The following is a 144179-nucleotide window of genomic DNA, read 5'->3' on the forward strand; positions in this document are numbered from 1 at the left end:
TATTTCACTCTTAGCAGGATTAAAATCAAGCCCAGAGCATTTCTTGAAGTGATTTAGGCACTTTATGATTCCGGAAGCACCTAAGGGGGAGGGGTTTGCAAAGATCATGACATCATCAGCGAAGAAAGTGTGGGAAATGGATAGATCTCTGCGACAAAAGGGGGTAGAAATTTGGCCTGTGGAAAGGGAAGTATGGAGGAGACAAGATAGCATTTCCATTACAAAACAGAAAAGAAGGGGAGAGAGAGGATCACCTTGACGAAGCCCATTTGACGACTTGAAAAAACCATGGGGCACTCGATTGATGAGGATAGAAAAGGAGGGGGTAGTGATGCATTGGGAAATCCAATTACACCAAGGGGCTGGAAGCCCAATTTTTCTGAGAAATATGATCAGGGTGGAGTGCTTTACACTATCAAACGCTTTCATTAGGTCCATTTTGATACACATAGCCTTGAGGGAGTTATGTTTATGAAAGTTGTGACAAAGATCATGGGTCAAAAGAATATTGTCTTGAATTGTTCTTCCTCTGATGAAATCCGATTGGAATGGGCTGATCAAAGAGTCCATGAGGGGTTTAAGCCTATTTGCCATTAGCTTTGTGATTGTTTTGTAGATATAATTGCAAAGGAAAATGGGCCTGTATTTTTCAGGGGAGGAGGCATCAGGGCATTTGGGAATCAAAGCAATAAAAGTAGGGTTCATTTCAGGGAGGAGCCTATCTTTTGAGAAGAATGAGAGGATTGCTTTGGTTAAGTCATCTTTCACCAGGTACCAAAAGACCTTGAAAAAATCTCCATTGAATCCATCAGGGCCAGGGGCTTTGTTCCCATCAGAAGAGAAAATAGTTTTCTTGATTTCCTCTTCAGTGTTAGGCATTTGGAGGGTATCAATCTGGTCAGGAGAGAGGGAGAGCATCGGGTCGGGAACAGAACAGGGATCATCTGAGGGATTCTGACTTTCAGAGTTGAGAAGCTTTGTGAAAAAAGGAGACCATGGTGTTGGAAATGATTTCAGGGTAAGAGGAGAATGAACCTTCAGGGGTAGAGGTACCTTGAATGCTGTTTTGGTTCCTTCAGGCCATCATTGCTGCGTGAAAAAAGGCAGAATTTGAGTCACCAAGATTTAGCCAATGGGTCCTGGACTTCTGTTTGAAGAAGATCTCTTCCTTTCTTGCCATTTTGATATAAGAATCCTTTATAGACTCTTCAGAATTTCTCAAGATCCTATCTGAAGGGTTAAGGGCAATTTGACTCTGAATTGTGACTAGCTGCTGGCGGATGAGAGGAGCTTGAATGTCAATTCTGCCATACACATTTGTATTCCAGACCTTTAAAGCCTTTTTTACTTCTTTGAGTTTTTGGGTAATTTGATAGAGGTTGGATCCTTTAACCTCTGTGAGCCAAGCTCTTTCAACAATTTCGTAAACTGATGTTTCTACTAGCCACATTGATTGGAAGTGAAAGGGTTTCCTGCTATTCTGAGTGGGGTTATCAAATTGAATTATCAAAGGAGAGTGATCAAAGAAGCCATGGTGGTGATAAGTATTGAACGATCTGGGGAAGTTTAGAAGCCATTCCATGTTTACAAGGGCTCTGTCTAACCTCCGGAGCTTCCAATCTCCAGTTCTTGAACTATTGTTCCATGAGAGGGTTTGACCATGGGATCTGAGATCAGAAAGAGAGCAAGAGTCAACCCAGTTGTTGAATTCTTCCATATCAGTAGCAATGAGATTTGCACCACCCATCCTTTCATCGGCAAATCTAGTGATGTTGAAGTCACCAATGACGATCCAAGGAAGGATTATGCCTGGGGAGATGATAGAAAGTTGGTTCCAAAGGGTGCGCCTATCAATGCCTCTGTTTCTGGCATAGACACTAGTGAGGTTGAAAGATATTTGGGTTTGGAGAAATCTGACTTCACAATGAATGAATTGGTCAGAGGAAAGATGAGGCTAAACCTGAAGTAGTTGGGGGTTCCAGATCAGCCAGATTCTGCCTTGATCAGAGAAGCTGTAGTTAGAAATGTAATCCCAAGGGCCACAGATTTCATGGATGTATTTGAGCATTTTCTGCTGGGGAGCATGGGTTTCAAGGATACTAAAAAGGGGAAGGTTATGTTTACTGATGAGATCTCGGACTTCCTTTCTTTTTGTGCTGGTACCAAGACCTCTTATATTCCAGACACCAAAGTTTAACATGATGGTGAGGGGAGGGGGCTTGGGAGCGCAGGGCCAGTGGAATCTGACTGAATTTGGAGTTGGGAGGGGGGAGACTTTGGAGGCATCTTGGAGAACAGGAGAGAGATTTTTCTGGTTTATCTCCACCCTTGGAGACCAGTCTGTTTTTAAATTGGCAAAAGGCCTCCTTACATTCAGGCCAAGACAACATTCATCTACTTCTTGACTATCATCGAAGTTGCTCTCAGGAATTATTTCCAACTGGGGGGATGACATGAAGGGGGCTGGGTTGAAGGAAGAGCTCCAGGGACCCTAAGGATTGGATCAACAATCAGGGAAGATTCTTCTTCTTCCAAATCTTGGAGAACGCCGTAGGGGTTGTGGGAAAGGATGGGGGAATCTGGTTTAAGCTTTTCTCCTACAGCAGTGAGATTTTTCTGGGTAACTGGTTCTTTCTGGGAAGGGATTTCTATGATGGTTTTCTGAGAGGTGGAGGGCAAGGAAGGTTGAACAGGGAGAATTGGGGGGGGTGGGGGATTTGTTTACTGCCCTCCATTTCTTTTGATTGGTAGTGCTTTTTGGCTGGATTTCAGGATTTTTCGAGCACATCTGCATTGTGTGGTTGAAAGTCAGGCATTCCTTACAGGATTGGGGTTTCCAATCATATTCAATCTCCTGGATGGAAGAACCTTTGGATGTGTTAATCGTAATGGAGTTTGTGAGGGCAACTCCTGCTTCAACTTCAACGCACACCCTTGCATAGCTTAGCCTCGATGAATGTGGACCCCGGTCCGAGAGAGAAGGCGAGGAAACGAGTCCCTAACACCCTCAGGATCATCCACGTGAATGGAGAGCTCTACCAAGGAACTCTCGAAACTGTTGCCACCCTCACAGCATAGCATGAGTGGCGATATAAAAAGAAAGAGATACACGCTGATCCGGAGCCAGGGCTCGAAACCAAGATATATCTAGAAATAACTCAGAGTCGCCATCCATGGATGCGCCATGGAACCAAAACAAATGCTCTGTTTGCAATGGATAACCAGAGATACAAAAGGTCCGTGCCTGATGACGAATGGAGAAGGTTCGAAGAGCGCCCCCAATTCGCCCGAGTGCAAACCCTTGGTCTCTTATGCCATTTATTTATTAACTTCGAAGAATTTTTGGGCAAAATCATGTGAAATGGGAACAAAATATCCCCGGAAAGATGTCTACCTAATCATGCATGACCAGGGGATAAAATAATAAGCACACATAAAATAAAATGAAAGATGTGTCACCTAAGCATAGCTAGGTTATTAGTGACATGCCTAATGGGTGTCTAAGTTCTGATGTGCAAACACATGCAAGCTATAGCTAAAAGGTATAGGATCAGTACTAGAAAGTAAGAAAACACATCAAAACATATAATAATTAAACACATCCTAAAACTCTAAATGATTAGCCCGAGTCCTCGGATGGTCTGGTATTCATCCAAAGAAGCCTACGTATCCCCGCCTCCACGAGAATCAAGGCAACGTAGTTCTTTGCGCCTATTCTAAGCTAGGATGCCTAAGACACCTAGACCTCTATCCTAGACTCGATCTAAAAGACCGGATTAGTTATTAAAGTTTCTTGTACGATTATTTAAATTCCAGTGAATGATGGATTTTAGGACACCCTATATGCCTTAACTAAATGTAGATTAGCCCTAAGCTAATGCAGGTGGTTCTTACAACCTATGTGTAACTAGGCTGTGTTTCCTAAGGAAAACAAAGGGTGGACTAGCGTATCCTATTCTAGTCATCACTCGGCGATGTGGATCGCCGACTGACCGGACGGAGGCGCTCCTATAACTCTAGGACAGACCCCTAACTCTAAAACAAGCACACAACAAGCAAACAATCAAACAACTTATCAAAAGACACAACCTAACTCTAAAACTCTCTATCTAGGAGAAACTCCTAACTCTAGAGGAAGATCTTTTGAAAATGAAGTTTTAAAGGTTTGCTTATTCAAAAAAAATTGAAAATGCTATTTACAAAAGTTTGGCTGGACTTGGGATATAAATCCCAAGCTGCACTACGTACCTCGTGAAAGAGGATCAAGCCAACGTAGTTCGAAACGAACTCTCCGAATTATTGTTTCTAAAACACTCAACACTTTTGGCTTTTTAAAGGTTTTCAAATATTTTTGATGTTTTGAATTTCTAATGTTTTTGAGTTTTATATGTTTTAACATGTTTTTTTTGAATTTTAAGGTATTCAATATTTTTTTGGATTTTAAAACTTCTTCAATGTTTTTGGAAATACAGAGAGTTTTCACCATTTTGGTCAAAGACCTAAGGGAATATACAAAGCAAAACCCTAGGGCAAATAGGGAAAACCCCTAAACAAGGCAAACTAAAGAAAAAAAGAGGGAATGATCTAAGATCACAAATAAGAAAAAACTCTAATGAGACTGTGCTAGTCTCTAACAAAGAAGAACGACGACAACACTAAAGAGAAAAACCTAACTAAAAACACTACCAAGAGCAAAGGTAAATGAGTCAAAGACTCCCGAATAACACTCCTAAACACAAATGAGTCGAGGACTCTCTAATAGCACCATTAAAAAGGATAAATGAGCCAAAGACTCTCGAATAACACTCCTAAAAGAACAAATGAGTCAAAGACTCTCTAATAATACCAACTAAAAGATGAGTGAGTCAAAGACTCTCTAATAAAAAAACACTAAAGAAGACAAATAAGCCAAAAGCTCTCTAATACTACAACTTAAAGGAGGAATGAGTCAAAGACTCTCTAAAAAGAGCTACTCTAATATAAGGCTGGGTAAGCCTTCTAAAAAATGGAAACCCTCTAAATGAGACAAGCTTTGTCTCCAAATAGGAGCTCTGTAAATGAGGCAAGGCATGCCTCCTATGGGTACACTATCTGTCAAAATCAAGACAACCTCCCTAAGGGTAGGCTCAAAATGAGGCTCGTCTCCAAGTGAACAAGGCCTAACGAGACAAAACGCGTCTCCTAGAATCATTTTACGCCACATACCGACAGAAGGATTTCATTTGCAACCTTCACTTGATTTGCATTTGCATATTATCAGCTTAAAAGGAATCATTCGACAAAAGAAAGGCAATTAGCCCTGTTGTAAATCCTTTTTTATGATCTGATGGAATTAAAATCAATCACCCAAACACCCATTACCTGTAAATTTTATTACTATATCGAATTAACAACCAATTACACATGTATTTTTTCTATTTCTTCGATGAACGAAATCACCATGATGAGACAATCTGACAAACCAACATATTCAAAGTAAAAAGATGCAAGTCCTCCTATTTGGATGTAATTCACACCCCAAGGATGATCCTATTTAAAACATGCATATCTTATGTCTTTGTCAACACAAATAATATGGCTATCGATAAATGCTATGCAACAGATCTTGTACCATCCTTAAACAAATTTTACATCATCAGCCACAACCAAACATCATTGTTAATCAAAATAAAACCAAACCTTGTTTTCCTCTACAAAACAAGTAGATTTAATGCCACAATCAACAAGATGGAATTTTTGATCAACAACCAGACAAGTAGACTTGATGCTTTTATCAAAAATAGAATCTCATTTTCAAATCTAAAAGTTTGCTGTAAAACACTAGAACCTATTGACCATTATCCTCCAAAAGCAATTTAAAGACTTTGTGAGCTCATTAACAGCTAATTGCTAATATCCCAAATACAGAATTAATGCCTCCCCTATAACATTTCATTGGCATCACAACTGTACCAATGTGCAGACATCAGAATGAGATGGCACAAGTATTAACAAATATCGACTAATGTATGTTCTACATCATTTTCCAATTAAAAGATGAAGATGAGAATCCTCAATATACAGGCCTCAATTTAAGCCACTCAACAAGGAATGTGATCAAAGCTATGAAGTGACCCTTATAGGCATTCAATCAAACAAATTGCAAGCATGAGTACCACATCTCCATCATTTGCAATCCTAACCAAATATCATGAAACGAAAGGAATAAAAAAAATAAATCAAGAGAATGCAAGTAACCGGATGAGTAAAGAGTGTTGAGAATAAATTGAAGGAAAAAAAGCAAGAAAATTACCTGAGATTCAAACCTTGTAAACCCTACCTCTTGTCTTTCTCGGCACTTTATCTCCTCTAGCTTTGAACCTGCGCAGCCCTCAACACTTGGATTTCAAGGTGATAAAATGATCGGAGCATGGCCGGAGGATGATCGGAGGAAAAATTAATGCCGCAAACACCTCAGATGAAGAGCACGCTTGTAATCGGAGTTTCCAATTCTCAGATCAAGGAGAAAATAGAGAAAAAGTTATGGGATCTGTGACCGGAAATGGCGACAGATCTCGCCGGAGAATAACGATTTGCCGGAGAAGAAACCTTGAAACGGCATTTGGAGAAAGAAGAGGTCAGATCCCAACCGTGGCAACGGAGGTAGCTAGATCTGAAGAAAGCAAAGGAATGGCCGGGACTCAGGCGAGATTGATCGGAGGATAAGAAAAAAATGAGAATTAGAGTTTCAGACGAGGGTTTCTAGTCCAGATCTACTCTCTCTCTTCTCAGATCTGTGACAAAAAAAACAATAGAAAAAGCTCTGAATCTAGGGTTTCATTGAAAGCTTTTAAGTAGAATTTGAAGGCGGGAGAGATAGATCGGATCTAAGCCGTGGTAGTGGAGATGGGAATATGACCGGAGCCTTGGGGGAGATGATCGAAAATCTACCGGAATATAGCGGGAGAAGAAGACTAAAGTTAGGGTTTCGGTGGGGAAAAGAAAAGGGGTTTTTCTCTCTCGTTTTTACTCTCTCCCTTTCTCTGCAATCTGCAAGAATAATGAGCCTCCTCTCTTTCTCTTTTCTCAGATCTGAGATCTGAGATCTCAGATCTGAGACTTCTCTGCTGGCCGGAGCTCCGTTGGGGTTGCCGGAGAAGAAGATATTTGATTAGAAGGACTTTAGACAGAGCACCCGGCGATTGGAGCTCTGATTCAGGCCGGTAGATCCGCCGGAGAAGATGAAACCAGATGAGATCTACTCTCTCTCCTCTCTCTCTCTCTCTCTCTCTCTCTCTCTCTCTTTCTCTCTCTTTTCTGTTTGAAAACGAAAAAAAAAATCCTCTGGTTCTTCTCCTTCGCGGATTTTTATATCAAAACGAGGCTTACCCATATTCGCACTACCGTAATCAATGGGCGCACGAAATATACTAGGCGCGCGAAATTGGCTTGGATTCGGACGGACTAATTCACACCCCTTGTTATGTAAAAATGATATATTTGGCTCTTGTTTCCCATGGACAATCCCCTTTTCTGGTTTATTACACTAACTCTTGTATGCTAAAGGCACTCCCTGATTTGATTAATTCATCCCCCTTCTGCCCTATTTTAAAAATAAAATCATTTAATTAGGCAAACTTCACCGGTTTTCAACGAAATCTGAAAGGGACCTAATTAGAATCCTAGACTACCTCAGGGTGTAATTTGAAGTCCTAATTCACGGATTTGACGAGGTGTTCCTCGAGCAACGCGAAATTGGGTCAGGTCAAAATGGGGTGTCTACAATGAATCAGCAGTCTGACTGTCAAGATGAAGAGGAATACCTATTCCGCTGGCAATTCTACTAAGAGCTTCAAGGGTCCAAAATTTTAAATCCAAACCAGGAAACCGAACCCACACAGGGATGGAGGAAAGATCAAGTTTTTCAAAGGGTCTATCAGCATTCCACTCTCTGAGAATCAAATGTCTGCCTCCATAATGGTGCTCTGGAGATTCAAGGACTTGCGTACAATCCTCTGCATTTGAAAATTGAAACAGGAAGAACCCATTTTTGAGCGCGAACAGACGGAACTCACCCTTGAGCCGCCATTTTCTAGCAAGATTATTTTTTAGAAGTAAGGTCTTTTTCTCAAGAAATAACCTACTAGACAATTTTTCCACTTGGATTCAGCAATTTCAACAACATTATCAGGAACTTCAATAGAGATTTAACCATCAGGTTTTTTTCTCGCTTATAGAATTTTAGAGGAGATGGGCGCTGTAGACACCTCATTTTGACTGGACCCAGGTTCGCTGTGTTTGTGCGAAACCCCATCCAATCACCAAGCTAGGATCCCGAATTACATCACAATTTAGGTTAGGGTCTCACCAAAACCCCCGCCAAATTTCATCAAAATCCGACCCGATTTGTCAAATAGGACAAGCCAAGAAAGAGGTGTAGCATGAGTATAAGAGGGGGTTGAATTATCTGCGAAAAAGGATACCTAAAGGAAAAGGGGGTGAATTTATCCTGCGAGGGGCGCATTTAGGCCGAATAGGACAAGATTGACGGGCGCACCTTATCATTTCCGCGCGCCCTTCAATTAGGGAGGTGCCTTTATCAGCGATTTTTCGTGATTATAAAAGAGGGGAAAAGAGGGATTTTCATTTTCGTAGAAAAAGCAGAGGAAAAGGGAGAGAGAAAGAGACGAGAGAGAGAAAAAGGAGAAATGAGCTCCGATCATCTTCTCCGGCCATAGTGTTGGCCGGATTCCGGTTGTTTCTTCTTCTTCTTCTTCCCCATCCCTATATTCTTTTATTTTTCATTTCCACTATCAAACCCTCTTTCATTTCATCATCTCATTCTCCTCTTCTCCGATCATCTTTCACCTTGCTCCGGTCATATTCTAGTCTAATTCCGACCAAGTTCCATGGTTTCTGGTCATCTCTCCCTATAGATCTGAGCATGTGCCTTAGATCTAAGCCAAAAATCAAATTTATTTCAGATTTTAAACCCCAGCTCTGTTTCGTTTAGATCTGTTTGTTCTATCTCTTCTATTTCGTGATTTCTACCTTCAAAACCTAATTTCTATCCATTTTCCTCTGTTTGCATGAATTTTTACCTTAAATCTGAAACTTATTTTTGCTTATTTTGTTTTGAAACCTTAGATCTGATCAACCGAGTTTAGATCTGTCCATCTCTATCATTTCTATGGTCTAAAACTCTAGACCCGGCTGTAGAAACCTAAGATCTGATTTTCTCTTACCTTGTAAGCTTTGGATCTGGAAATTTTGTGATGATTGGAGCTGGAAATTGAAGAAAGCGAAAGATCAAATACATCATCTGCTTTCGAATAGAAGAGATAACCAATGAAAGGTAAAATTCCATTTCAATTTCAATTGATGCTTGAGGTATAGGCTATAATTTCCATTTATGATCCGAATGTTTGGTTAGTTTGTGGTATCTTTGTTCTTGTGGAAATACGTTATGGATTTTATCTTATTTTCTAATTGTGCTTGGAAATGATACTGGCTGTAAGTGTTGTTGATTTTGTTTTCATGGTAAGAAATAATGAAATGAGCGTAACGCGGTCATTTTGGAAAAAATGCATGTATATATGGATTCCAGTACTTTTATATATGATCATTTGTGTTTGGATTCCCCTGGTGAATGGTGTTGTGGTTTATTGGTTGTGTGAATGTCTAGATTTTAGTATCAAATGTTTACAAATTGTTCAATCTTTTGCTAACCATGATTTCAAGTCATCCGATCTTCCTGAGTTCTATTGTTTTCATTGCATTTTTGGTAGATCTAAAAATTGTTACGCTATGTGGTTGATCCTTTGGTTGATCTAATCTGTTGAAAAGATAATTGGACGAGTCAATATATAATTTCGTAGGTCTGTAACGTGCTATACTTCTGTGTATGGTTACTGGTTGGATTTAAAGTTTAAGATGATTAAGCTTTTGCCTCGGCATGGTAAATGGTTGTGATATATTAAGGGTAGAGAATAAAAGAGGCTGTTGAAATAATTATTTTCGAATAAATTTTGTAAACTATTTTCTTCTTGTTTGTGTTGACAATCTGACGATAAGTAACTCATCTACAGTTAGTGAGTATATGTGAGGGTTTATAAATAAAACAAGGATGATGAGTTTAGTTTCCATTGGATTTGTGCAGTGTAATGTCGTTCACATAGCCTCTGTGTATTATTTCTTTGTATCTACCCTGTTTTTACACATCTCTCCTTTATTTTCATACTCTTTCTTTGGAAAGTAAAAGGTGGCTCTTACACCTTGGGTAATGGCAGCCATATTTTCACTTTGATAATTACAACTACGATGGTGTCTGTCTATTTTCTTTAGTTTTAAAACGAACTTTGATGTCAGAATCTAGATTGAATCACATGATGGTTAGAGGGTTAAGATGGGATGATGTATATTTTAATTCATATGCTAATGAGGCAATCCAATCACACCCTGGTAGTTGCATCTTCTAATAGGTCCTCTCATTAAGTATCATTGGATTTTGGATACAAACTGGCCGTAATGTTGATTTTATGAACTGATCAAGTCGCAATTGTTTTGCTTTTTGCCATAAATTTTAAGTGCAATGTTTGTGTCTGGAATTTTAGGAGCTCTCTTTTATGGGAGCTGTTGGAATTTTGGCAGCTCTTTGGGTCAAATGCATATAATAGTCGAGATTATTTTGTGTCTCAAGCTAGATATGAATATCTTAAATTCTTAAAGTGTATATCCCAAGTCTAGCCAAACTTTTGTAAATAACATTTTAAACCTTTTTGAATAAGCAACCTTTAAAACCTTATTTTCAAAAGATCTTCCTCTAGAGTTAGGAGTTTCTCCTAGATAGAGAGTTTTAGAGTTAGGGGTTTCTTTTGATAGGTTGTTTGATTGTTTGTTTGTTGTGTGCTTGTTTTAGAGTTAGGGGTCTGTCCTAGAGTTATAGGAGCGCCTCCGTCCGGTCAGTCGGCGATCCACATCGCCGAGTGATGACTAGAGTAGGATACGTTAGTCCACCCTTTGTTTTTCTTAGGAAACACAGCCTAGTTGCATATAGGTTGTAGGAACCACCTGCATTAGCTTAGGGCTAATCTGCATTTAGTTAGGGCATATAGGGTGTTCTAAAATCCACAATTCACTGGAATTTAAATAATCGTAGAAGAAACTTTTAATAACTGGTCCGGTCTTTTAGATCGAGTCTAGCATAGAGGGCTAGGTGTCTTAGGCATCATAGTTTAGAATAGGCGCTAAGAACTACGTGGCTCTGATTCTTGCGGAGGCGGGGATACATAGGCTTCTTTGGATGAATACCAGACCATCCGAAGACTCGGGCTAATCATTTAGAGTCTTAGGATTTGTTGTGTAGTTATTGTATTTTTTTTATGTGTTTTCTTACTTTCTTGTACTGATCCTATACCTTTAGCTATAGCTTGCATGTGTTTGCACATCAGAACTTAGACACTTATTAGGCATGTCACTCATAACCTAGCTATGCTTAGGTGACACATCTTTCATTTTATTTTATGTATGCTTATTATCTTTATCCTCAGGAAATGCATGCTTAGGTAGACGGCTCCCGAGGATTGTTCCCATTTCACATGATTTTTACCCAAACTTCTTTGGAGTTAATGAAAATGGCATAAGAGACCAAGTGCTTGCACTCGGACGAATTGGGGGTGCTCTCAGACCTTCTCCATTTGTAACCAGGCACGAACCCATATATATTTCTGGTTATCCATTGCACAGAGGATTTGATTTTAGGGTTCCATGGCATATCCATGGATGGCGACTCTGAGTTTATTTTAGGTATGTCTCGGTTTCGAGCCTTGGCTCCGGATCAAGACATATCTCTTTCCTTTTATATCGCCACTCGTGTTATGCTATGAGGGAGGCATCCGTTTCGAGAGTTCTTTGGCAGAGCTCTCCTTCACACGTGGATGATCCAGAGGGTGTTAGGGACCCGTTCCCTCACCTATCTCGGATCGGGGTCCACAGGAGCTGAGTTTCTGGATTGGAAAACAGGGAATTCCAGGATTTCACAGGTGGGGGCAATGAGATGGGAGACCTGGAGCAAAAACGGGTGTTGGGAGAATTGGGGGGAGATTTTCATTTGAAATTGGTTTTTCCCGACTCAAGGGGGAGGCATTTTGCCCATTATCCCCGAAAGATTCAAAGGAGGGGGGGTGTCTGAAAGAAGTTTACAGGGTGGGTGAGAATTTTCAACTGTGGGCAAAGGCGGAAAACTTGATTTTTCAAAATTTGGATTGGGCGGGCTCAAAGAGCGAATGACGCCTAGGAATTTGGACTGAGATTTTGTCCGAGTTTTTGGAGAGCTCCTGGTTAATAACCAGCGGATCAGAGTTATGCCGGTAAACTAGATATTCTGGCAAGGAGATTTCAATCGGGGAGGAAGGGGGAAGGAAGTGGTTTACTGAAGGGGGGGGGGAGGCGGGAGAAAGTCGTTGATGGTTTGCTGATCAGCTCCTTCTCTGATTGAGGAATGTAAAGGTTTATCTTTCTTCTTGCTTGTTGAAGAAGGAGATACAGAAGGATTCCTATCGAATATTTTGTGATTTCTAGTTCCTCTCTTCACATGGGTTTCAGATTCCAAATCAGAGAGATTTAGAAGGGGTTTTCCAAAAGATGAAGACTTGGTTAGAGCATCGATATGGTGGAAAAAACTAGGGGCTGGGGATACTTGCATCGGCCAACCTCCATTATTTTAAGCTTGGATGGGGTTTGGGAACCTGTATTCTTCATTTAGCGCTGGTACTTCTCGGGGGACAAAACTCGGATTTTCGCTATTTCCAACAGCAAGAATAACTTCAATATTATAGGGGAGCAAAGGAATGGGCTTTCTGGAGTCGAGGGGCTTATTGGCATGGCATCTGCCATTAGAAGCCTTAATGAAGGAACCTGGATTTCCGAAGACGGGGGCCGACCAGAACTTTCCTGTTATCTCTGGGATTTGCTTTGAGATTTCTGGGTCTGGGGGTTTTGGTTCCCTAGTAGAGGGGGGGTTTTCAGGGGAAGAGGCCATTAATGGAGGAATCCTCTCTCTCCCTCCTCCTCAGCCGAGCTTTTGTCCGGGTTTTTATCGAAATGTTTTATGAAACACTGAAATTTTTTAAAGGATTTTATAAATGCATTTGGAGGCCGAACACCGCTTGACCAAAATGGTATACCATAAGTGGGCCAAGGGGGTAAAAGGTGTCTACCCCCGTATGACTCAACTTAGTAGATGTAGTAAAGAAGAAAGGACTTGCACATACAAGATGTGATTAGGAGTAAGATGGTCTGACGGTCATCTTCAGGGTTACGTCTCGATGGAGGCCACTGACCTAACACGAGAGTAGTAAGGCTACAGAGCGAGATCATAGTGGGACCCACTATAGGGTTCTGCAGGATCGACCGATATGATTCGTTAGATCAATATGGATATTATGTAATTGTAGGGACGGATATGATCTGTTAGATCAATATAAATATTAATAAAGTATATATATATATATATATATATATATATATATATATATATGAGGAAAGTGTTGGTGAGCTTAAGCTCACCAAACTTATGGTGAGCTTAAGCGCCCCAATCACATGGGTCCCACATTTTCTGTGGTGATCCAAACCATTCATTTGCAAGGCCCTATCATAGATAGGGTGTGTACCAAAAAATCAGCTCCATAGGATCGTCCTAACCCCTCCATTTGTGGAGGACAAAAATGGGCAGATTTGTGGAAAAATAATGTTTGTCCATTTTGACCTCCACAAATCGATGGGTTAGGATGATCCTATGGAGCTGATTTTTGGTACACACCCCATCTATGTAAGGGCCTTTCAAATGAATGCTTTGGATCATCCTAACAAAGTAGGCCCCAATGTGATTGGGCGCTTAAGCTCACCATAAGTTTGGTGAGCTTAAGCTCACCAACACTTTCCTCTCTCTCTCTCTCTCTCTCTCTCTCTCTCTATATATATATATATATATATATATATATATATATATATATATATATATATATATGAGCATGCATTTGCTACACTCGAGCACAAAAACAGGGTGGGGCCACATTTTTGGGTGGGATCCAAAGCATTCATTTGATGGGCCCTTTCATGGGTAGGGTGTCCACCTAAAATCAGCTCCATTGGATCACCTTAGGGTGTGCCACATTTTTGGGTGGGATCCAAAGCATTCATTTGATGGGCCCTTTCATGGGTAGGGTGTCCACCTAAAATCAGCTCCATTGGATCACCTTAGGGTGTCCATTTGTGGGGCCAAAATGGACAGATTTGTGGACAAACAGTATTTGTCCATTTTGGCCCCACAAATGAACACCCATTGGTGATCCAATAGAGCTAATTTTTGGTAGGTCTCCCATCCATGATGGGGCCTTCCAAATGAATGCTTAGGATCAGCCCCCCAATGGCCCCACCCCCTGTTTCTGTGCTCGAGCGCAGCAACCCTTCTCTCTCTCTCTCTCTCTCTCTATATATATATATATATATATATATATATATATATATATGTTGATATATGCTTAGGATCACCCCAACCCTTGTTTCTGTGCTCGAGCGCATCATCCCTTTTCTCTCTCTCTCTCTCTCTCTCTATATATATATATATATATGTTGATACACACACACACACACACACGTCTTTGTTAATAGTTAAGTCTCTTTTTCACATCCCTACTCTTGTTGCTTTCTTGCAACTTCTATTGCGTCGAGTGTTTTCGCCTTTCCTTTCATTCCCTCCGTTTTCTTATGAGGCCTAAGCCGTTAAGCTCTGCAATGGTGCCTACAAAGAATCTTATGCTAGAGTTGGTGCCCTAAAAGCTAGTACATTTCGTATATCTTGTCACCGTAAAATTAATAAAGGTTTAGTTTCATGACATCTAATAGGTAATATATGATTGAATATGTGTGTTGTGCTTGTTATTTGTCACATATTCGTACTTAGGTAGCGAAGTAGGATTACCATGCTCAAGGATTCATAGATCCTAGGGAGCAGAGAGATATGATATCCTAGTTCTTTTTTTAGTGGGATATCCCAGTTCGTTACAGACCTTAAAGGTTCCTGGTTGGGGTCGAGATTGGATATCTCCTCCCGTACACAACCAGCACCAATCTTGTCTACATGCACGTGTCGTGGAGTGGCATATCTCAATCACTTGGGTAGTAGACCCTAGAGTGGGTGCAACAATAGGGATTGCGCACTGAACATGATCACACCAGAATAACCTGTGGACATGAGTTAGTAAGGCTATTCTACCAGACATGACCATTTACATGTCATTAGCCCTGAGAGGTCATATTGTTCTACGGGCCAAGCCTTGATTCTTGGTCTATCTAACCGTGGTGCTTCTTGTGATCACCAGAGAGTAGTACTAGAGTCTTGGACAAACTCACGAGGCTAGTAGGGATACCCGATATGGAATTCTTTGCCCCAACTACAGGGATATCATCTACAGTTTCGGTCAGAGCACTAGGCCTATAAAATAGCTTGGCCAAGCGGATTTGATAAATGGTTTAACAAAGGTTTTACCAAAACACTTGATTATTTTTTAAATGATTTTGCAAATGCATTTGCGAGCCCTAACTGCTTGACTATAGGGTATACCACAAGTGGGTCTAGGGGATAGTAGTTGTCCACCCCGAGGACCCAACTCAATAGATGAAGAATGGAGAAAGGACTTGCACATAATAGATGTGATTATGGGTACGAAGATTTGACGGTCATCTTTAGGGTTACGTCTCGATGGAGGCCATTGATCCAATGTTATTGTAGTTACTGACTACCAAGCAAAATCGCAGTGGGGTCCATTATTGGGTTCTCCAGGATCAACCGTCGGATCCTTGCAACGTCCGACTCATAACTCGGATGAATCATTTATATCCTTTGGATAAGGGTCCCACATTTACTGGATTGCATAGACGGACTAGATTCGTCGCATTTGATGCGAGGGAAAAGATCTACATAGTTCCTTTGGTGTATACATACCGTATGACGCATTTAGAACACCCAAAGAGTTAATTGTAACTTAGGGGCATTTCAAGAATTATAGAAAAATATGGATTGAGCTTTTATCCCATTGGAAGGGAGGAAAATTAAATAACAAGTGTGTCTTTAGCTTATAGACTCATTTTACTAAAAAATCATAACTTTCTTACCTTTTATCCAAAATGAGTGTGTATGTACTCATTTCGAAGAACTTTTAAAGGGATATAACTTTGTAGTTTATAACTTATCCAAATTCATCCATCTAATAGTCCAAAAATGAAGTCAAAATTTGGCCAGTAGATTTGTAGAGGAAATGCACCTGCTTCGGGGTGGGCCGTACATGCAAAAATGCCCAACCCAAGTAAACCACATTTTTTCAGGGTAGGAAACATGGACAATGATAGTAGGAAACCTCTGTAGCTTCCCACTTTGTGTTGGTTTCCCATATTCAAAGTCTACTAACTAGTTTTCCTAATTTGAATCAATTGTGAGAGAAACTTTAGGGATTTATTAAAGTAGGAAACCAACTCTATATAAACAATCATAGCAAATTTTTATAGGCTGATCAAGGCTAGAAGATTCATGCCCTCTCCCTGGAGAAACATTCAAGTCTATCTCTCTCTTCTCCTCTTAATTTTTCTCTCTTTATCTCCTAGTTTTTCAATTTTAGTTCAAATTATTTTGAGAAAACCTATAGCTCCATCAAGAAAATTCAAATTCCCATCCTGAAATACAGGTGTGCCAATCCAAGAGGGGGTGAATTGCCAATTAGAAATTTTAGGCTTAATTAAGGGAGATTAAAAATTAATCAATTTAATTAAGCACAAATTAGTCTAACCCTTGTTCAAATAGGTATATCAATAAAATCTAGGGTTTAGACTTTCTAATCATGCACATTTAGCTAACCCTTGTTCAAATAGATATTATAATGCAATTTAGGGTTTAGACATTTATCTTAAGTGCATTTACTAACCCTTGTTCAATTAAAGCATAAACATAAGTAAGGTTAGAGATTACCAATCACCACACGTGCAAGAGAGAGAGAGAGAGAGAGAGAGAGAGAGAGAGATTACCAATCACCAATGATAAGTAAGGTTACCAAACATAAGTAAGGTTAGAGATTACCAATCACCACACGTACAAGATTTATAGTGGTTCGGTCACAACTTGACCTACTCCACTCTTCCAAGTTTACTTCATTGGGATCTCTACTAAAATGATGAAGCCGTACACCCGACTCCTTCATCTCAAAAAGGAACAAACCCTTGCTTTTCCATTCTCAAGGGCCAAATCAAAGCCCCTCGCACGAAGCCTTGGCGAGGTGACACACCATCGCACATGATTCACCTTTCTTCAAGGGCCAAATCGGAGACCCTTGTCTCCACCTTTCTTTACGGGCCGAAGAGGAGACCCTCACATGAAGAACAAATAAAAAGTAAAACTCTCAATGCCTCTTAATAGCCGGATTACAACATTGATAGCTCACACTCACTCCAAGAATATACAAATGTAAAGCCCTATGGAGTGCCTTTTGATAACATGTAAAAATGGAAGATCAAAAAGGTTTTTATCTTTTGAAATAAAATGTTGAAGCTCAAGGAGAAATGAGATTTGATCTTTCTCTAATGTTCAAAAGCCTGTAGAGATAGGTTTTAATCATGTATAAATAGTGTATTTGAAAATATGACCATTTTGGGTAAACCTGTAAATTATTGGCTTGAAAAAGTCAAGCAGAAAATGCCCCAACGGCTAGTTTGCTCGACCGCGGCGGTCGTCCGCCCCTATCAGGCGCGCTATTCTATTTTCAAATTTCTTACCGTTGCGGTCGACCAGCCAAATGGCGGTCGCCCAGCTACGGCTAACTGTTTGCTCAAAAATTTGGCTCATAAAACCTATCCCGGTCGACCGACCCACGGCGGTCGCTCGCCCTAGACCTAAATTGGATTGCTTCTGTAGAAACAGAAGCGCATCCGCGGTCGCCCGGATCATCCCGATCGACCAGCTCAATAAAATTCGAGATGGCCTGGATTTTCAGGTTCCATCCCGCGGTCGACCGGCCAAAAGTGAAATTCCATTTTTAACTTTAAAATCCAGGGGCTTTTGGGCTATGGTCTTTGGGCTTAAGTCCAACGTTTCCATACACATTTTTGGGTGTGTTGATGGTGTTCAAAGATGTAAAATGTTAAGTATAAAAATCATTTGAAAACCTTTTGAAAGTGCATTTAAACATAAAATCAAGAGGACTCCAAATACATTCTAAAAATAATAACCTTGAGTCTTCTTGGAATGTCTTGGCTCCTTTGCACTTTCTTGGACTTCTTCAGCTTGAGGAACATCTTATCCTTATCTTGGCTCTTGTGACTTGTCCTCCAATCTTCAATGCATGTTGAGGTACATGAGGTGTCACCATGACATGTTCAACTCCAAGCTCCTTCTTGACACTTGCTTAGGAACTTGTGGGATCTTCATGTTGAGCTGCTTTACTTGAGCATCTTCAAATGAGGATGACTCCAATGTAGGTGCAAGCTCTTGGTTCCTTTGATCCTTGATCCACAAGTCATGTGTTGTGAAGAGTTGTGTAATGACGATTATGACATGAAATTCCTGTATACAACACAACACCTCAAAGCAACACATCAGTCCATAAATTCTAATCAATTTGGTTTGCTAGCATCAAAACAAGAAGGTAAGGTGAATGATTAACCTTTGGGCACATCCATATATATATATATATATATATATATATATATATATATATATATATATCAGTACATATGTTTGAAGAAAAGTCCTTCAACTTCCCTTCTCGCAATTTGAAGGAATCCATCGGTTCAACTTGCAGGTCTATGGCGAATGAATCGTTCGTGGCCGTTCGAGGAGTAGATCAAGCAGAGGCTGATATTACGGTCAGTCACAAAGGTATTTTCATGTCTTATATTTTTATTTGAATCACCATCAGATCATCTAGTCCCTAGGTTCATGGGTTTAAAGGTGAAATCAGTGAGAAATGTTTTTGTTCTACGCGATTTCCAGTTCCGCTGCATGTAGCGATTTTGCCTGGGGGTGAAAACCCTTCCAACATCTTCCTTGTCGCGGGGACCCTTATCCCTTTCCGTCTGCCGGTGACCCGTCCATTCTATATTCGATGACGTCACTCGAATGTTGGACCAATATTATGTCCTTGATGATCTTGGTCTTCTTCTTTAGAAGAAGGACGAATGGGCCTGCACCACCAACCGAGGTCTTATCATGTACGTGGCTATGTTTGATGCTAGATTCTGGATCTCGATGCAACAGTTCTTTTTGGCACTTCTCATTTTTAATGGGGTGGCCCCACCGCAGATTACCCGGAATGATTAGTGTATGATAGTGGGTTTTGTATTTCTAATGTCAAGGTTAGGAGCAGAAGCTTCGATATCTTTTCCAGCTCTATTTTGTACTGAAGCAGCATACTGTGGGATGGTTCTACGATTCTCACAGACCTGGAGTGAAGATTTTTGACAAATTCCTGCCAAAGATTCCGGAATGGAAGAAGTTTTTGTACACGAATATTTGGAAGCTAAGGGCCAAATGGGCTTGCAGTGTCTCGTGAAGACGCTCTCGATAGAGGCACTGAGGGAGCTAAACGAGGCGCCGAGGTTGGGTGGTTGAGACTAGGGGATTTCCTAGCTGGTCAAGTTCCACATTGTAAACATGGGCCGGTTGAGCCGTAAGAGTTTGAGAGCAAGGTGGATCTTGTGGACGCAAAGTTGAGCGGGATGAAATTTGGTGAAAACAGGAAAACAGTTGTCTCGCCGAAATTTAGGGCGGTCTTCGTCAAGTTGCCACTGATATAATTGTGGGATGGGCTATTTAGTATAGTTGGTGACCCAATGTTTACACGCTTTATTGTTTGTGATTTTTTCTAAACGGAATAGTGTGATTGATGCTTTGCCACCTTAAGTAATGATTTTTAAGATTGGAACAGAGATTCTTGTTGGCCAAGTGGGAGAATGCTAGGAAATAATCCTACGTCGGTGTAGACTTAACAAGATTAATGACGCTGTTGAGTTGGTAGTTACTGATGATTAATTGGATGGGTGTTAACAATGGAATAGCTTTTGAGAATGGGGGATAGGCATGATGAGGAGTCACATTTCTCCCCTCGACCATCTATGAGAAGAGGCTCTTGGGTCCATGCTTGCACACAGCAATCTATAATCTATCTCTTTGTGATCCATAGTAAAAGAGAAGAGGAAGTCGATCCCCATGATCGTATGTCGTGGAGAAAGGAGAAAGTCTGGAGAGACGAGTAGCATCGAGTTTTCGTCGACCTTCACCATCTCAAGACAAAGATCAAGCAAAAGGAATCGGCATCCGTTGGTTCATGTACAAGGTTTTTCAATGTTAGTTTCAAAATCAAAGGAACATAAATACGACTTCTGTTTTCTAAAAGTTGAATCACCTAATATCCATCCCTGTAAGTGCTCCTTGGGGTCTATTTGGATGCCACATATCCAAAATTTGGCTGGGATTTTACCTGGTTTTGTGCTGTCACCTTTGCAAAATGCATTGTTGGGATGGTTAATACCTAAAACTAAAGCCAGGAGAGTTTGCAATTTGCGGGGACTATTGGCTGAGGTTGCATCCCACCGCATCCCAAATAAATTGCCAAAATTAAAGGAAAATTGGACGTAAAAATCTGGATTTCTCTTTTTAGTTTACAGAGATCTAGGGATTTTTTCGCAACCAAGACAGGTAGATCTTACTACCATTGTCGGAAAAAACAAGAGCAACGATCACCGGAGAAATGAGAAAACAGAGAGAAATGACCGAACGACCGCTAGGAAAAACGATCACCATAAAAAATGAGAAAATGAAGAGAAACAATCGTTTGGAGGAATTATTATCTTACAGAAGCGGTCACTACTGCAGTTTTATTTTATCTTTATTTATTTTTTTACTTTTCACCCATAAAGCTAAACAAAAAATCTCCAAAAAATGAGAAAATGAAGATTTGTTTTACTTTTTATTTTCTCTTGAATTTTATGTCCTGTTTTTTCTTTCTAGTTTATCTTGAATTTTATATTCTGTTTTTTTCCAGGAACCAAACAACAGAAGCCCCGAGTAAGCTCTGGGAATTTTCACTTCTGTCTCCTCGGTGGATTCTACTTACAGCATTACTCTACAAGCATGCAAAGAGACCCTAGAGGATTGAGTGCTTTCATTAGATACATTTTTCTACAGTATGGAAACCACCTTTGCTAGCCGAATTTTCCTCTTGACACTGCGTTATTGAAGAGGGCATTGGTTTGATTATTTATCCCTAACATAAAAGTGTTTTGGTCATTATCAGTCGTAGTTGCTATTTTAGGAACGAAGTTCCCTCCTAAAAGTATTTTCCTAATTATTAATGAGGTTGTTAAGAGCCTCACATACTGGATGTTGCATTTCTCATTTTTCTAATATATTCGACGAGATCATCGGGGCAGACAATCTATTCTTGGGCCTTAGACGAGAATGTGTGTCTAATCGAGACCGTTGATCTAGTAAACCATCACGAGGTGGTCCTCATGATCCTAATTCTTGATCCTTGATGGCACGTTGAATGGATATCCCGTACTATGTATTGTTTTAGAGCACTTTTTATGATTGGATATTTGAATCCTTATTCACAGATAGAAAGACCAGCCATGCATATAAGTATCATCTTGCTTGTGGATCTAGTTTACTCCACATCTTCCACCTTGTGAATACACAGTTGCAACATCAAACATGCTTTAATTATCTCACAAATTAGTACTCTTGAATTCATTTTTCTTTATTACATGAACATGATTCTATTTTAAAAGATAGAAAGGTTTATTCAAAATAAGTCAAAATCCATGATTCCGATTTTAGAAGCATTACATAGAATAAGAATTGATTCTAGCTCTGAGGACGACAATCATGGGAATGCTTAAAGAAACCAAACTTAGGTCATTATGTTGCTCAAATCGAGCCAAGTGTCCGAGCGGTCCTGATTGTGCCGAGTCCCGCCTTCTGTTTGGTTCTAACGACTGGGGGGACCCTGGGGTTGGAACCCTAGGGAACCCTTCAATACTCAAGTCAGATGGAGGTACCATAGTGAGAGCTAAACACCAATGAGGAGGGAAGGGAACCATGACCGCTAAAAGGTCCGGGTGGATACGCACACCTAGGAGGTTTTGTGTGTTATACTTTGATCATAATGGTGTGGTCCCCGATCCAAGAGAGGCGGGGGACGAGCCCCCACACGAGTCTCAAGATCATCCATGTGAATGGAGAGCTCTACCAAGGAACTCTCGAAAGAAGTGCCCCTCACAATATGAGTGGCGATAAAAGGTGAGATACCTCTCGATTCGGGGACTAGCCCAGATTCGAGGCGTACCTTAAACAAAGAAGAGTCGCCATCCAAGGAAGTGGGCCATGGATCCCATACTATGCTCTGTTGCAACGGATAACCAGAGATATAAAAAGATATAAAAAGAAGATTCGTGCCTGGTTACGAATTTGGAAGGTCCGAAGAGCACCTCGTCCGCCCAAGTGCAACCACCTGGTCTCTTATGCCATTTATTATTGTTTTTGAAGAATTTTGGGCGAAAGTCATGTGAAATGGGAACATATATCTCCGAGAAGATGTCTATCTAATCATGCATGTCTCGGAGATGATTAATAAGCACACACAAAAGAAAATGAAATAAGTGCCGCCTAAGAATAGCTAGGTTATGAGTGTCATACCTAATTGGTGTCTAAATTCTGATGTGCAAACACATGCATGCTACAGCTAAAGGTATAGGATCTGTACATGAAAGTAAGAAAACACAGCAAAACATGCAACACAAGTCAACTCTATATATGACTGGACAAGATGAATCCTAAAACTCTAATGCAGGACTTGACTCGGACCAAGATGACCGTCCATCCCAGCTGCTCTACGTATCCCGGCCTCGGGAAGAATCAGAGTCAACGTAGTTCGATGACCTATTCTAACTACGATGCCTAACCATCTAGAACCGCTATCCTAGACTTAATCCACTAGACTCGACTGATTTTTAAAGCTTTTTGTATGATTGCTTAAGTTCATGTGAATTGTAATTTTTAGGACTCTCTATATGCCCTAACTAATGCAAGTTGATTAGCCTTAAGCTAATGCAGGTGAGCCCTACATCCTATGTGTAACTAGGCTGTGCATCCTAAAGAAAACCATGGGCTGACTATATGCTTCCTAGTCTAGCCATCAGTTCGACTAAATGTCTAACCGATCAACTCGAAGCCTCCTAACTCTAGGGACACTCACACGTTAGGACACACCATATCAATACAAATAAGGACAAACTCTTAAATCTAAAACACCACAAAAATCTAGGACATGCTCCTAACTCTCAGGGAAGATCTTTTTGAAAAGGTTTTGAAGAATTTTTATATTTTTTTGAAGGTTTAAAATGTTTATTTTGAAAGGTTTGGCTGGACTTGGGATGTGAATCCCAAGCTGCACTACGTACCTCGTGGAAGAGGATCAAGCCAACATAGTTCGGAACAGACTTTCCTAACTACTCTCTTAATGGCTCAAGAATTTTTTAGATGTTTTGGATTTTCATATGTTTTTGATGTTTTTGAAATTTCTAAATGTTTTTGAGTTTTTGACACAAGAGGACAGCATCATATCATCGTAAGGATATGACAAACTCCTGGATATCCCGCAAAGGTTGGACAACATCCTATGCTTTGCGGGAGAAAAGAACAGAATCACAGCTCTGCAAGGGTTGGACAACATCCTATACCTTGCAAGGAACTGAATAAAATCATATGACTTGACGAGAGGTTGGACAGAACCTTAACCCCTATGATGATAGGACAGAAAGATTGACTCTCTAACTAAAGACAGACTCTCTAGCTAAAGACTGACTCAATACGAAAGGACTGACTCCTAGTGCACAATCCTAAGAGGGGAGTGCTAATGAGGCTAGGTTAGTCTCCTAAAAGAAAAAATGACAGCTGATGCTTATGAGACATGGCCTGTCTCCTATAGAAGAGAGGACAAATAAGGATGCCACCGAGACTACGCAAGTCTACTAGACACAGAGGTGGGCTCCAAATAACCTTATCATTGCCCTTGCAACGATAAAAAAGATTAGGACAACTACCAGACCAAGTTGGTCTTCAACTAAAAAGGGAGTTTCTAATGATGAGGCTAAGCAAGCCTCCTACGTGTGACTTACTAATGAGACAAAGCATGTCTCTTAAAGAGTATGACTTCTCTGCTGAGACATAGCTTGTCTTCCTAAAGGGTGGGCTCAAGATATCTCTTTCATTGCCCTTGCAATGAATTAGGGGAACCTTAGGTCTTAAGAGATATACATCTAAAAGACTTGGGCAAGTCTTTTGAATAGAAGAGGGGAGTGCTACTTGGACTGAGCAAGTCCCCTAATGATGGGCCTAATGATGGGCTTGGGCTAATGCCTTCATCATCCTTCATCGCCCCTGCGATGAATGGATAGGGGTTTAAAGGATGTCTAAACATGTCTAAAAGACTTGACAAGTCTTCAAAATGAGAGGGGGATTACTACTAAGACTGGGTAAGCCTCCTATAGGATGGGCTTGGGCCAACGCCTTCATCGCCCTTTTCCAAATCTCATCAATAGATACAGCCTTATCTAATTCACATTTCAACTCTTTTCTAGGTCCTTCAAACCCCATCTTCTCTTATTCTAATGTATATGCTTGCTTATCCCTTTCTTCCCCACCTTGGGTATGTCTGAATGAAGGAATTGAGCTGCTAAATAATTCTTGGAACTAAAGTATTGATGCTCTATATTATGAGTTAAATTTTTTTTAGACGGATACAAAATCACTATTACGAAGTGTAGAGAATGTGAACAATAACTAGGTAATAATGGGTAGCTGCTATATGCAATAATGGACAACAATCATGCGCAACTGTAGACAGCAGTTGTGTGCTTTTGAACTGAAATAATGGGCATCAATTACATGAAATAACGAACAGCAAGCAGTGAACAACAATGGACAGCAACTATGTGCTTGTGAACCAAACCAATGGGCAACAGTTATACACAATATTGGACAGCAAGCAGTGAACAACAATGGACAGCAACTATGTGCTTGTGAACAAAACCAATGGGCAGTAATTATATGAAATAATGGACAGCAAGCAGTGAACAACAATGGACAGCAACTTTGTGCTTGTGAACCAAACCAATGGGCAGCAATTATATGAAATAATGGACAGCAAGCAGTGAACAACAATGGACAGCAACTATGTGCTTGTGAACCAAACCAATGGGCAGCAATTATATGAAATAATGGACAGCAAGCATTGAACAACAATGGACAGCAACTATGTGCTTGTGAACTAAACCAATGGGCAGCAGTTATACACAATAATGGACAGCAATTATGTGCTTTTAATTGAACTAGAATCATAACTACAGAACATACCACCTGTTAGACAGCCATCGTGCAATAATGGTCAACAGTTACGTACTTTTAATCAAACACAAATGGTAACTGTAGAGTGGAAACTTGTAAGGGCAGCAGCTATAATCATATAATTTTACTCAAACCCCAAATTCATGACGATCAAATTTAGACAATCTCTAAGTCAATGCTCCAACTACAACTTTCATATGACCTATTTTCACTACAGATATGCTATGTCTAATAGATTAAATATACCTACTATGTTTTCATAAACATATAATTCAAAACATTTCAAACATGACTTCAAAATTTTCACGGATAAGGAAAAGTGTTCCTCAAAATATTTTTCCTTTAGAACCTATAATTAAAGAACATAAGAATATATCCCTTTGAATATATATGCATAAAGCTTGAATCTTAACAAGTTAGAAGTTAAAGGGGATGAACACGTGTTCAGGTAATTCGGGTTCATACTCAGAATCCATGTATATAAAAAAAATAAAGTATAAATCTAATGATCGTTCTTCTAAAAAAATAACCCCACGCCTAAGAGAAAATGCACTAGAGAAGCATTAAATTAATCAAAATGCATCTGAGGAAGATAAGCCTCATACCGATCATATTTCTTTTATATGAACAACTCTAATATGGAAAATCCAGATAGAATGAAAAATGACTAACTAAACAGATGAATTCTCTCTTTAAAATTTTTTTTAATCATTTAAAGCATACATACAACTAACTAAGGACTAAAAATAATAGATTAATGAACTATCTTTAATGAAATTCCAATATGAGTATTTTTAAAACACGCCAGGACTGGATTTGAAAGTTAGTGACCGACTATTCCATATCATTTTTCTTCAAACATCCATTAAATGATTTGTCAAATTGTAGTTATTGTTCATAGAAATCTATAAAGCAATTTGAAGGATGAAATATATATCCTAACGTAACAGTAACCCAACTATGATCAAAATATCTTCATTCACCTGTCTAAACGTGATAACTACCCAACCACAAATTAAATATTTCAATCCAGAAAACACCCAGCCATGACACAATCCATATAATAGAACATATCAATTACTCATCTATAAATTCCTCAGACATGATAACCACTCAACCATAGTTCAATAAAATGTTCCAGCAATAGTGTTGATCAAATTATCAAGGATGAAAAAAAGAATAATAAAAGGAGATAAATTTGTATATTATGACATAAATGCCTGTGAAACCTCTTATTAAAAACACAAGAAACTAAAAAAAAAAGAATTAATTAATTAATTAATTTTTTGGGTAAACACCAAGGAATTGGATTTGAAACAGAGATTTTTAACATAAACTTGCTCTGATATAGGATATGCACTTGATGAAATCCAAGATTAGTCTAGAAACAAAATTCATAGCATCATAAGACAATCAACAAAGAAATTGTAATCACTCTTATTAGATTATCCTAAAAAAATCTCAAACATAGACTAGAGAAACTGCTCCATATATGAATCTTTCAAAGTCACAGAGCTGAGTAAATTTCTTTAAGAAACTATAACACCTTACTTCATCATTGTTCTAAAACCACATAAATACATAAAATCAAATAGATCAACCACGTTGATGAAAATAAATTTTTACACTGAGACAAATGATAACCTAAATGATGTACTAATTTATGGAAGAGATCTACTAATTATGAACCAAATAATCATCACAAACCTCAAACCTAACAGAACACCAATTCAAATTATCTCAAAATCAGATCCAATAGATAACAAGCGAAAGGATCCACACGAAACTTCAATTTATCAACAGAACATAATAAATTCTTGCGAGGTTTTGTAAATCAGCGACTCAACATGTAATTAATCACAGATTCAATACAAAACTAAAATGAATAAAAGAAATAAATAAGAACTTACCTGAAAAGAGCTTCTCTACTTGTAATACTTTCTTCTATATGCTTAAAGCTGCTCAAGTTTGCTTCTTCTTCTATTTTCAAACCGGTAATGAAGATCCTTGCTGCCTTCATAAATCAATAGAATGCTCTATTCTTCTTCTTTACTTCTCAAAAATTCATCAGAAAGTCCAAAAGCTTTTAGAAAGAACATATCGAAAAGAAAAAGATAAGATCCTTAAGTTTCGAAGCTTGGATCTAAGATCTTAAGCCATGATTCTAGAAATTGATGATGATCAAAGGTTATCAAAGGCTAATACAAGAAAGAAACACATGAAAAACAAATAATAAAAGGTTAACCGGAGCTACAGAACCAGAGTTAGGTAAGAATCCGACCAGATCTGTTCGGAGGAGAAGGCGGAATCGGATCGGAATAAGGCCGGAGCCTTGCCGGATCAGCCGGAGAAGATGATCAGGAAAAGAAGAATACGAAGGTTTAGGATTTCAGATCTAGAGGATTAGAGATTTGCTTTAGGATTTTGGAACAGTGCACAAAGAAGAAAGAAAGAAAAAAAAATGTAGAACTAAAGGATGCAGGGCAAGATGATCAGAGACTTGGCCGGATCTTGGACGGAACTCGATCGGAGAAGAAGATCGGGGAAGAGAAGCTTTGATCGGAAAATATAGGTTTGAGAAAACGAGATCTGTTTTCTCTCTTTATCTCTGCGAATTTTTATCTGTTTTTTTAAATGAGATATTAAGTGACTATATATAGGGGAAAATGAGCATTTGATAATGGCACTCCAATTTTGATAAAGCGCGCGAATTTGTGATGAGCGTGCGGATTTGTGATTGACGGGCGAAATTGCGTGTCTTATTCGGATTCCGATCGACACCGTCCAAGATAATCCACCCCCTTTTCCAGTTTACACTACGATCCTCACTCGGCTCGTTTGCTAGGCAAACGTGCTCGGATTTTGATGAAATTTTACGGGGACCTTGGTAGGACCCTAAGCTAGCTTGGCATGAAATTTGGGACCCTAACTCATTGATTTGATGGGGTTTTGCACAAACAAGAAAGATTTAGGGCACGGTCAAAATGGGGTGTCTACAGATGCCCCTCTTTGGCAGAGCGTACTTGTCGCGCGAATGCCAAAGCTGAACTGACAACACATTTTGACTGGCCCAAGATGGATTGAAGAGAAAAAAGAATTAGGAAAGTGATTTTGGAAAGATTGAATTGTTGGAAAGAAGTGATGCCTCAGGGGTCTTGAATGGAATGGGTTTTTGGTTGTTTGCTTGGCACTCTCAGAGATGCTCTCAGAGAGATTTTGATTCTTTCTACGCTCGGGGCGAATGTTCTCAAGAAGAAGCTTGATTTTACGTTCAGGACGAAAACTCTTAGGAGAAATTGGTTTCTACGCTTGGAGCGAATGCTTTTCAAATGGACAAATTGATTTTACGCTTTGAGGGAATGCTTTCAGGAAGAATTTGGGTTCTACGCTTGGAGCGAATGCTTTCAGGAAGAATTTGGGTTCTACGCTTAGTGCTAATGTTTTCTGGGATAATTCGGTTTCTTCACTCGGGGTGAATACTCCCAGGGAGAAAATTTGGTATTTTCACTCGGGGTGGACGCTCTCAGGGAGAAATTTTGGTATTTTCACTCGGGGTGGACGCTCTCAAGGAGAAATTTTGGTATTTTCACTCGGGGTGGATGCTCTCAGGGAGAATATGGTATTTTCACTCGGGGTGGATGCTCTCAGGGTGAAAATGGTATTTTCACTCGGGGTGGATGCTCTCAGGGAGAATATGGTATTTTCACTCGGGGTGGATGCTCTCAGGGAGAAAATGGTATTTTCACTCAGGGTGGATGCTCACAGGGAGAAAATGGTTAGGCTCGAATACTCGATTTGATTACAAACTTCGCTTGCGAGCAGAAACTCCGGTGGGGATAATGAGGCAAGCTCTCAATGAAATGATGAGAAATATTCTCAGCGGAATGGTGAGACAAACCCTCAAAGGATTGTTGAGACAGACTCTCAAAGGAAATTGACTGAGGAGTTGAATTCAAAGACTGTGTTCAAGCTCCTCTTATCTTTATTTGTTAAGAATAGCCTTCTCAATTATCATTGCTCTTTTATGACCTGATTGCTCAGGGCATAAAAGATGCCCCTAGTATTTTTTACTTCCATGACAAATTCATAAGAGAGCAAAACACAGGGAAATGGTTAAAAATGCTTTCATTTCTTGGATATTTGAGGTTACAAAGCTTTCAGGTTTACAACAGACTGTATCTGCCCGACAACCGCCTTTCATTTCCGATGATCTCTGCCATTTCATATAGGTTTGAAAGCCTGCCATATGGACTTGAGAATCTACCATCCTCTGAACTTCATTCCACTGCGTATCACCTTTGAGGAGACACAACTTCATCATTTTTCGCCTTTCCCTTCTTGCTTCTTGCTACCCCAGCTTTTAGAAGGGATAATGGACTACACAGGCTTCCCCACACAAAACTGAGGCTAGACTTTAACTTGACAGAGAAAAGACTTTGACTATCAACAAACGATGACTTTGATGGACACAATGACTTAGACTTGAAGAGAGACTGAATCTGCTTCTTAGTCTGATAAGTATTTTAAGATTGTATAGTCTACCACTCTTGGAATCTTTTGAAAACCGTATTTAAAGGTGTTTTATTCCTCTTTCCAGTATTTCCATCATGGTTATTATCCCTTTTGATTGCTTAGTCTTAACCTCCTTAGCTTATAAAGTGTCAGAAGAATTTCCGCTGGCGCTCACTCAGACTTTAGAGTAGTGCCACCGAAGAAATGAAAGTCTTGCTGGCTTACAGAGGTTTTGTCCTTTATGAAGTCACTGCCATGACCAAATCGCCTTTTTCTGGTTTTCGATTCGGCGGACCGCATGCCTTAATTTTTGCCTGGACTGTCTGCCCTTGCAGATTTTCCATCCAGCAGGCTCAGCACCCTAATTTTTGCCTAAGCCGCCCTTTCGGGTTTTCAACTTAGCGGGTGAATGACCCTAACTTTTGCCTAGACCGCCCTTACGGGTTTTCAATCTAGCGGGTCTAAGACTCCATCATTTTTTCTTTTTCTTTCTGTTTCTCTACAAACCTAGGCCTAAATACACCAGAAGGACTTTTGGGTAAGCTTGGGTTCAAACAGGTTAATCTTTGGTAAGTTTTCATGTATTTTGACCGAATCTGGCCCTCCAGACTGCCTACATATCCCCAAGGAAATGGGAATCAGGTCCGCGTAGTTCGCTCTTTTTGGGTTTCGAGAATTTTTTTTTTTTTATGGATTTGAAGGATTTGACCGAACCTGAATTGATCAGGCTACTTACGTACCCTGTAGAGAGGGATCAGGTCATGACGTAGTTCAGGTTCAACATCTTTTATGACGCCCTGGTTTGAATTTACCAAAGAAAGAAGTTTTTCTCTTTTTTTCTAGGCTCAAAGGGTTTACAAATGGTTTTTGACTTTGAGGTTGTTGGCTTTTAAGCTCTGATCGACCAAGGACGGCCTCGTGGTGTATCTAAGCATAGTACTTCTTTAGTTGGTCCAGGTTTGTAGGTTCTGTTAATTTTTCTCCGTTTTCATTGAGGAGTCTAACGGCTTTTCCAGGCAGGACTTCATCAACAATGTAAGGACCAGACCAGTTTGGTCTGAACTTTCCTCTGGGATCAAATATTGGTGCCTTGTAGGATTTCAGGACAAGATCTCGTGGCTTCAAATCTCTGACCTTGACTTTCTTATTGAAAGCCCGCTCGATTTGTTCTCTGATACCCTTGGATGTGATATAAGGCTCTCAGCCTCTTTCATCGATCATTTGCAATTCTTGATGTCTGGCTCTGGCCCACTCAGACTCTGGCAGATTCGCTTCCATCATAATTCTTAAGGACGGGATTCTCAGTTCAACAGGGAGGACTGCTTCCATTCCATACACTAGAGAGTACGGAGTTACACCTGTAGAAGACCGGATCAATGTCCTGTAAGCCCATAAAGCAAAAGGAAGCTTGTTCGACCAGTCCTTATAAGTCTCGGTCATCTTACTGATTATGACCTTGATGTTCTTATTAGCTACCTCTACAGCCCCGTTGGTCTGCGGTCTGTAAGGAGATGACTTATGATGCTTGATTTTGAACTCTTCGCAGAGGTGCACTACCTCTTTCTTGAAATGAGATCCATTGTCAGAAATCAGTTCATGAGGTACTCCATATCTGCAAATGATATTCGCACGGATGAACTTTGCAACTGTATTGGAAGTTATGGAAGCATACGAAGTAGCTTCTATCCACTTGGTGAAGTAATCGATGGCTACTAGAATGTACTCCTGTCCACTTGACGACTTTGGATAAACTTTGCCAATGATATCAATCCCCCATATTAAGAATGGCCATGTGAGGTCATAGAATGCAGCTCTGACGGAGGCACATGAATAAGGTTCGCATAGACTTGGCATTTATGACATTTCTTCACGAATGCGAAGCAGTTTGCTTCCATTGTGGGCCAATAGAATCCAAGTCTTAGGATTTTCCTTGACAGCATTTTACCGTTCATGTGAGGACCACAAACACCTTCATGTGTTTGCTCTATGAGCTCTGCAGCCTGATCTTCATCAACACACATAAGCTGTATCCCATCAAACGACCTTCTGCACAATTCTTCACCACAGATGATGAAGTTGGCAGCGAACCTCTGAAGAGTTTTTCTCTCTTTGCTGGAAGCCTCAGGCGGATGCCCCTTGCCTGAAATGAAATTTCTAATGTCTGTGTACCACGGCTTTCCGTCCGGACATCTAGCAGATATCTCTATGGCATTCACATGTGCGGGAGCCCATTGCAACCTCACAGCTAAAGGTTGAACCTCCATCGTCGCAAAAATGTCTAACATTGACACCAAAGTGGCTAAAGCATCAGCAAAATGATTCCTTGTTCTTGACAGATGAGTAAAGGTGACATTCCTGAACTTCTCGACCAGAGATGCAAGATAAGTGTGATATGAGATTAACCTCGGCTCTTTTGTTTTCCAATCCCCATTTATTTGACAAATGATCAGGATTGAATCTCCGAATACATCGATGTCTTGAATTTGCAAAGCCAAAGCTGCCTCAAGTCCTGCGATGAATGCTCCATATTCTGCCATATTGTTGGTGCATTCAAATTGCAACTTGATGGATATCGGAATGTACTCCTTCTTTGGAGATACCAAAACTGCCCCTATTCCTTGACCATGATTATTGACAGCTCCGTCAAAGTACATAAGCCACTTGGAACTCGGAGTCTCTTCTTCAATGTCCATGATCTCTTCATCAGGAAAATCAGCCTTCAGAATAGCATTCTCCTTAACAGGAGCATCAGCCAACTGCTCAGCGATTACCCGCCTCTTAATTGATTTTTGAGTGACATAAGTGATGTCAAACTCAGACAACAATAGCAACCATCTATCTGTTCTTCCTGTAAGAGCGGGTTTCTCGAACAAATACTTCAACGGATCAATCCGTGAGAGCAGAAGTATCTTATTCGATAGCAGGTAATGTCTAAGTCTTTGAGTCGCCCAAACTAATGCTAGACAAGTCTTCTCCAAGATGGTATACTTGATTTCATATTCTAGCATTTTCTTGCTGATGTAGTAAATGGGCTTTTCCTTCTTAGACCCTCCATCCTGCTGAGCAAGCATACAACCCATTGCTATATCCGTGATAGATAAGTACAACAGCAGCGGTTGACCTGGAATGACAGGGGATAAGACAGGAGGCAAGGACAAGCACTGCTTGACTTTTTCAAATGCTTCTTGACATTCATCATTCCATTTCTTAGAAGAATTCTTTTTCAATAACTTGAAGATGGGTTCACACGTCATAGTTAAATGAGATATGAATCTCCTCAAGTATTGTACCTTACCAAGGAATCCACGGATCTGCCTTTCCGTCTTTGGTGGTTGCATTTCTTGGTTTGCCTTGATCTTCTGAGGATCCACTTCGATTCTTCTTTCGCTAACCATGAATCCGAGCAACTTTCCTGATGTGACCCCAAATACACATTTATTTGGGTTCAAGCGAAGTTGAAACTTTCGGATTCGCTCAAAGAATTTTCTTAAGGCAACTGTGTGCTCTGATCAAGTCTTTCCTTTGACAATCATGTCATCTACATAGACCTCGACCTCCTTATGAATCATGTCATGAAGATGAGTAGTCGCAGCCCTCTGATAGGTGGCACCAGCATTCTTGGGTCCAAACGGCATAACTCTGTAGCAATATGTCCCCCACTGAGTAATAAATGCCGTCTTCATCATGTCTTCAGGCGCCATTTTGATTTGGTTGTACCCTGAGAATCCATCCATAAAGGATAAGAGTGCATGACCAGCTGTATTGTCAACCAGGAGATCAATGTTCGGAAGCGGAAAATCATCTTTTGGACCTGCCTTGTTCAGATCTCTGAAATCGACACACATCCTGACTTTCCCGTCCTTCTTGGGTACTGGTACAATATTTGCAAGCCATTCGGGGTATTCAACTACTTCAATGAATTTCACTTCGAGTAGTTTCTTAACCTCATCATGAACTTTCAACTCCCATTCGGTTTTAAGTTTCCAGAGTTTTTGCTTCTTCGGTTTGATCCCAGGGATTAGAGGTAATCTGTGTTGGACAATGTCCTCACTCAATCCTGGCATGTCATCGTAAGACCAAGCAAAAACCTTCTTAAACTCTTTTAGCAAGGTGATTAATTCTTCACGCTCCTCAGGAGATAAAATTTTGCCAATTCGTATTTCCCGAATTAAGGATTCATCACCTATATTTACGATTTCAATTTTCTCTTCAAGTGGTTTAGCTCGGCGACTCTCCTCTTGTTGAATCATATGTTTGATTTCAAGTGGAGTGTCGACGACTTCCTCATTAGAGGGGGAGTCTTGATTATCATTATTAGTTACTTGATCAGATTTAGAAGCAGAATCAGCAGAAGAGACAAGTACAGGAATATAAGCAAAAGAGTCTTTTATTTCATCAGAATCAATGATTACATCAGATGATTCGCCCACATCAGGCGTTACAGACTCTAAAACAGAATGAAAAGATAAGTCGACATTAGTATCGACACAATGGGAAATATGTACAGACGAAACATCAATGGGGACGTCCTCAGACTCGGATTTGACGCCACCAAGGACAGACTCGTCACTCACTCCATGAGTAGAACCGACCTCTACAGTACCTGCATAAAAAAAAGTTAGAAATGACAAACTCTGGGACGAACTCAGAAAGTGACACAAATTTTGAAATGATTGACTCTTTTGAAGGGACTGGACTATACTGAAAGACTACTTGGGGTATAACCTGTGAAGTCCAGTTATCCAAAGGTCCCTCAGCTGGGGTGATGGAATTTCTTGAGTTAATGAAGGGTGCGTCTCCTCCAATCATCGCAGTGACTGGTGCCTCAACTCGGAACAAGGAGTCTAGGAGCTCTGATTCAAAGTTCTCAACCCAATCTGAGTCTTGCTTCTCGGATTCAGCTGTCTCTGCAATTTGCTCAAAGAAAAAGTTCTCCGGCAATTCATCTGTAAAGAAAATATCTAGACCTGGCAGCTTTTTCCCAGTCTCATCATACCGGGGCTCTGAGAAACCAAAAAACGGACAATCAGCCCCTTCCTTTCTGAATCTGCTATTCATGACCATGCTGAACGACCCCATAGGAAATTCTAAGCCTCTGCAGCGGCAGTCAGCCCATTTCAACATATATGATTTCATTTCTTGGACTTCCTTTCGAGTAGGCTGATACCCTAACCCGAATAATCCATTCATCGCCTTCATTATTGGCCACTCAGTCAGGCCTTGCAGATTTCTTCCCAGGTCAGCTCCCGGGATATAACCAAATTGTCGCATCATCCTTGCGACATGAACATTGGTGCTTGTTAGAAACATGATCTCTTCGTTCATGGCCTCCTCCATAGTAATAGTAGAGACCTCTAGTGAGACACCTGTCATACTGACATCCTTGGCATTTTCAACAACTGATTCAGCGGTTATCTGCCCAACTTCAGGTTCTGGATCCCCTCGCACTGTAATCACTCTATTATTCCGGATGAACTTCAGTTTCTAATGTAACGTTGACGGAATAACTCCGATCTTATCCAGCCAAGGTCGGCCCAGGATGAAAGAAGGAGGTTTTGATATCAAGCACTTGGAATTCGACTTCAAAAGTCTCTCCTCCAATCTCGATTTCCGTCGCCAATATCCCAATCACATCTCTTCTAGTGCCGTCGTACGCCAATATACCCTGCTCAGATGGTATGAAATCTTCTGGTCCAAACCCTAGAGTAGTGGCAGTACTTAACGGGCAAACGTTCAAAGCTGACCCATTATCTATTAAGACTTCCAGCACTCTCTTTTTGTTGCAGATTATGGTGATCCGGAGAGGGCGAACATGGTCTCTTCCTTCTGGAGGGAGGTCCTCGTCAGTAAAAGACAGATCCCGGGAAGCTCTTGTCACGGCCACTAAACTGACCAGCTCGTCAGGAGTGATTTCAACTGACACTTGAGACGCATTCAACTCACGGAGTTCTACCTGCCTATGCATTGGCAATGCCAGTAGTAGACCCCATATGGACACATTAGCTTGCGTCTTTTTCAGCTGCTTCAGCAAATTGTCCTCTTCTTCATCTAAACTCTGTTTTTGCTTTTGGTTCTCTGTAGCTCTTGCTACTTCGGCAGGATTTTCAACCCTCAGCTCTGCCGGTTTAAAGACTCGTCCACCACGTGTAACATGGCGGAGCTCATCACATTGATCATCCAGAAGTGATAAGTCTTCATCCTCTAGCCTTAAAACATAGGGGACTTCTTCGTTGCTTTCTTCTTCTTCATATTTGAGGACATATGAACATTCGGCAGATTCTGCAGATCCCCCATCTCGAGCAGATAGTACATAAGGCTTCTCATTTTCTGTATCACTGTCTCCCTCTTCCCATCTCAGAACATACGGCTCCTCAGAGATGACAGCACAAATACGAGAGTGGTCCAAAATGATTTCTTCTGTAAGGATCGCATAAACATTTGGTGGAGGGGTGGCATGCGTTGGCAAAGGATTGCGAGTGACATTAGGAGCCTCAATGGCAATTTTCTTTGCCTCAATCATGTCTTGGATCTTATGATTCAAGGCCATGCATCTATCAGTCAGATGTCCGACACTCTGATGATATTCGTAGTAATAATCCTTCCTCCAATACCTTGGGAGAGGATTCGGAAGCTCTCTAGGCTCTAGCAACTTAATCTTCTTATCCCTCAACAGCTTCTTCAATGCCACTGAAAGGGAATATGGCAAAGGATTGAATCGTCTTGGCTCTTTCCTCTCTGGGCGACATTCACCAAAATTTACCCTCCTTGCCGGTGGGGCAGTGTTCACATTGTGAACCTCCTTAGGTGCTACCATTGGTCCTTTTCCTTCTCTTGAATCAGAAGGAACTCTCGATCTCAAACCCTTAGACAATGCATCTTCTATTTGGGTTCCCGTCTTGATGAGGTGATTGAAATCAAGAAAGTACTGGATGGCCATGTGATGATAGTATTGCGGCGACAGATTCTTCACCACGATTTTGATTTGTTCATCATCTGACAGACGATGAGTCATCTGTGCAGCTTTCCTTCTCCATCTGCGAATGAAGGAAGTGAAGGTTTCATTATGGCCTTGTTTCAATGCTTTGAGATCTCACTTGGTTACGTCGATCCCCTCCTCCATGGAGAATTGTTCGACGAACCTATGGGTGATATCCTCTAGGGTTCGGATCTCTTCAGACTTCAGGCTCAAGAACCATTTCTTAGCCACTCCGATCAGGGATCGGGGAAACAAGAGAGCAACCTGCTCTGGAGATAGACCATGCTGTTGCAGGAGCAGAAGAACAGACATCAAATGACTTCTAGGACACCCTGTCCCATCGTATTTATCCATGTCTGGCACTTTGAATCTCGGAGGCAGTGTGACTCCTGGATAAATCATAAAATCTGCCATGTTCAACTTTTTCGGGCCTTGGAATTTTATGTTTTCCATCTCTTGGGCCAGCCTATCCATTTTGTCTGTTATCGCTTTTCCCTTATCAGCTCTCTCCAGATGAGGGTGACAATTTTCTTCTGCATACTGCTCATCCTCAAAGTCATCCTCAACAGCGAACACTGCCGGTCTTTTCATCATAGGAGGTGGAGGAGGTTGATTAGCCATTGGTTTCCATGTACGGAAATTCTTCAGGGTATACGGATTTTGGTTTTGTCGCTGAAGAATTTGAAGTTTTTCACCAAGCCAGACATACAACAACTTGACACACCCACAGAAATTGTCTTTGATTTCTTGGGAAGCAATAAGATCTAGTCCCAAGAAGGTCTCTGCTAACATGGTGGGGATTGGATTCCTCCCTTCGTTAATTTGGTCTACCACGATTAACAAGGTTAACGGAGCAACACGAGGGTTTTTCCAAATGACATATCGCGCAAAGACACTAAAAATCAAAGCATTGCGTCGACAACTCTGAAAACGGGAGTTAGTAGGATCGACGTTTTCGGAAAAAAGTGTAATGAGATTTTGAACTTGCATACACATATCCGTTAAGCATGGAAGAGCATCAACGGTTTGATTTTTGAATAACTTGCAAAAAAGAGAATGAAAGGAATCTATATTTGAAGATCGGATCCAAAGTCCCTCTGTTGGGAGCTATAATAAAGCACACCAATCCTCGAACATAGGACAAAGCTCGAAGGATCCAAATCGAAAAACATGAAGATTAGGATCCCAAAATCCAGCGGCTGCTTGGAGAAATTTCCAATTTATATCAGATACACTCAAATGATTGAAGGTACAGATGAACCGATCAGCCATACTCCTTTCCAAAGATTCTCGCGGAAGAGCCCTAATAGTCTCGCTTATCCAGCCTTTCAACACATTATTCGCCATAATTTAACCTAAACACAAAGAATAGGATGGGATAATTAGGGAATGGATAATAACTTGGAATAAACAAAGAATAAGGATAAACTTAGCAATTAATCACAAGGAGGATACAATTGGCGACACCGAATGTTCCATTGATGATCAAAGATGATTAGAAACTCAGGGAAGAGACCACGGTCATAAAATGACAAAAGTAGATCATAGACCGGATCTAAATCTGGAAGATGGACGATAAAATGTACGATCAAGAAGATCAATAATGATAGACTATGGTCATAGAGGCAGCAGACAAGCTATCGACCATATCTAAGACAAAATAAACAACAATTTGAGTAATACATATACAATATGAATCTACAACAAAAGAATGGATGAATGAAGCTTGAACTTGAAGGATAATACCGGGCAAAATTTATCATCACTGAGTCAAGGAATAAACCATAGCTTTGAGTGTGACAAGTAGAAGCCACTAGCCAGGTTTAGATCTAAGAGATGAATATACACGACGGATTGATTCAAGCCAGGAATCGCTACTAGAAAGTAGGTCATGATCTTATAATCAAGAGGTATATGGACACAAATCTCAATGAATAGATCAAAAGATAGGCCACGACCATGAGAGGGGTAAGTAAAAGCCACTGGTCGGGTTTAGATCTGAAGAACGGACTGATATGACTGATTAGTTTAGACAAGGAAACCTCACTAAAGAGTAGGCCCTAATCTGATAATCAATATATAGATATATACGTGTATATCCTAACCAGGGGCACCAGCCCTAAATATAATCCCGCAAAGTCAAGACACTTGACTCAAGACAAACATGTGAGTGCACTAGGACTGCATTGTAGCCACATAAGGTGAGCTACAATAATCTATGGATAGGGCAAGGCTCCTATATCTAAGCTCCACATGTATAAGTAATACATGTTCATCCTTATATGAATGCAATATATGTATAAGCACATGCAGATCCTAATTGGGTTTTACTAAATCAACAAATATATCCATGTACATAATATATGTAAAATGAAAGTATAGCTCCGGACTCAATATATAGGGCACTATGCATATGATCCATACTTTAAGTATATAACACAAGTACACCGAGTGTTATATACAGTATGCTTCATTGCTCACCGGCTGCTGTAAACACAAGTACACCGAGTGTTTACGACTACAGCACTGGCGCATAGCTTGGAAACAAATACAACAGCACCAACAGGGTAATGACATCCCATGTGGCACGCATTGTATCTATCCCGTGGAGCCAATAATAATAAAATCAATAAAAATAAATAAAAAACAAAATGATGTATGTTGTGCAGTGTGTGAATCCCTTGTTTTAAACACCTATTTGGTGCCCCTGGATTCTAAGCGATTAAATTCCCATTTAAAATCATTTTAGCCCAAAATTCTTCAAAGTTAGTAACAAATGGCATGTTAACAGAGTTAGGCAATATCTCGAAAGAATTCCCCAGCAGAGTTGTCAGTCTATAGACCCCGATCCGAGAGAGGCGGGGGACGAGCCCCCACACGAGTCTCAAGATCATCCACGTGAATGGAGAGCTCTACCAAGGAACGCTCGAAAGAAGTGCCCCTCACAGTATGAGTGGCGATAAAAGGTGAGATACCTCTCGATTCGGGGACTAGCCCAGATTCGAGGCGTACCTTAAACAAAGAAGAGTCGCCCTCCAAGGAAGTGGGCCATGGATCCCATACTATGCTCTGTTGCAACGGATAACCAGAGATATAAAAAGAAGGTTCGTGCCTGGTTACGAATTTGGAAGGTCCGAAGAGCACCTCGTCCGCCCAAGTGCAACCACCTGGTCTCTTATGCCATTTATTATTGATTTTGAAGAGTTTTGGGCGAAAGTCATGTGAAATGGGAACATATATCTCCGAGAAGACGTCTATCTAATCATGCATGTCTCGGAGATGATTAATAAGCACACATAAAAGAATATGAAATAAGTACCGCCTAAGAATAGCTAGGTTATGAGTGTCATACCTAATTGGTGTTTAAATTCTGGTGTGCAAACACATGCATGCTACAGCTAAAGGTATAGGATCTGTACATGAAAGTAAGAAAAACATGCAAAACATGCAACACAAGTTAACTCTATATATGACTGGACAAGATGAATCCTAAAACTCTAATGCAGGACTTGACTCGGACCAAGATGGCCGTCCAACCCAGCTGCTCTACGTATCCCGGCCTCGGGAAGAATCGGAGTCAACGTAGTTCGATGACCTATTCTAACTACGATGCCTAACCATCTAGAACCGCTATCCTAGACTCAATCCACTAGACTCGACCGATTTTTAAAGCTTTTTGTATGATTGCTTAAGTTCATGTGAATTGTAATTTTTAGGACTCTCTATATGCCCTAACTAATGCAAGTTGATTAGCCTTAAGCTAATGCAGGTGAGCCCTACATCCTATGTGTAACTAGGCCGTGCATCCTAAAGAAAACCATGGGCTGACTCTATGCTTCCTAGTCTAGCCATTAGTTCGACTAAATGTCTAACCAATCAACTCGAGGCCTCCTAACTCTAGGGACACTCACACGACAGGACACACCATATCAATACAAATCAGGACAAACTCCTAACTCTAAAACACCACAAAAATCTAGGACATGCTCCTAACTCTCAGGGAAGATCTTTTTGAAAAGATTTTGAAGAATTTTTATATTTTTTTGAAGGTTTAAAATGTTTATTTTGAAAGGTTTGGCTGGACTTGGGATGTGAATCCCAAGCTGCACTACGTACCTCGTGGAAGAGGATCAAGCCAACATAGTTCGGAACAGACTTTCCTAACTACTCTCTTAATGGCTCAAGAATTTTTTAGATGTTTTGGATTTTCAGATGTTTTTGATGTTTTTGAAATTTCTGAATGTTTTTGAGTTTTTGACACATGAGGACAGCATCATATCATCGTAAGGGTAGGACAAACTCCTGAATATCCCGCAAAGGTTGGACAACATCCTATGCTTTGCGGGGGAAAAGAACAGAATCACAGCTCTGCAAGGGTTGGACAACATCCTATACCTTGCAAGGAACTGAATAAAATCATATGACTTGACGAGAGGTTGGACAGAACCTTAACGCCTATGATGATAGGATAGACTCATGAAAGATTGACTCTCTAACTAAAGACAGACTCTCTAGCTAAAGACTGACTCAATACGAAAGGACTGACTCCTAGTGCACAACCCTAAGAGGGGAGTGCTAATGAGACTAGGTTAGTCTCCTAAAAGAAAAAATGACAGCTGATGCTTATGAGACATGGCCTGTCTCCTATAGAAGAGAGGACAAATAAGGATGCCACCGAGACTACGCAAGTCTACTAGACACAGAGGTGGACTCCAAATAACCTTATCATTGCCCTTGCAACGATAAAAAGGATTAGGACAACTACCAGACCAAGTTGGTCTTCAACTAAAAAGGGAGTTTCTAATGATGGGGCTAAGCAAGCCTCCTACGTGTGACTCACTAATGAGACAAAGCATGTATCTTAAAGAGTATGACTTCTCTGCGGAGACATAGCTTGTCTTCCTAAAGGGTGGGCTCAAGATATCTCTTTCATTGCCCTTGCAATGAATTAGGGGAACCTTAGGTCTTAAGGGATATACATCTAAAAGACTTGGGCAAGTCTTTTGAATAGAAGAGGGGAGTGCTACTTGGACTGAGCAAGTCCCCTAATGATGGGCTTGGGCTAACGCCTTCATCATCCTTCATCACCCCTGCGATGAATGGATAGGGATTTAAAGGATGTCTAAACATGTCTAAAAGACTTGACTAGTCTTCTAAATGAGAGGGGGATTACTACTAAGACTGGGTAAGCCTCCTATAGGATGGGCTTGAGCCAACGCCTTCATCGCCCTTTTCCAAATCTCATCAATAGATACAGCCTTATCTAATTCACATTTCAACTCTTTTCTAGCTCCTTCAAACCCCATCTTCTCTTATTCTAATGTATATGCTTGCTTATCCCTTTCTTCCCCACCTTGGGTATGTCTGAATGAAGGAATTGAGCTGCTAAATAATTCTTGGAACTAAAGTATTGATGCTCTATATTATGAGTCAAATATTTTTTAGACGGATACAAAATCACTATTACGAAGTGTAGAGACTGTGAACAATAACTAGGTAATAATGGGTAGCTACTATATGCAATAATGGACAACAATCATGCGCAACTATAGACAGCAGTTATGTGCTTTTGAACTGAAATAATGGGCATCAATTATATGAAATAACGAACAGCAAGCAGTGAACAACAATGGACAGCAACTATGTGCTTGTGAACCAAACCAATGGGCAACAGTTATACACAATAATGGACAACAAGCAGTGAACAACAATGGACAGCAACTATGTGCTTGTGAACCAAACCAATGGGCAGCAATTATATGAAATAATGGACAGCAAGCAGTGAACAACAATGGACAGCAACTATGTGCTTGTGAACCAAACCAATGGGCAGCAGTTATACGAAATATTGGACAGCAAGCATTGAACAACAATGGATAGCAACTATGTGCTTGTGAACCAAACCAATGGGCAGCAGTTATACACAATAATGGACAGCAATTATGTGCTTTTAATTGAACTAGAATCATAACTACAGAACATACAACCTGTTAGACAGCCATTGTGCAATAATGGTCAACAGTTACATACTTTTAATCAAACACAAATGGTAATTGTAGAGTGGAAACTTGTAAGGGCAGCCGCTATAATCATATAATTTTACTCAAACCCCAAATTCATGACGATCAAATTTAGACAATCTCTAAGTCAATGCTCCAACTACAACTTTCATATGACCTATTCACACTACAGTTATGCTATGTCTAATAGATTAAATATACCTACTATGTTTTCATAAACATATAATTCAAAACATTTCAAACATGACTTCAAAATTTCCACGGATAAGGAAAAGTGTTCCTCAAAATATTTTTCCTTTAGAACCTATAATTAAAGAACATAAGAATATATCCCTTTGAATATATATGCATAAAGCTTGAATCTTAACAAGTTAGAAGTTAAAGGGGATGAACACGTGTTCAGGTAATTCGGGTTCATACTCAGAATCCATGTATATAAAAAAAAAATAAAGCATAAATCTAATGATCGTTCTTCTAAAAAAATAACTCCACGCCTAAGAGAAAATGCACTAGAGAAGCATTAAATTAATCAAAATGCATCTGAGAAATATAAGGCTCATACAGATCATATTTCTTTTATATGAACAACTAAAATATGGAAAATCCATATAGAATGAAAAATGACTAACTAAACAGATGAATTCTCTCTTTAAAATTTTTTTTTAATCATTTAAAGCATACATACAACTAACTAAGGACTAAAAATAATAGCTTAATGAACTATCTTTAATGAAATTCCAATATGAGTATTTTTAAAACACGCCAGGACTGGATTTGAAAGTTAGTGACCGACTATTCCATATCATTTTTCTTCAAACATCCATTAAATGATTTGTCAAATTGTAGTTATTGTTCATAGAAATCTATAAAGCAATTTGAAGGATGAAATATATATCCTAACGTAACAGTAACCCAACCATGATCAAAATATCTTCATTCACCTGTCTAAACGTGATAACTACCCAACCACAAATTAAATATTTCAATCCAGAAAACACCCAGCCATGACACAATCCATATAATAGAACATATCAATTACTCATCTATAAATTCCTCAAACATGATAACCACTCAACCATAGTTCAATAAAATGTTCCAGCAAGAGTGTTGATCAAATTATCAAGGATGAAAAAAAGAATAATAAAAGGAGATAAATTTGTATATTATGACATAAATGCCTGTGAAACCTCTTATTAAAAACACAAGAAAGTAAAAAAAAAGAATTAATTAATTAGTTTTTTTTTAGGTAAACACCAAGGAATTGGAATTGAAACAGAGATTTTTAACATAAACTTGCTCTGATATAGGATATGCACTTGATGAAATCCAAGATTAGTCTAGAAACAAAATTTATAGCATCATAAGACAATCAACAAAGAAATTGTAATCACTCTTATTAGATTATCCTAAAAAAAATCTCAAACATAGACTAGAGAAACTACTCCATATATGAATCTTTCAAAGTCACAGAGCTGAATAAATTTGTTTAATAAACTATAACACCTTACTTCATCATTGTTCTAAAACCACATAAATACAGAAAATCAAATAGATCAACCAGGTTGATGAAAGTATTATACATTATTTTTCTTCAAAAATAAATTTTTACACTGAGACAAATGATAACCTAAATGATGTACTAATTTATGGAAGAGATCTACTAAATTATGAACCAAATAATCATCACAAACCTCAAACCTAACAGAACACCAATTAAAATTATCTCAGAATCAGATCCAATAGATAACAAGCGAAAGGATCCACACGAAACTTCAATTTATCAACAGAACATAATAAATTCTTGCGAGGTTTTGTAAATCAGCGACTCAACGTGTAATTAATCAGAGATTCAATACAAAACTAAAATGAATAAAAGAAATAAATAAGAACTTACCTGAAAAGAGCTTCTCTACTTGTAATACTTTCTTCTATATGCTTAAAGCTGCTCAAGTCTGCTTCTTCTTCTATTTTCAAACCGGTAATGAAGATCCTTGCTGCCTTCATAAATCAATAGAATGCTCTATTCTTCTTCTTTACTTCTCAAAAATTCATCAGAAAGTCCAAAAGCTTTTAGAAAGAACAGATCGAAAAGAAAAAGATAAGATCTTAAGTTTCGTAGCTTGGATCTAAGATCTTAAGCCATGATTCTACAAATTGATGATGATCAAAGGTTATCAAAGGCTAATACAAGAAAGAAACACAGGGAAAACAAATAATAAGAGGTTAACCGGAGCTACAGAACCAGAGTTAGGTCAGAATCCGACCAGATCTGTTCGGAGAAGAAGGCGGAATCGGATCGGAATATGACCGGAGCCTTGCCGGATCAGCCGGAGAAGATGATCAGGAAAAGAAGAATACGAAGGTTTAGGATTTCAGATCTAGAGGATTTGAGATTTGCTTTAGGATTTTGGAACAGTGCACAAAGAAGAAAGAAAAAAAAAATTGTAGAACTAAAGGATGGAGGGCAAGATGATCAGAGACTTGGCCGGATCTTGGACGGAACTCGATCGGAGAAGAAGATCGGGGAAGAGAAGCTTTGATCGGAAAATATGGGTTTGAGAAAACGAGATCTGTTTTCTCTCTCTATCTCTGCGAATTTTTTTTTTTTTTTTAAATGAGATATTAAGTGGCTATTTATAGGGGAAAATGAGCATTTGATAATGGCACTCCAATTTTGATAAAGCGCGCGAATTTGTGATGAGCGCGCGGATTTGTGATTGACGGGTGAAATTGCGTGTCTTAGTCGGATTCGGATCGACACCGTCCAAGATAATCCACCCCCCTTTTCCAGTTTACACTACGGTCCTCACTCAGCTCGTTTGCTAGGCAAACGTGCTCGGATTTTGATGAAATTTTACGGGGACCTTGGTAGGACCCTAAGCTAGCTTGGGGTGAAATTTGGGACCCTAACTCATTGATTTGATGGGGTTTTTCACAAACAAGAAAGATTTAGGGGACGGTCAAAATGGGGTGTCTACAAATGGTCATCAGGGAGAGGTTCTAAGGGGAAGCCTTGGAGGCTGGAAAAAGCCCTTAGAAGAGTTTTAGAGGCAAAAAGCCTCGGACGTGGAGGGTTCCCTTTTATAGGCGGAGTCATTGTTGCAGGAAACGTTTCCAGGGAGTGGGGAATGCATTTCCGAAACGGGTATGGTACAACTAAAAAATTGGCGAAACACATGTGAAACGTTGGGGAAACACATGTGAAACGTCTAGGAAACACTTGTAAAAGTAGGGGAAACATATGTGAAACGTCGAGGAAACGCATTTCCGTGGATTTTTTAAGCACATCTGGTCTTAGAAATGGGTTTCCTAGAATAACTTTTAGAAAAAAGGGTTTCAAGGAAAATGTTTTCTAGCCCTTACAAGTTTAAATTAAAACTTAAAAGAACAAATCCTAAGTCCCTAACTCTCTCTCTCTCTCTCTCTCTCTCTCCCCCTTCCCGCTAGATTTCACTTGCGTTTTCCAAACTTTTTCAAAAGTTTTCCTTGCGTATCCCAAGACGTTTCCCAATGCGTTTCACATGTAGTTTTCTATCATTTCCTGTTACTTATTTCCCCTTTAATTTTTTTCACGTTTCCATTTCACGTTTCATTACACGAATCTTTTCCCAATCTGGTAACTATGGGCGGGGTTATGTGTTCCTGGACGTTGATGGGGCACAAATACGGCTACACTCCCAGATATCGCCACGTGTCATCCATGCACGAGCAGAGTCCAACCATCATGAAGAATGGCGTTGGAAAACAGCAAAGACCACACATTCATGACACGTGTCGCCCTCTCGCCGCCCAGGCCTCATCATCACAAACTATGGAAGGAAATGGCCGCCAAATTCACGCGCGCCGGCAAGATAGAGGGACGGCCCAATCCTGCAAAGGAAGGTTTTCCCTCCATAATAATGAAAGAGCCGCACACCTCCCTTTAAAAGGGGAGGGAGGTTGGCCTTCTGGGAGAGACCGATTCCCCACTCCACAACACCGAAAAAAGAGGCGAGGCAACAACAGAGGAGGCTAGGAACTCGATCCTATTCTTCCTGCTAGTCCCCTCCGACCCACTCACTCACACACCCAGAAAACAGCCCGCGCACTGGCCCTGGTAACCCCGATCGAAACTCCCTTCCCCCTCTCGCTGTTCTTTATATTGATTGGTCGAAGGATCTGACTTGGGTGTCGAAGTGGTCGTCCGGGACCCACCCCGGACCCCCTGACCCCCTTTGTTTGTGATTGCAGACCCCGCGGAGGCCCTCTACCGACCGCGCGATCGCAGACCCGGATTCAGACGCCATCATATTGGCGCCATCCGTGGGGCTCGTCGAGTACTGAACGCCTTATGGCGATGAGAAACCACACCCAACAGCAAGAAATAGGAGTAATGACCCAAAGCCAGGCTCAACGCGCACAAACCAGCACCTCAACCTCCCAAGAACCCAACTCACCGCCCTCGGGCCGACACCAACCCTCCTCTAGCACGCCGCAGATGGTCCCCACCATGGAGATGTTCAACGAACTTCGCCGAGAACTACTCCAACGCCTGCCTCCTCCGGCCCCGGAGAGGCCCCCAACAACGCAGGACCAGACAGAGGCCTATGGCGAAGGCAACGAGGAACAACCAGAGGAATGCCATCCCCGGCGAAAGCGAGCACCGACTCGCCGGACGCCGTCCCCATCATCAAATAGCCCTCTGCCCCCCGCAACTAGGGGATACCAGCAAGACAGCGGGAGGCAGGCTACGAACAGCCACGCTCCCCCTAACTCGGGTGGAAGAAGTGGCAACCTCAGCACAACCGCCCGGCGTGGACCCGATAGCTGACCTACAAAGATAGATCCGGGAGGTAAAACTAGAAATGAAAAAACCCTACGCCCACAGCATCCTCGATGAGTGGGAAAGGGAGACGGCATCCCCATTCACCTCGGAGGTCTTAAAAACCCCAGCAGAAGCAAGCATAGACCTCTCCCGCTTCGGTCTGTACGATGGAAGCACATACCCCCTCGAGTTCCTCCAAACCTTCAAAAGGGTAATGACGCTCCGAGGCGCGTCGGACGGATTCATGTGCAGAGCCTTCGCGTCCCTACTAAGAAAAACCGCCAACGACTGGTACATGAGATTGGAGCCCGACTCCATCGCATCCTTCCACGAATTTGGGAGGAAGTTCAGCGCCAACAACCGCCTCCGCCATGATCCAGCGGATGCCCTCTTAGCCCTCCGGCAAGGAAGAAACGAGACCCTAAGCGACTTCATATTGAAATTCAACGCCGAATTAGCCCAACTTTCTAACATGGACGTCCAAATAGTGGTCGCCACACTAAAGCATGCCACCACCGATCCGAATCTCAAGCTGCACCTCACCCTCAAGCCACCACGGGACCTACAGGAACTTGAATCCAAGGCTGATAAGTTCGTACGAGCAGAAGAAGCCTGCGCTCGAGAACAGAATCAGCCCGGCCCCGATGAAAGGAAAAACAACGGCCGAAGGGCCATAAGGCCACGTGCCGACGAGAGGCAGGCGGGCAAAAACCCCGTCCCCGTCTTCGAGAGACTGGGAACCGCCCCGCTAAAGTTCCCCCTCTCCCACGTTCTACTAGCCATCAGGGATCAGGGTCTCCTGACCCCACCCAAGAGAATGGCCACAGACCCAAAGAAGAGGTCCGCCCGAAAATTCTGCGAATTCCACGGGGACCACGGCCACGAAACTGACCATTGCTTCCACCTCCACCTCCAACTGGAAAAGTTGGCCGAAGAAGGGCACCTAAATCAATATCTCAGGAGTCCTGACGAAAGCTCGCGCGGATCCACCCCTACAAGACCAGATCATCACTTTTTCCAATGAAGACCTCGACGAGCTACAAGTCCCGCACGATGACGCACTGGTCATCAGACTGGTCGTCGCCAACTTCGATATAGGAAAAATCCTGGTGGACACAGGGAGCTCCGTCAACGTGCTACACCTCGAAACTTTCGAAGAAATGAAACTGGGTAAAGAAAGGCTGGGACCCGCGGAATACTCTATCTACAGGTTCTCCGGTGGGTCCGCACGGGTCGACGGCAAGATCAACTTACCCGTAACCTTCGGGACATACCCCCTCCAAAAACCCATCCTGACCACCTTCCTGGTCGTAGATATACCATTCACTTACAGGGCCATCATTGGACGCCCTGCTCTAAGAGATTTGGGAGCAGTAGTCTCCACCCCCCACCTCAAGATGAAATTCCCCACTCCGACCGAGGTAGGGGAGGTCCGGGGACAGCAAATGATAGCACGCCAGTGCTATGCCGCAAGCCTGAGAGGAACCAACGCCCCGGCCGAAAATTTCACGATCGGTAGTGAAGATCCCCGGCAGCGGGCCCGCACAATCAGAGGAGAGCCCGCCGAGGAGCTAGACTCCATCCCCCTAGCCAAAGATCAGCCGGAGAGACAAGTCCGGATCAGCTCCCTGCTAAAAGGCCCCCTGCGAGACCAAATGATCGACTTCCTCAGAACAAACAAAGACATGTTCGCATGGTCCGCTAAGGACATGCCCGGGATACCCAAGGAACTGGTCGTTCACAAGTTAAACGTGAACCCAGCCCTTAAACCCGTCCAGCAGAAAAAAAAGGAACTTCGCGCTAGAGCGTCAAACTCACATAAAGGCCGAAGTGGAAAAACTACTACAAGCCGGGTTAATCAAAGAAATCCGGTACCCCGAGTGGCTGTCAAACGTCGTCATGGTCAAGAAAGCTAGCGGAGGCTGGCGGGCCTGTATAGACTTCACAGACCTAAACAGGGCCTGCCCAAAGGACCCCTACCCCCTACCGCGCATAGACCAACTCATCGACGCCACATCCGGGCACGAACTTCTCACCTTCTTGGATGCGTTCTCAGGCTACAATTAGGTCAAAATGCACGAGCCAGACATCCCAAAAACAGCGTTTATCACCGATCAGGGCGTCTACTGCTATACTGTTATGCCCTTCGGTTTAAAAAACGCGGGCGCCACCTACCAGCGGCTCGTAAATAAGCTGTTCCAAGCACAAATCGGAAGAAACGTAGAGGTGTATGTCGACGATATGCTAGTAAAAAGTCTGGAAGCCTCCAAACACATCTCCGACCTTCAGGAAACTTTCAGCACCCTACGACGAGCCCGAATGAAGCTCAACCCCGTGAAATGCGCCTTCGGGGTAACTTCCGGAAAATTCTTGGGGTTCATGGTCAGCCAGAGAGGGATCGAGGCCAACCCCAAAAAGATCCAAGCCATCCTAGACATGGAACCCCCGGCAACAGCGGTAGAAGTACAGAGGCTCGCAGGTCGAATCACGGCCCTCGGCCGATTCATGCCCAAATCGGCAGAAAAATGCCAACCATTCTTCAAACAATTAAAAAACATACAGGAGTTCGAATGGACCCCGGCCTGCCAAGAGGCCTTCGACTCCTTGAAGCAATACCTTCAGACACCGCCCGTACTCGCCAAACCCGAGCCGGGGGAAGAGCTATTTTTATACCTGGCCGTCAGCCCCACGGCAGTGAGTGCGGTGTTGGCCAAACAAAGCGACAAAAATGAACACCCGGTGTACTACGTGAGCAAGACTCTCCACGGTGCAGAAATCCGGTACCTAAACATAGAGAAATTCGCCCTCGCCGTCGTCAGCGCCGCTCGAAAGCTCCGCCCCTACTTCCAGGCCCACCCCATTGTGCTTCTGACCGACCAACCCCTGAGGAAAATTCTTCAGAAACCAGAGACCTCGGGTAGGATGGTCAGTTGGGCCGTCGAGTTGGGAGAGTTTGACATACAAGTCCGCCCGAGGCCAGCCATTAAATCCCAGGCCCTCTCTGACTTTATAGTAGAATCAACGGCCCTGGCCGAGGAACCAACGACAATGGAAAATGGCGACGGCCCCACCAAACAGACGGCTCGCAAAAACGTGGCGCCAGACTCAGCGGAACAAAGCGACGAGGTTCATTGGACCCTGCACGTTGACGGCTCAGCAGGCAAAAAAGGGCATGGGGCGGGAGTGGTCCTCCACGGCCCAGAAGGATTCACACTGGAATACGCCCTCAGATTAGATTTCAAAGCCTCCAACAACGAGGCTGAATACGAAGCCTTGCTGGCAGGACTAAGTATAGCCGCAGAGCTCGGCGCAGGAAAGTTAAAAGTCCATAGCGACTCCCAGCTTGTCGTCAACCAAGTGAACGGCGTATACGAAGCCAAGGGCCTCAGAATGAAGAGATACTTCCAGAAGGTAAAAGAAAAGCTGCAGGGAATGGGAGAGGTAGAGATCCTCCAAGTACCACGGGACATGAACAACCGAGCAGATGCATTATCAAGAATGGCCGTCGAAGAGACCCATGACTTCGGCATCGTGCTCACAGAAATACTGCCCCACCCCAGCATCGACGAGGTACAAGTCTTGGAAATCCCACCTGGACCAAACTGGATGGACCCCATCATGCGATACCTGAAAGATGGTATACTACCCGCAGACAAGCTGGAAGCCCGGCGCCTAACTGCAAGAGCCGCCCACTACGTGGTCCATGGGCCCAGGCTCTACAAACGGTCATACACATGGCCGTACCTCCGGTGCCTGGTGCCCTCCGAATCAGACTACGCGCTACGAGAAGTACATGAAGGGATCTGCGGAGACCACGGGGGCGGCAAGACCCTGGCTCAGAAAATCGTAAGGCACGGTTAATTCTGGTCTACGATCCTCAGGGACGCCAAGGAGTTCGTCAAAAAATGCAGCCCATGCCAAAGGTACGCAACCACCCCCCACCAACCGGCCACACCATACACCGCGATAGCAGGACCCCTGCCTTTCGCCATGTGGGGCATGGTCTACTCGGACCCTTCCCGAAAGCCCCCGGGGGGGCATACCATGCTGTACGTCGCCGTCGACTACTTCACCAAATGGGTCGAGGTCAAAGCTGTGGCAAAACCCAATTCGAAAGCAACAGAGAAGTTCTTCTACCACAACGTGGTTTGCCGCTTCGGCATTCCAAAGACACTTGTAACGGACAACGGTCCCCAGTTCGCAAGCGCCGAATTTGGCAAATTCTGCGATAACCTAAGCATCGAACACCGTTTCGCCTCCGTAGCACACCCAGGCCAATGGGCAGGTAGAGGTAACTAACAGGATCTTGCTTCAGAGCCTCAAGAAGCGATTAGGAGAAACCGGGAAAGACTGGGTAGAAGCACTACCTAGCGTCCTCTGGGCCTATCGAACGACGCCGCGGACCGCGACGGGAGAATCCCCTTTTAGCTTAACCTTCGGGGCCGAAGCGGTCATTCCGCTGGAAATTGGCCTCCCCAGCTTCCGCACCGCGAACTATGACGAACAGGGAAATTCTGAGCTCCTCTGGAACACCCTCGATCTCGTGCTCGAAAAAAGAGAGCAAGCGCTTCTCCGAACCGCCTCCTACCAGCAAAAGGTGGCACGGTACTACAACGCCCAGGTAAGAAAGCGCTCGGTAAAACCCGGAGACCTCGTACTACGGCGTACGGCGGTATCCGACCCCCGCAACACCAGAAAACTCGCACCTAAATGGGAAGGACCGTACAGGGTCGTTCGAGCACTCCGCCCCTGGGCCTACCAGCTAGAACGTCTCGACGGGACCCAGTCCCTCGAAGTTGGAGCATGGACAACCTCCGAGAATTTTACCAGTAAAAGTACAAGGTAAGCTCCGTGTTTTTCCTTAAAAGCATGACGAATGTTTGTTTGTTTCTTTTTGTGTCTTTAGTGGCAAAGATGTATTTTTTCTCCTTAAACGAATCAACGGAATAGCGTTTCTACTTAAGACATACGTATCTCCACTTTCCGTCCCATGATAAACAAGGGACCCGAAAGAAGACAGGGAGCGAGACAGAGGTAGCATCGGGGCCGATCCCCCCAAGAATACCCTAAAATGCTCCCCATGAAGAAAAGACCTCCCCCTAAAGGGTAGGCGGGACCCATTAACCCCGAACTGATCACTCGAGGGGAAGATAGTCCTTCCGCAAAAAAGACACCCCACGGGGTGCACCAGGAACATTCTCGACGATCAGGTTAAAATTCAATACCAAAAGGCTCGAATAACCCGAAGCGCACCGTACATATAAGAAAAAAAAAAGAAGAAAGCAGAAAAGAAGAGGAGAGGAAGGAGAATTCAAAAGTTATTACAAACCCACAAGAAAAGGTAAAATATAAGATCCAAAAGACATCCTGGCATCACTAAGCCCCCTCAGAGGTCTCGGTAACTACAGGATCCATCAGAGCAGCCACCTCCTCCTCGACCAGCTCCGGTGCCTCTGCTGGTACCGACGGAGGATCGGCCTCAGCCTCGTGCATCAGTTTGTCCAGGGGAAAGAAAGGATCAACCTCGTGGACTCGCCGCCGGCATTCAGCAAAAGCATCAATCTCAACATCCACGCTAAACGCAGCCGCAACCTTAAGGAACTCCTCTGAGCCACGCCACTCCTCCCGTGCCTCCGCCAGCTCCCGGGCATGCGTTCTCCGGGCCACCGCCAATTTGTCCGACGCACGACTTCTCCCCTCCATGGTTTTCCGGAGGTCTTCCTGAAGTTGAGCCACAGTATCATCAAAGGTCGCTCTCTCCGCCCGGGCTCTGTCCAAGTCCTCACTTAGACGCCGGTTTCGCTCCGCAAAGGCACTTATCTCAGCCTCATCCTCGAACAGGCATTGCACCATCCTCCTGGCATAGCTCTGGGACTGCAAAAGCAACCTATCAGGAAATTTCCAACGTACGTCCTCCAAATGACAAAAAGAGAAACGTACAAACAGAAAACCGGCCGCCCGGTACTTACGCAAGATGTTGATTGAAAATACTGAGCCCCAAGGGCCCTGCGATCATAGCCCTCCAACTCAGCCTCGTCGCCAGGAAGGGCGGTCGTCACCCCCAGCTCCACCCCAACCCGGGGATTCGCAAGAACGCTATCCTCGACACCGATCTTCCAGTCAGGCTTAAACAGCTCTCCTCGCGCCTGGAAGCTCTGCGGAGGAAGCACCACTCGTTCCAGAAGAAGTTTGGTCATAACCGCCCCCTCCATTCGACTTGGCACGTCCTCCGCAAAGACAGGAGGACGCGCCACACGAACAACATCCCCCTGTCGAGCGCCAAAAGAGGCAGCCCTCTTGGCGGACGGCTCCGACTCCAAAGGAAAAAGCCTAGCCACCCCCTTTTCTCCGACCGCTCGACCGCGAGCCTTGCTTGTGACCGGCCCAGCCTGGCCACGGCCATGAAATCAGAAGGGATCTTCTTCTGACTCGTCAGACCCTTCGTCACCACCGCAACCCCTTTTCCCTTCCCAGCGTCACCGGAAGAAAACATACCTCCTGCAAAAAAAAAACAGGAAAACAACAATTGCTCAGAACGAGGGAAAGAAACCAAAAAAATAATAATAATAAATTTCGGAGAAACGGAGAGAGAGAAAGAGGGGAGGGGCTCATCACGAGGACTGGCGGAACTCTCCCCCATTCCCTCGCCCGTACAACGAGCCCTCTTCTCCACAGCTCCCAGCAAGCCAAGCCTCTTCAGGCTCCTCTCCCATTTGAACTCGGAAACGTCGATAGCCTCCCCGGAGGCGAGCTTCCCCAAGTCAAACTTGCTATAGTCAGACTCGTCGGGGAGGGACTTCCTTCGCCACTCAACGGAGCACCTCCAAGAGCGAGAAAAGCCCCAGGTAGCGTCCAACGGAGGGGTAATGAACACATACTCCTCCTTCCACCCTTTGATGGAGGAAGGCAAGTTCGCCGCCATTTTCACCCGAGGACGCTGGGTCAGATATAGCCAGCTGTCCTCCCCCTTCACCAACGGGCTAAGGGCAACACAGGCCCGGAGCAGCGGAAGGGTAGGCTGAGTCCTGTGAAGGCCCGCTTTAGCCACAAAGGCCAAGAGAGTACGCCAACTATTAGGCGCCAGTTGGGAGGGAGCCACCCGGTAAAACTCAAGGGCCTCTACTATAATGCCCAAGAGCGGGAACCTAACCCCAGCCCGAAAAGCCTCCACGTAGAAAGCTACCTCTTCCTCAGTGGTACCCCCACAAACACTCTCTACAAAGGAAGGAACCCTAATCCCATAATCATCGGGAATGTGGAACTCCCTCCTAATTTTCTCCGCCGCCCCTTCTCCCAAAGTGTTCCTGAAACACGCCACCCGACCGGGGTAAATAACGGCACCAGACCGAATATCCCCAGCCTCCGCCTCACGAGCAGAAAAAACTCGAGCCAGAGATTCCGAGGGAGCGGCCCCCACCGATGACCCAGAGGCCCCGGAGCTATCTCTCAACTCCGTGGGCTCCTGTACACCCTCAGAGACGACGCCCCCACCCTCCAAAGATAACCGCCTCCTTTTTCTTGGCAGGGCCCTCTCCACCACCTCCACCGACTCAGAAGAAGGGCTCTGAGGTACAGTCTCAACAGACATCGTAAACTATCAAATCGCGGATGAAATAAAAGATACAGAACTCACCGGAAGAAGTTTCGTGAATAAGCAACGCGTGAAAAAAAATAACCGCCGCGGAGGAAAGCCCGTTCACCCGAGGAAGACGAAGCAATAAAGTAAAAAATGAAATCCCCAAAAAAGGCTTTAAAAGGGCTAGGGTTTAGACACGCGTCGTTTCAACTCCCGCCCTTTCTAAGTCCGATGGGACACGAACACGTGGCACCAATTGGGAAACCCAAGGGAACCGCCATAAGTCGAAGCGCCATACGGAAAGGACGTCTCTACTCCTACCCACGAAGTAACTTCCCCAGCAAGCCATCCATAAACCCTCGCCACGTTCGATGGCAAAAGGCTTGGAACCCGTCACAAGGGTCCGGCACACGTCCCCACAAGATGGAAAAAACCACGATCATAAGGAAAGGGCTCGGAACCCGTCACAAGGGTCCGGCATACATCTGCACAAGATGGAAAAAACCGCGTTCGATGGCAAAAGGCTCGGAACCCGTCACAAGGATCCGGCATACATCTCCACAAGATGACACAAAAAAACACGTTCGATGGTGAAAACCCGACACAAGGTACCACCAGGCGAAAATACCAAACACAGCGAAAAGGGCTCGAATCGCGCGGAAAAGCAAACGTGCAAGAAGAAGGCAAACATAAGATATAAGTTGTAACAAACGAACAGAGGAAACAATAACAAAGAGGGCCATTCATAAACTACTTCCTTCTACGGGCCTACAAGAGAAGGGGGAGTAAAGACATAAGGCACGCAGGCCCGGACTCCCAAGGCCCCTAACAAAAAAAAAAGAAGAAGCTCCCTCCGAAACCCTACTCCTCCAGCCACCTCCTGCTCAGAGCGATTGGCCGCTAAAAGAGTTCTCCGCATCAGAGAGCTCCCTATCACTCTGCTCCCCCTCCGAAGAGCTCCCCCAGCGGCGATTCTCAGCGAATCGGGCCTGGTCATTTAACCAGCGCACCCGATTCCTCAACAGATCATTTTCCGCCCGCAAGGCCGCAATCTCCCGCTCCATGTCAATCATCCGACTGCAAACCGCCATCTCCCTACGATAGACATGGGAGAAAAACGACCGGTGACGGTGAACAAAAGCTTCATGGGACTCCCCCTCGTAAAACGGAAGAAGGGGAGAACGCGGGGAAAACCCTGGAGGCGGGTTCCTCTCAGGAATCGTCTGCAGGGGCCCCAACCCGTCGGGGTTATCCTCGGGACTGCTGGGAGGACTCCCCCCGCTAGCGACTCTCCCCCCCCCCCACTGATGGATAGACCCTGGAAAGACGACGACATCTCTGGCAAGCCTAAAGAAAGGCCGGAAGAAAGCAAAAAAAACGAAGGACAAAGACGATCTGCAGGAGAGATCACCCCTTATAAAATCCTATGGGGAACCCTGGGGTAGGAAAACGAAGCGGTTGCCATCCGCGTGTTCGTTTCCTATTGAATGACCAAGCGGCGCCGCTAAATGGCAACTCCTTGGGAAGGAACCGCCGAACGAGACAGCACGTCCTCTCGAACCCCAAAGCTCCCATAAATGCCTTAGACACAATGTTCTCTGGCCAGGCAAGCAAGCCCGCTCCCCGGGACCAATCAATGACCTAAAAGTAGTACCATGAAGAGATATAAAGGCGGCGCTATTCCCAGAACACCCCGCGGGTCGCCCCCCTCACCTATAAAAAGCCTAAACTCCATAAAGAAAGGCGAGGGGAAACGACAAGACCATACGAGGTCGACACGCACCGCTATCCCGACCCCACGCAGGTTCAGGACCCGGAGCGCAGACCTACCAAAAAAAAAAACCAGCATAAAAGGACACGGCACCAATTCATAAAGATCATCCATTCACATCCTCCTGGCCCACAGGCCTACAAAAAAGAAAGGGAAACAAGAAAACACAGCACAGGGCTCGCAGGCCTCAGAAATCCCCAACAAAGAAAGGGATAGGCACGCAGAAAAACAAGGAAAGCCAAAGCTTAATCGGAGAACGACTCCTCTCCCGAAGGGTTCCCCTCCTCCTCCCAAGAGGTCTCCAGCAGGGGGTCCACCTCATATTCCAACAGCTGCTCGTTGAGAAGGTGAACATTTTCCTGTAAAACCTCGTTCTCCCGCTTCAAGTCCTCGATCTCCTTGCCCATCTTCGAAACACGGCCGCGCAGTTCCATTCCCTGATGATAGACTCGAGAGAAAAACGACCACTCCCTGGCGACGCGGGACCGAGACAATTTGTCCTCCCTAGGCAAGGAGGAAAGACGAAGGGGGGGAGGGGGGGAAAGCCCGAGGAAGGACCCGGGCCCCTCCTAGCCTTCTTCCGATGACCCACGAGATCCTCCCTCGGATCGGAGGACAAGTCAGGGTCACTCGACGACTCCTGGAGGAAACGGGCCTTGCCCCTAACTCTTGAAGAAGAACCAGACATGTTGCTAAAGAAGATACGAAAAGAACCCCTACTGAAAAGGAGAGAAGAAGAGTGACGAAGAGCCACAAAAAGGCACCAGGGTAATTCCCTTCTTTTAAACTCGGGAAAGAAATCCTGGTGCCTCGAGACAACGCAACCTCCCTAACGACGCTGCCGCTTCCCGGGGACAGGCGCCGGATAAAACGACACGTCTCCTCGTACCCCGGAGCCTTCGTAAATATCCTCATCATGACTTCGCTCGAACAAAACGTTACTCCCTTAGCCCATTCAATGGACCAAAGGAGTAAGGGGAGTTATGATGGGGCACAAATACGGCTACGCTCCCAGATATCGCCACGTGTCATCCATGCACGAGCAGAGTCCAACCATCATGAAGAATGGCGTTGGAAAACGGCAAAGACCACACATTCATGACACGTGTCGCCCTCTCGCCGCCCAGGCCTCATCATCCCAAATTATGGAAGGAAATGGCCGCCAAAGCCACGCGCGCCGGCAAGACAGAGGGACGGCCCAATCCTGCAAAGGAAGGTTTTCCCTCCATAATAATGAAAGAGCCGCACACCTCCCTTTAAAAGGGAAGGGAGGTTGGCCCTCTGAGAGAGACCGATTCCCCACTCCGCAATACCGAAAAAAGAGGCGAGGCAACAGCAGAGGAGGCTAGGAACTCGATCATATTCTCCCTGCTAGTCCCCTCCGACCCACTCACTCACACACCCAGAAAAGAGCCCGCGCACTGGCCCTGGTAACCCCGATCGAAACTCCCTTCCCCCTCTCGCTGTTCTTTATATTGATTGGTCGAAGGAAATGACTTGGGTGTCGAAGTGGTCGTCCGGGACCCACCCCGGACCCCCTGACCCCCTTTGTTTGTGATTGCAGACCCCGCGGAGGCCTTCTACCGACCGCGCGATCGCAGACCCGGATTCAGACGCCATCAGACGTGATGTAACAGTGATTTGACACTATGATGATCATTGGAGACGCAAAGCCGTATGTGTACGATTCTGAGGAGTGATGTGGCAAGACATGCACTCTCTGTAGTCTCAAGTGGTGACAATTTAGCAGGTCACATATACAACAATCTTGTACAGTGGAAGCGGATCTCATGCAACTACTGGTGATGATAGCGCTTGAGTGACAAGAGGCTGCTGTGGTCTTCTAAGAAGGGGAGAATGGTACTGAAGGTGGGGACGTCATAAAGGGCAAGTCTTCAAGTGGGAAGACCTCATGAGGCGCTACTCGGGCTAAAGCCGTCAGCTTCGAGGGGCCTCATCTAGCCGGCCACAAGGTTTTGCATGGCACCCACCCAGTGTAGTAACTAGCCTTGCGGGGCCATCTCGCCCATGCAAGGGTCACCACGTGGTGCTTGATCGGGGGGATTCGATTTTACCCCCAACAGGTCACATTCTTCAAAGCCTACTCTATAGGATGATAAAAAAACGTCCATTTGTCAGATCACAATGCTTTCCGGTAGTTCCCAAAATTCATTTCACAGTGTGATCCTAACCCTCCAATCTATAAAATGATTTTTGGGATCTAATTGTAACCGTTCATTTCCATAGGATGATCTAACTGATCTCTAGATCCCAACCGTCCATTTCCATAGGATGATCCTAACCGATCTCTAGATCCCAAACGTCCATTTTCCATAGGTTGATCCTAACCGTTGAAAGAGATCAAAGGTCTAGGATCATCCTATAGAAATGATTTTTGGGGCACCACCTATTTATACTGTGGCCTAACAAATGTACGGTTTGGATCATCCTATAGAGGAGTGGTCCATACTTAAGAAAATAAAAATAAAAATAAAAATAAAAATAATACTCGACCACACGGGGACACACCATATAAAATTGTCTATTTTTTTGGTAGTGGTCCAATGATGATCTACAAAATCAACAACGTTAATCCCTCACTGATCGCATTCTTTGCTTAAAGAATTGAACTTGCACATGCTCATTGTTTTTCTAGCCCACCTCAAAGCATTCTAGGGTTTTTTCTAGGGTTTTTAGCCAGAAGAACAACTGGTTTACCAAATCACGATGGAGAAAAATCTCATTGAAGACGAAGAAATCGAAGACGAAGAGTTGGAAGAACAAGTTGAAGATTGGGACGATTGGAAAACAGACGAAGAAGATTCGGAACTTGATTTTCTTTGCTTGTTCTGTGATCTCAAATGGACTTCTGTTGAAACCCTCTTTTCTCATTGCAAATCCACTCACTCCTTTGATTTTAGGACTATAAGGAAATCTCTAGGGTTAGATTTCTATGACTGTTTCAAGCTCATCAACTATGTTAGGTCTCAGGTTAGTGAATTCTATCTTATATCTCTATGTTTCTATCCTATTTGATACTTAAGTGCATACTATTAATTGTGTTTATAAATGACCTGTCTAGTTTCATAGTGTTGTATTAGTTTTTCCTTTGCTTTTGTTTTGGTGGGTATTTTCCCTTTCCAAGACATTCTTGGTCTTTGTTTTCTTTTACCATCTTGGCCTTTTATTGTTGATATACTCGTTGTATTCTAAACATATTCATTGAGTTCTTAAAGAGAACCTATACTTTTCAGTGGAGTTGATGAGTTCATTTGGAAAGTTTAGCTTTGTACTATCATTGTTAATGCTCCATTGGGTAGTATTTGGTAGTTGGTGTACTGCTGGTACAGTGATTTAAGATGTTTCTTAGAGTAGCTATTGTTTTTGAGCTGAAAAGCAAGAAGAGATGTAAATTTCTGTTGAAAGTTATCTGATTCATGCTAACAGATGTTTGCTTCCCATTTTTAATGCCCAGGTGGCAGCAAACAAATGTTGGAGTTGTGGATTAGGATTTGAGTCCAACAACAATCTCCAAAACCATTTACACACAGCAGTTAATTTTGAGAAGAATAGCAAACTCCCGTGGCAGGGTGATATATATTTGAAACCTTTCATGGAAGATGATGCACTACTACATAGTTTTTGTGAAGATGAAGATGATGAAGATGATTATATTCCGACAATTGATAGAGAGGAGCTGATGAGAGAGTTAGTTGATGCTAATGATATTACAAAAATTTGCATTGACGAGGAGAGCCTAGGAGATATTGTTCCACTTGAGCTCAATGCTCTAAATGAGAATGGAATTAAGAAGGCATGTCAGACAGTGGGCAGTTGTCTGAATATGGGCAATAATTTGGAGATGGCCATGGCCAACGGTATTGGTTCTGGACAGGATCTGGGATCACTTTGTCAGAAACGAAAAGATAAGAATCTTAGAATTTCTTTCGCAAATGTTGCTGCAAGGGAAATCAAGAATGTGAACGAGAGTTATTTTGGTGCATATGGTTCTTTCGGCATTCATAGAGAGATGCTCAGTGATAAGGTAACCAAACATACTCATATATTCTCTTATATATTGAATATATACGTATGGGCCTTTTTTTGAGGAGAAATCATTGTAATTTTTTTTTTTTTTTTTGAAATAGCATCATTGTAATTTCTATTTGACACCAATGTGATTTCTAGATTGTCTGCTTTCCATGGAGTTAAATTTGTCACCTAAGATGTTCTCCTAGTATACAGAAAATTGTCGTAACTCACATGGTACCCACCGATTATGCAGGTAAGGACGGATTCTTATAGGGGAGCAATTTTGAATAATCCTTCTCTCATGAACCATGCAACTGTAATGGATGTCGGTTGTGGTACTGGAATACTAAGGTGAAATATAGTTTTAATCATTCCTATGCTTCTGGTTTATTTTGGTTTGGTAATTCCCATTTCTTTTTTCTAAATGATAAACAAAGGGGTTGTTTAAAGAAATAAATATACATGTCCTGTTATAGCACGTGCTACTTGGACATTTCTACTTTTGCTTTTTATGCTGATACTCGGGGACACTTTGGACATTGCTTATCATGAAAAAAATTGCCGGCATTTTTGGGTGAAGGTGAAGTATCTTGGTCGTGTAATAAAAGTGTGTTTTGGGACAGTAGTATAAATGTCCTTTATTTTTTGACAAATGTATTTTATTGAAATAATTCCTGCAAGTGTTTACATAAAGGTGAGCTTTGTGTGCTTGAACATGTAAAGTGTTGGGCATTTAGGCCATGTCTTCCTGCCAGGATTTTTTTTCATGATAAATCGGTGTTTCCGAATGGTGAGGGGTAGGGCAGTGGGAGGAGAGAGATTTGAGGGGGCACGATTGAGATGAGCATAAGATGTTGGTAAAAATCAAGAAAAAGTCGATCCTATTTTAAGTAGAATTTTTTGTTTCCTGATTTTTAGCCACCACTCATCACTTGGAGACACTAGTTTCCTGATTTTTAGTCACTTCACCCTCATCTCCACTTGGAGATACCGATTTATCATGAAAAAAAAAATCATGGTGGCTAAATGTGCCCTTAAGTGATTTGTCCTGACATGTATCCTTTATGAAAATTGATGTCAACAATTATATTCACAATTACCAAACACCCGAAGTGCATGCAGCATGCGGCTACAAATAGCCACATTGTTGAAGAAGCATTTGAGGTGTTTGTTTCCCATCGTGTGGTGATTTTCAGAGCTGCACCTGCACGCGATTGGGATGTTTCAACAACTATAAATATAATTCATCATCTGTTGTGTGATTTTTCTTTTCATTTTCCTCTTTTCATTATTTTTTTTAATTTTTCCTTTTGGGGGTGGCTCCAATTGAGGAGAAGATGAGAGAGCACAGCTTAAGATGGTTTGGACATATCCAAAGTAGAGCTTTGGATGCTCCGGTGAGAAGAGGCAACTCGTGCCAAATTGATGGAGTAAAAAGAGGTAGGGGCAGACCAAAAACAACTTGGGTAGAAACAGTGAGGAAAGACTTGATAGCTAGGAACATAACAGAGAACATGACCTTGGATAGGATAGGAAGAAAATGATCCACGTAGAAGAACTCAACTAGAACCAAGATTAGAGCTGGGTAGATTCCTTTTACCTTCTTCATAAATTTTTTCTAAAGGTTTCATTTAGCCGACCCCAACTAGTTTGGGACAAAGGCTTTGTTGAATTGAGTTGAGTTGGGTCTCTCATTCTCTGTAAGAAAACCTTTTCTCTTTACAAAGAAGATTTGTCTCTCATTTCTTGTGGTCAAACATTTACACTTTTGGTGTTTAAGAAACTACTCGGAGGTGGTCTCATGTTTTATAAGGTTTCTTTTGTTTTTTGAAAGATTTTTATATGGTTTCTTTTGATTTTATGTTTCCCCGTTGTAGGCAACTAGGCATTAAGGCTCAAATTTAGATGAATCACAGGTCCTTTTTTTTTTTTTTTTTTCTGACTTCATGGGTGGGGCTACAACTTTCTAGTTTTTGCAACAGTCAGTGTTCATCATGCAATGTTCGTACCTTTTGGCTTATATCAATTTTGTGAAATAATTATTGCATGGTGTCTCTCGTTTGTTCAAATTGATTATTTTTTAGCTTATATTATTTCCCAATCGATATTGATTTGAATTACACTGATTTTTTTTAAATTTTCTTTTGGTTTTTCGTTCTCATAGAGTTCATTACTTAATATTTTAGTTATTCTTTTCAATGTTTCTTGTGAATGACTAGATCAATGCAGTTATGTCAGTCTCTTGAGGGCATTTTTAACACTTGGCACATGTGTCGAGCGTTTAGGCAACACTAATAAGTGATAACAACTCATAATCATGTGTCACAGTCTTAAAACCATTGTGCCAAAATACGCAATTATAGCTTTTTATTAAAAAAACAATTATAGCATTTTGTATCCCATTAGCATCATTACTTCTACCATTCAAAAAATAAAAATAAAATTAGCATCATTACTTCTATAACCTTTCCTGATTCCTTCACTTGATCTTTATCAGTCCAACTTATGCATAGTACCATTGAAATTAGCTAGATGAGCTTTATTAATTGCCTCTCGAGCATCATTACTCATCAGTAGTGCACTCTTACCAGGCCTCTATGTGAAAATAATTAAAAGTCATCACTTTTATAATCTTGTTGTCAAATACGAATATAAATAACACATCACGATTCCTTAATTATGTATTGTCAATTCATTTACTTTCTATTTAGTAAGTGATGAGGACATCCAACTAGGATTTCGAGTATACCGGCATAGAGGGAGCATAGAGGGAGCTGCCAACAGGTAGCCATTACCTCCATTTGATTTGGTGATGCATTTCCGAGCTTTGATCGAGATGGATCTAAACCCCAGATCACAAATCGTCCATAGTTTCATAGACCGTTAGATTATAAGTTATTTTGTGGTAGGCTATTAGCCTTAGTCGGACATCTTTGGGTGTAACATTTTTTTTTGCATCTTATATATATATATATATATATATATATATATATATATAGAGAGAGAGAGAGAGAGAGAGAGAGAGAGAGAGAGAGAGAGAGAGAGAAAAGTGTAGCTACACATACGTGTAGCTAACTTAGCTACACCAACGGCTTAAAATACAGTGGGCCCCACATTGTTTGGGTGATGCAAACCATTCATTTGATGGGCCCTCATATAGATAGGGTGTGCCCAAAAAATCAGCTCTATAGGATCATCCCAACCCTACGATTTGTGGAGGCAAAAATGGACGCGTAAAAACCTTCACAAATCTGTCCATTTTTGCCTCCACAGTTTGAAGGGTGGGGATGATCCTATGGAGCTGATTTTTTGGGCACACCCTATCAATGTGAGGGTCTATCAAATGAATGGTTTGGATCACTCAAACAATGTGGGCCCACTGTATTTTAAGCCGTTGGTGTAGCTAAGTTAGCTACACGTATGTGTAGCTTCACTTAACTCATATATATATATATATATATATATATATATATATATATATATAGAGAGAGAGAGAGAGAGAGAGAGAGAGAGAGAGAGAGAGAGAGAGAACATTTCCTACACACTTGTGTAGGTAAGTTACCTACACACTAGCTTAAAATACAGTGGGGGCCCACATTGTTTGGGTGATCCAAACAATTCATTTGAATGGTCCTCACATAGATAGGGTGTCCACAGAAAATTAGATCCATAGGATCATCCCAACCCTACGATTTGTGGAGGTAAAATGGACGTGTATAAACCTTCACAAATTAGTCCATTTTTTGCCTCCATAGTTTGAATGGTTAGGATGATCCTATGGATCTGATTTTTTGTGGACACCCTATCTATGTGAGGATCATTCAAATGAATGGTTTGGATCACCCAAACAATGTGGGCCCCCACTATATTTTAAGCTAGTGTGTAAGTAACTTACCTACACAAGTGTGTAGGAAATGTTCTCTCATATATATATATATATATATATATATATATATATATATATATTTTCCGTCTTATATATTTATTTTTGTTGTAAATTTGTAATATTGTGTTGAGACAATTATGGGTTGCTATTTGTCAGTCCCTATTTGCCAGCATCTCTTTCAAAGAGAGCTCCAAGTAGTTATGTCCTACAAAAACTACTGATTGCCATGTGCCATTCTCTCTTTTAAGGAGAGATTCCTAAGTAATTGTCCAAGTAGTTATGTCCTACAAAAACTACCATTGCCACGTGTCATTCTATTTTAAAAAGAGACTCCTAAGCAGTTGCCCAAGTACCATTCTCACGTGTCATTCTCTCTTTAATAAAAAGAGTCTTAAGTAGTTATCTCCTACCAAAACCACCCATTGCTTTGTGGCATTCTCTCTTTTAAAAACAAAGTCCCATGTAGTTATGTAACTACCGGAACTTCGCATCTCTTGAAAAGAGAAATTATTGCACATTTTTGGATAATGAAATGAATATAAAATTTTGGGTGAGCCTCTCACTTTCTTCCAGGGTGTGACTCTTTGCAGATTCCTTGGTGCGAAATCAAGGGCTCTGGTGTGAGATCAAGGATTTTTGCGTGAAGTAATTTATCTCTCAATCACTTCTCTTTTCTCCTTCAATCGTCCTTCCCTTTCTTGAATTTCTGATTTCTAGCTCACAGTTTGATCAAAATCCTTTCAAGAGCCTTGGATCTGTTTTTTTTTTTCTTCTAATCTTTTCAGCCTCTTTTTTTTCCTCAAAAAGACCAAAATTGTCTTCTGCCCCAATTTTTCAAAACCCACTCCAAATTGAAACTAGATTTCAAAATTAAACTGTGGACTGTTCTTTTATCCTTTTTAAAGGCCTCTTGCTACTTTGATCCAATTCCAGCTGATGTCATCAAATCAAGATTTGGTCCCTTGGGTGTTTGCTCATGTCATCTATGAAATTTGTAGATCTTCAAGTATATTTTTTACACATATTGTTAATAGGATGGTTTTATGGTTGATAGATTACGAGGATGATTTTTTTAGCCCTCCAAAAAAAAAAGATTAAGAGGATGATTTTATAGCTGATAGATTACTGAAAGAGGGAGTAAAAAGATTAAAAAAAATATATTATAAAAATGGAAAAAAAGAGATGTCTTCTTTTCTTGTTTAAGGAAACTTTCTATTACGAGATGTCCATCTAAAAATAAATAAAATGAAAAAAGAACATTCAATAATATCAGCAATGATCTTACTCAAACTCTTCGCTAGTGGCAATCTTGAGGAATATTCTAGCATAAATATGCACAATAGATGTTTGTTGTGTGTGGATGTCATCACAATCCCATCATGATCAAATGGTGATGAGACATGGGGCTCACCATATCCCTCATCTGCTAAAAAATCAAATCAGAGTTGGAGCCACATCTCATCAGCATCCAATCTTGATCAGAGTTGATGAGATTCATGATGGGCATGCTTTACGTTGTAACCTCTCTCCCTCTCTCTGTATGCATATCATTCTCAAAACAGAAAAAGATTCCTTTATAATGAGTGAAAGATGATGAAAGGGCTTACCACTTTCTATTAGTAAGGGTCAGTAATTTATTTGATTATCTCTGCATTTTTTTTGTATTTTGTATAATCTGGCGAGTTCACCGGTTGAAATGGTGACAGTTTCTTCGACTCTATTCTTTCTAGGAGTATGGTTATTTTCTACTTCTCGTCCTCACTTTCTCGGTTGTAGTCTATTTGCAGCTCAAGCAGGGGTGGCGAGGGTAATTGCTGTTGAAGCAAGTCAAAAGATGGCGTCCATGGCAACTCAGGCAAACTATTCATGCTTGTTCAAATTTTCTTGCTTTTGACCTCGTTCCCTCCCACTCTTTTATAAGCTTATAATGACCTTACAATGATTAGGGCAAATGCAGATTGTAAAAGACAACGGTTTGTTGTGGGAGGGGAACCACAGTGAAGTGAACAATGGGGTAATTACTGTGGTGCAAGGTATGCTTGAAGAGCTTGAGGAATTAATACAAGTTCCACCTCACAGTGTTGATGTCTTATTGAGTGAATGGATGGGGTATTGCCTGTTATATGAATCAATGCTTAGCTCAGTACTCTATGCACGCGATCATTGGTTAAAACCTGGTGGTGCTATCTTGCCAGACACTGCAACTATAGTGAGTTCTTTTTTTTCTTTTTCGAATCTGATGTGAGATCAGATTCCTACAGGATTGAAACTAATCCTTTCCTATAATTGCTGTTTTAGTTCGTAGCTGGCTTTGGAAGAGGTGCAACTAGTATTCCATTTTGGGAAAATGTGTATGGTTTTGATATGTCTTGCATCGGCAAGGAAGTTGTGGAAGATGCTGCTCAACTGCCTATTGTAGATGTAGTGGACAGTCGTGATATAGTGACTGATACTGTGGTTCTCCAGGTAAGTCTTGTTCAAATATCTATGTTATTAACTTATTATATATTTTCTTTTCAAATGTAGTTGGAGTATCATTAGCTTAACTATACCTATGTATACCTATCTATATATGTATGTATTGTGATATTCATGATTGCTCATTATTCTGAAGTCAACTCATAAGCCCTAGAATCTTGAACCATGGACATTAATACCTTTTTCATCATGCATGTCTATGTGTGCATGCAAATCCTAAGTTCAGACGAAGATGACTTTGGAAATGTGGGCGAGCGGTGAAAACTTATCTTAATTGACTATACTGGTTTAGTTATAGGGTTCTGATTCCAATTACAAGAATGCCTTCATAGAAGGGCGTGAGGAAATGCAGACATAATAAAAGAATTTGATGTGAAATGTTAATAATTCCTTTATAATTAGGTGTTTGCTAGTTTGCTAATATCATTCCTATTCAAGCTGGTGTATAGGCAATTTACCAAAAGCCGGTGCAGAAACATGGACAGAAAGGGGGGACGGGGACAGATATGAGTTACAAAAAAGATTCTGCTGCGTCAATAATTTTAAGTAATTTTTAGTTGGAAAATCCAAAGTGCTATTCCTAATTTCTTAATGTCATTATAACTTTATCCAGTATTATATTCTCAAGTATTTGTCTGAGTGTTAGAAAATTAAAATTACTGTTTCTTTTCAATGGTGAAAATTAAAACAACTGTATAATTATATTAATAAAATAATTTTATAATATTTGTAATGTTTTCTCTATACAGCTGCCCTGCTTCATTTTTCTCTAATCAGCTGCTTCGTTTTTTTTTTTTGAATGGCATCAGCTGCTTAGTTTTTTTTATCCCAAAACCCTAGTGCTTGAAAATGTCTTCCAAGAAATGCCTCTGATGGATCACGAGGTTCTGAAATCTTCTTGTGATGGATCTATTGGAAGTCCGATTAATGTTAATGTGGAATGTGGAAAGCCATTAACCAAAAAGCACAAGGGCAGTGAGGGAATGAAGTCTCCTTCTTCCAAAAAAGCGAAAAATGGATTCGAAAGCTGCTGCTTCTTCGAAGAAAGTTAGAAAAAATGGACTCCGAAGCTCCTTCAATAAAAACCAAAGGAAATGGATTCTTCTTCCGAAACACCGAAGAAAATAGGTTTGGAATCTCTTTCTTTGAAGAAAAATAAGAAAACATCTGTGGATTATGATGATGACGGCCGTTTTATTAGAGAGCCGGTTCTGGCAAAAGAAGAGCGCAAACGGTTTCCGGCAAAAGAAGCGCACAAACGGTGGCCCGAGAGATACAATGAGAAGAATTCTGGGAAGAATAATTCTCGTTCTCTTAACACCAAAAGTGATGATGATGAGGATACGGATTTGAAAGCACAATGCCATTATTTGCAAGCAGAAATTGATGGTTGCATATATAAGCTATATGACGAGGTATATGTTAAAAGCGAAGATGGGCAGCCTGATTACATTGGTAGGATAATATAATTCTTTGAAGCTACTGACCACAAACCATATTTACTGTTCAATGGTTTTTAAAGTCGAAGATACTGTTATAAAAAAATCATGCTGATTATCATGACCAGAGAAGAGTTTTCTTTTCTGATCTCAAAGATGCCAACCTATTCCGGTGTATCATTTCCAAAATCAATATTGTACAAGTAGCTCCTAATGTTGATTTGTAGGCAAAAGGGAACACAATTACACACAGTGACATTCATAATGATAGGGCCTATTCATTGGCTTTTTCCACGTTTGTGAACTTACCAATTGGCAATGAGACTTTCCTGACAATTTCCAGTGATTCTGTTCTTGATGGTGTGAATGGTGAAACAAAGTCTGATTCCAAGAAACAAAGCAGAAATTGATGGTTGCATATATAAGCTATAAGACGATGTATATGTTAAAAGCGAAGATGGGCTGCCTGATTACATTGGTAGGATAGTAGAAGTCTTTGAAGCTACTGACCGCAAACCACATCTTACTGCACAATGGTTTTTTAAAGCCGAAGATACTGTTATAAAAAAATCATGCTGATTATCATGACCAGAGAAGAGTTTTCTTTTCTGATCTCAAAGATGCCACCCTATTCGAGTGTATCATTTCCAAAATCAATATTGTACAAGTAGCACCTAATGTTGATTTGGAGGCAAAGGGGAACACAATTCCACCCAGTGACTTTCACAATATAGGGCCTATTCATTGGTTTTTTCCACATTTGTGAACATATCAATTGGCAATGAGACTTTCCAGACAATTTCCAGTGATTCTGTTCGTGATCGTGTGAATGGTGAAACAATGTCTAATTCCAAGGATTCTTCCTCACCCTTAAAGTCTCAAAAGTCGGAGATGACTTTGTTAGATTTGTATTCTGGGTGTGGTGGTATGTCTACAGGTTTATGTCTTGGAGCAAAGCTGTCTAGTGTACACCTTGTTACAAGGTGGGCTGTTGATCTAAGTGAATATACCTGCCAAACTCTACAACTTAATAACCTAGAGACTCAGGTGAGGAATGAATCGGTAGGTGTCTTTTTGGCTTTACTAAAGGAATGGAAGAAGCTGTGTGAATGTTTCTCTGTATCAGGAATTAAAAGTCGCAACCGCTAACTTGTACAACACTAGAGGATGATATTGAAAACGCTGATGATGACAATAAGGTTCCTACTGGGGTTAAACTCTAAAGTGGGAAAACTTGTTGGTATTTGTTTTGGAGAACCCAATAAGATAAACAAGTGTGGTCTGATGTTTAAGGCTTGTTGGAAGGGATACGGTCCTAGCGAAGACTCATTGCCGCTTGGACAATGATGTCTGACCTGTAACTAAAACGACCCAATTGCAAGAGCGGAGCTCTACCAAATTGAGCTATATTCCCCCAAGCCAAGTGGAGCATGCATGAAGAAGTCAAATGCTTCTTCGATTCTTTTCCTTGGCGCAGCTGGGCCATCCTAGACTTGAGCCAGAGACCTCGCATGTGAAGTAAGTCATCGCACCTACGATCCAACAAAATTGGGAGAGACTCTATTCAATAGATTCTTTTTCGGGAGCGATTCATCCTTCCTGAACGCAGCTACGACTCTCCATTGTACTGCGCTCTCCAAGTATGCTTGTTCCCTACTTCTTCCTCCCTCCTTACCATGGCAAGTCTTTGTGAAATAACTCCGATGAGAAGAAAAAGAAGGTGTTAAGAGACCCTCCTGGCCCAACCGTATACACTCTTAAGATCGCAACCGGGTGGGATCTTCCAAAGGAGTAGGCTGAATTCTTAACATTGAGCTCAAGAGGCAGCTCAACTCTTTTTGCATTAGAGAGACCCGCAGCTGAAAGATCTTTTCCGTATTGACTCTGAGTAAGAAGATAGCCTCTTTCTGAGTATGCTACTTCAATTCCCAAGAAAGATTGAAGAAAGAAAAAGCGTTTCATTTTACACGCATCTAGTCTTCAACATACTTTAAACTGAGTTTTTCTACTCCTACTGGGCGACCAAATCCTGTTCTAGGCGAACCAATTGTTCTTTTGTTCGTATCCGGGATAAGCTCCTTTAAGAGCCAACAGCTCTTGTAAGCAGGTCCTTTGTCTGTTGAAAGCTGGGTTGATATTGACGATCAGAGAACTCTTAGTATCGTACATAGGCTCTTGACGATTGAGTGAGATGGTCGATCTTTCTTTTGTCAAAGTCAAAGCGGCTGCACAAGTAGATGCAACCGTATCCTTGGGAACCTGTTGAGGGTTTAAGCAAATGCCAAGAAAGAATAATGGATTTCGTGAGAAATGGGTACATGAAGAACATCTTGCCTTTTCCTGGTGATGTTGATGTTGTATGTGGAGGACCTCTCTGCCAAAGCATTAGTAGATTTAATCATTTTAGAAATTCAAAGAAACCATTGGAAGATACAAAGAATCGTTAAATGGTTGTTTTCATGGATATTGTTGACTACCTTAAACCAAAATATGTTTTGACGGAGAATGTTGTTGATATTTTGAAGTCTGCTGGTGGATTTCTTGGGAGATATGCTTTAAGTAGGCTTGTTTACATGAACTATCAAGGTTGGAAGGATGACAGCGGGCTGTTATGGTCTTCTACAATTTCCCATGCGTACCTTTTTATGGGGTGCCCTTGCAACAGAGAAATTGCCTCAATATCCACTGCCGACTCACGATGTTTATAAATGAGGCAACGTCCTTAATGAATTCGAGCGCAACCTTGTTAGTTATAACGAAGATGAGCCTCGCAAGTTGGAAAATGCTCTAAATCTCTGGGATGCAATTTCAGATCTTCCACAGGTCACAAACGATGAGACTCGAGATGAAATGCCTTATGGAAGGCCTGCAAGAACAGAATTCCAATTATATATATGATAAATCAAGCATGAGTTGGCGGATTTCACAACTACAGGGCAGATTATCTTGCAAAATGCCAAACGTTTTGACCATTGACCTTATCAATGTAATAAAAATGATTATCAACGAATGCATCGCATTCCCAATAGGGTGCTAACTTCAGCGTCACATTCCCAGGGTACCAAGTCCTATTAAAATTTTTGAATGGGACAAAACAGTGGAATTGATGTTATTACCTTTTGGAAAACCTTTGGTCACCGACTATACAATGTCCTTTGTTAAAGGGAAGTCCTCTTAGCCTTTTGGTCATCTATGGTGGGATCAAATTATGCCGATTGGAGTGACTAGGCCGGAACCTCATAATCAGGCAATTCTGCATCTGGAACAAGATAGAGTTCTTTCAATTTGTGAGAATGCATGATTGTAGGGGTTTCCTGACTTTTACAAGCTTTGTGGGCTTGTTAAAGAAAGGTATATACAAGTAGGGAATGCAGTTGCAGTCCCTGTTGCCCAAGCTTTAGGATATGCATTGGGGTTTGCACGTCGAGGACTCGGCAGTGATAATCTATTGATGAAACTTCCCCCAAAGTTTTCCCACTTTGTTCAACGTGTTTCTTCTGGAATTATGGAAGATGCTGCTGTTGATGTTGTGCAATAACTAATCATCATCATCTATTTTGGACCATTCTTTTTGTGATTTTTAAGTGCTAGTGTAGAGCCTTGCACTATAATTTATCCAAAAAAAAAAAAAATTACTTTCAAAGATACGTAGAACTATACGTTTATGCAGGTCAAGAAAGTAAAGTACAAGGAACATAAGAAATTATTTTCTTAAAATAGGGAATCGAGTTTCTAAAAAATCGGGAACTGGTTTATGGAAAATGGGGAAGGAGTATGTGATTGTGGAAATGGGTCCTTTAGTGTTTTCTGGCAATGTGGGAAATGGATTCAGATATGTTTTTTTAGGCAGTGGGAAACAGTTACAGGTATTTTCTTTCATTGGAAACGGGTTCTACATGTCATAAATTTTTTTCCTAATAACTATGGTATGACATGCCAACTTGTTTGAAATACCTTGTAACATGTACCTTCCAAGTGGGTGAATCAAAAAATTGTCCCTTGAATTGCGTAGGATGTATAAATTTCCTTTTCTTTATTCTTTTTTTCTATAACGAAGTGCTAATCAACCTCGATACACTCCGTCTTCTAATGGAAAATTGGATTGGGAACTTTGTATGTGCTTGATTACAACAAACTAACTTATTAGTCCAATGTCAAATTCGACTTCACTCGTGTAATCAAGTGAAGTAAAATTTACTTAAGAAAATAATTTCTTATGTTCCTTGTACTTTTCTATCTTCTTCACCTGCATAAATTTATAATTATTTGAATCTTTAAAAGTAATTTTTTTTTGATAAATTATAGTGCAAGGCTCTACTAACACTTAAAAAATCACAAAAAGAATGTTCTAAAATGGATGATGATAATTAGTTATTACGCAACAGCATCAACTACAGCATTTTCCATAGTTCCAGAAGAAACACGTTGAACGGAGTGGGTGAACTTTAGAGGAAGTGTTATCAATGGATTATCACTACCGAGTCCCTGACATGTAAACCCCAATGCATATCCTAAAGCTCGAGCAGCAGGACTGCAACTGCATTCCCTACTTATATGTGTATTTCTTTAACAGGCCCACAAAGCTTGTAAAAGTCAGGGGCAATCAGGCATTCTCACGAATTGAAAGAACTCTATCCTTTTCCAGATGCAGAATTGCCTGATTATGAGGTTTCGGCCTAGTCATTACAATCGACACAATTTGATCCCACCATAGATGACCAAAAGGCTTAGAGGACTCCCCTTTATCGAAGGACATTGCATAGTCGGTGACCAAAGGTTTTCTAAAAGGTAATAACACCCGTTCCACTGTTTTGTCCCATTCAACAATTTTATTAGGACCAACCAAGACACTCGGCAAATCCCTAAAGTTGGCATCCTATTGGGAATGCGACGCACTGGTTGATAATCATCTTTATTACACTGATAAGGTCAATGGTAAAAAAGTTTGGCATTTTGCGAGGTAATTTGCCCTGTAGTTGTGGAATCCACCAACTCATGCTTGATTGATCTTATATAGTTGGAATGCTATACTTACAGGCCTTTCCTAAGGCATTTCATCTCGAGTCTCGTCATTTGCGACCGGTGGAAGATTTGAAATTGCATCCCAGAGATTTAGAGCATTTTTCCAACTTGCGAGGCTCGCCTTCATTATAACCAACAATGTTGCGCTCGAATTCGCTAGGGACACCACCTCGTTGATAAACATCATGAGTAGGCAGTGGATATTGAATCATTTTCTCTGTTGGAAGGGCATCCCATAAAAACGAGACGCATGGAAAATTGTGGAGGACCATAACAGCCCGCTGCCATCCATCCCAGTCTTGCTTGATAGTTTATGTAAAGAAGCCTACTTAAAGCATATCTCTCAAGAAATCCACTAGCAAATTTCAAAATATCAACAACATTCTCATCAAAACATATTTTGGTTTAAGGTAGTCAACATGTCCATGAAAGCAACCATTTGACGATTCTTTGTATCTTCCAATTGTTTCTTTGAATTTCTAGAACGATTAAATCCACTATTGCCTTGGCAGAGAGGTCCTCCACATACAACATCAACAGGAAGAGGCAAGATGTTCTTTATGTACCCATTTGTCACGAAATCGATTATTCTTTCTTGACATTTGCTTAAACCATCAACATGTTCTCACGGAAACGACTGCATCTACTTGTCCAGCTGCTTTGACTTTGACGAAAGAAAGATCGACCCCCTCACTCAGTCGCCGGGAGCCTTTGTATGATACTAACAGTTCTCTAGCTGTCAATTTCAACCCGGTTTTCAACAGACAAAGGACGCGCACTCATCCAGATTACGAAGAAAAAGCATCACTCAAGCAAGAATTCGATTACGACACGAGCTTACAAGAGTTGCTGGCTCTTAAAGGAGCTTACCCCGTTTGTGTATCCATTTCTCATTAAATCCATTATTCTTTCTTGGCATTTGTTTAAACCATCAACAAATTCTCAAGGATACAACTGCATCTACTTGTACAACCGCTTTGACTTTGACGAAAGAAAGATCGACCCCCTCACTCAATCGCCGGGAGCCTTTGTACGATACTAAGAGTTCTCCAGCTGTCAATTTCAACCCGGCTTTCAGCACACAAAGGACGCACACTCATCCAGATTACGAAGAAAAAGCATAATTCAAGCAAGAATCCGATTACGATACGAGCTTACAAGAGCTGCTGGCTCTTAAAGGAGCTTACCTCGTATACGAACAAAAGAATGACTGGTTCGCCTCAAACAGGAGTGCACCCAATAGGAGTAGAAAAACTCGGTTCGACCAGATGCGTGTGAAATGAAACACTTTTTTTTTTTTTTTTGAAATGGTAAATAATTGAATTAAAAAAGGAATCGAGAAGGCCCTCAATATTTACAAGGAAGAGAAAAAAGGAAAAATACAAAGGGGAGCTCACGACGGAAGGAAATCAAACCACTCCAAATCCATTCTACTCACTCCGGACCTAGCTAAGGAATCAACCTCACCATTGGCCGATCTTCTAACATGCTTAAAAACTATCGATGATCTGGAACATGAATCTTCAATCTCCTCAAAGAAACTAAGTAACCTCCACGGAGGAGCCGTCAAACCTGACAACCAACTAACAACGTTGGCAGAGTCTCGTTCCACTATCACAGAGTCAAACAGACCTTTATTAGATGCATGATACCAAAATATATCGCTTTAATTTCAGCCTCGGTTGAATCAGTGATACCAATTGGGCGTGAGAAAGTCCACACCACCGCGCCTAAACCATATCTACATAAGCCTCCAATACCCGCCGGACCCAGATTTCCAAAACATGACCCATCAAAGTTAATTTTGAGGGAATCAGGGGGAGGAGGATCCCAATGCTGAATAACTGGAGATCTTCTTTCCACTTCAGAGCAAACTGTCTGCCAACCCGCCCAAAGATCATAAGCCGATACAAATCTAAACATAGGAAGACTTCTCGCCCACAAAATAGTTAAGCCGATAATTTTAACATATAACCAGTAGGGAGATTTAACCTCTCCAACAAACACTTTTTCTTTCTTCAATCTTTCTTGGGAATTGAAGTTGTCAGAAAGAGGCTATCTTCTTACTCAGAGTCAATATGTAAAAGATCTTTCAGCTGCGGGTCTCTCTAATGCAAAACGAGAAGACGACTTGAAGCTTCCATGGCCATGATGAATAAATATGGGGACAAGGGGTCACCCTTCCTAATATCCCTCAAGCTTCCAAAGAAACCAGCTGGAGAACCATTAACCAAAATGGTGGCTGTGGGTATTAAATCCTTTATCTACTTCCTCCAAAGAATGCCAAATTCGATCCTCTCCTGAATAAAATTGAAAAACTTCTAGTCAACATGATCATACACCTTCTCTATGTCAATCTTGCATATTACTCTTTTTCGCCACGTCGATTCCTAGTATCAGTAACTTCATTTGCTATAAGGTTACCGTTACCCTTTCACTAAAGCTCCCTGAAATTGAGAGACGATGCTCTCCACAACTTCTTTGACTCTTCTAGCTAGAACTTGGGCCACAATTTTGTTCATAATGTGAACCAAGCCGATGAGTCGAAATTTCTTAAGCTTAGTAGCTCCGTCCTTTGGGAGGAGAATAATGAACGTCGTGTTTGCTTCCTTACCAAACTAGCTCTTTTGTGAAATTCAGCCAGTAATTCTAATACATCTCCTTGAATCAACTCCCAATACCTCTTATAGGAAGCTATTGGGAATCCGTCTTGTCTAGGGACCTTATCTTTCTTCATACTGAAGATGTTATCGCTAACAGTAAGGGACAAACGATTAGATGTAGAGTAAGGCAGAGCCCTTTGAAGGACGAGTGAATACCTTCCCACCCACTCCTTAACGATCATCAGTCGATTGAACCAAAAGCAAATTAGGTTTGCCTAGCTATTCGACCAAGTGAATTCCGCACCTTCAAGAAATCCTATTGTCTTGCATCGCCATCCCAACTTAGCTAAAGTTTACAATGGGGACCAGTAGTCCCACCAGATTTACATAGTATGAATTGCTCAGGAGCATTCTCCTTGGCCCAAAAGAAAAGCCCATTACCCCTTATACTACCCCTACATTACCCAATTGCCTCCATTGTAACGAATCCAACAAAAAATGCCATATTGTGGGGCAACTTAGCTAAAATTAAATTCCAATAGGAAATGCATCTCATCGGTCTAGACTCTAGATAGCTTCTCGATGGAGTCATACCACCAATCTAGAAAAGAGACACTTCAGTGGAAACGAAAGCTCAAAGTTATGGCTGAAAAAGAAACAAAGTTTCATTCTTTTGAAAGATGTCATCCTCTGTAAAAATCCTATTGTAAGATGTGGAACTAGGCTTTGCTCTAACACCAAACTGCTGCAGGACATTTGTAGGGAAGAGAATGCTCAATGGGTAGGAGGCTTGGAATTGGATTCTACATGTGAATTAGATGGAATCCATTTGAGAATTTCATGAAAAACCACTTTGAAAATTTTCAGATTTAGAAATGGTTCTATTTCGAATTTGTTCCAAAGGATTAGTAAAGATCCCACAATTGTATCTCTTTGAAATTTTTGTATGTGGTAGGAAATCACTTTTGGTTGACAATGTAAAATATTGAGGTCAATCAGATCACAATAACTCAAATCTGGGTAGTTTTTCTAAATCTGCATAATTTTTAATTTTAGGATTGATTTACATCACAATTCAACTATTAGATTGGGTTAAAATTTGATTATGAAGGGATAATGAAAAAAAGGTTACATCTAAAAATAAGCCGTATCTGATCAATATTGATGAAAGAGATGAGTCCAATCAAAGTTTTCTACATGTTTTGAAATTTTCAAAAAAAATAAAAAATAAAAATAAAAAAACAAAAAACACAAGTTTTTGGTGAGATCAATTTCTAGCGTAATTTTTCCAAGGATCTAGGGATAGGATTTGAAATTCAAGCATCTATGAATCCCTCCATTGACACTTGGATTTCAAAACCAAAATGATCTAGATCTATGGTTCAAAACCACAAGAAAATTGGAAAGATGATAAAAAAAAGTAGGAGGAAAAGAAGTTGTAGAGGGATGGAGTAAGAGTAGTAGAGTGAAGAGTTTTTTTCTTCTTACTTTAATTGAAAGATGATATGAAGTACCAAACTTTTTTTTTTTGAGTACCACACTTCTTTCTAAAGGGCATGTTTGATTTCAGGTTAAGTTTTCCTGGACAAAACCAATTCCCGAATAATCACTTATTCAATGTTTGTCGAGCAGCTATTCAGGACAGAAGTTGTCCCACATTTAAGTTTAACCCGGAAAATTAGAGTAACTGAAAACCCGTGTGAGTGGAGGGATTTCAGTTACTCCGGCTCAGATTAGTCTTGGGTAAATATCTTATCCTTCCTTTTCTATCCAAAATCAGATCCAAAAAAATGTCTTTCACTCGGGACACTTTCCACTTATGCCATCTCTCCGTCTCCACTCTCATGCCCTCATTCTGTTGGCAAGGTTTCTCTCTCCCTGCATTTGTAGAGTTTGCCGAAGTTGGAGAGCCCTAGTTTTTGACAGAGGCAAAGGATTGTTGAGTGGGTGAAAAGGGCAATGTTGAAAGAGTTAGAAAGGGTGGTTGAAAGGGCGGTTGAAACTAATGAAAGGGAAAGCTAAGGATCAAATTAAGGGAAGATTGGTTAAGGTTCGGGTGAAGAAGTGGCTTCTTAGAGAGGTTAATGGAGGTAGTTAGAATTCAAGATAGGGGTTAAAGAAAGAACAAGAATTGGTTGAGGAAAAGGGTGAAGGGACGGTTGTTAGGGATGAATCGGTTAACAAGGAGTCTTTGATGGTTTCCAAGATTGATGAATTGGTTAAGATAAGCAAGATGGAGAAAACAAATTCTGAGATAATATAGCATTGAACAAACAACGGGTAAAAATAATTCCAGGCTAGAAAGAATTGTCAACAAACAAAAGATAAAACTAATTCGGGATAAGCTATTCGTGACAACAATGGTCTGGGACAAGAGCTTATTCCGGATAAAACCTAGCCCTGAATGAAACCGTCCCAAAAAATCACTCTTTAGATCTTCATTGCATCACACTATAATACTACAAGGCATCACACCTTTATGGGTTCTCAAGCATCAATCTTGGAAGAGAGGGTAAGCTTGACGCCCACAATGCTATGGTGCCTGAGAATCCTTCACACCTGTTACAACAAGTTATTGCAGAAAATAAGATACTCAACATTCCACTTCTCCATCTTCACGAACCCAATTAGACAAGATTTCAATATCATCGCTCTTTCAACTACTACTTTACTCGATACTACCACCACCTGGTTATCGCCTTTCTCCTCTACAAAGACTGACCCCGCTATTTGGTTAATCTTTAAATAAATATTCATCTCCAAACAACATTATTTACCCCTCAGCTTGCTATCCTCTGACTTGGGGCCACAACATCTATATTCCATCCTTCCTTTGGAATTGTGGTTGCCACAGGAATTGCATAACCAATCACTTGGGAGCCCCTGAAACCTACTTTGGTGTGGGTGGCGTAGGGGTTGGGGGGGAGGGCGCGGGGGATCTTCTCTTCTGAACACTTTGATCTCACCTTGTATCTTCCTCCTCGCCAACTGCCTTGGTTTCCTTCTCCCTAACTGAGATGACCCTCATGTTATTACCATCCTTCCACTCTTTCAACTATTGTTTGTTGTCCTTCCAATCTCTATCATACTCCAATGGCAATTGTTGGCCAGTTCTAAAGAAACTAAGGCTTCCATTTTCAAGTAGCCTGCATGGGCTAGATCGAGAAAGACTCCTTGGATGCTCCTGACCAATTGCCCGTAGCTGCAAGCAAAATCTTTATCTTTCAAGTAGAAGAAAAGTTTTATGCAGCATGCATAAACTGTCTAACAATGCTAACAACTCTTTCTTTCTTTATTCTCCACTCCTCTGCAACACAACCACTCTTCTTAGATTCCTCTCAGTCTTGGTTTATGAGCTCGAAGGAGAGACCCACTCTCGGTGGCACGCGGATTAAGGCCCAAACTAAATATAACAGCTCCTTTGGACCCTTCAACGTTTGCAGATGCAGTGGTCCAAATATACTTGGATAATGCTGGTGATCTGGAACTTGTTGCCGAGAACATCGAATCTTCAGATCTTAACTTCTCAAGATACGGCGATACCTTTTTCGAGGTGGTCTTCACACATGGGTGCACTCAACGTGGCACAACAAAATCTGAGGAAGGGTAGCGGCATACTTATTCTGTTTTAGATTGCGAACCAAAACATGAAGCTATTTTGCCACCTGTCCTCTACATACAGAAGATATTGCGCCGGAGGCCATTCTTGATAAAGAATCTTGAAATGTTATGCGAAGTTTCGTCAAGTCATTGGAGCTCTTTGAGGAGAATGAGAGGAAGAAGCTTCGATTTTCACGGTCGTTACATTCTCTCAGACACTATCGGGGCTTCCACTAGAGACATTTTTCCAGCCTCGACAATCTTGTGGGTTAGGGGATAGTGCTTACATTCATAACAGATATTTTCGAGGAATATCTGATTTTTAATATTCTTGATGATCTGATATCACTCCTAAAGAGGGGTAAAATGGAGGACAATCTCATAGAGTTCTTCCCTACTGCAAAGCTCCCTGCTGAGGGTTTTTCTGAGCATTTCACCAAGGATGTTATAATGGGCGCTGTTAAGTGGTCTGGGAAAAATCAGTGACAGAATGCTAATGATGCCCTCTGCCAGGTGAAAACATGGGCACAACTCTTAAATGCTTTTTGTACAAATGGGAAATTGGAACTTCTACTCGTTAAAGTTCAGATACTGTGCTATGGGAATGCTAAGCTCATGAAATTGTTGCCAAAAATTGTGAGGTCTCTTTATGAGCAGGATGTACTTGTAGAAGATACTATTCTTCTCTGGTTCCGTAAAGGAACAAATCCAAAGGGAAGTCAAAATTTTGTCAAAGCTTTGGAGCCATTTGTGAATTGGCTGGAGGAAGCCAAAGAAGAAAAAGAATAAAATAAAGAGGACACTGATTGGTAATATTTATTCCCTCTCATCTACCATCTATCTTTTCTCTATCAACTGCTGGTGCGTTGTTGTCAATGACCAAAACTGCCGTTATTACTTATTACCTGCAATAAACTGCTTACTGACGCTAAGTGCTAACAATATCCGTGATATCAATTCTTGTGGTGCTCAAGTATATCAACATTCCTACAAATCTCTAGTAGAGTCCCAAATATTCCAAAAGCTTCTCTTGATCTCAACTCAAATGATGGTTCAACTCCATAGTTCAATGAATAGGCTTCTCTTGCAAAAAAAAAGGTCCAATTCATGCTTTGGCTGAGGTGTGTGTGTTCCTATCCATGACCTGCCAGTGTCTGTTTCCAAAGAACAACTCAATTCACCAAGAAATTTAACATCAATTCACCAAGATCTTTAACATCAAGTATTCTTCCAACATCTTCTTAAGTTACAGATTCTTTATCACCTCTTTGAGAATGACATTATCCACAGACTAGAAAGATGGTAGTTTTCTCTTCTGTTCTCTTAACATAGTGTGATCAGAATGACAATGATGCCTCTTAAATCCAATAGCAAACCTTGTGTTATTATATTTTTCTAGCCACTCTTGAGTTGAGACTGCTTTGGCACGTGTGCTTTTCACAAGCTATACATCGTTCCTTCGCTTTTGAAACCCAGGTGGTAAAAACTCAAAAACCTCCCCTATAAGATCTTCATGAAACACAATTTTTAGATCAAATTGGTGCATTATCCAATGTTCATTTACAGCTATAAAGAATTGCTTTTATAGATTTCATCTTACTCAACCTTGCAAAGCTCTCCAACTAGTTGGCTCGACATCTGCATGAATCCATGGTAGCAAGACAAGCTTTGTAATCACTTAAATCAATCAATTTACTTTACGATATTGTTCATTTTCCTTCAGGCAATGAGACAATTTCCAAAGTATTGGTTCCTTGAGAGCTTCCGAGTTTCGTCCATAGCCTCCGTCCATTGAAGATGGGAGATTGCTCTAGGAAAGCTGAAAGGGACTCTGCTTGAGAAATAAAGGTCCAGTAGGAAGAAGAGAACTATATATTACCATGGTTTTATATTTCGATTTCGGCTGCTACCGAAACGAAATCCAGTTGGATTCGGAACAATACCAGATTTCGCCTGAAATTTCTGGATTTCGTTAATGATTCTGTCGAAATATGTGAAACATGCAACTTTTCAGATAAAAAAAGCAAAGTTTCCACACTATAAAAGAGAAGAAAAATGAGATTCCTTTAAGATATTTCTAAAAAACGATAAAAAATAAAAAGAATAACTAGTGGTGAAGAATCTTACCTGGATTTTGCCCATAATTTCATACCAAAATGTTTCTGTGATTTTACAAGATTTCGGCCGAAATTTCGTTCCGAAACCAATATGTTTCCGTTTCGCTGATGACCGAAACTGAAATTTAAAACCTTGTAAGTACAAAGTGGTAGTAGTATGTAGAACAAAAGAATATTGTCCTTTACTCAAATTAATGCGTAGATCTAAATCTAAGGAACATGTGAACTAATGGAGAAGACAATACAAGTTATCTGAATCTTGAGAAGATTCATGATATGTGGGCACTACCCCTTGAGGACGCATTATCTTCACCATTCATTGGTTTTGATCTCGTTTCCAATCGTTTCTTTTGCAACTCCTACAAAATCTTCCATGGATGAATTTTGCTCCATTGTCACACTTAAGGAACCTTCTGCAATGGATAAATTGTTCTCTGTTGGTGCAATCACTTCACAACACCAACACTTGTATTGGCTTCACCCTATTTCATGTGTCCAAAATTAGTGGCACAACTCAGATTGATTTTTGGGAATTCGGGTTGAGCTTTTTGCTTAATATCGGGTTGATTCTAATTAATTTTTTTGCAAAAGGTCAACCCGACCTGACCTGAGTTGCACCCCTATCCAAAATGTCAGGATAGGGCCCATGGGCCTCAAAGACCAGTTAAAAAATATTAAAATACCACAAAACTAAGGACTCACTGTGTCCTCACCCTAAATTCTGCTCTCCTAGATTAAAACTTCTTACTACTAACAGATGTTCATGTTACTGTTAATACTCCTGAAGTTTCTCGTCTACCTTTCTTGTCCTTTATATTTTGTTTCAATTTTTACTGTTTCAGAAATTTGACCTGGCAACCATGGAGCCCGGCGAAATGGATTTCACTTCTAGCTTCGAGTTGGAACCAAAGTTTGACACCCCAGGCAGCACGACAGATACAGAATCTGAAACTACTTGGTGTCATGGAATCGTCTTATGGTTTGAGACTGGTTTCACTAGTAGATTCTGCAAAGAGATGCCCACTGTCCTATCCACATCACCATATGAACCAAAGACTCATTGGTCCCAGACAATCTTTACATTCAGGGAACCAATTGCTTTAACATCAACAAAACCCATTACTGATATGAAAGCAGAGATTGGTACCAATGACTGCCCTGCAGTGAGAGCTGCGTTCAGAGTCAGCATTACTAGGGCTTCCCGGCATCGTAGCATAGACATATCAATTGAGACTACAGGTATTAGCTCGGATGGCCGAAAACGCAGTTTGCCCGTACAAATCTTTAATCTATGACAGGGTTCTTCTTTCAACGGATGAGATCGCCTGGAATTGGCTGTTTTCCATAGATGTCTTGGTGATTTGGCTGATCAGTTTGGATGAATGAATGTCTCAGTGGAAGTGAGTTATCGAGCTTATGTTTTATTTGAGATTGTAAACTAGATTCCCTTTGCCATATTAAGCTTATGCTGATGAGTTGTTTTATCTTTTTGTCACTTTAGCTTGATACCCATTTATTTGGTGGGTACTAGTGACTTAAAAATTGTATCATTAACTGAGGGGGTGTTTGGATTTGGGAAAAAAAATATGGAAAATTCCGAAGTCTAATCGGTTTGCAATTTTGTTTGGAAACTGGAGATTTTTTTTTTTTTTTTGCAAACAAAATTCATGAAAAATGAGTTTACCAAATGTAAGAAAATTTATTTTCCATGAAGAAATTCGAGGGAATTTTTTTTTTTTCAGAAAAGAGTAGCATAAAAAAATGAGTTCCAAACACCAGAAAATTTTTTCTATGAAAAAACTAAATAAAATTTCCATGTATCCAAACAGCCTCTTAAATAATAGAGTAATTGCATCTTTGCAAAAGAATTGCCCACTAGTTATGGTATTTTTTGGGAAATTATTCCCTTGTTTTGGTAATTGCAATATTAATTTATTAGATATCCTTATAATTGGCTTTTGGTTTTTTTGAAACTATTTTTTGGATGAGTACGTTGGGGTTAGGCAAGGACCCCAACCAGAATTATATTAATGAAATAAAGAGAGACAGAAAAGCAATTACAATCTTGGGAATTCCTTCACCTCTCGATCATCAAGAACAAATTGGTGGGCTATCATCAAGAACAAATTGTTGGGCTTGTCCCCAAAGTTATTTGCGACTTTGATAGAATAATCAATGGGCTTGTCTTCAATGGCAAGAAAGATCATTCTGGTTTTTTTTTTTTTTTTTTGAAATATGACAAATGTTATTAATATTAAGATCGCAATCGGGGCTGGGAGTCCCATCCTGCTTCATAGAATATTAACAAGTACTGACCCAGGCATGCCTTAGCTAATTCGAAATACAGAAACTGAAATAACCTAACCTACTACTCTCTTCCTTCCACCACCTTTTGTCTTTACAACTCCCATAACGATTTTGTACCGTTACATCTGTATCTTTTTAAGATTTACCAGTAAAACAGCTTTTCTAACATGGATCAAAGTTGCACCATAAGCTTCTAAACTTCTAGATTTAGTGCAACCCTCCAGGAGGGACTAGTAACTCAGATATCCAGACAAGAAAGTCTAAGTGAAAGACAAAATCTCTCAAGCCATAACTATTGAATATTGTTATGGGAATAGGCATATAATTCTCAATGCTATTAGACAGATAGCTAATTGGGGTGTTCCTCAACATGATTTGCCATCTACGAATTTTATCAGTGACCTTCCATACTTGGGATTTTTCGATGGATTACCCCCTCCCCTGTATTCCTCCTTTGAATCCTAACTGATCAAAACAAAAGTAATCCTCCCGGTAAACCTGAGCCCTCCTCATACGAGAGCTACTACTCATGCTTCTTCCCTAACATTCTGGTTTTAAAGAGGTGCAAAATTTCGTGAAGGATCGCCCTTTGGTGCCTCAATTCCTTCTCAAACTTGCGTTGGTTCCTTTCTTTCCAGATCATATGTATAGATGGTCGCGAAGAAGCTGACCTTCAGGGCGACTGACATTTGACCTGATCGTGGGCATTTTCTCTTATCCCAAGTCTCTCTGTCTTGAAGAAAGTTTGCTGGTTTTTTTTTTGCTCCCAATCCGCTATAAGATTGACCTTCATTTCCACGCAAAATAGCTGCATTTGAATAGAAAATGATTTGAATCTTAGGTTTGCACGTTACAGAGTCGGTACCTCTGATCAATTCTCATTCCCATTCCGGTGGTCTATCTTTTGTGTTTAGTCTCCCTTGATAGGCTTGCCAAGCAGTGATACTATGTCTGGGTATGTGCCCTGTGAACCAGAATGTGCGGGTCCATGGTTAGGGAGGGGAGGTGGATCTCAAGCTATTCCAAGCCCTTTTTTAACGTAAAGAGGCCATCTGTTGCTGGTTTCCATACTGGTTGATTTACGCAACAATTTGTCCCATTGCCCGTTTATGAATAACTAGTCCAAGGTTTTTATTTTCGCTAGAGAAATGTTCGTGCTTCTTATAGAGAATTGAGGGTGGATTGTGCCATTTGGGTGCCATGGTTGATCTTAGAAATTGACTTCTTTCTCATCCCCTAGTTGATAACAGATGATTTTTTTGGCTGATTCTTTTTGTTTTTGCACACTTCTGAATCCCCATGAGGGTAAGGAAGGCATTGGAATAGTCAGATGTTGTTTTTCTTTAAGTATTTTTCTGAAATATTGTAGCCAAGAGAGATTGCCGATTGCTTATAATTTGCCATAGTTGTTTAAATTGGGAGGTGGTGTTTATGTCTTCTAATCTCTGGATGCCCAGCTCCCTCCTTCGATTTCAGGCTGGCGGATATCATTCCATGAAATGGCATGAATTTTCTTCTTCTATTCTGTCGCGCCCCAAACGAAATCTCTGAATTTTTTTCCGTGGGCATCCATAATACCTTTTGGAATCAAGGGGCTATATTAAGGGTCTTAAACCATGCCCAAACGTCGATCCTATATCCCACCTCCAATTTGCTGATGACACTATTATATTTTTGGAGGACGGTCCTGACCAGATTGCTAACATCAGAAGGATATTTTGGTGGTTTGAAATCATCTCGGGCTTGAAGATCAATTTCAGAAAAGGGCGGTGGCGGGAATTAATATGGACGTGGATCGGATCAAGGAATATGCAACGGTGATGGGATATCTGAATGTGAACTTACCAATTAAATATCTCGGGCTACCTTTGGGGTTTGGCATCCCAAAAGCGTCCATGTGGGATTCGGTTGTGGAACAGGTGGAGAGAAAGCTTAGATCTTGGAAAAAACAGTATCTGTCGTTTGGAGGAGAATCACCCTCATTAAGGCTGCGCTTAGCAACATCCCGGTGTACTTTATGTCTATCTTTAAAATACCGGTAAAGATAGCAAGAAGAATTGAAAAACTTCAGCGTGATTTTCTCCGGGAAGGTAAGGAACAAGGAAAACGGTTGAAGCACTTACTGAAATGGGACAAGGTCTGTAGGGCACGAAGGCAGGGTGGTCTGGGCATCGGAAATATAAAAAACCGTAACAAAGCCTTACTGGGCAAATGGTTGTGGAGATTCGGGGTAGAGAAGGATGCGCTATGGCATCAATTAATAAAACATAAATATGGATGTAGCTGGGGAGAATGGTGTTGTAACAGTGCGGGGGTGGGGAATGGATCCGGAGCTTGGAAATCTATCACTTCCGTGTGGGCCCAATTCCATAAATACGTCAGATTCAAGGTGGGCATTGGCGTGAAAGTCAGATTCTGGTGTGATATGTGGTGTGGGGATCGTCTTCTATCGGAGGAATACCCGGATCTATTCTGTGTGGCTATTAATCCAAACGCAACTATTGCTGATTATATGGTACGAGGAACTAACCTTTCTGAGGTGTTTTGGAGAATGCACCGGGATTTAAAGGACAATGAAATCATTCTCTTTGGGAATCTATTGAGCACCTTATCTAAATGCTACTTATCTTCGTTCAAAGAGGATGAGTGGATTTGGACTCCTGACACTGAAGGGGTTTTCTCGGTCCGTTCTTTTTTCAAAAGGTTGAATGAAGACAGTAATCATCATTCCAAGAAGGCGCCGTATGGCTATCTTCGATCCCTCCTAGAATTACCGCTTTTGCATGGACATTAATATCTGGGTGTATCAACACATGTGAGACTGAAAAGAAGGGGATTCCAATTGGCAAGTGTGTTTTATGCAATATGACGGAGGAGGGTGCTGATCATCTATTCATTCAATGCCCCTATGCGTGTAGTGTATTGAACAGGAGTGGAAATCTTAATGAGTGCCTGGATCATTCATTATGGAAAGCAGTTCCTATTGCTGTGGTGTGGCACTTATGGCGAGAGAGGAATAATCGAATTTTCCTCGACAAAAATAGGGCTTTCACTACATTGCATTGGATGTTAAATTATCCTTGACAAGCTGGATAAAGGCTAAGAGTGGGCTACCGTATCCAGTCAGCACGATCCTACGTCATTGGTACGAGGTGATGTCTGAGAAAAAAGGAGGCTCTAGCATCAATCCCATCTGGTCCCCTCCCCCTTTCGGATGGCTAAAATTAAACTTCGACGAGAGTTCATTTGGAAATCCGGGAATTGCAGGATTTGGCGGGATTATCCGAGATTCGGATGGTAGAACCATTATGACATACGAAAGCTCTGCGGGTATTTGTGACGCGAATGAAGCTGAAGCAAAGGGTCTTATGTTCGGTTTAAAATGGTTCGCCATCCATAACCTAGGGCCGCTGCTTATTGAGGGAGATTCTAGCAATGTCATCGCCTGGGCTTTGGGAAAATGCGGCGGACCTTGGTGACTCTATCAGACAATCGATGAGACCAGGGACTTAATCCGGTTATCAAATCCCCAGCTTAGCCACAAGCGCAGATCTGCGAACTCTAAGGTAGATGCTTTGGCCAAGGCTGGTGTCTTCCTATCCGAGCCGAGGATTGTATATCCTTATGTGGAGGAGATGTAATATTTGGTTGATTTATGGGGCTGCCAATGGTTGGCTAAAGGACATTGTACTGATTCTACTTGTGGGACATCTTGTCCCCTATTTCTTTTCTTTAATAATATTTCGTTACCTTTAAAAAAAAAAAAAACCTTTTGGAATGCTGAAAGCAGAGGACCAGTAAATCTGGTAAGAATTTAGGATAGTCATGTCTAGCTCCACCCTGCCAGCTTTTGAAAGGAATCAGTCACTCTAATTTTCCATCCTCTTTCAGACTTTAGCAGTGAGAGGGAGCCAATCCTTTATGGTAAGCCTGGATGTGAATAAGGGTAGCCTGAAATATCTCACTGGGAGGGTAACGCAGTGGCGGGATGCACCTGCATCAGAGGGATCCCTCTTTCATTCTGTTATGAAAACCCCATCTAAAATAGCGATATGCGATTTCAATGGCGAGCCAAAAACGAAGCAAACAAACACAAGCAAGCACAAAGACACAAAGATTTACGTGGTTCGGCAAAGCCTACATCCGCGACAGAGGCAACGAGAAAATCCACTATATCAACAGGAGATTACAAGAGAAGATCATAATCTCTCACAAAACCCACATGAAATACTAGCACACACCTTTTCAACTCACAACCCTCTTTTAAAAGACAAGACTTGAAAATAGCCCTAAAACCCTATAAGTGGGCCAAAACTTACTCTTATCGGGCTGAAATCACTTAAACGGGCCGGGCCGGGCCAAATGGCCGGGGGCGCATCCGGGTCGCACACAATATTTCAGACCCCAATCGGGTTGAATTCAAGACACCCAGCTCAACACATTCCTAGTCTTTTGACGATCTCCAACTTTTGTCTTGTACCTGAAAAGAATATTAGGTAGAAGAGTAGGAGGATAGAGGATCTCCTTGCCTTGGGCCATTTGAGAATTTCAAGAAGCCTTGGGGGTTGCCGTTTATAAGGATGGAAAAGGTTGGGTTGTTGATACATTCCTTTAGCCACATGCACCGGGTACTGTCTAACCCTTGTTTCTGCATAAAGTTTAGGAGGGCTTCTCCGTTCACATTATCGAAAGCCTTGGCTAAGTCTAATTTTATGCACATGGAAGGCTTAGGCGTGGGGAGATGGAATTTGTGTAGGAGATCATGGGTGAGGAGAATGTTATGTGATGCCTGTTACAAGATGTCGTTGGTTCTTTGTTTTCTTTAATAAATTGGGTCTCCTCTTTCACATATTGCATGATGAAGGTTTCCATTCGTACTCGACTACCTGAATTTGAATTCCTGTAGAGGTGTGTAACAGGTTGGCTCCCAGCACCAACTCGGCCGGCATCATGCTCTGGAGGGCGTGGGGTATTATCAAAACAAGGGAGAGTTATTCTCAAAACATGTGTATTGATCAAAAGTGAAACGAAACTATCATTGATAGAAAGCCCATTTATCAATAGAGTAGCAAAACGGGGCTAAAGACTGGGATAATAGAACTTGTGAGACAAAAATGCAATTATATCTTCCAATACATTGCTACATTAATTAATGGGTTTACAAAATCAAATACAATTATGCGGAAGCGAGTGTAATGGAAATTTTATCTGGAAAAACAAGTGAATTGGACCGGATAAGTTATCTGGTAGATCGACCGGAAATACTTTTATATTAGGTGCGAACTTGAAGAAATACCCGTGCATCCAATATATATTTTCTCAATAACATGAACGAATGGTTTTTTTTTTTTTTTTTTTTTCCGAATCATAGTGACCCTCAAATTATTTAATAATCTAAACCATTCATTTGTTGGGTCCTAATGTAAATATGCGGCGCTCTGAAATCATATCATAAGATTATACTAACCCTCCAATAGGTAGAGGGGCAATACATTTTATAAAATTCTCTAGATCCGAAGGTTAGGGTCATCCTATGAAGATAATTTTTAGGGCACGTAGAACCCAACGAAGAATAATGAGGCCCTGTTGAAATTTAGAAAAATAAATAAATAAAAATTACATGTATGTGCAAACACCATATAAAGGCACAACCTTTTTATGTTTGGGCCCAACATTCGAACGGATTGGATCAAGATCCTTTAGAGTTGGGCCCTACTGTAATTTTTTAAAAATACGTGTATTGAGTATTGAAAGGGTATTTCCTTGTAAAAAGACCAAAATGCCCTTATGCTCACTTACATGTTTTTTTTATAGGATGAGTCCCACCAACTTAACAAACTCATGCATCGGGTGGGGCCCAGCATTTTGCCTCATGTTTTGATGGAACAGATCCCACGATCTCCACCCAGGCCCATGTATGGGCCAGGAAGGCTTAGTATATATAGAAATGATATTCCCACACCCTTGATTCAAAACATATCATTAATTATCATGGGTATTTTAGGCAAGGTAATGTTTGTCTTTTTATAAATAGGGCCATTTTGGTCTTTTAAGAGTCAAAGAATCAAAGTGGGTATTTTGGTCACAAATTACTGGCATGCCCTAATTTGCAAAATTCACTCAAATGTGATGACTCTATTTGCAAATTGTCAAATGAGAAGACTGTTTTTATAAATAAAGCAACAAAGGCCAATCAAACCTTTCATAGACTGTGGGATGTTCTTATGCTCTTCAGCCTTTCATAGACTCTCTTCCATGGCCACCAAATCCCCTCGCATCCTCCACCAACGTAATATCATCTCTCTCTCTCTCTCTGTTATTGTAATGGCATTTTCATTGATGAACAAATTTTGAGGCATTCACATTTAATTTCACTGCATTTTGTGGCCCTCCAAACCAGACCCTAGAAATTCCCAGTTGGGTCTGTCTTTATCAACCATAACATGTCCTTAAAAAGCTTCAACTTCTTCTTCTCTCTCTCTCTCTCTCTAGTAAGGCCTGTTTGGATTGTTGGATTTTTTACACATGAAAAAAGATAATTTGGAGTTTCACTGTATTTGGTGGTATTTTGCTAGTTAAGGAGCATTGGAAACTTCATTTTACAATCATTTATACATGGTTTGAGACTTTTACGCATGTTTGGAGACAATTTTTTTATATCAATACATGTGTACAATCAACTGTCCAATGCTCCTTAGCAAAACCCTATTTTTAATTGTATTGACTTTAGTATGTTCTTCATACAGTTTCAGAGACGTCGATTCTAAGCTCTGCCAAGAAGCAGATGACAATGACGATGACGGATTCTGCGATGAAAGATGATTTCCAGAAGTACGCCGACTATCTTAACCAACTTGTAAACATCTTTCTTTCTTTTTTCCAAATATTATTTTTCTTTTTCTTTTTTTTCTATGTGCTTCTGATCAGTTGGAAGTTTGGGAAATTAATGGCAATTGAGAGGTGTGAAAACAACCAATTACTCCAAAAGCTTAAGCTGTTAAGAGTTGGTGTTATTTAATCATTTATACTTCAACAAGAGGGAACACAGTGGAAAAAAGTCTTTTTTTTTGTTCTAGGTTTCTTGAGCTTGCTAATTCGATTTAACATGTTCTAGCTGAAAAATGTGACTTTCTCAAGGTGATTTTTGTGCTTTTCTATATTTCTTTGGTCGACCTAAAGTCGGAAAAAATTTGCAGAGCTCGACTCGTTCTGAGTACTACCAGTGTGTTGAAATCTTGAGTTTGAGTGAGTTTTTTTTTCTTTCATCTTTTCTTTTTGGATTGATTGGAATCTATAGAATGGAGCAATAGAAGCAACAAAATGGTTATTTTTTAATTTTTATTTCTTTTGGTTAGAACTGAAAATCATAACTTTGATGAGACGTTCAACTATTTAATGAGGAATTTTTTTTTCTTTAGCGGCTGCACTATTTTAATGACATTTTTTTTCTTCTTCTTTCTTTACATTGTGTCAAATTAAATTGAAAACTAGTGCAAACTATCGTTTTTTGAATGGGAAACTAGAACAAACTACCATGCTGCGGTGTTCTAAGTTGTGAAGGAATTCAAAGGTCAAAGAGTGATCAGTTAGATATTTCTACATTAGTTCTTGGTGCTTGGGGTGTGCAAGAAAAGAGTATGGATTGGGGATAGTTTGGACGACTTATCAAGTAGATATTTCTCGCTTGGATGGAAAGATCCCAAATCACATGTTCGACTTTGATCTGTTGATTAATGCTTCTTGGGTAGTGAGTTCCAAAAAGAGGCATGCAAGCCTTCCTCAAAAAGAAAGGGCAAGAAGAGCTCAGAAAAATTGAAAAATTAGGGTTTGTTTTTTATGCAACTTGGGAAATCACATGGAGATGTTATGATAAGAGCCTAGCATCGAGCTGTATTAGCCAATATGGTCCCATGTTGGTTATTATGGGCTTATACAGGACCTGTAGACTTGTGGTTCTTGGTAGGGATTAATATGGTCCACTTCATATCAGGCTCTCCAAAATCCAATTCAGGTCGGCCGTTGCTTATGGCAATGATTGATCTTTAGAACCATTATATAGTGGGAGCTTTCAACTTAAGCCTTGAGTTACAACTGTCAACCCCATGGTTTCACTTTCACCCTCTGTTCAATTTAGCCGATTCGGAGTCTTATACGCGGGACTTGGTAATTGTCGGTTAGGAGTAAGTAACCATGCAGGGATCAGGCGTAATGGTGCGTGTATTAACTTCAAAATCAAGTGGCTTTCCAAGAAGCTAATCAGTTTTCATGACAGAACTGTCATGTTTGTTACCTTAGCTGTTTGTGTTGTTATTGCCTAAGTTTCTGAAGGTTCAATTGGATTTCTCTGCATGCTTTTCACTATAAGATGCAACCATACAAGTCTCAAATGCAATTGATTCTGAATTATAAAATAGCTTGCTCGATTTAAGCCTTTAACCAAGACTTATGGGCTTCTTGAATTTCAGAAATGAATGGTCCAATCAAGTCTTATCAGGACAGTCTTACACAATTGTAGGCAAGTTGTCTCATTGTTTACAAAAGTCGCAAGTCACTAACCGTGTAATGGAGATCTTCAAAATGATAATCCTTACTTGCACCACAGTAGAGACTCTACTAGTCCAACCAATAAGAAAAAAAAACTCCAGGAACACCAAAATTTGGTTCCTTTATCATGAGAGGAACTTTATCTTGTGAAACGGAACATTGGTGACTGGTGAGACATGCAAATGATCACTTCAATTCCACTCAGGCAAAAACGATGGTAGCTATCAGGAAATTGTCAATCCAAAGGTCAAGCACGTCAACATTATTTATCCTATTAGGTAAGAGCTAGCTGAGTTGAACTTCTGCTATATTTTAGTGTTCGAATTTGGTTATCTCAGAACAGAGGTAAGTTACTTTTAGACTTGTAGCTCTTGGTTTTCGACTCCAAAAGTTAGATTGGTGGCTAATTTGAAGCAACCAAAATAGCATGTAGACTTCTTGCAAGGATTCTCCACTCCAACCTTTCATATAATCAAGAATACAGTGAGGGTTGGATCAGAGAAGGAGACGTCCAGGTTTGGCTACAAATTCCAGTGATGTTACTAAACTATTCTAACAGTATATCACATCGTTGATCTTCCTTAGTTTTGGTGGATCTCTTATGATATTTGGCTCACAAATTCAACCCAGAGAAATCGTGCTTACTGGGAAAAGTCCTAGGTCACAAATATCGTTCTCGGGAATTTCTTGGCAAGGGAAAATCTCAGGATATTTTATTTTTTTTAATTTTTCGGGTTTATATCGGGGAAAAACGATAAAAATATATGAATTAAGAAAAAATATAAAATACCGTTAAAATACCGTAAAAATATCGTGATATTGTCGCGATATTATCGTGGTAAGTGAAAATATCGCTATATTTTTAAATTCTCGGGATTATTTTGGGATTTTATCGTTTTATCAAAATGTCGCGATAAAATCGCTATATTTTGAAAATATTGGGTCTGCAATCCAGTCTCCATGAAATATTTTTTCCATTTACATAGTTTGATTTCTTAATACAAAAATTTCCGGGCAGGCCGGATGCGGTAATACTTATGCTCTGCCTTATCTGCAGTCTTCAGTGTGCAGACTGGGTTTGTAGGTAGTCCATAGTGATGTTGGTGTAGTATATTAATTGATTCAGGTATAATTGTTTTGGGAGGACATCTACTAGTAGCCACTTATAAGATGGGACTAAGTGGAAAATGTGTTTATATGCTATCACTTGTTTTATGAAAAATCCGTTGGATGGATTACCTTGGGCTAGTGAAGCCATCCAAGAGGAAGATAGTGCATCTTCTTCTTGAATTCAAATGCAGTGAGCATTTTATCTCCGTCTATCCCTCCATCCTCCTTGAAGCAGTGTGCACTTGGAGGACCTTCCACAACCATTTGAAGAGGACAACTACATCCAACCAACCTCCTAGATCAAATGTTGTTTTTCCTTTTATTTTTCTCTAATTGTAATTGGTGATTTGGACCCTTTCCAATCTTGCCCTTATGAGAACCAGGGCTTTATTATCTTGTGTAAAGCCGTTTTTAGTGTTGGTTGAATGACAGTGTAAAGCATTCCCTTATAAACTAGTGCACATGAATTGTATGATACTGAATGAATTGCCATCGACTTTATGTATTTAATGTTGAAAAATGTTGAGGATACTGTTGTTGATAGAAAACAGAAACTTGTTGCTTCAAGGCGTGATATCACTTTCCTTAAGACAAGATTCGCCCCCACTAGAAGTGTGCAAAGGGGATCCGCGAATTGCCTCCAAGATACAATTAGAAAAGACTTAACTTATATTATCCAGATTATGGACTTAATCTACATTCTCCATGTTAATTTGAATTTTTCGAATATTCCTTGTATGGCCTTAGATAAGCACTTGATATGTTCTCTTTATGTTTAAAGTTGTTGTATATCATTCCACACTTGATGATATACCCTCTTTTGAGATATGTTGTACATTCCACATTTGATGATACAATTTAACTCAAACTTGGTTAGCCTGTTTGGGAAGAGTTGAACATTCCACACTTGATGATTCAACTTGACTCAAATATGGATAAGATGACTTAACATTTTATGAAAACATGAAATGGTTGTTTGCAAAAGAAACCAGTTTTTTGGTCTTGTTCTTTATTGAAACTTGAAAATTATATTGAATGGTTCTTTGCAAAACAAGCTATGTTGGTCTTGTTCTTTATTGAAACTTGATAATGATGCTTATGGTGAGAGTTTTTTCACACTGAAAAGACACCAGGTGGTCTACAAAATGTGCAGAATTCGGTCATTTCATACAGAAAAACGAATTGGCAATTCTGACAGACTTTACACTCTCTTCTACACTCCTACAAAATCCCCAAGTATTTCTACATACTTTTTTCTTTTGTTTACTGTTCTAGATACTGTTTTTCTGCAGAAACATTATCTAGAAATTTCTCTAAGGCTTGAAATTTCGGAAGGGCATTTCGGGTTTGATTCCGCTAGTGCTACGCGTCATCAAACATTAATAGGGCTTCCCTACTAGGCATTTGTGACAGATTCCCACATCCTGAAATCGGAAATAGACTATGAACACTGAAGATGTGTATGGATTTCCAAATTCTATTTTGTCTAGGTCTTTTCTTTAACCCTTCTTTTTGTTGCCTAGATTGATCTTTTATTTGGTCACTTTTTAAAATAGTTCAAACTTCAAACTTCAAAATATTGGCCGTAACAATTTTGCGAGTCTCAATTTTTGTTTTCCATTTAAAAAAAAAATAGTTTGTGAGTGCTGACCTTTCATCCCACAAAGGGAAAAGGATAGAGCTGCCACATGCAGTTTCGTCTCTTTCTTACGCGGACAGGTATTATATTGATGTAGGCATGGTGGTGAAATATTGGTGTAAATTCCTATTTTTTATTGACATGCCAGAATTTCAGAATACCCAAACTATGCTTTTATGATATTATTTGATATATATTGATTTTGAATTTAGTTTTACCTATCTGTATATGTTGTAGAATGAAAAACGTGAGAGGGTGGTAAAGGCCAGTCGTGATGTGACAAATAACAGCAAAAAGGTCATATTCCAGGTGCACAGGTAAGGAGATCAACATTAATTCTCTATGCTGTTACTATGTTTCCTTTACCAGCTGGGTTTATTTTCTCTGATTTACTATGAATTCACCATTCTTTGAATAGGATATAAGTCCATCTGTTCTAAGTTTGACTGTCTTTAATCTCCAATGCCTATAATGAAGCTTATCCAAACGTGCAAAGCATATTGCTGTAGCCTATGTCACAAATATCTCCTATATTTTAAAAATTACGCGTGTTTATCCCGACATTTTGATAAAACAACAAAATCCCGAAATAATCCTGCGATTTTAAAAATGTAGTGATATTTTTATTTTTATCATAAAATAACGTGTTAATATCACGATCTTATCCCGATATTTTTATTTTATATATTGTTTAAATTTTATATATTTATATATTTTTTAAATAATTTTATTTTATCATTTTTCCTGATATAAACCTGAAAAAAATAATTTTTTATTATATCTTGAGATTTTCCCTTGCCGAGAAATTCCCGAGAGCGATATTTGTGACATAGAAGGGTAGTTATTGTGTACATGCTTCCTGAAAATGCTTTTTTTTTGCTTCGGGGAGGGAGGCGTTGTTGGTTTTATCTGTAAATGAGTTATTTGTGCCTTCAGCTATGTAGGTTTCTCCAAAGTATTGTACATCATGGAGAGTCATATTTGTCATTCCACTTCCCAATTTCTCTTTTTGATCTGTAACTGCCTCGAATAACAGGATTAGTAAACAGAACAAAGAAGAAGTTTTGGAGAAGGCCGAAAAAGATCTAGCGTCCGTGACTGATCAGTACATGGCAAAACTAGTAAAAGAATTGCAAGGGACTGATTTTTGGAAGCTCAGACGTGCATATTCTCCTGCGGTAGCAATTTCAAATCTCTATTTCCTTAAACCCGAAAGAATACTTTCGCAGTCTTACACCCTTTTCCTGTGTTGGGATACCTTAGGTTCAGGAGTATGTTGAAGCTGCGACACTTTGTAATTTCTGTAAGAGTGGGTCCCTCCTGAACCTTTCTGAGATCAATACCAGCCTGCTACCACTAAGTGATCCATCTCTTGAACCGTTGCAGATAAATGTCCTCGACTATCTTCTTGGGGTAAGTGCCGAACATTTATCATAGGAAAACACTTCTAAATGGGATCCCGTGCAGAAAATAAAGAAGGGGTGAATAGGACCGATCGATTTGACAAATTTCACGTTCTTTGACATTTGTGGGGTTACGCGCTCCCTTTTTTTGTTGTGCACATGTCACGATGGAGGACCCCAGTGCTTTTTTTCAGCACGTGATCCCGTTTTGCTAGCAACCCTCTTTATCATAATATTGCTCACCTTTTTTCTTTGAATGTTAGTATTGCTTACCTGTTATGGGAAGTAAAATGCTCTAGTTTTTTTTTTTTTCTTTTTAAAATGTCAATATTGCTTACCTGTTATGAGAAGTAAAATGCTTTAGTTTTCTGGTTTAGGTTGGGGACTTGACTGGAGAGCTGATGAGACTAGCCATTGGTCGAATATCAGATGGCGAAGTTGAATATGCGGAGAGAATATGTAGATTTGTTCGTGATATATACAGGGAACTAACTCTTCTTGTCCCTCATATGGATGACAACTCCGAGATGAAGAAAAAAATGGAAACAATGCTCCAAAGTGTAGTGAAGATAGAAAATGGTATCACGTTTTTCTCTTCTTCAATATAGAATGTTTCTGACTGCATTTAACTTTTGTTAGCAATCTCATGTATGGGTTCAAAGTTGCAAACATTTTCATGGGTGCGTCTCGTCTTGAACATAATTTTCTAAACACTGTTATTACTAAAACATAAACAAGAGTGCAGGGAAAGAAAAACAAATGGTTTTTTTTTTTTTTTTTGGATCAATCGAATGTGGGGGTTGCACCAATTGAGGAGAAGATGAGAGAGCACCGCTTAAGATGGTTTGGACATATCCAACGTAGGCCTTTGGATGCTCCGGTGAGAAGAGGTGACTCGTGCCAAATTGATGGAGTAAAAAGAGGTAGGGGCAGACCGAAAACAACTTGGGTAGAAACAGTGAGGAAAGACTTGATAACTAGGAACATAACAGAGAACATGACTTTGGATAGGATAAAATGGAAGAAAATGATCCACGTAGAAGAACCCAACTAGAGCCTGGATTAGAGCGGGTAGATTCCTTCTTCATGAAATTTTTCTTAAGGATTCATTTAGCCGACCCCAACTAGTTTGGGACAAAGGCTTTGTTGAGTTGAGTTGAGAATCGAAGGTCATAATATATTAAAACACAAATTATTGTATCACTAGTGGGTCTTTAGACAAAGCCTGGCATGGTTACAATTAATCACAAGTTCTTTGAGTTCCATTTTTTGGCTCAATCAAAGGTCAAATTAGAGAAATTCTCTCCAAGTCTACGCCCCTTTTTTTGGATGCATCAACGGATACCTTGGTTCCTCTCCCTATGGTAGCCTTACTGTCAAGCTGGCCTAGAACTTTGTTTGTAAGGACTTTCCTATTGTCTCGTGTCACCCTTTCATCTGGAACTAAATTATTCCCCTGAACATCTCTATTTTCTGTTGGTGTGCCATGCTCTCTCGGGCTCCAACGATTGAAAGGCTTAAACAAAAGGGCCATCAATCGACATCTATATTTTATTTTTGATATGGAGCCAAAGAGCCAGAATTTCATTCTCTTTACTCTCGCTCTCACTGATGGACTTTTTTGGGCTGGCTCTTGAAGTTGCCCTTAAATGGCCTTTGGAAAATCTTCATCTTTGCTATTGTGTGTTTTGCTCTTTGGCATTTTTGTGGTGTCCAAAATGATGCGAAATTCAATGAACTCAAGATCTCCAGATTCAAAGCTTTGAATGCCATAACCCAATGGCAGCAAAAGCTGCTAGATCAATTTCAAGGTGTTTTAGGTGAAAGTTTATAACCAGTCTCTTCTTAGAGTCCAAACACTTCAAGTTGCTGCAAAATCTTCCTAAAATTACCAAGTTCAGTGGTTCCTCCCCGTGTTGGTTGGCTGAAGATAAATACCGATGGTGCTGTTAAAGCTTCATCATATCTTGCTGGTTGATTACAACCGTAGTTAGATCTGATGAAAATCCTGCAAAATACAACATGAATTTTTGTTTGGAATTTCCTTTTCCAGGAAAACCCCATGATCAGCTAGACCAGCTCACCAAACGCAAAAAAATTAAAATAATAAATCCTTATGCAAGCCTCCTTTCTTTTCTTATTCTAAAAGACATAAAAGCTTTCTTAAATACCATTCCCAATTAAAAATGAAAGCGCGTGTGCACACGTTTAAACTCCCTCATGTTCGTCCAACTAGAATTCTAATTGGACTGCAGTACTAATAGAGAAACATAACAAAATTAAATCGTTTGACTACTGACTTAAATCTTCTAACTACTAGTTTGAAATAGATCCATCTAAATATCGACATAATAGTCCACCAGGTAAGTGGGCCCATTTACATCCAAGGGAAGTCGGCCCATTTACGTCCAAGCTGAAGTGCAGTTTAGGGTCACAAACAGGGTTTCTTCCTCCTCTTCTTGTTTTATGCTTTGGTTCTACTCTTGGGTCACGAACAACCCCAATTCTTTTCTTCTTTTGCTTATAGATCTGATCTAGGTCAACCTCGAGTTCAACTTATCATCTTCCCAATATAATCGCTTGTCCACAAATCAATTTTTTTTTTGAATGGTGTTGTCCACAAAACAATGTGACAAAGAGATACGGATCTAAGGATTCTATCACTTTTCCAAATAAGATTTTTGGAAAGAAAATACTCAGTTAAAGCAGAAGGTGGCTTTCTATAACTGCATTACTATACACTTATAGAATGTTCTTAACATGCACAGCTAGATCAAATGCATCTTGTTGTTAAAAAATTTCTCCTTTGGAAAGAGTGAAAAGTGAAAACCACAGTATTTTCGATAACCACACGATCTTCTTTGAACTTGTTTTTTGAACTCGTGCCTAGAAAGACATACTATACTCTTTTCCTTTTCGGAGTTTGATTCACCTTTGGAAAGAATCAAGATGAATTTCTCACCATTCATGTAAAAAGTGTAGGTATTCTTTTAGCATCATGTATAGCACCCCAATCATATTGCCAAGACCTCCCAAGCAAAATGTGAGATGTTTCAATGGGTACTATATCTCACGACAAACTATCTTTATACTTGTTTCCCATAGAAAATGAAATCAAGCGCCATTGAGACTCTTACCTCATTATAGTTGCTCAACTGCACTAAATTGTATGGTTGAAGGCGCACTTCCATCTTCAAGCTCAGCTTGTGCACCGTTCCTTGAGGATTCACATTCTCGCAATTTCTTGAAGCAATGTTGACCTTGACCATATGTTATCGAATAGAACACATTGCTAGCTAATACTTTATGTCTCAACAATGCCCTTCCTCCTGCTTAGGAGTATAGAAAAGTATCCTAACCAAGCAATTGTCCATGGATCACGAATCTCAGCCGCAGATCTTCCCCACGGACGATTTCGTACGCCTCTAAAATGCTCCTCCTTAACCTGCGCCGGTACGGACACCGTCTCCTTCTTGCCTGAGGCTACTGCCATTATCCGGTGACTGGCTGGTAATATTGTACGGATTTAGAAATAGGGAGCAGAGATTTGTAGAGAGAGAGGAGGGTTTGAGAAGGGGAAGCGAGAGAGGGGAGGGGTCTTTATAGCGAAATAGGCGGTCTTCATTTTTCCCGACAGCAAATTATTTATTATTATTTTTTACCTAGTTATGATTTTCACCACTCCATGTCATAAATGCGGGGCTGTTGCATGCGTGCCTTTGGATGGATGGATGTATGCACATCAGGCTTCTTTTTTCTACATCATTTTCTATTTCTCATGGCATTTTTCTCGTCTTTGTACCACAGTTTGTTTTTGTAAACGCTTCTTTGATATAGCATTTGATATTGGCACTACCATGTTTTGATAATGGCACGAATTCGTCTCGTCTTTTATTATTTTAACAGCTGTCAAAAGTTATTACAGTTTCCAAAAAACTCTCACAAGTGATTAAAAAAAAGAAAAGACAAGCTGAGTTTTGTCAACTCAACTTAACAAAGCCTTTGTCCCAAACTAGTTGGGTCTGCTAAATGAATCCTCTAGAAAAAATTCATGAAGAAGGTGAAAGGAATCTATCCGGTTCTAATCTTGGCTCTAGTTGGGTTCTTATACGTGGATCATTTTCTTCCATTCTATCCTATCTAATGTCATGTTCTCTGTTAATAAAATATGGTATTGCCAAAACCAGTAGCCAAGATATATTCGCCCCAATTACTTTTGTGGGCCACCCAATGTGGTCTAAAATGAGTAGTCATAATACACTCAAGTGAGGTGGGTCAAGGAAGAAAAAGCTGGTAAATATGTCGATCTATTGGCGTCACTTTTGTGCCATTGGAGATCAAACACTCTCAAGGCCTATCACATTAACCAAATACTTAGGTGTGTCAATGGATCCAATTTGGATCGGAGGATCCAATATAAGGTTCACAATCCGTTTGGATCCAAAATTGGTTGCATCTTTATTATGTTCTTTGGATCTAGTTTTAGTGTTCGGGTCACAGTTCATATCAAATAGGACCGTCCATCAAGTATCTTACGTTTTTCTACATTGTATAGGATTTTAAAAAATGCTAGATTGTTCTAACCAAAATTACTCTGTGTTTATGCAACTTATAATGACGAATTACCTTTGACTAATCCAAACCAAGGTTTTAAATTTCAGTTTCGGAATGCGTTTCGTCCTCACCGAAACCGATTTTTTTTCCGAAATTTTGAAATTTCATTTGAAATCTGACGAAATAAAAAAAAAGTTGGTTTTTATCCCGCCTGAAATTTCGACCGAAATTTCACGTTTTGGGTTCACCCAATTTCGATTTCGGTGTCAACCGAAACCCAAAATTTCTGATTTCGGTCAAAATTTAAAACCTTTTTCCAAACTTCTAAATAAGTAAAATAATTCTTGTAAACAAAGAAATTAATTTCAAGTACATACAATTTGATATCTAGTGTTCATCTCTTCTTCATTCCTACCGCATTGGTCTTTACATGTTTCGGTGAACCTAGAGGTCGATTCATCTCTTGATTGCTCAAGAGTTGTGTAAGTGCGACACTAAATTGTGGGAATTGCTCTCTCATCTCCTTCATCTACTGGCCATGCTTCTTCCCTTGATGCCGAATTAATTCCCTAATCTCCTCTAGACTCTTGTTGTCTTGAAATTCACTAGAATCAAGACTGGATGGATTTCTAGGAGCTATTTCAGTTCCGATAGCAATTTATGATGTTACTTTTACTAAGTGCAAGGACCAACAGTCAATGGGTAGATTTTGGTTACATATTTTAACAAAACAATCCAATTCTTGATTCAATTCAGAAGTAATTCTTAGCAAAAAATAAATAAATTACAGCACTCACCTTTTGTTGTTAACACATCCAAGAGACATAGAAATGCTGCAAAACTTATCATAAACTAGGTTGATTACAACCGTTGTCAGATTTGCTGAAAATCCTGCCAAATACATCAGTAGGCAAACATTTCCGTCTAACCCTGTGGCATAATGGAGTGGGCCGCCATTTTCATCCAACAGTCCAATAGGGAAGTGAATCTCATTTACGTCCAAACTAAAGTGCAGTTCCGGGTCACAAACAGTGTCACGAACATGGGTTCTTCCTCATCTTCTTGTCTCATTTTGTGACTCATCTTGGGTCATGAACAAGCCCAATTCTTCTCTTTTTATGCCCTTGGATCTGATCTAGGTCATGAACAGCAGCTATGTGGGATCTGTACTACGTCAGGGTCCTCATTGGGCTTAAAGCTGGTGAGTGATTGTTTTCGTGGATCCACTATGCGGATGGAGTGTCACTCAACCTTCGTCATCAGTATTATAAGGATCCACTATGTGGATGGAGAGTGACTCAACCTTTGTCATCAATATTGTAACCCAGAAATTTAAAATTCCAATCACTTTTCTATCTACAATTCAGAGAATCAAGGCGTTGTAGATTGGCCTACACTAGAAAAATCTCTCATATACTCAGCAAAGGGAATAGAGTGGTGGACTGGTTTGCCAACAAAGGCACTTCTTGCAGAGAGATAATCCTGCCCCTTCCTTAGGCTATTGGTACCTTCCTTGATGGTGAGGCATCAGGGGCACCTCAATTATGATTTCAGTAACACTGCTTCTTCATCTTCTTTAGATCTGCTATTGTTGCCTCTTTGTTCAGGCAGCGTTGAGTTGGTCTCTCAGTCTTACGTTTTTGCCCCTCTTTATCTGAGTTTTGGCTCTGATATTGTATTTATATTTCTTTTCTGTTTCAACTTTCAATAAATTTAAATTCAGCTTATCCAGCAAAAACAAATCTATTGTTTCAATAAAATTCTTAAAGATCCATCATATGCACTAGATTATTGTATCTCTGAATGTTTCACAAGATGATTTTTTTTTTTTAAACCTTTCTTTAATGGGGAGCTCTATCTTCCATCTACCCTAGGAAGGACCCCCCTCGACCTTATATTCTTCTGTTTTCCACTGATGATGTTGGGTCCTACATTAAATCATGAAGCTGATCTACTTCAAGTATTCTTCTGTTTTCCACTTATGATGCTGGGTCCTACATTTAAATCATGAAGCTGATCTACTTCAAGGGTCTTCAAGGGTTGATTGACCTCCCAATGCTAAGTTCAAATAAGTTGCATGTATTCCTTTAGTTCTCAATTGAAATACATCCTTATTTAGTTCACTGCTTACGTTATTCCTATCAAACACAACCTGGGAAGTGGAACTCCACTCATCCTTATCCAAAAGATCACGGCAACCATGCAGGCACTCCTAGGAATCTTATGTGGATGTCATAAAAAATCAATTAAAAATTTATAGTCACAGGGGCAAGAATGGGAAAATAATCGTTTCCACGACTTCTCAGGACGGTTTGGAGTTATAATGAACGGGTGGGCCCCATCTGGGAGTTACTCCATAAAATAATATTTTGTTCGTCATCCTTACTAAGACAGAGTATATGGAGTGCAACTTTAGTAATGGAAGGAGGTAGGGCGAGGATATAGTAAATATGACTGGACATGAGGTACCTAAGAGGGATATCTTTTGCTATCTTGGTTCAATCCTATATAAGGAAGGAGAGATTGAAGAGGATGTTAACCACAGAATAAGAGCAGGTTGGTTGAAGTGGAAGCATGCTTCAGGAGTTTTGTGCGACCGTAAAACACCTACCAAGTTGAAGGGAAAGTTTTATAAGACAGCTGTGAGGCCAGCCATGCTGTATGGCTCAAAATGTTGGGCCACCCACCAAGAAGCTGCATGTACATAAGATGAGTGTAGCGAAGATGCGAATGCTTAGATGGATGTGCGGCCACACGAGGTTAGATCGAATTAAAAATGAAGACATCCGTAAAAAGGTGGGGGTGGCACCAATTGCGGAGAAGATGAGAGAGCACCGCTTAAGATGGTTTGGGCATATCCAACGTAGGCCTTTGGATGCTCCAGTGAGAAGAAGTGACTCGTGCCAAGTTGATGGAGTAAAAAGAGGTAGGGGTAGACCGAAAACAACTTGGGTAGAAACAGTGATGAAAGACTTGAGGGCTAGGAGCATCACAGAGAACATGACCTTGGATAGGATAAAATGGAAGCAAATGATCCATGTAGACGAACCCAACTAGTGTCAGGATTAGACTTAGTCAATTTGAGTTGGGTAGATTCTTTCACCTTCTTCATGAAAATTTTCTAAAGGATTCATTAGCCTACACCAACTAGTTTGGGACAAAGGCTTAGTTGAGTTGAGTATCCTTACTCCACAGAAATAGCTACTTAATCAATCAGTTAATGAATATTGTGTTTATCCAAAAAAACAAGCATAGAGATGACAAGCAAGATAGTATTTTGTAAGGCATCCATTTATTCAAATAAGAATTGCTATCGAAATGATAGAACTAAAAGCTTTCCACACAAATAATAAATTACTCTCTGCACTTGTATCAGTCAACTAACTTGCCACACTTCCAGAACAGAAGAACAAAATTGCAACATCTACATTCGTGTGACTCAAAAACAAGTTGATGCTGTTCCTTAATTATCATTATTGTTGGGCGATGATCCCCCCTCCCCCCCTTTCTGCAGTATGCATTCGCTCGCCCCCCTTTTAACGTGATTTGACGTCAAAAAATGTTAAAGTTGCCCGCTGTTCACGTTAAAGTTGCCCACTGTTCACGTTAAACCGGGGGGCGAATGCATACTGCAGGGGGAGGGCATGAAAAAAATCATCTCCTTATTATTGTTACTGTTGCTGTTGCTGTTGCTGTTGCTGTTGCTGTTGCTGTTACTGTTACTGTTACTGTTATTGTTTAGAGGAATGATATATGCAAGGGCCCTCTTTATGCAAGGGCCGGAGAAGGGCCCTTGAATAGATCCACGTCATTTTTAAAATCAGTTGAGAAACTGAATTTGGTTTCACTTAATGACGTGGATCTATTCAAGGGCCATTCTTTAGCCCTTGCGTAAAGAGGGCCCTTTTTTTTTTGAAAAGTGACATATTTCATTAATATTCAGATAGCATTCGGGACCAGAAGTCCCAGACTGCAGCACAAGATATTAAGGTGAATTGGCATAGGTATACCCGAGACCAATTCAAAAAGTGAACAAAATAGCCAAAAATTACAATAGAAACCAAGCATTCCTTTTCTCTATTTTGCTGAATGCAATCTTTACATCTTCTATAACCATATTTTAAAGCTATGGCCCATATCTTTCCGAGACTGCGTATAGATAAAGAACTCCTAAACAAAACCTCTCAAAACTTCAAGCTGAACGAATCATCAGAAACTACCAAAAGGGCCCTTGCTCATATTTATACATTCAAAGAAAAACTTTAGTGTGTAGGCTCACAAGCATTTGTATTACTGACTATCTACTTTTTGTTAACTCCTTTCAGGTTTTTTGCTTCTTTTTCTTCTTTGATCTTTATTTTAGAACACAAATGTTTTTTGTGTTTGTAAATCTTTGGTTCTAGATAACCCAGTCTTGTCTCTGCACTTTTTTTAGGAAAAAAATGCATAATATTTATTTGGGCTGATGTTTATAAAGTTCATTTTTTAAAGACAATGCCTATTTAATTTTGGAGTGACACGCATCTTGCTTCAAAGATTTTTTGGAGCGACACTCATCTTGCTTCAAAGTTATACAATACAGTAACTATCTTGGGTCGGGTCAGGTTTTGGATTTTTTTTTCTTTCAACCCGTCCCGACCTAAGATTGGGTCAGGTTTTTCAACCTAAAAACTGACCCAACCCATGACCCATGATTTCTGAACCCAACCCAAGTTTCAACCCTAACGATAGCTGTTCAAACTTGGCCTAATGTTCTCTGGTTGTTGTATGTTGAAGCTTTAATAACACACCCTTATCCAAAGTATACTTGTGGAGTGACTCAATCCATGAAACTGATCCTTCTTTCCTTTTTACCAAATCAAATCAAAGTGCTGCATCTCCATCCAATTGAAATGAAGTGATCTTCATTTTGATTCTCCAGAGTTCACTGGTAGCCAAAAAATGCTCAGCCCTCAACATCCACCGGCAGGGTCTTCCCCATTGAATCTGGGAAACTCCAGTTCAATGGTTCTAGCTTTTGTCAATCATGTCGAGAGCAATGGAAGGAACAATTAATCGAAGATAAAGGCTCGTGGTCCGTATCCTTTTGTTAGGCTTTCATATATTTTATTGAGCTTCCCCTATAGTTGGTGAGCACCTAATATCTTCACTTGTCTCTCCTAATTCTCCTTCAACTCTTGTACCTCACATTCGAATTCTCCTTTTAACTGTAAAAATTCGCTCTCCAAGGGAGTTTGGGTTGCAAATCGAACCTTTCTGTGATACCAAAACATTGTGTTCCTACAATCAAATCATGAAAATGATCTAATTTGAGGGTAGATTGACCTCCTAATGCTAAGCCTAATGAAGTATTATGTATTCCTTGCATTCTCAATAGAGATACATCCTTATTTAATTCTATTATTTACCTTATTCATAACCGAACAAAGCCCAACCTCTGGTAATCAACACATCCTACCTAACCACTCAAATCTCATATGCATCTCTTAAATATTGTAACCGAGTCAAGAGATATCCAAATGATACTGAAGCTATGATTTGTGGACATGGACACGAGTGTCACGTGTCGACACGGACACGGAGTGTCGGCTCGTGGTCCGTATCCTTTTGTTAGGCTTTCGTATTTTTTATCGAGCTCACCCTATAGTTGGTGAGCACCTAATATCTTCACTTGTCTCTCCTAATTCTCCTTCAACTCTTGTACCTCACATTTGAATTCTCCTTTGAACTGTAAAATTCGCTCTCCAAGCATGAGCACCATCTTACAAGCGAGTTCGGGTTGCAAATCGAACCTTTCTGTGATACCAAACATTGTGTTCCTACAATCAAATCATGAAAATGATCTAATTTGAGGGTAGATTGACCTCCTAATGCAAAGCCTATTGAAGTATTATGTCTTCCTTGCATTCTCAATAGAGAGACATCCTTATTTAATTCTATTATTTACCTTATTGATAACCGAACACCGCCCAACATCTGGTAATCAACACATCCTACCTAACCACTCAAATCTCATATGAATCTCTTAAATATTGTAACCAAGTCAAGAGATATCCAAATGATACTGAACTGAAGCCATGCAAACATTCATACAAATATTACAGGGATGTTAAAAGATGGTAATCATGCAAACCTAACCATCCGTGCAACATATGGCAACCATGCCGTGACATGGATTGGTCTAACAGATGATCAAGTTAGTGTCTATCTTATGACTTTTTTCATTCTCTGTACCATCTAATCCTTTGATTAACATAGACTGGATGTCATTGACAAGGAAGAAAAGATAAGATAGTCCTTAACTCAACAGTCTCCTCAGATTGCAGTTAGAGGCCTTGATTAAATTGCTTTTGGTAACATCAATGAAACCACTACAAGTGGTCTTCTGCAGAAATCGAAGAACATAAATTTAAGTTTGGGGCTGAAGTTTCAATTTCATCCCAGTGGTCCAGAAGAATGAACTCATGACAGTGAAACTAATTTTCTGATAGGCAGTGTTCTTTTTGGAAGTGATTAAACTTATGGAAAACCTAAACTCAGAAATTGCTAATATTTATTATTCAGTTCTTAGTTTCATAATCATTACTAGGAACTGTTATCATGACCAATTTGTGAACATTTTTATTTCCTAAGAAGTGCCTTTGAGGGCCCTTGCTTCATTTCCATGTGTAATGCAGCTTGCTTTAGCGTCCACGTTCGTGGGTCGGAGTATAGTCACTCAGTTGGATCCAGTAATCTGAACTACCCCTTCTTGAGCATGGGTGATGTTGAACTTTAATGAAATTCTCTGTAAGTGTTTTTTATTTCACTGTTCCTTGTTCTATGCATCTAAATTTTATTTGGAATTGGCTTGGCAGTTTTGAACTGCTATAATGTAGCAGTCTTCACTATCCACTCTTCACCTGGCACGCGCACTGATTCATAGCCCACTGATTGGCACCACCTTTGGTGGTTGATTGCTGAAAAATTGCACTGACCAGACATTCCTAACTTTTAGATCTGGGGCCTGGAAGTGGGAAGTAAAAATTAAAAAGGGCTAAGGTCCTCATTAACATTGTCACAAATATCTCCAACTTTTTCAAAATATTGCGCTTTTATCGCTATATTTTGATAGGGGAAGTGATAGATTCATTCCCCCCCACCCCACCCCTCCCTTTTTTTTTTTAACTTGGGACAGCCGCCTCTAGTGTATTTATGACCACCCTTTTACACTAGAAATAGCTGCCCTAAGTAAAAAAAAAATGGTGGTGAATATATCATTTCCCTTTGATAGAACAGCAAAATCCTATGTAATCCCAAGATTTTAAAAAATATATATCACAGTATCTTTATTTTTATTATTTTTTGTGAAAAAATCACAAAAATATCGTGATTATTTTTTGGTATTTTTATTTTTATTTTTTATTAAATTATATATTTGAGTTTTTCCTAATTTTTTCCAATATAAGCCTGAAAGTAACAAAGAAAAAATTAAGACCTCACGAGATATACACTTCCCGAGAAATTCTAGAGGCAAGTATTTGTGCTACTAATCACTATGCACGTTTGCCACTATATCAAAGCCCAGCTTATTCATTACTTTGTACTAAGTCTGATATTGTTCATCTTCTGTAGAGAACACAAAGAAGAAACAGAAACAACACATGGGCTGGTTTTAGTTAAGCATCATTTTGGAGATTTTGGATTTTGGAATCATACAAAGCCAAGAGTTCTTCTCATGTGAGTTACTGCAGTACGAACGCATCATCCAAAGGTTCATGTTTTCATTAACAACTCTGTTTCTGTTTAATTTTAATCTGTTAGATAAAATTACATGTTTCTATGAGTATCTTGATTTGGAATTTTCTCCTCAAGCTCTAATTATGTTGATTAAATTGCGATCATGTTCGTCAAAGTTACGAGGGCTTTGTGGTTCTTCAGGGAATTCAATTCTACAGTACAATAGCAAATTTCTGAAACCTTCCTATGTTCCTCAGACTTTGCATGGGGTTGAATGCTCATTTAAGTAATGGGAAATGATATCAGCACAACTATGTTTTCTTATAGATGCTCATGTATATTGTCTTCTAGTATTTAAAGAGCTGTTAAAAGGTCATTACATTTCCCAAAAAGCTCTTACAACCCATTTAAATACTAAAAGATAAGATACATGAGCGTCTATAGCAAAACATACTTGTGCTGATATCATTTCCCTAAATAATTTGGACGAAAATTCAGTCACTTTCATGGGAGTTACTATGAGTGTAGTGAAGCTTGGTCAGAAGATTCAGGACCATAGTTACAAAATTCTCCAAATAATTGAAAAATTCTTGGACAAATCCTGAATTTTTATGCGCCAGTTTGAATTTCAGAAATTTCCCTAATAATTAAAAATTTCTCGCATTTTTCAATTAAATGCAAATTTACCGAATTTAACAGAGATTCTTCTAATTTTATAATAATCATTTTGCTATGTTTTACCGAAGTCTTGCGGTACTAAAAGAAAGGTTACATCATATAGGAAAAAAATAAGAGGGGATTCATATCTTATTGAATGATAATAAGGGCCCTTGCATCTATCATTCCTCAATTAATAATAATAATGATAATAATAATAATGGGTTTTTAAGGGGATAAAATCATTGGATTAGTTATTCTAGGTATAGACCACCCTGCTTGGATAATTTTATCTTGAATAAGCCCTAGGGGTTGGGTACACAATTATCATAATGCCCTTTAAATGGACACTAAAGTTTAAACGGCCAAAACCTAATAGGGCTGTTTTTTTATGGTAACCAATCTCAGGGTTCTCTTCAAAAATAAAATTATCACTCCAAGAATTTTTTATCCCGTGGAGGAACAGCCAGAACATAGACCCTGTTTGGATTGCAGGAATTTTCTGGAGAAGTTAGGAAAGGAAAAGTATTTCTAAATTTCCCATTTTTTGACATAAGAAAAATTATAACTTGAACAAACCCTATTCAATTTTTAATAGTGCCACTTCAATTTATTAAAATATCCCTCAAAAATAACAATAATCATATCATTTACCTCTAAATCATGGAAAGAAAAAAAAATTGAGACAATTTTCCGTCATAAAATATTTTTCTCAGAATCCACAGGTCTTTAATTTTCCCCTCCCGAATGGTAAGGTAAAAAATGATAGATTGTGGCGTCATTTCTTGCATTAATAATGAAATAAAATTCCATGTAAAAGGAATTCTATGAAAGAATAAAGAAAAAGGTGTTCATAATGAAAAACAAGGATGCAAAATATGTCTTTTTTCACGTAACCCTCCATCGGCGGCAACAGAACCTAAGGGGCAGTTTGGATACGTGGATTTTAGAATCCGGGATTTCTTCAAAATTGTAGCTAAGAGACAAGAGAAGAAGCGGACCAGCCGTCGTTTTTGACTTCTCACCCTTCTTTCCATTAGCAAGAGAGTAGCAGATCCTCCCATATTTCAAGGTTTTAGAAATCTCACGATCCAGGAGAGATTTTTAAAACCTGAATTTCTCACTTAAAATCCAAAAAATGCTGTCAGAACAGCATACATCAGCTTGATCATGAACCCTCTTTTACACTGTTCTCAAACTAAAAACCTGGATTCTAAAATCCGCGTATCCAAACGCCCCCTAAAAGAACTCATTCAAGGGAGGAGAAGCAAGACCTTTAGACATTAGAAAACTTTTTTTGAGGTAAAACAATTGTGTGGGCGTTTGGATACGCGTTTGGATACCGAGATAAGAAAAATACCCTTCATTTAGGCCATGTTTGGCAACCATAAAGTTTTGATGTTATTTGTCTATGGAATATTAGTTTATGAAGTGGTGAGAGGGATGGGGGGTGAGATAAGGAGAGACATGAGATGGCATGAGTGTAAAGAGGGTGAGAGATTGCTAAAAAAAACAGGCAAAAAATGGGAAATGATAGCAACAAAACGATGCTTTAATAATTGCACAAACGCAGCTTGTCTTTTCCTTTTTAATTGGTTTGTAAGAGCTTTTTGGGAACTGCAATAACCCTTGACAACTTTTTAAATAATAAAAGAAGGGAAAAAATATTTAAAAAATGCAAAGTTTTGTCTAAATTGTGAATAAAGGTAGTGATTTGAAAATTATAAAAAATGTGTTGTCAGGTGAGAGAAGATGGCTTTTAGGACAAATATACCCCTCCTACCTCTTTTTTCCCTCCATCTTTTTCACCTATCCCTATACACTTATTACCTTCTCACCTACCACCTTCTTCTTCCTCAAGGCTTTTCTAACGTGGAAAACTCCATTAGAGGGTTTTGAAGGTTGCCATTTACCTACCACCTTCTTCTTCATCAAGGCTTCATGGAAGGTTTTTGATGCTTGCCATTGCCATTGTAGTTTTGGAAAAAAACTCCTTTGCCAACGTTTCCAAGCTCCATTGCCAACGTTTCCAAGCTCCATTACCATTGTAGTGTTGAAAAAAAAACTTCATTTGCAACGTGATAAAGCTCCATTGCCATTGTACTTTAAGAAAAAAGCCCATTACCAACGTGATATAGCTCCATTGCCATTGTAGTTTGGAAAAAAAAATCTCCATTGCTTATTTGGGTGATAAACATAGCTTTGGTTAGGTTTAACATCTTCTCTTCATGTTTTCATGTTTTTTATGCTTTGGTTTTTTCACCCTATTTATGAGACTCTTTGTTTGGTTGCCATGTTTATCTTGACCTCTCTATCTCTCTCTAGGTATACAATCATGTTTGGTTACATGTTAGAACCTAGTGGTTCCAGGGTATAAAATGTGGTTCCCAAGTGGTTCCGAGGTATAAAATGTGGTTTTGTAGTGGTTCTGGGGTATAAAATGTGGTTCCGGGGTATAAAATGTGGTTCCGTAGTTGTTCAGAGGTATAAAATGTGTTTCACTAGTGGTTTTTGTGTAAAATATGTGGTTCCCTAGTGGTTCCGGGGTATAAAATGTGGTTCCCTAGTGGTTCCGGGGTATAAAATGTGGTTCCCTAGAGGTTCCGGGGTAGAAAATGTGGTTCCCTAGTGGTTCTGAGGTATAAAATGTGATTCCGTAGTGGTTCCGGGGTATAAAATGCGGTTCCCTAGTGGTTCTGAGGCATAAAATGTGGTTCCCTAGTGCTTCTAAGGTATAAAATGTGGTTCCCCAGTGGTTCTGGATTATAGAATGTGGTTCCGAGGTAGAAAATGTGGTTCCACAGTGGTTCTGAGGTATTAAATGTGGTTCCGTAATGATTCCGGGGTATAAAATGTGGTTCCGTAGTGGTTCCGAGGCATAAAATGTGGTTCCCTAGTGGTTCCGGCGTATAAAATGTGGTTCTCTAGTGGTTCCGGGGTATAAAATGTGGTTCCCTAGTGGTTCTGGGGCATAAAATGTGGTTCAGTAGTGGTTCCAGGGTAGAAAATGTGGTTTCCTAGTGGTTCCGGTGTATAAAATGTGGTTCCCTAGTGGTTCCGTGGTATAAAATGTGGTTCCTTAATGGTTCCGGAGTATAGAATGTGGTTCCGTAGTGGTTCCGAGGTATAAAATGTGGTTTCCTGTGGTTCCGGGGTATGAAATGTGGTTCCCTAGTGGTTCCGGGGTAGAAAATGTGGTTCCCTAGTGGTTCCGGGGTATAAAATGTGGTTCCCTAGTGGTTCCGATGCATAAAATGTGGTTCGGTAGTGGTTCAAGGGTATAAAATGTGGTTCCCTAGTGGTCCTGAGGTATAAAATGTGGTTCCATAGTGGTTCTGAGGTATAAAATGTGGTTTCGTAATGGTTTTGGGGTATAAAATGTGGTTCCGTGGAGGTTCCGAGGTATAAAATGTGGTTCCCTAGTGGTTTCGGCGTATAAAATGTGGTTCGCTAGTTGTTCCGAGGTATAAAATGTGGTTCCCTAGTGGTTCCGTGATAGAAAATGTGGTTTCCTAGTGGTTCCAGCGTATAAAATGTGGTTTCCTAGTAGTTCCGGGGGATAAAATGTTGTTCCCTAGTGGTTCCGAGGTATAAAATGTGTTTCCCTAGTGGTTCCGGGGTATAAAATGTGGTTCCCTAGTGATTGCAGGGTATAAAATGTGGTTCCCTAGTGGTTCCGAGGTATAAAATGTGTTTCCCTAGTGGTTCCGAGGTATAAAATGTGTTTCCCTAGTGGTTCCGGGGTAGAAAATGCGTTTCCCTAATGGTTCCGGGGTAGAAAATGTAGTTCCCTAGTGGTTCCGGGGTATAAAATGTGGTTCCCTAGTGATTCCGAGGTATAAAATGTGGTTCCCTAGTGGTTCCGGGGTATAAAATGTGGTTCCCTAGTGGTTCCGTGGTATAAAATGTGGTTCCCACGCCGGGCCCGTACGGGTCGGGTCGACCCGCGGGTCACCCAGATTTTTGCCGTATTTTTTAAGATGTTTTTGGGAAATGTTATCTGCACTACCGTATTTTGATGAGGACACTCCTCACTTTATTAAAAGTACGGTATGGCCTGCACCATAGGATGATCCTAACCGTCCATTAGATGGGCCACAGTTTAAATAGGTTGTGCCCCAAAAAGCATTTCCGTAGGTTGATCCTAACCATCTGATCAGAATGTTAGAGGGTTGGTCCTAACCCTCTATAGATCAGAGGGTTAGGATCAACCTATGGAAATGATTTTTGGGACACAACCAATTTAGGTTGTGGCCCGTCTAATGGACGCTTTGGATCATCCTATGGGGGGGCCATACCGTACTTTTAATTAAGTGAGAGTGCCCTCATCAAAATACAGTAGTGTGGATAACATTTCCCTTTTTTGTATGGGAATTTGCTAGCCACCTTCGCCGAGGCAACTTCTCGGCTTGTGGCCCATCCTTTGATGCAAAGATTGGCAGAAGTAATATGGGTGCAAAGGTGGCTAGCAAAAACATAATTGCAAAAAATAGTAATCATTACTTGCAAAAAATAGTAATCATTACGGATTTGTGGCTGAAGTGCTAAGTTTTAAATGAAAAATTATGAAAAAATGGAATCAAAGTAGTAAAATTATGAAAAAAATACCAAAAGGATGCATTAACATATGACAATTACCGAACTACAAAGTTCGATTGTCTTCCGTCAGAAGTCTGAACGTTTGTTCGGAAGTCCGAACAAACCTTCGGACTTCCGAATGGAACCAGTCTTTTGGTTACGTATACTGGCTTCCATTCGGAAGTCCGAAGTTTTGTTCGGACTTCCGACGAAAGCCAGTAGAATAGGGATAATTCCAAAGATTTTTATTTTTAAATTGAGTAATAATTCAAAGGATAATAGGGATATACATTGTGATCTTAGTGTCATGCAGGCAACCATAAATTGAAACTTGGTTTTGATGTTTTAGAATCCAAAAATGCAAAGAAAATGGATTTATCTTGAAAATGGGAAAAACAACAAAATTAAGTTTTAAGCTCAAAATTCATTTTCTTTGCATTTTGTAACACTGCTTTGATAAGTTTATTATGAATAAACCCTCATGAATACCAAACCCTGTTGTAAATGGCAACCTTCAAAACCCTTCCATGGAATTTTCCACGTTAGAAAAGTCTTGAGGAAGAAGAAGGTGGTAGGTGAGAAGGTGATAAGTGCATAGGGATAGGTGCAAAAAGGTGGAGAGAAAAAAGAGGTAGGAGGGGTATATTTGTCCTAAAAGCCATCTTCTCTCACCTGACAACACTTTTTTTATAAGTTTCAAATCACTACCCTTTATTCACAATTTAGACAAAACTTTGCATTTTTTAATAATTTTTCCTAAAAGAAAAGATGGGTCAGTGCAATTATCAAGACATGGTTGTGCTAATATAACTCAGCTCAACTCAAGTAAGCCTTTGTCCCAAACTAGTTCGGCTTAGCTAATGAATCCTTTAGAAAATTTTCATGAAGAAGGTGAAAGGATCTACCCGGCTCAAATTGACTTAGTCAATCCTGACACTAGTTGGGTTCGTCTACATGGATCATTTTCTTCCATTCTCTCCTATCGAAGGTCTTTCCTCACAGTTTCTACCCAAGTTGTTTTCGGTCTGCCCCTACCTCTTTTTACTCCATCAACTTAGCACAAGTCACTTCCTCTCCGTTATGGTTGTGCTGATATCATTTCCCAAAATAAATTATACTAGTAAAAAACCCCGTGCGATGCACGGGCCGACAAAGAACTGTACGGACCACGTCATAGGTTGATCCAAACCGTCCATGTGATGGAACACAACATAAATAGGTTGTGCCCCAAAAATCATTTCCATAGGCTGATCCTAGCCCTCAAATCTATAAATAGTTCCATAATTCCTCTTAAATTGGATGGTTAAGATCATCCTATAGATTTTTTATTAAAAAACCATAAAGGAGAGGGGTAAGATTGAAATTATATGGCTTTAATGGGTGCCTTTGTTAAAAGCATAAAGGAGGGGGTAGGATTGAAAATATGTGAGTTGAATGGGTGCATTCGTTAAAAAAAGTGATGTGTAATTCTCATAGTATTTTCAAAAAATTCAAAAAATTCAAAAAATTCTCTTCTTTTCCATCCAACATATTATAATAGAATATTGAGTAAAGTTTTTCCTCATGGTTGTGCTGAAATCACTTCCCAAAATAAATTATATATTGAGTAAAGTTTTTCCTCTCTCTCTCTCCATATTTGTGTAAGCTAATATCCCATGGAAAAAAATCATAGTTGTCAAGCATGGCCTTAGGGATTAATTTATAAGACAAAGGCAAAGCCATCTTTGGCAGCGGGATGTGACCAAAGGAATCTTGAATCTTGCTGCCTAGTAAATATATAGTGCCGGAGCAGAGTAGTACCCGTGAAAGGAGGTACACCGGCCACCAAAAAAACTATGTAATCTAATAGGGAAATGATATTAACACAACCATATTTTGATATTTTCTCTAACCCATCTTGTCTTTTAGTACTTAAAGGGCTACCAAAAGTTTATTACATTTCCCAAAATGCTCTCACGAGCCCATTAAAGAGAAAGACAGCTGGGTTTTTGCAAATATCAAAATACGGTTGAGCTGATAAATCTAATATTATTTTGGGGGATTTGCTAGCATCCATCAAAGACGGCATTCCACCGATAGGCTGCTGCATGTGAGAGCAGCCACCTCATAAATGAAGACAAAATCTGCTCAAAAGTGAGCCGATGTGGCTGAGCTCACATGCAACAGCCCATCCGCAAAATGCCTTCTGCCATGGACGCTGGCAAATCCCATATTTTAGTTTTTTATTTTTGGTGGCTGACGCTAATGATGGCTTTGGAGATGATGACATTTAACTAAAGGTCATAAAACATGAAGCATGAAAAGGTCATAAAACATCTTCGATTTATTATTAAATTAAAATTAAGGAGGAAGGTACATTTTCAAGATTGGGATTTGTTAGGTACCATCACAAAAAGGCATTTTGCAGCTGGCTGTTGCATGTGAGAGCAGCCACCTCATATGAATTTAAAGAAGACAAAATCTGCTGAAAAGTGAGGTGTAGAAGACAAAATCTGCTGAAAAGTGAGGTGTGTGGCTTACTCTTACGTGCAACCATGCTTTTAAATTTCGACCGAAATCCAAAATTTTGGGTTTCATTTGATACCAAAATCGAAATCAGGTATACCCGAAACGTTACAAAATTTCCGCCGAAATTTCACCCAAAATTTAAGGAATTTCACCCAAGAGTCTCTATTTTATTTATTATTTAATATTATCTGGAAATTTCAGTAATTTTGTAATTTCCCCCGAAATTTTGTAGGAGATAGATTTCATCGGATTTCAACCTAAATTTCGGTTTCAGTGAGGACCGAAACAAAAATTTGAAGCCATGCATGCAACAGCCAGCCACTAAATGCCGTTCTGTGATGGTTCCCAGCAAATCCCTTCAAATTTTATACATTTTTTGGAAACTGACATGCATTCCCTTGTTTTGATATTTGCACAACTCTCTCTATCACCCTGGGTGTTACAATTCCCAACAACTCAACAAGCCGTCAACAGTAGTGTAGTTTAAAATAGAGGGAATCAGTATCAAAACTAGGGAAAGCAAATTTCAGCTCATACATATTTTTCTATTTTTTTCAATAAGAATAGAACACAAGTTCTGGTGCAGTAACAAGGAACCCAAAAAGGAGAAACTGTCACAACAACTATGCTTTTCTTTGCCTTCTCGATCTCTTTTTGTGAGTTAAAAAGACCTATACTCAGAAGAAACAAAACAATTGAGCCAAAATCTTCAAATCATGCTTCCGGATTTCAACGACATTCTCAAAGAAAAAAGTTAAAAAATAAATAAGATAAAAGAAATGACATTTATTAGATGAGAGAATAAGTATGTGCAGCAGCAGAGATAAGTTATATGTGCATGGCTCACAAAGCATTCATTTGGAAGGCCCTTCCATGGATAGGGTGTGTACTAAAAATCAGCCCTATAGGATCATCCTAACCCAATCAAAGGTGTAGGAGAAAACGGACAAACAATGTTTTTGCCCATTTTTTTCCTCCACAAATGGCAGGGTTAGGATGATCCTATAGGTTTGATTTTTAGTACACATCCATGAAAGGGCCTTCCAAATGAATGCTTTGGATCCCCAAAAAATGTGGCCCTCCCATGGTTTGTCAGCCATGCACATATAAGCTTATCTGTTCAGCTGCACATACTTTATTTTCTCTTATTAGATACCTATTGATTTTGGTGGTATCCAAAAAACCAAACCCAACAGACATAACCTGATAAGGTACAAATCATATTTAAAGCTGCAGTCCCATACTTCCACTCTAAATAAGCTTGCAAAACCATTATAGAAAAAAAAAACAAAAAATTCCGCTTTTAAGGCATCTAAAATTCAATTTGTGTTGAGTATCCATCCAACATAGCATTCCTGATAAAGGACATCTCCCATACATCATTTGTGACCAGCATGATTTTCGTCGATGTTATGACTTATGAGAAGGGATGTACCACACTGTAGTCTGTAGAAAAAGGGTATGCATCTAGAAAGGTAATCTACACAACATTCTAAATTTTGTGTATCCTTACCAAGGCGCACTTCATCGATAGTGACCCGCATCACCTACAAAGTCTTGGATAGTTATTCAAATGAGGATCATCTCAACCGTCCAAAAAAAGAAAAAGAAAAAGGGATCATCTCTTTCTGTTTTCTATATAGTAATTTTGCATCAAATGTAGCATCAATGGAAAGCAAAGTCATCCATGTTTTTCCACATAACACTAGCAATCCATAAAAACATGAGGCTCAAATTTACTCATGTAGGGGCTCAAACAAGAGGCTCAAATTACTGATTAGTGAAGAAAAAAAGATGGAACACAAGCAGTTGTGTTCCAAACACCAATTATGTTAATTTGGACCCCTTTGTCATAGCAGCTTCACGTTCCTTGCAACGCCGTTCTCTCTGAGACAACAAAATAAATCAAAATATGCAAATCAAACAATTGAACTGTGCAGAATAATCAATTAAATGCAAATAAAATACACATTAACTAGCCAATGGTTTGAATCACTGGACAATATGCTCAAAAAGTATTGGGATTCAATTCGACTGTCAACTAACCATGACAATGCTGGGGGTGCCATCAATAGGCAGGTGAGGTTCACATGGATCCAAGCTAAGAAAGTCACCATATGTATGTTGTAGGACAGTAACTTTAGGTTTCTTAGTTTATATTTTTTTAGGGTTTCCTAGTTAGTTTCTAATTTAAGTTAGAATCCTTCTTAAATTAAGGTTAGTTTAGACTTTTAGTTTAAGTAGGATGACCAGAAGAGTTTGAGTAGGAAGTTGAGGGTTTGATTTCTATAACTATTGGACATGAGATATCTTTCATTGAATAATAATACAGTTGGGGAACTTTTATCTTATTCTTATGGATTCAAGGATTCTTTACCTTCTTTCCGCACGCTTCTGCCACATCAATGTACCATTTGCTTCATTTGAGGTTTGGTCACCGCTATGCAATTTGGATAAAAGCAGTCAACTCAATTCATTGGTCTGTTGTCAGATCACCCGGTTCTTGAGGCTAATCGGGTCAAGTTTGCAATCCAGATTTTATGTAATCTATAGTAGGATTATTAATTAAATTATCTAGATTTTAGATACAATACTATATAAGTGTCATGCAAATCATATAACTAACCATTATGTAGATGTAGATCTTTTAGGTTTAGAGGACTGCAACTATGACCTGCACATGTCATGTACTTGCCCCCCAGGCTAAGCAAGACAACTCAGTTGGAGCAGAACGGTCACAAATATCTGTCGAGAATTCTCAGCAAGGAGATTTTAAAACCTAATGTTTTTTTTTTTTGAAAAATGACAAATATATTTATACTAGCAAAATTACAATGGGGACCAGTAGTCCCACTAGATTTACATAGTATGAGATGCCTAATAGCAATCTCCTTGGCTCAAAGGAAAACTCATTACCCCTTACAATACCAATAGCCTAAATTGAGACAAATCTAGCAAAAATTGCCAATTTACGGTGTCGAGACCCTTCCTTTTTGCACCACGCTATGGCACCCCACTCAGACCTAAAACTCGAATCTTTCTCAAAAATCTTAAAAGGTTATCTACCCCTAATATGCACCCCTTCTAAAACCTATAGAAACCTCCCCAAAGTTGAGGTCCTGCTCCCAACTCTGCAAATCGGGAGGAAGGCAAGGCAATCATCAAAACAGACTTGTCATCACCATCTAGATAGTTATTCAGCTTGTACTTTTAGACAAGTCGTGTAAGCCGAACACTTTTCCAACTCCTCCATGATATGTTGGATTTGGAAATCTAGCATATCAAAAAGGAGGTCCTCCGGAATCCGATCCAAGAATCCAGGATTTTTTCTGCTCGCAGTCCTTTCTTCTACTAGCCGGATACCCACTGCCTTAGTAGCTTCCTAGTTTTGCCTCCTCACAACCCTTTCTTCAATCTCAAGTAGCTTAAAGAAAGGGTGTTTGTGCAACGGGGAAAGGGTATCTTTGAACAGAGTAAACCCACAAAGGCTATACCAAGTAAACGGCCTGTTTTGAGATTCTAGCTTGAGTAATTTCCAGTACATGCGAAGATCTCTCGACAATTCTTTGTGGGTTGGGGCATTGATGGAAGCCCGCTTTTCATTATAGACAATCGATCTCATCCTCTTAAGGAGACTTTCTAAACCCATGATCTCCATGAATAGCCGTCTGCATTGTCCTCCAGAACAAGGAGAGGATTCCTGAATCACCGATATTTTTCATTCCTCCTTTGTTAATGGTGGAGACAAATAGAACCAGGAAAAATCGATGAAGTCTTTCTTGTGGCTTTTGTGCCTCCTCAAAATACTGGACTAGAAGTACCTATTAATACCAATTTCAAAGCCTTGGAAATGCTCCTAGAAAAGAGAGCTGAAACAGAGAAGTAATGAAAAGACGCGTAGTGAATAATATCACCCACTTCCCAACAACTGAGAAAAGATAAGATAATAAAGACACCCGCAAACGCTTGGCCTCTCATCTAAGGTAGATATTAGACACACGGGTCCCCCAACCCATAAAGCCAATATCTACAACTGTCCAGGGGCCAAAACTACTAGATTAGCCATAAACGGAGCCAATCCTAGCAGATTTGGAACAAAATTTTAGGAGGTTTACCAACCTGATGTTTTTCTCCTTGATCCTAAATTTGTGACTAGAAGATCCTCCAGAATATTCATAAGAAATTTTCTTATGATCTTGGCCCCCTGGCCAAGAAATTTAAACCATCATAATGGCCGCCAGGGGCTCGATAATCAAAGATGTTCCTTGCTTGTGTATGGAAGCCACCTGTCTTGGTATTCTTGATGGGCAAATCCAGCTAGGCAGCTTTCTGCCTAGGGGTAGGGTATTTTGGCTTAATTGTCTCTGGACCCGCCAAGAGAGGACAGGATTGACCTAAGCTCCTATTTTCAGGTCCCACCACACCTTTTTCGAGGCGAACCTTAGGATCATCCTTGGGCGGCAAAACCTGAAGCTTTGATTGGTTAGATTTGAAATTAGAAATCCGCACGGAATCCGAAGACTCGCCAGGAAGCCGCCCCTGACTCGCCGGGGATCTTTCAGGCGGCAAACGGATGCCCGATCAAGGAGGGCCCAAGGAGAGAGAGGATTCAGGAGAACAAACACAAGTTTTATTTTCCTAAAGAACAACCCCAATGGTGTAGGTCAGGCCTAAAATCCTGATTTTTAAGCAGGAATTAGGAAAATGCCAACGGGGGGCTAGGATTTTGGCCGAGACGAAACTCATACAATTATGGTGGTTGCCTTCCATCTTGGTTTCTACAACCTTACCAAAAAGGCCCCCTATAGCCTCCACCGTTGACACAGCCCAAGCATATAAGGGGATGCCATAAAAGTGAACCCAGTGAGCTTCTTCGCCTTGAAGGAGCTCCCTTTTCTACGGTGAGAGGGATAGCAAGTGATTACCCAAGGCCTCAGGTCCCTTATCAAGAAACTGTGATGCTTGGGTTTCCGATTCGAACATAAACAGAATTTCGTTCTTCGCCAATATAGAAGGACATTGTAAAGATAGAATATCCCAGGACTTTTGTGCCCATTTCCAGAGCTCCTCCAAGGTCCCATTATGATTTTTCTTTTTCCTCATCAAGCAAGCTGTTAGGGTATCCAATCGCACATCCACTTCACTACTTAAGATAGATAAAGATGGACTCCCTGAACTCTTATGATGATAAATTTTGCCAGAAAAATTTTGCCAGAATCAGGCCAACAATCATCCTCTCGAGAAGTAGAGTTAGCACGAGGTACCCATTTTGAGGGGTTCTGGCCCGATGACACCAGCGGCATTTATCCCGCCATCTGAAGTTAAGGTCATGGTTTTAAACTTCGACCGAAATCCAAAATTTAGGTCCGAAATTTCAGATTTTGGTGAAGACGGAAACCGAAACGCATTGAAACATAAATACCCGAAATTTACCAAATTTTGGGTATTTCGTCGAAATTTATCATAAAATATTAATTTCGATCAAAATTACTAAAATTGCCCGAAATTTCAATTGAAATTTCGTCCCAAAAAATCAGGGATTTCGTGGTTAATACCAAATTTCGGGGTTTCGGCTGAAATTTTGGTTTCGATCTAAGTCTGAAATTTTAGCCGAAACCGAAATTTAAAACCATGGTTAAGGTATTGGCAAGGAGAGCAAGACCAGTCTCCAGGCCTATTACCTTTACCTGTCTTAGATCTCCCTTTGGATCCCCCCCCCCCGCCCCCCTCCCCCGCCCTCCAACTCGCGTAACAGATGAGGGGGTCGAAATTGCTCTGGCATGTGAGCACCTTCTGCATCTTTTCCGCCATCCAAAGTTGTCGTACAGGCATTAGGGGCACTGCCAATCCTCCGCCGCCATTTTTTTTCCTTATCAGCTTGATTTTGATTCCTGATCTTTTAAAATCTAATGTTATTTTTCAGTTTTTATATAGAAAAATACTACAACACACACACACACACACACACACATATATATATATATATATGAGAAAAAATGGCTAAATATAACATTTTATAAATATTAAAAGAAGAAAAGAAAAAGGGAAGACACTTGTGTAATAGCTGTCCCAAACATTCTTCCTAATGTTCCGACATGTATCAAATTAGGGATATTTTTGTCACTTACAAAACAGAAAAGTATTCGTCATGAAAAAATGGTTATTAATGTATTATTGCAAGTAGGGAGGGCTGTTAGAACCTCCTTGGCACGAGTGTGTCTTCTTACCAGCTCTCTAGGAAAACATATATTATATGAATAGCGAGTCCTCTTCCTTGCTTAGCTTTATTAAGAAGAGGAAAAAAACATCAACCGAGATGGTTAGAGGCAAACAAAGATAGAAAGGCAAAGGTCAAACCAACTCAAAACCCACAAGGAGAAATGGTCAAACACAACGAGGACTCTAGACACGCTGGTACATGCAATGAATCATCATCTTCATTGGCTGAGCGAAAAGAACGATCAAACAAAATTGTGAACACAAATGTATCCTGTCACGATTAAGAGCCTTCGTCCATGAAAGTTGAAAAGAGAGAAAAGAAGGAAAATGAAGGAGGAGAAGAGAAGTTGGAAAAGAAGAAGAGATGAAGAAGAACGAACTCTTGTGGGTGTGTGTTGAGTCCCACCCCAGGAATTCAATATATTTATAATGTCTGAAAAAGGTTAGAAATGTGGAGCTTATCAAATAAACATACAAATGACTTAGATCTTAATGACCCAAGGAATGTAGTGGGTCCTATCTAACATAATCTATTCAAGACTCCCCCTCAGGCTCAGAACAGGTACTTCCAAATTGGCTTGGTGAATGAGCCTGTGTAAATATGCCCATTGTTGATCTTTGGATTTCAAATATGTTGTAGATATTACTTTATTGACGACCTTTTCACGGAAAAAATGGCAATTGAATTCAATATGTTTGGTTCTTTCATGAAACATTGGATTGTTGGAAATATATGTAGCAGCTTGATTGTCATAGTACATCTTTACAGGTTGAGAAACCTTGAATTTCAGTTCTTCCATAAGGGTCTTTAAGCATATTAACACAGAGTGTCATCGCATGGTATTCAGCTTTTGCACTGGATCGTATGACCAAATTTTATTTCTTGATGCGCTAAGTAGCCAAGTTCCCTCCAAGATATGTAAAATAACTAGTAGTCGATCATCTATCTGAAGGTGACCGTAGCTAGTCTGCATCTAAAAGACTTCACTCTGCGATAGTTATTTTTCTTGAATAAAAGCCCTTACCTCCCTTATGGTACCTCCTCCAAACGGTTTCCCAATTATTTATGGTCAAACTTTGGATGAACTGACTTACAACACTAATAGGAAAGGAGAAATCATGACGTGTGATCGTGAGGCAGATAAGTTTCCTAACAGCTTTTCTCAACCTTGACGTCGCAGGTTCGATCTCATCGTACCAAAAATAGTTTCAGACAATGATATACATTGAGATCTTTGAACAATTCTCCCATCTTTAATCATTTTTTTGTTGGGACACATAATGATATCGATAGGCCTTTCCAGTTTTCCCCTAGCATAATAGTCTCAGACAAAAGATCAATAAAATACTTCCTTCAGAGTTCAGGGCAAACTAACTCCAAATTTTGATCTTAGCACTTCAATCCCAAGAAAGTAAAGTAAACATCCTAAATCTTTGGTTTGTACATGTTCTTGTAGCCTGTAGGTAACTTTTGATCTCATCTATTTTCCTTTTATTATTTCTTGTAACCACAATGTAACCACAATGCCATCTGTTTATACTTCACAATATTTATCCCCTTGCCATACAAACACAGAGTGATCCACATGGCTTCTGTAAAATCCATACTCAATGACAACAAAGCTGAATTAATCAAACCACACAAACAGAGAATGGTAGAGACCATATATTGCCTTTCGAAGCTTACATACCTTTCCGGACTCTTCTTGAGCAATATACCCTGAAGGTTGCCCCATATAAAGCTCTTCGTGAATATCTCTGTGAATAAAGGTATTCTTAACATCGAACCGCTACAATGGTCAATCATTATTGGCTGCAATTGAAATAATTACTCGGGCGGAATTTAGTTTAGCCACCAATGCAAATGTTTCAGGTCAGAAAGGTTTGGGTGTAGCCTTTGGCAACTAATCTGGCTTGCAATCGCTCAACTATTCCATCTGATAAATACTTAATATATACCCAATGACATCCCACAGCACGTCCACTGCAACTAGTTTAGGAAGTTCCCATGTTTGATTTTGTTTTAAAGCACTCATTTCATCATCCATTTCCTTCATCCATTATGAGACATTGCCTCTTGACGTGTACGATGTAGAAATGTAGAAGAAAGGGATGCAACAAAAATTTTGTCTGTAGATGACAAGGAAGACCGTGTACCTTTTCAAATAGTGTTAGGAAGATCATCCAAATAAGGATTGAAGGTAAAAACTGCAGATACATATAGGAATTGAGTGATAGGTTGAGTAGAAGCCATTACACTCCATTGTGTGCAAACATTTAGTGGCTTCCACAGAACAATACTAAGTTCATGTGGTTGTGATGGAGAGACAATTGTAGGCAACAGAGGGTGGTAAAAAGGAGAATCATGATCTATAGAAAAGGATCTAGACGAAGCAAAAAATGAGAATCCTGAAAGAATGTAACATCGGCACATATACAAATTTTCTAAAAAAACAAGATTGTAACTAGTAGAGTGGAAATGAGACAATGAGAAGAGTTAGAGACTAGCTCCCCCTCTCTATCATATTTATATATTAGAATTATGTACAATGACTGAACTGCCCTCAGGCTTATTACATATGTCTAACACTCCCCCTCAAGCTGGAATGTAGATATTATACATTCCTAGCTTGTTACAAATGTCATTGAGTTTAGCTTTGCTTAAGGGCTTAGTAAACACATCTGCTAGCTGGTACAGATCGAGTGAAGGGAACCTGAACTTCGCCCCTCTGTATCCTCTGGCGACTGAAATGACAGTCTACCTCAATATGCTTAGTCCTCTCATGAAATACAGGATTAGTAGCAATGTAAATGGCAGCTTTATTATCACAATAAAACTGTGCTGGAAATGACGATGGAAAACCAATCTCAGATAGGAGAGATCGTAGCCAGAGAAGCTCTCCACTCGTGTGTGACATAGCTCGATACTCTGCTTCTGCACTAGACTTGGAAACTATATCCTGCTTTTTACTTCGCCATGATACAAGGTTCCCTCCAACAATGGTACAATATCCTGTGGTGGATCTCCTGTCTGCTGGAGAACCTGCCCAATCTGCATCACAAAAGCCTTCCACACAGGTATGTCCATGTTTCTTAAATATGAGACCTTTCCCTGGTGTCCCCTTTAGATAACGAAGGATCTGAACAACTGCTGCCCAGTGAGAAGTGTGTGGTGCACTCATAAACTGCATACGAAATGTCTAGGCGAGTAACAGTAAGGTAGATATAAGCTTCCCAACTAGTCAGCGATATCTACCATGATCATCCATCAAGTCTCCTTCTGCCATAAGTTTAGTATTAGGGTCCATAGGCACAGAAGCCAGTTTCACCCCTGTGGAACTAGTCTCCTCCAACAAATCTAGTACATATTTTCTCTGTGAGAGAGATAAACTAGTACCAGAGTACGCAGCCTCAATTCCCAGGAAATATCGAAGGCGTCCAAGATCCTTTGTAGTAAATTATTTTTGTAGGAACACCTTCAACCTCTGTATGCCAGTAGTATCACTCCCTGTAATGATGATATCGTCTACATAAACAATGAGTAGGACATCCCCTGCATCTGAACGGCAGCTGAACACAAAGTGATCTACAGCACACTATCGCATACCAAATCTCATAATCGCATCACTAAAGCGTCCAAACCATGCTCTTAGGGATTGTTTTAGTCCATACAAGCATTTACGAAGTTTGCAAATTGAGGAGGAGAGGGATGAGAGGCGGAGTGAAGGCGAGGCGGACGTGGTCCCTAAGGCATCGTAACCCTAGGGTTCTGATACCATGTTAGAGTGGAAATGAGAGAATGAGAAGAGTAAGAGACTAGCTCCCCCTTTCTATCATATTTATATATTAAAATTATGTACAATGACTAAACTGCCGACCCCAACTAGTTTGGGACAAAGGCTTAGTAGAGTTGTACAATGACTAAACTGCGCTCAAGCTTATTACATATGTCCATCAAGACAATTTTAAGGACATGAGGACAAGTTTGTTAAGACCATGACCTAGAGAATGAATGACACATACACATCCAAACACTTTAGAGGAATGAGAAACATAAAGAGTAATTGAAAACAAGATGGAATATGGTGATCTTTCATTCAAGATAGAGGAGGGTATTTGATTAAGTAACAGTTGATCTTAACGATTCGACAATATTTTGTTGGGGAGTATGTACACAACAGGTTTGATGAAGAATGTCATGTTTGGAAAGATATCGTTGAAAATCTTGTCAATATACTCCATGGCATTATCTGAATGTAAATCTTCCACATAGGCAGAAAATTAGTTACGAATTTACTTACGTAATATCTCAAAGATAGACAAAATTTCATATCTATCCTTCATTAATACAATCAAGTTATGAGTGAAAAATCATCAATAAAGATAACAGAAAAATGACTTGATTGTCTTTTCTCATTTGTAGGAGATAGATAACCCTATGATGTTACCCTAGCCAACAAAACTCAAACTATATAGTAGTAATAGACTCAAACCAAGAACTGATAATTGACCAACGCAATTGTGTCAGAGCTGAAGTGAGGTAACAGAATGCATAGCTACAGTTTCAAGGTTACTATCAAAGTAATAGGAGTGCAACTCAATTCATCCACCGATCGTCCTCCGGGTCTTTTTAGATCCTAAAACACATAAGAAGATGAGTAAAATGTTACATAACAATGAAGTTGCTTAGTAAGTTGACTGACAGACAATAAATTAATAGGAAATTTAGAAAATGCATAAATGAGGATAACAAAAGAGACTTTGTGGGGCGCACAAATGCCATGAACAGCCACAAGAATAAAAGATCCATCCCCCAAAGTTACTGAAGGAGATACGTGATTTTTCGAAGGGATTAAAATAGAAAACTCACCCATCATATAGTCAGACGCAGCTGAGTTGATGAAACAAAAGAGTGATTTCTTGTGAAGCAAGTAAAGAGACAATACCTTTATGTGCCAAAGTAGCGAAGGAAGAAGATGCAGACGGAATAAGGTTGGGCAGATTTAACAAGATCGTCAAAATCCTCATGTGAGAGCATAACTAAGTCACAAGCAGAGGAAGCCTCTAGTGAAGTCCATTCGAAGTGGTCCAAGCAAGTTTGCCAAATTTTTCCAAGCACTTGTCCTAGTTGTGATTGAATAACCACAATATACACACTTGCAAGTACCATGACCTTGACCACCTCCATGTCCTTTCCTAGATTCACGACATCGACCAAGGCCACAACCACCATTACAGTGACCAACAATAGTAGCCAAAAAGCAAACTCCATGCCAAAATTTTGATGGGAAGATGAAATGGACGAAAGTCAAGTACATTGCAGTCTAGAGTATAGACAATTTAGGGAGGAGGTTCCTTATTTGCCAAGATCTATCCACATACAAAATTTAATCGGGGCTGAGACCAGAGAGGAATTTGCAACCATAAGCTTCAAGGTTTTCAGGTCATTGGTCAATAGTTGATATACATTGAGTTCTTCCCGCACACCATGCAAGTTGTAGCATTAATTGAGACTCTTATTGCCTTTCGAAAACAAGATATTTTTAAACAGGTTATGGACTATGGAGACATTAGCTCTAGATGAGTATGTCTCTCAGATAGAGTCCCAAATTTCCTTAACAGCACTAAGGAACATGACATTGGTATTCTCTTGTGGTTCCATATAGTTTTGCAACCACGTCATAATTTGTTAGTTTTCTAGGAGTGATTTATCATACTTGGGATCTGAGCTCAACTGGCACGCAGTTGTTAAAACCTTCTTGTTGTTGTATGTGCCCAAGGTGACTTTAAGAGGTCGCGTCCACAATAAAGTGTTGAAAACTAAGAAATCGCTAATCTCTCAAAATAAAATCAAACCAAATGTGCAACAAACGACAAGATGAGATGCAAGAAACACATGCACAAAGCAGGAACACAAGATTTGCGTAGTTCAGCAGTGTGCCTACATCCACGGGAGAAGAGTTTCACTATTTCGACTAGGCTTACAAAACTCTACTTCGTGTGTGTGTGTGTGTGTGTGTGTGTGTGTGTGTGTGTGTGTGTGTGTGTGTGTGTGTGTGTCGCACACATTAGTTTGTCAGGGTGTTGAATCATGCCAGAATACAAGTTAAGGAAGAAATCACGCTACAACAAATGGATAGCAAATTAGTGGGTAAGATTTGGGAAATGTTGAACAGATGAAAGAGAGGTTGGGATGGATAGAGTTATCTCTTTTCCCTACAATGGAAGAAAGAAACTCGTCTGCAACCTTCACTTATCTCCACAGGAATAAATAAAATAACTAGAAAAAACAAATAGCATGCATGTCATGTGCTCAGAAACACCAAAATCAATAAGCCACGGTGAGGAAGTAGAGTGGAAAGCATATACACAAATACATGTGTAAGAATAAGATGATATGGATGGACTCTCCAACTAGGATACGTTATCGCACAATCTCTCCAATTCTTCCTCAGAAATGGAGACCATCAGATGACAAGAGGCTAGTAGCAACAGACATGGACAAATCATGGGGCAGAACTAATAAGTCGGAGGATGTAGAACTCTACAATAGGAGTGCTAGCTATATGAAATCCAAGCTTGCGATTGTACCAAGTTGGCCAACCACCAAAGCTCCCAAATATAATCCCTATCATGCCTTGTCTTCCCACAATAGATGGATGGAAAATAGATGATTAGTATGTGACAAGTTTATTAACAGACTAATCATGGTAGTTTCTATATAAATTAATGGATTTGGATGAAAAATGAATAATTAGCTATTTTATTGTTCTCTGATTTTTACAATTTTTTATATTTTTTGAATGAATCTTACAATTTACGATACGATTCAACCCTATTACGATTTACGATTCAATTCCGATTTTCTAAACATTATGAATATGTACTTCTGTTCAAAAATATGATGCACAAAATACGTATTTGTGCCAAATAGTCTAGGAAAAGATAGATAATTCCAACAATGTTTCCCAATAACCAAACTACTCTCATTCTAATTGTAGGAAATAAAATAAAAAAAAATCTAAAATGAGCAGTGGTATATCACTCTCCCAATACATCAAACCAAAGAGCCTAGAGCATCATACAGCCCCTTCACCATTAAAATCTATTAAAATTTTTAGTAAAAGATGTATAACACTATACAACCCTAATTTAAGCCATAAACTAATCCTTCAAACTAAAAGAGACAAACTCAGAAACTCATTTTTATAAACTTCCCCAAAACCTTTAAAAAATTTAAGGGTGTTTTAAACCACAATTGATACAAGTTACAAAATGACTAAAAATATGCCCACAACTCAAAATCCAACTATGCACTCAAAATGGAAAAATTCTTCTATCTTTCACTATTAAAAGATTCGAGTAAAGATACAATATAGAGATGCATATAGACAATATAATATAGTTATATGTGAAAAGGGAACGGCAAGAGACAATCACAAATGTGACAAAAGAGACTAAAGATAAGAAGTATTACCCTTCTCTCCCAATAAGGATGGAAGCAGACGAAATCATAAACTGGAGTAATGGTCGACACTATAACAACATTTACTCCCAAAAACACCAAAAGAGCAGTCATCGGCCGCGTCTTGTGTGGCATATTGTTCTAAAACCACTGAAACTGCAATCATGAAACCATGGTTGGGAATGAACCAAGTTGAAGATACATATAGAATAAGCTGGTAGATTGAAAGCATATAAATGGCAACTGTTCAAAAAAAAAAAAAAAATACGATAAGTTTTGTATGACCATAGCTTGCTCCCATCCTTGGCTATTAGGTAGAAATGCAATATATAACATGAGGAAATATAAGAGAGGCTATTGAAGATGTCCAGTAATCACACCACACAAGCATATTATCAAGAATTCTAAATAAATCCCAATTCATTACTTTTACACGCCATTCTCTCACAACTCAAAAAATAATATAAAATAAAGGCAAATGTAGAATCAACTAATCAAGAGATTATTATTTTCCACAAGGACTAGAATTTTTTGATAAAAGAATTTCTGAAAACGTGAAAGGATTTTCTATTAATAAAGGATCCACGCCCCTGGTTCAAATGAACAGTGAGTGATAAATGTTGTAACAGTGATGCCGTGGGTTCGATCCTAGCTTACCAACCAAACAAGATGATTTCACCTTTAAAAAATGCTATAGCCTTGAAAGAATCACATGAAAACGCAGACGTAAATAATGAATATTCTTAAATTAATCAAAATTTGAAAACAAAGAAATATCTAGTCAACATGTATGTACTCAAAGAAATGTGGCAACTTAAAAAAATAGTAACAATTGGACAATGTCCTTAATGACCTTTGGGGTGTAATGCCCATGGTTCGAAATATCAGTCGATGCGAATACTTATTGGCCTACACGTATCCGCAGCTATGAGGTCTAAAAAGATGTCGACCCTCGTATCATGGCTAACAAAAAAATCACACGTGTACAACCGATATGCAAGGAGTATCAGCCAACACGACTTATACTGGGTCTATATTGTATCATGTTCACATGATACCCTGAGCTTCAGTTTTCAGTTTTTTCGGTAAAAACAATTTTCAAGAGGCTTCATCCCTGCCCTCTCTGTTCAACCATTAAAAAATCATTTTCAAGAGGGTTTTGCTTAATTTAAGGTTGTATGATACTATGAACTAAATGAACATGGATCTACTTGATTCAATCACAAAACAAAAGATTTGAAGCATCAATTGATGGATCAAATTCAGATTCACAGAATTTTTGGCTAGGTAAACTCTCTATGGGTTATCTATAATATATAAAAAACATGCATGATTCGTTGAAATTTGCATTGCTTGATTGTTCTATACATCTACTAGGCTTGATATGCCATGATTCATTGAAATTTGTATTGCTTGATTGTTCCATACATCTACAAGGCTAGATATGCCAAGTGATACATGCCTTCGGTTTTCTTTCATTTTAGTTACTGTTTTATTTTTTATTTTTTTTATTTCCCATTTTATTAGCATTTTTTATTTTGGGGTTTTTGCAGAAGAAGTCTCCTACTTTTCCATTTTTGCAAAAGCAGTCTTCAATTTGACAATTTATAAATGGAGTCATCATATTTGAATGAATTTTGAAAATTCAGTCATGTCACAAATTTGCGACCAAATTGCCCCTGGTAGATTTTTTTTTTTTGACTCGTAAGGAGACCAAAAATGCCCCTACATGTGAACAGACAAAGTTGAGCTCCAGTTCTCGGAACTAGATCCGATGAGAATAGGCAGCACTGCAAGCACAGGCTCACGCATCTTGGAGAGCTGATGACGGGAGCAAAGCACCGATACAATGTGATAAATTTTCTGCTTATTATTCCCAACCTCTTTCTTTTAAATGTGATCCTTTGCTTTTAGCAAGCGGTGGGTAGAAAGTCACACGAACAATCAATGGTAAAATGTAAATTTAGGCTCCCACAAGGAGAAGACATGCATGTGAAATCAAGACCTGATCTTATAGAACACATGCACTTGCTCCTGCTCCCAACCCAAACGGACATGCTATGTGTAAAATAAATAGCTATAAATCAATGGTTTAGCATTTCATGGAGGAACCCTAATAAGTGATTGATGGATCAAGGGCCTCGATCATCCAATCATGGTGTTCTAAATGGAATTTGGCTGGTCATGGTTATCAGTCTGATAAATGAATGTGAACATTTACACGAGGCTGAAGCAAGGCTCAATAAGCATCTTCTGATCTTTTCAGAACAAGGAGGTAGGATCGTCCAATCAAGGTGAGCATAAGGGTAATGGGATGGACTTGGGTTCGCAACTCAGATCGAAAGACCAGATAAAAATTCATGTCTAAAAATTTGCCCCAAATCCGGGTCGTAACAAATGGAAATTATAATTTAGCAAATTGATTTGGCAATGTCAATGAATATTCATGATCAAATTCAATTTTATAACAATATACCATTACCTGATGGACCATGATACTAGAAATATCATTAATTGGCATATTAAAGTAGAAAAGAATTGCAACCCCACACCCCTTTCTTCTTCTTCTTCTTCTTCTTCTTCTTCTTTTGAAAATTGACATATTTCATTGATATTAGAATAACAAGGGGGACCAGGAGTCCCATCCTGTATTAAAAAATATCAAAAAAAAGTTGGATCGGACATACCCTGGACCAGGAAATAGTAAAACAAGCAAAACAAAGCAAAATACAGTAACATTTCTTCTCTTTTCCTTCATCATGCCATTGGCAAAATATGTTTTAAGGCTCCAAGTGTGTCTCTCTATACCATCAGTCATTTTTACAAGCTAAACTCCATTAGTCCTGTTAGCACTGATATTAACAAACACCAAGTATTCAAACCTCTGATATAACCGCCACACCTCCAATAAGATAGAATAGCAAAGCAGCAAGTTCTAGACAAAAATTCAGTCTAAGCGAAAGACATAATCTCTCAAGCCAAACTTGATCGAAAGTGTAGCTCATCTGAATAATGACAAATTTTAGTATCTTTGCTATGTATTGGTGACAGCTTTACCCTAGATGAAAGCAAAATGTTACAATCTCCCAAAAACTTCCCCAATCTTATACTTCTAACAGCCTCCAGATACACCCTGAAAAGTTATCATCTCAACCTTCTGAGGACAAGAAAAACCTCTAAGGATGGATAACACCCTAAGCGAATGACCCTAAAGTCTATCAAGCCCAGGGGAATCAACTACCCTGCAGATGTTTCACAGCTTCCACTTAGCTCAAAGCCTCAAGTGGCAATATATAACGAAGCATAGTGAAGACTTTCTACGAATTTTCCGCTAACTTACAACCTTCAGAACACTAAGATCCATCTCATTTTTTTTAGAGATTAACTACCCTATGAACTTTCTGAACATCTTTTGTAGAAACTAGAAAAATTAACTAACTATCTATTGGGGGCCGGATGCCTCTTCCTTTAGGGTTTACGACCCTCGGCTCCCAAAGCATCAACCTGCTTCCCCGATTCCTGTTCAGTACATGTCTCCCTTTTTTCCTTCAAATCTCTTATTGCCATTGACAAAAACATATTTTTGTAGCTTCAAGGTCATCATCAAATCCTATCCCAAATGCATCTCCTATAGCCAACATCTCATCAAACTCCTCAAAAGGAAAAACATCATTTTCTGCTTCCCCCGAACTTTCCCCAATCATTTTGCCTTTCCCTTTATCTCCATCCTCCATTCTCATCCGTTCCCGAATCTCCATACTTACTTCCCTGTCTAATGAGTACCGAGAATATTGAGATTCCTCTAATGAGACCGCTACCAGTTTTTCTAACCCCTCTATCTCTGCTGCTTTCTCTTTCTTTCTTTTTTTGAAAGGTAACAATAAAAAAAAATTTGACCATTTCTCTATTTTTGCGGCCATGGTATCGTTCCAATTTTATCGGATGTCTCCGAAGAGACAATCTCTACTACTTTCTCCTCTTCCCATAGCCGACGACGAGCCCTCCTCTCCACTTCTAAAGCTTCCTGAAAAAAAAAGAAGCTTATAGATCCGAACATATACATCTTTCGGTTCTGTTGACCCAGAGACTTTTTTGAGCTCCTCCTTATTTTCCTTAGCATCCTTTTTGAATTGCTTCCAATGCTTCTTCCAAATCCCCATAGAGATTTCTCTCGGAGTGGGACATTCCTTCAAGGCTAACTTCTCATCATACTCCAGCTCCTTAAGAAGTTTAAGACCTTCTACGTCAAAGGAGGTGGCCTTCCTCTTCCTGATCATGGAACCGTCAGCATCCGACATTTTAGGGTAAAGAGGTTTATCAAAATCCTTCAAGAGATGCTTAACTTTGGAGGCTAAGAATTTCTGACTGGTTTCTTCTTTTTTAAGGCAACCCAAAAGCCTCCTTTTAAAGAGGGAAAGACCTCCCCTAGTGGCTAATAAATGAGGTTCGATACGCGCACCTCTGCCAGATTGACCGACTGTTTCGACACGGGTTGAGCTACTTCTCCTAGGGGTGTTGATATGAATCCTATTGACCTGACATTTGTGATCTTTCAGAACTCTTGACCTTCCTTTGTTCTTTTTGCTACTACTAAAAAATGATTTTTAAGTTTAACCGCCTTTTCTTCTGCCGCCGACCGCAGATTGAGATTGTTAGTGAAATCTTTTCTAATGGCTTTTCCCGAAGTGGTACATGATTTAGCCTTTAAAGGTTGCTGACTCGCACCTTTTCCATGCCTGTCATCCTTCCCTTTCAATGATGATTGCTTTCTTTTTAATTTTTCAGACGGCTCTTCCGTTCTCAAGATAGAAGATAATTCAAAACTGATTCAGGCCCATCCAACAGCTCCCTAGCAATGGAAATGATAGATTTACCCTCAAGAATTTCTGGGAGATGTCCGTCCATGGAAATATCTTTCTCCGGCGACTTTTCATTGGCGGCTTCGATTTTAGGTCCTTTTGGGAAGGCGAAAACTCATGGGCAGAGGAGTCCCCTACCGCCGACAAATCCCTTAAGGAAGTTAACTCCTCAGCTACCACCTTTACTCCCACCAGGTAGATAATGGAATCTACCATAATGGTAGGCATTTCCACATTGATGTAAAAACCTTAGCAGACGAAAATTTCAAACAATGATCATGACTACTAGACATCTGAATTTCCAAGACTTGTTCGAAATGTTGACCCAAGGCCTCCACAGTGGAAGCTGACCAGGCGTGATGTGAAGTGGTACATCATAGAATCTAACTCTCACCGTTCTCACACCAATATTAAGAGCAAGAAACCATGGTTGAAGAGAGATAAGGTATCCTCCCAAAGCATTACCACCACGCCTTAGAATAGACATGGCCTGACCTTAGGACTCAAAGCAGAATAACACCATTGAAGGGCTGATACAAAACGACTTATCAAGAGGGGGAAGAGCCCAATGTCTTTTAGCCCAACTCCAAACATCTTTCAACAGGGAATTATTTCTTAAAGTGCCCAACAAGAAGCTTTTAAGGGTCCTCTTCCTATCATAGATCAGATTTATTGGATAGTAATCAACGGAGCTCCATCCTTCATTTCAGATGGATGAACTTCCTTGGGAGCTACCTTAGGAACCCAAAATTTTGCTACCTCAATTTTTTTTTGATCCAGAGCATCTTCTGCAGACACTACACGAACCAAATTTTTTATAATTGCATTTCAAACACATCCAATCACTTCCATGTTGGTTTGCTTTGTTTTGCTTGTTTTACTCCACACCCCTTTCTTCACAAAAGAAAAAAGGAAACTATTGCAATTAGTAAATCTGTCCCCAAAAGATTACCTATATATTGGAAACAAAACCTTCCCAATATTTGTTAAGGCCGACCTAATACTGTAATGGAATGGTAAAAGTCACCACCAACAACAAAATCCTTTCTTCCAATCAAAGTTAACACTAACTTTTAACTATTCTAACAAAGTAAAATGCACCTCATCACAAGATGCCAACCACAAACAATTGAAAGAGTTCTTTCTTTTATGACATAGGGTATCCCCACGCCATTCTAGGACGGGACGAACTTGAAACCACAAACAATTGAAAGAGTTCTTTCTTTTATGACATACGGTATCCCCACCCCATTTTAGGATGGGACTAACTTGAAAGAGTTCTGGAGTAGTTGAATGGCCATAAGGGAAAGATAGAGTTCCCAGAATGTGCCAATGCAATCCAATAAAACCTCGGAAAACTGATGAAATCCAGAAAACCACAATCGAAATCGAAGATAGATGGAAATTCGGGCTCCGAATGACCTGGCGATCATCGTGAAATTCCAATAGGCAACCCAAGAGGGGTGATTTGGTTGTCTTATAAAAGATTTTACCCTTTAAAAAACTTTTGCAAGATTAGTTAGTTTTCAAAAGCTTAAGTGAATATTCTCTCTTAGACCTTTTGACAAACACTTGTTAAGTGACTTTTGAAAACCCTAGTTGATTATTTTCTTTTTAATCTTTTTATCAAAATACTTGGTGAATGATTAAAGATTACAAATATAATGTAAATCCCACAACAAGATAAAGAATAAGATGAATGGTTTCTTTTAGGCCTTTAATCAAATACTTGGTGGAACCTTAGTTGATCTACTCTTCTTTAATTCTTTTGACAAACCCTTTGTGGATGGTTCATGCAAACTTAATTAACAAGATTAAAGGGCCTAATTAGCAAGGTACTAGATAAGCAAGTTAAGTATCAATGCTAACTATTCACTTAATTCTAAGTGTATAAATCCAAGCACAAATAAGAGTGAGGGAGAGAGATAAGTACCGCACAAGAGACACGAAGATTTATAGTGATTCGGTCTTAACCCCAAGACCTACTCCACTCTTCTCAAGTTTTGTCTCCTTGAGGAATCCACTATCTTCTTCCAAGGAACTTAAATATGGCGTTCCTTCCACCAAGTACAATCCGAGCGTCCAAGCTCCAAAGGTCTTAAATACGACGCCCTTTGTTGCCAAATACAATGAAGAGAAGAAGAATGTTGCTCACTTGCCTCTAGATAGGCCGATTACAAGTAAAAACCACTCACTCTCACTCAAGAAAATATGAACAAGTAAAAGCCCTAAGATCTCTCAAGAATAATCTAAAGTCAAGGCACAAGAGAAAAGGGGAAAGTGATTTCCTTGTTAGAATGATGTAAATACCTTTGTAAATGCTCAAGGAATGTTAAATTATGTCATTGAGTTGCTTCCCAAAGGCCCAAGGTCCATATATATAGAGGGGAGTCAAATATGCCTTTTTTAGACTCTCCAACGGTCTTCTCGGAGTCCGCGCTCGGAGCTCCGAGTGGACCGTTACAGATTATTTATTTATTTTTGAACCTGGTGCATTTCTCGGAGCTCCGAGAATAATCCTCAGAGTTCCGAGACTGGATTTCCAGCAATCAGTGTCAAACTTGAAAAATTCATATCTCCTTCGTTTCTTGTCGAATTTCGAAGTTTTTATACTCTACGGATATGAGAAAAATGAAAGCTAATCGTTAAAAATATTTTTAAAAATATTTTAAAATATTTTAAACCATTTTTGGTAGGATTTAGTTGCTGGTCCAAGTTGGCCTTCGGAACTCAGCTTTGTTCAAATGTGATGGAATGCCATATGGGTCCCAATATGTTGGTACACCACCATGGCCATTCACTTATCTATTTAAGTCCTTCTTTAAGCTTATTGGTCTATTTGAAAAACATAATTTTAGGGATTTTAAGATGTGCCTTGACTAGAGAAAACAAGAGAGATAGGTGATACAATCTACCCTTTTTACCACTCTCTTGAATGAACTCTTGAGGTAGCCATTGCTTGATCTTCTCTTTGAGTACATGGCTTGCTTTGGGATCTTCAAGGTTGAGCTTCTTTGCCTGACACTTTCCAAGGATGATACTACCATTTGGTTCAAGCTCCTTTACGAGTTGTTGATCCACAAGCTTTGGCCTTCATTGATCTTCCTTTGTTTGGTTCATCCTCAAGCAAAGGCCATCTGTGTGTGTTGCTATCATGGATTAACCTGTGAATTTCCTGTCCATAGCACAACACTCAAGGCAAACAATTAGTCCATAAACGACTAATCAATTTGCATTTGTTAATCATCAAAACAAGGTGATTTAATGAACCCATGGGGAACCCTTGGGCTAACAATCATCCTTTCCCTTTTTGAGTTTTTATGCTTTTTAGTTTATATGTTTCTTAACCCTTTTGCTTTAAAAAGAGGTTTTGGCTCTGGAGGTTTCCATCTGTCGTCGCCTAAACCTGGCGGAACGTTCTTGAAAATCGATGAAATCCCTAAACTCGAAGAGAATCCCAAAAACATGCAGAGAGTAATCCTGAAAGTCTAAAACAACTCCGAAAGACAAAAGGAATCCCGAAAATCCTTTAGGAATCCCGGATAGATGATCATAAAAAACCCTACAAAGGTCCCAAATATTAGAGCAAAATCTGAAGGTGGAACGAAACAGAAGAGAATAAAGGGGGTTCCCTTTCGACCAACTTGTTCCATATGAAACAAAGTCGGGCCGACCAAGATGTATCAATCATTTCGATCGACTTGTTTCACGAGAAATGAAGCTGATCCGACAAAGTAATAGATCAAAACTTTCGACTGACTAGTTCCATAAGGAACGAAGCCAACTCGACCAAAGAAAGCAAATCAATCATTCTAACCGGCTTGTTTCATATGAAACGAAGTCGATTCGGCCCTGATAAAAGAGATCAGCTTGTCACATAAGAAACGAAGCAAACTCAACTAGAAAACACAATTAGTCCAACCAACTTGCCCCATGTGAAGCAAAGTCGGTTAGACCAAGGTGAAAGACTCGCCATTGATCGACTTGTTCGATGAGGAACACAGCCAATTTGACCGAAAGACCTAAGATTCTAACCAGCTTGTTCCATGTGGAACGAAGCCGGTTCAACTATGGTAAAAGGACTTGCTATCAGTGGACTTGTTCCATAAGAGACGAAGCCGACTCGGCCGAGGAACCCAAACACTTTAACCATCTTGTTCCATGTGAAATGAAGTCGGTTTGACAAGGGTAAAAGACTTGTTATCGGTCGACTTGTTCCATAAGGAACGAAGTCGGGACAACAGAGAATCCCAACACTTTAACCAGTTTGTTCCATGTGAAACGAAGCAGCTTCGACCAAGAAAGAAGAAAAGGGAAAAGAGGGCTCCGAGTAGCCCCATCACAGCCCTTTGTTTCCTCTCAAATTCTGGAACCAGAACCCCTCGAGATCAAATTTGAATACTCATCTCCACATCCGTTTTATTTTCACAATCTCTTGAGCATGGCGTAGTATCATTATCAGAATATAGTAATGCAGACACCAATACTCGAGAAGAGAACATTTCCATTACCCTGGTTCAATAAATGTACTACTCCACTGACCCACTTGTGCTACAAGTACTAGTAATGCAGACACCAATACTCGAGTAGAGGACATTTCCATTACCCTGGTTCAATAAATGTACTACTCCACTGATCCACTTGCACTACAAGAAGAGTACTTTCGAAAACTACTAGGTCTACAACAATCTGTTAAACCAAATGAATCAGGACCATACTTGAAGTGAAAATTGCGCAGACCTTTGGGTCGAAGGTGCCTTGCACAGCTTTGGGTTCGAACAAATGAAGCCTAAGAATTAAAACAAGGTTCGAGGATTTCCTTCACAAGATAATAATTTGCCTACCCAAACACTTGAGCACTATGACCATAGACAGAGTATAGTGTGAAAAGTCCCATCGCAAATTCCCTTATTAGGCTCATACACGAAAATAAGGTAAAACTGAAATTAAAGAACCCTGCTAGGTATTTTCTATTCAACTAGAGGGACTACTCTGTACAGTTAGTCGCATGATGTAGATTTTCACTCTTATTTGTTCCAGAAATCAAATGTGATGCAATTCCACAAGTGACAATACCACCTTCACTGGGGCTCATCTATGCCGAATGAATTTGAGGCTCCATGTGCAGTCTGAGGGTTGTAAGATATCGAATAGGTTTATGGAGGCAACTCTAACTCACTCAAAACCACAACAATGTCAATATTGATAAACTGGGAAACTAATGTAGTCATGGCCTTGTTTTAATACTTCTACCCAGCCCACCTCAATTCTAGACGTCAAATGTTCACTAAGGTTATTTGAATCCCTTAAACCTATGGGCAACCCATTGAAACAGTAAGGATGTATTGATTCTATGCCACTATCGGAATTAAATAGTGCGTATGCCAAAAGACTAAATAGAAAGATATTAGCAGAGCACTATCCTGTTTTGAAAATTGCACCAATTCTCTCGTTCTGCAAAGAACTAATTGAATATTATATAGATCAATTACTCACCCCCCTTACCATGGTCAGACCTACAACTAAATGAATTCCTACGAAATGCAGGATTAGGAATGAAATCTGCGTGGTTTGAGAAAGTATCCTGTTCTTGACCAAGAATCAAAAAATTGAAAACTAGGACGAGATCCCTATCATTTCGTCAGTAAAAGAGCCAAGATAAATTTTAAAAAAAAAAAAAAAAACAACTCAATCAACCTATCTTTTCCTCTCTTCACTTTGAAATCATAAAATCAACTGTAAACAAAGTCTGCAGGATTGAATTAACCATCTATTCCTCTTTACAAACAAGTGCTTGAACTCTAATGGGCCGTTTGGATACACGGATTTTAGAAGCCGGGATTTCTTCAAAATTGTAGCAAAGAGACAAGAGAAGAAGCCGACCAGCCGTAGTCTTTGACTCAGTTTTTACTTGTCGCACTTCCTTCTTTCCGTCAGCAAGAGAGTAGCAGATTCTCTCATATTTCCAGGTTTTAGAAATCTCAGGATGTAGGAGAGATTTTTAAAACCTGAATTTCTCACTTAAAATCCAAGAAACGTTGTCAGGACAACATACAGCAGCTTGATCATGATCATGAACCCTCGTTTACACTGTTTTCAAACTAAAAACCTGGATTCTAAAATCCGCGTATCCAAACGGCCCCTAAATTCAAAGAACCTACCCATCTCTATCTCTCTTACAAATAAAATCCAAAATCTGGAAAGAATTAAAAATAATCAAAACGGACATCCACAAACGAATTTAAAAAGATCAAAACATGCTTAAAACTTCATTCGAATGTAAACTTCGAAGCCGGGATTCATCAAAACAAGAAACAAGAGCAGAAAAGGTGAAAACCTGGATAGCAACCCAAATTACCAAACATCACAGATATTTATCCTTTTTTTCTTTTGGGAAAATGGAAAATCAAGAGAAAACTTAAAGAAATAAATGTTAAATAAAATTTCATTCAATCTTACCTCCTCGTGTATCTCGATTTTGGCTTTGACTGTTGTTGTTCTTCGGCTTGATTCTAGCCGGAGATAATGCCGGCAAAATGGCCGGAAAATGACCGAAGGCACTTCTGCCTTCTCTCTCTGGTTTCTCCCGAACGAAACCCCACTTTATCAGACCCTACTTGACTTCTGCCTTCTCCGGGACAGCCCTTTTGACGGTAGAAACTCTCTTTTTTTCTTTTTTTTCTTTTTAAACGATCTAATCTAATCTAATCTAATCTCATCTAATCTAATTCTAACTACTATATATATAAAGGCAAAATGATGGGTTAAGTTCTCGATGGGTTAAGTTCTTCCACCCTTTGCCGTTATTTCCGCTTGTGTCCTACTGCCATAATTCCAATTGTATCCCACATGTAAGGGCATCTGTGTCATTTGCCGTTATTTCATCTTGTGTCCCACCTTTTGATCCACACGTCAGCATTACTCTTTTACCATTAACCCCTTTGCTGATATATAACATCTACCTCTATGAGAAATTATTTGAGGGTAAAATCGTAATCTACATACGAAAGTACCGACATGGGTACCTATCTATAACAATTACGGCAAAAAACTACCAAGAAGAGGTAAAGACATATGACAATGACGAAAAAACTACTTTATATTACTCATGCAGGACACTTGCAAAATATTGATGAATTCCGGGCACTTGAAGAGGAACAACAATTATGGAAACCCCTATCGATTGGAGGGCTAGGATCAACCTATGAAAATGGTTTTACAGGCACAACCAATTGATGTTGTCTTCCATCACATGGACGGTTTAGATCAACCTATAACCCTCTATATATCGGAGGGTTCGGATCAACCTATGAAAATTATTTTTCGGGCACAACCTATGTAGGAAGTGGCCCATCCAAAAGAAATTTCTTTTCTTTTGAGGAGTGTGATCTCAAAATATAGCAGTGAAGATAATATTTCCCTTTGTTAATTGTTAGTCCCTTTTTGGTTTGGATTTTGAGAACTGTGTGTGAGTTAAAAACTTATTATTGGTGACTCACTATTGGTTCTCAAAATCCAAAACAACCCCGCTTGAGTTGAGATGGTCAACAATTGGTACCATATCAAATCGGGTCAGCCCAACCCAACCCAACCCGAATTGGGTCAAGTTAACACCCAAGTTGCACCCTTAACTATTTCCAATTGGGTTGAGTCGGGTTGGGCTGTCAGGCAACCCGATCCGACCCAGGGTAGCGTCCGCCGGATTGAGAACCTGAAGAGGAAATCCAGTCATGGGCAAAGACTTCCCATGAAGAACGAGTTGCAGAGATATAAAAAGAGTTTCTCAATCATGGAGAATTCCAAGGTTTAAGTAGTGTGAGCAATCCAGACAGAAATCAAGACAAGTGGTTTGCTAGACCATAAAACTGGAAAGTAAGAGTCATGAGTACTTATGAGGAGCGAACCGATGAGATGGAGAAGCAGTTTCTAAGCAGGGTGGGATCCCATAGACAGAAAGTTGATGAGATACAAAAGGAGTTCCACAGTCATGAAGAATTCCAAAGCTTGAGTAGTACGAGTGATTCAGGCAAAAGTCAAGACAAGCGGTCTGCAAGACTGAAACCCTGGAAGATAATAAAATTTGGCTTTTTGTGAGAGGAGAAATCAATGATATGGAGAAGCAGTCTTCAAACAGCGCAGGATTTCGGAATCCAAGTAGTGTCAGCAAGACTTACTTTGATACCTTTTAAACTAAGGGCATTAAGACTGAGCAATCTGAAGGGGGTAATAACCATGACGGAAATCCTGATGGAGGAAAATCCTATCACGTCATTCGAGTCTTGTTCTCAGTAGAGAACACGTACTCTTTAATTCTCTCTGCAAGAGATGATCAATCAATCCCCAGTTAAGTCA

At 40.2% G+C, this 144179-nt stretch overlaps 3 protein-coding genes and 5 pseudogenes across 4 annotated transcripts; 6 read left to right on the plus strand and 2 right to left on the minus strand.

Moving 5' to 3' along the window:
• Window positions 1-34535: 34535 nt before the first annotated feature.
• On the minus strand, window positions 34536-36953 carry LOC143888976 (uncharacterized). The gene is made up of 3 exons (XM_077393355.1): window positions 35511-36953; window positions 34667-35425; window positions 34536-34544 (listed from the first exon to the last, which is right to left on the minus strand). Exons 1-3 carry the CDS (start codon window positions 36951-36953, stop codon window positions 34536-34538), a joined length of 2211 nt encoding a protein of 736 aa, XP_077249470.1.
• A 22817-nt stretch (window positions 36954-59770) lies between these two features.
• On the plus strand, window positions 59771-83872 carry PRMT3 (protein arginine methyltransferase 3). The gene is made up of 7 exons (XM_077388505.1): window positions 59771-60079; window positions 60564-61133; window positions 61374-61471; window positions 66783-66861; window positions 66964-67215; window positions 67305-67472; window positions 83108-83872. Exons 1-7 carry the CDS (start codon window positions 59816-59818, stop codon window positions 83558-83560), a joined length of 1884 nt encoding a protein of 627 aa, XP_077244620.1. The 5' UTR covers window positions 59771-59815; the 3' UTR covers window positions 83561-83872.
• On the plus strand, window positions 67986-69616 carry LOC143882741 (DNA (cytosine-5)-methyltransferase CMT3-like; annotated as a pseudogene).
• LOC143881807 (DNA (cytosine-5)-methyltransferase 3 pseudogene) lies at window positions 69360-70479 on the plus strand (annotated as a pseudogene).
• On the plus strand, window positions 71147-72891 carry LOC143882746 (DNA (cytosine-5)-methyltransferase CMT3 pseudogene; annotated as a pseudogene).
• LOC143881817 (DNA (cytosine-5)-methyltransferase CMT1-like) lies at window positions 73298-76790 on the minus strand (annotated as a pseudogene).
• LOC143884792 (uncharacterized) lies at window positions 79487-83240 on the plus strand (annotated as a pseudogene). Its single transcript, XR_013253082.1, has 2 exons — window positions 79487-81996; window positions 83108-83240. The product of XR_013253082.1 is annotated as an uncharacterized LOC143884792 (transcript).
• Window positions 83873-90757: 6885 nt separating the features above from the next.
• On the plus strand, window positions 90758-109784 carry LOC143882755 (Translin family protein). Its single transcript, XM_077386185.1, has 8 exons — window positions 90758-90861; window positions 91319-91428; window positions 96103-96182; window positions 96902-97043; window positions 97129-97278; window positions 97646-97847; window positions 108500-108611; window positions 109437-109784. Exons 1-7 carry the CDS (start codon window positions 90789-90791, stop codon window positions 108598-108600), a joined length of 858 nt encoding a protein of 285 aa, XP_077242300.1. The 5' UTR covers window positions 90758-90788; the 3' UTR covers window positions 108601-108611; window positions 109437-109784.
• Window positions 109785-144179: the final 34395 nt, after the last annotated feature.

This window comes from Tasmannia lanceolata, unplaced genomic scaffold, assembly GCF_043159265.1.
Source record: "Tasmannia lanceolata isolate RefF3 unplaced genomic scaffold, GAP_Taslan_0.1 ptg000002l, whole genome shotgun sequence".
Classification (NCBI taxonomy): domain Eukaryota; kingdom Viridiplantae; phylum Streptophyta; class Magnoliopsida; order Canellales; family Winteraceae; genus Tasmannia; species Tasmannia lanceolata.

What these genes read in the sequence shown, in the direction of transcription:
- LOC143888976 (XM_077393355.1), bottom strand. Translation starts at nt 36,953, where the DNA reads ATGACTCATCGTCTGTCAGATGATGAACAAATCAAAATCGTGGTGAAG. An exon ending in CTTTTGAAGTCGAATTCCAA is followed by an intron (nt 35,426 to 35,510) that starts GTGCTTGATATC and finishes ACGTTACATTAG; the next exon opens with AAACTGAAGTTCATCCGGAA.
- PRMT3 (XM_077388505.1), top strand. Translation starts at nt 59,816, where the DNA reads ATGGAGAAAAATCTCATTGAAGACGAAGAAATCGAAGACGAAGAGTTG. An exon ending in TCAACTATGTTAGGTCTCAG is followed by an intron (nt 60,080 to 60,563) that starts GTTAGTGAATTC and finishes TTTAATGCCCAG; the next exon opens with GTGGCAGCAAACAAATGTTG. An exon ending in TGTGGTACTGGAATACTAAG is followed by an intron (nt 61,472 to 66,782) that starts GTGAAATATAGT and finishes TCTCGGTTGTAG; the next exon opens with TCTATTTGCAGCTCAAGCAG.
- LOC143882755 (XM_077386185.1), top strand. Translation starts at nt 90,789, where the DNA reads ATGTTCTTATGCTCTTCAGCCTTTCATAGACTCTCTTCCATGGCCACC. An exon ending in GTCATATTCCAGGTGCACAG is followed by an intron (nt 96,183 to 96,901) that starts GTAAGGAGATCA and finishes CTCGAATAACAG; the next exon opens with GATTAGTAAACAGAACAAAG. An exon ending in GACGTGCATATTCTCCTGCG is followed by an intron (nt 97,044 to 97,128) that starts GTAGCAATTTCA and finishes GGGATACCTTAG; the next exon opens with GTTCAGGAGTATGTTGAAGC.